At 33.9% G+C, this 144,179-nt stretch overlaps 6 protein-coding genes across 6 annotated transcripts; all 6 read right to left on the reverse strand.

The window, feature by feature from the left end:
• Positions 1–6,608: 6,608 nt before the first annotated feature.
• LOC147069220 (basic juvenile hormone-suppressible protein 2-like) lies at positions 6,609–18,127 on the reverse strand. The gene is made up of 4 exons (XM_085951633.1): positions 18,113–18,127; positions 12,783–13,622; positions 11,790–11,941; positions 6,609–7,599 (listed from the first exon to the last, which is right to left on the reverse strand). The coding sequence occupies exons 1-4, from the start codon at positions 18,125–18,127 to the stop codon at positions 6,609–6,611; spliced, it is 1,998 nt and encodes a 665-aa protein (XP_085807759.1).
• An 11,121-nt stretch (positions 18,128–29,248) lies between these two features.
• LOC147069221 (basic juvenile hormone-suppressible protein 2-like) lies at positions 29,249–35,023 on the reverse strand. Its single transcript, XM_085951634.1, has 4 exons — positions 34,895–35,023; positions 33,076–33,915; positions 31,103–31,260; positions 29,249–30,260 (listed from the first exon to the last, which is right to left on the reverse strand). The coding sequence occupies exons 1-4, from the start codon at positions 35,021–35,023 to the stop codon at positions 29,249–29,251; spliced, it is 2,139 nt and encodes a 712-aa protein (XP_085807760.1).
• A 4,848-nt stretch (positions 35,024–39,871) lies between these two features.
• LOC147069222 (arylphorin subunit beta-like) lies at positions 39,872–50,012 on the reverse strand. Its single transcript, XM_085951261.1, has 5 exons — positions 49,896–50,012; positions 46,715–46,848; positions 44,492–45,328; positions 41,468–41,625; positions 39,872–40,973 (listed from the first exon to the last, which is right to left on the reverse strand). The coding sequence occupies exons 1-5, from the start codon at positions 49,984–49,986 to the stop codon at positions 39,935–39,937; spliced, it is 2,259 nt and encodes a 752-aa protein (XP_085807387.1). The 5' UTR covers positions 49,987–50,012; the 3' UTR covers positions 39,872–39,934.
• Positions 50,013–59,905: 9,893 nt separating this feature from the next.
• Positions 59,906–67,674, reverse strand: LOC147069223 (arylphorin subunit beta-like). The gene is made up of 5 exons (XM_085951262.1): positions 67,558–67,674; positions 66,079–66,212; positions 63,275–64,111; positions 61,827–61,984; positions 59,906–60,928 (listed from the first exon to the last, which is right to left on the reverse strand). The coding sequence occupies exons 1-5, from the start codon at positions 67,646–67,648 to the stop codon at positions 60,019–60,021; spliced, it is 2,130 nt and encodes a 709-aa protein (XP_085807388.1). The 5' UTR covers positions 67,649–67,674; the 3' UTR covers positions 59,906–60,018.
• A 6,483-nt stretch (positions 67,675–74,157) lies between these two features.
• On the reverse strand, positions 74,158–80,721 carry LOC147069224 (basic juvenile hormone-suppressible protein 2-like). The gene is made up of 5 exons (XM_085951161.1): positions 80,605–80,721; positions 79,575–79,708; positions 77,523–78,359; positions 76,086–76,243; positions 74,158–75,170 (listed from the first exon to the last, which is right to left on the reverse strand). The coding sequence occupies exons 1-5, from the start codon at positions 80,693–80,695 to the stop codon at positions 74,261–74,263; spliced, it is 2,130 nt and encodes a 709-aa protein (XP_085807287.1). The 5' UTR covers positions 80,696–80,721; the 3' UTR covers positions 74,158–74,260.
• Positions 80,722–92,701: 11,980 nt separating this feature from the next.
• Positions 92,702–97,985, reverse strand: LOC147069225 (arylphorin subunit beta-like). Its single transcript, XM_085951162.1, has 5 exons — positions 97,875–97,985; positions 96,031–96,164; positions 95,085–95,921; positions 94,818–94,975; positions 92,702–94,650 (listed from the first exon to the last, which is right to left on the reverse strand). The coding sequence occupies exons 1-5, from the start codon at positions 97,957–97,959 to the stop codon at positions 93,729–93,731; spliced, it is 2,136 nt and encodes a 711-aa protein (XP_085807288.1). The 5' UTR covers positions 97,960–97,985; the 3' UTR covers positions 92,702–93,728.
• Between the last annotated feature and the right edge of the window lie 46,194 nt (positions 97,986–144,179).

Below are 144,179 nucleotides of genomic sequence, written 5' to 3' on the forward strand. Positions count from 1 at the left end.
TTTAAAAAAATATAGCAGTTTATATGACTAAGAAGAGTAGAATTAGGTTGGGATAACCTTCATCCAGCAGTGGATTGATCTTGGTCGATGATGATAATGACGATATTATGAATGGGTAAATATAATATCAGTAATTTTGATAAATATAGCAATTCATATGATCGACAGAAATACAAACAACTTAGAAAGGCCTTCATCCACCAGTGGATTGATTCAAGCTCATGATGGTAATGGGAATATAAATAGATATACATATGTAATATCACCGATTTTGATAAATATAGCAATTCAAATGACATAAAGGGGAAGAATCAGGCATGGGAGGCCTTTATCCAGCAGTGGATTAGTTCAGGTCGATGATGATAAGGACGATAGAAATAAGTATAATATCACAAATTCGTTAAACCTATAGTCGTAGAATCACGTTGCGGAACCCTTCATCCAGCAGTGGATTGATGATGATGAAATCCAAGACTGTCAATAATACAATCAACGTAGAGAGGCTGTCATCCAGCAGTGGATTTATTAAGGATCGTGATAACAATGGCATTATAAATATAGATAGGTAGATAGTATAATATCACTGACTTTGATAAATATAATAATTCATGTGTAAGTAAGGAGTAGAATAAGGCTGAGAAGGCCTTCATCCAGCAGTGGATAGGTCAAGATTGATGATGATAAGGATAATAAAAATAGGTAGATATTATACAATATCACACATTTTGTTAACTATAATAATTCGTATTAATTTCTTTCATTGTTTGCAATGGCAACTTAATATGACTATATCTATGGAGTTTAGTAGCCTAGGTAATTATTCAATAAAAAAAAATAGTGCGTAAACAGCCACAAAAAAGTATTTAAAAAAAACAAATTTGTTATTAATTTATAGAAAACTCATCTTACAATAAAAATGTATTGATTGAAATTGATTATTTATGGCTGCTGATAGAAATGTTCAGATAAAAAGCCGTGACATGGTTTTAGATTATATTTTCGTAGTAATTAGTGAGGAAAGATGTATTTATTTCTAGTTAAAACTCAATAGTGCGCCAATGTGCTACTTACAGATTTGAATAGATTTGTGGAATATTAATTCTGATTTCTGAAATTTCGATTAAACAGAAAGTATTAAGCGACATTATAATCAATTTGCGGTAGATAGACAGTAAAGTAGCGAAAATGTATGGTAACGGATGTAAAACGCGATTTAAAAATGATTTTATCTGTGATTGTGTCGACTTTTATCAGATTGTGCCCGATTCAAATGGAAATAGATTCGGGACTCCAAAAATTGAAGTGAATTCCTTTAATAACCAACAAAGTGGTATTTAAATAAAAAAGTTGACGTATTTTCCAAAATCTCTTAGGATAATAATATATAGGATATACTATCGACCGAAAGTACTTGATTTCCATCTATTTCTTTCGACCCGGGTTTTGCTTCTTCAGGCACTATGCGAATTCAACAATGGTAAATACAAACTGACAAGGAATAAAGTTAATTTCAACTTATTAATGAATTAATATAATCACCAGTCGATATGTAGTTAATATCCTTAACATTGGGTTAATATTTTATATTTACCAGTTACACTGTACTTAAATTAATGTATTAAACAAGATGAACAATCTGTATTAAGCCTACATCCGCCGTTTACTCGATAGAATGTAAACAGTTAAAAGAATTGAAATACATCCAATTTAGTTATTTTTACCCTGGTGTTTGAAATATTGGAAACAATAATATGTTAATATGACTCCACTTAGACATAGAAAAGCATATCCAGTTGACGATACGCCGTGTGTGTATATGGACAAATCGCGCGACGTGGCACATCACGATTGTAAGTGGACTGCTCAAGGAGGTCGCATGTACTTGGATTGGGCGCGAGTTAAATTGCACCATCTGGGTAAGGCCTTAAGAGTGCACTAGGTAATAAAGTTTAACATTATTTTCTAGACACTTCTCAGATTTTAAATCGAGATTACACACTGACATTTTTTAATATACAATAATATGTTGACGGTTACATGTAAATTGTACATATTACATTTCACCGTAGCACAGTTCGCCGTGAGCTTTCTTATCGGAAAGAGATGACCGTACACTATACGGAAATCTCTATTTTTATAGCGGATTTTGGCAAAATTCATGAATTCAAGAATGGATACCTAACCTAACCTAACCTAACAAATAATCCAGTATTTCGGCTGTTTTCAAAATGTATTTGTCGCTGGCTTTGTGTAATCCGACAAGAACCTGGTTTTATTTAGACATGAATTTCCCGGGATCCCGATCTTTTTTCGATACCTATGAATCCCGGGATTGATAAACATAATCCCGAAACTTTCGCGATTGTTTTTTTTTATCAATTTTTATGCAAAATAAAATAAAAACGAAAATATAACAGAAAAAATACTTTTAATAACAAATAACTACATTAGAAATAAAGTGAGTTTGAATTAAGTTTGATGTATACTCGTGTGTAAGTTGCCGATTCATTTTTTTTCACATAAATTAATAAAAATGAGAAAGATTGGAAAAAACAATGCTTCGCACTATTAACTATAACTAAGTAATTCCACCATGATCTCATATGTTTGATGGCAGTTTTATATTTGACTGACTAATTAGATTTATGAAGCGAAAAGGCCATAAGTACACCATGATTTGCTTTACTATTTTAAATCTCGCTAACCCATTCATTAAGTCTTTACTATCAGAAACAGCAATCTTATATAAAATTCACATTGTTATTTATATAACAATATTATTTACTCCATTAAACTTACGTATTTCCAAGATTGAACGTGTACAATATAAACAATAAATGTCTTACTTAAATAGTATAAATTATACTAGATTTATTTTGACCGATTTTATAAATGTTATTTGTAAATATAAAATTTTATATTTACAATGGAAAAAAATGCCAATGCCGAGATTGTCAAATTGTAATCCCGAAATCCCGGGATAAAATTTTTGGCTCGGGATTGGATTTCCTACTCAATACTATACGATCCAAAGAGGTTTGACGGTCTTTAATATGCAGCCATATATTTCCGATATAACATTTCACAGTCAAGTTTAATATGGCAAACTGCATGCGTACAAATTTCCGGACACGTATTTTGACACAGCAAAGACATGCACTGAATACCTACTTACTAACTTACTGCATTATTAACTCAATATTCACCGAAATGGACATACTATGTTAGTTGTATAAATACTCGATATCCTGATTGCTTGTACGCAATTACTTAGGTGGTATAATTAAAAATTAAAAATAATATGTATTATAAATTTTCTTACCAATTTTAAATTCAACGTTTGGCTTTTTTACGACATATTGTCCCGACACCAAACCGAATAGGAAAATCACAAAAAACTTCATGTTGGAAGTATCTAGTAAGTATTAAACAATTGGACTGAGTCAATTCGAGTTGCCCGTAGTCTTTTATACTAAAAAAAAAAATAATACTAGCTTTGATATCATGGATTGGGTAATAAATATATATTTCAAAAAAATAATAAAAGGTTTGACTACTTCACTATTGTATATTGTAGGAACTGCAGTTTTTATGGATTTTGGTTAGCAACTTAATAATATATTAATAATAATTAACATTAATGGCATGAAAATACCTCAGATATATATACCTACTAGAATTGCTAAATATATTTTTAAATATACCAAACAGTTAAAAATTTTGTTATACATTACATGGAATTTTCTAGCGAATTGTGGTATTTATCATTTTAACATACATAATACATAATTTGAAAATACTTAAAATATAATACCAATTATAAAAAAATCTTTTTTTGGAAAAAAATATGACGCCCGACGGGACTTGGATCCGTTATCACCAGAATCGCGTCACGTTATATTTTGGCTATCGGTTTTTGTATTTTTAATTAAAGTAAACCGGCACGAAGTGGTTAAATTTCAAGTCCCGTCGTATAAAGTACCCAGTAAGTATATTATATTCTTCTTCTTTGTCAATATCCACCCCTTAACTGGAGCACATGGACACCACGCGGCGCCTTCAAGAATCCCTGTCGCTCGCCAGTCTTCTTGCTTCGTTCCAGGTCAAACCAGCATCCCGTAGCTCCGCCGTATACACTCTGTAGATTGTATTTAGCGGCCTTCCAGGTCGCCGGAATCCGGTTTGCTTGAAGAACAGGCAAGCCAGGTTAAAGTTCTCCTCTGGCATCTGCAGCACGTGGCCGAGCCAGGTCCAACGTCGCCTCTTCACTTTCAGCGTGATGAGAGGCTGCTTGGTACGTTCTCTTATCTCCTCATTGCTCCTAAAGTCATGCCACCGCACACCCAGTATTCGTCGCAAACATCTGTTTTCGAAGCTCAGTATACGGTTGCTCTGAACCTTCGTAAGGTGCCATGATTCGCTACCGTAAAGCAGCACCGTCAGAATGCAAGCGTCGAATAGGCGGCATTTGGTGAAAAATGTTTTTTTATTATTATTATAACGTTTTTATTAGGTCGTATTCTTATTTATCCGGTACAAATCTTGCAATCGATTTTTAACTAACTTCCCGACTTGCTTGACATTTGAAACTTTTAGAATATATCAGAACACGATGCCAATGCATTGTTTTAATTAATTTTAGCCATTTTTAAGTATAATTAAATTCTTTTTCAGTTAATTCTGTTTTATATGAAAGTTATTTCGGAAGAAATCCGTAATCCAATCCACTATTATTAGTTGCTAGGATCTTAACAACTAAATTATTAATATATACGTGCGTTACTATGGAAATCAATATGAGTGTCAAACAGAAATTTCAGTATTATTTCTATCAAATACATTTTTTCGATCGTTTAAGCTAGTCAAGTCAATTTTATTTGATTCAACAGAAAATTTAAAAACGTTGTATATAAAAAGTTTTTTTTATCTTGTAATTATTAAATTATGATTATTCAATAAACGATACATATTGATACATAATTCGCAAAGAAATGTCAAGTAATTTATAACAAAAATGCCCAGATAGGATTATGAAAAAATTCCAAAAAAGATTTTGCGACTATAGCGAGTTGCGAGAGAGAAATTTTGAAGTTTTTTTTAGATATATTTACCATGCTCGGTTCTTAGAATAACATATATACCTACTCACAGATTGGAGGTTGTATGGGAATTAACAGTTTTTTACGGGAATAGAATTTTAGTCACTTGCTCAACCTGATTTGGGGTCCAAATACACATTAAATAATATTATAGTCAGCAGTAGATTGATCTCCCGTTTGATGAAAATGATGACACTGTGTCTCCATATTTCAACAATGATACAACAGTAGTTGTAGTTAAAAATTATACTTGGTGGGACTAGTTATGTATGTACTTACTATTAACATATTATCAGTGACATCCCTAGCCAAAATGCCGCCCCTAGGCAGCGCCAAAATGCCACCCCATTTTTTTCATACAGTATTTTTTATCATCCTTCCATGTCTCCAATATCTAAGAAATGTGTTGTATGGATACATTACTAACAAAATATATACCACTAAATCTAATTTAAATGCCATCTCTACTTTAATAGACAATATTATTGTGAGTCAACGGTTTTTAGATACATTTAGATATATATCTGACAACTTTCAAAACTCGCGAGTGACTGGCAAAAAATATTTGGATAAATTAATTAGGTAAGTATGTAGGTACCTACCGATAATTCATATATAATTATCAAATATGCACGTATCATTGCTGGTCATCAAGGATGTGACGTCAATGGATAACGGACGTAAACTAGACATCGCAAACCCGACAAAGAAACACTCCGGTTAAACATTCAGTGTTAATTAATACATTTTGTTTCCAACCAGTGAGCTGATTTTTTTTATTGGTGAGATATTTCTGCGATTACTAAGTTTAGGTACCTATTTCTATAGTATATACCTAGTGATTCTTCTCGATTTGCCACCCTTCTAGTAACTGCCGCCCCCAAGAGACGCTCAATCTGCCTACCTCCATGGGACGTCACTGCATATTATTGTACAAAACTCTAGAGTCTAGACAGTTAGATTTAAAAATGAAATTTCCACCCAGCATCTACAGTCCAATTGCTTAAAAAAATTACAATGTCAATGTGATAAAAATATACCACAAATACCAAAAAAATAGTTGTACGTAAGTTATGTTTATGGTAGTATTATTTCGTATTTGTGTAGATAATCGGTACTATTTTTTTTTCAACATTCATAACTATATTACTTGAGGTTTACCAACACTTATTATTCTTTATTCTTATACGTTCATATTTCATATTAATTTATTCCAATATCAGCCAATTTATTAAAATGTTGTATTACTATAATATAAGCAGAGCCTTTAATATTTTGAAAACATTTTTTTATTTAATTATCTAATTCAATAACTTTAAAAACAATAATTTTATTAAATAGTAATTTCAATCATAATAGTATTGTCATATCGCTTTTACAATAAGAAGGAAGAAGATTTTGAGGTTATGATTTCATGAAAAAACTTTTTTATCATTTAGGTATATTGCGACTTCTAATTTATGTGATGGTGTTCGTGATTTCCATAGTGATGGTGTTACGACTTCTAATTTAGTAGTCGTCATGGTGTCCATGATGATAGTTATCGTGATGGTTATCATGATATCCGTGGTGATGGTTATCGTGATATTCATGGTAATGGTTGTCAACGTTCCCTTTATCAGTATCACAGGTGTGGAAGATGGTAACGTCTCCTAAGAACATGTTGTCGCAGAAGAATTCATTCTCAACAATTTTACGATCCAAAGGGAAGCCAAAAGGCATGTCTTCCGAGTAGCGAGCTCCGCTTCCGACTCCTGAAGCGTATACGTAAGGGAATCCAGTTCCGTAAGGTATCCTGGCTGGTTTGAAGGGAGTCACAATGGCGAATATTTGGAACTTGATACCTCCCTTTCTGCCTTTGGGCATGAGAAGCCTGAGCGGCCATCCATTGTGAGCTTCGTTCTGGTCAAGACGAAATTTTCCTTTACCAGCAAGCGCATCTGTAACTGTATGGTACAAATCACGTGTATGGGTGCTGTCGAAAGCAATACCACCAAACTCTACATTCTCGTGGGTGATGGCGTTCTTTCCGGATTTTAAGGCATACTTGAAATGGTCAAGCTCAATGAAGTTGTACTTGTTGTTATTCATGCTGATCTTCTTACCAAAGCTGTCGTATTTTGGTCCCAAGTACAACCTGATTGACACATCAGCATCTTTGTCTGAGATGATACTGTAAGTCACTGAGAAAGGTTTGTGGTTGAGACGCTTTTGGCGAGCGTAGAACACATAATTCTCTTTCTTAGAGTCAAGCTCTTGCTTACTTAAGATGGATCCAGTAGTAATGTCATAATCGTAATCTTCTTTATAAGTGATGATTGGACTGAAGTTAACATTATTGATCCTGACTCCTTGATAGCAGATCTCTTTCTTGGAGTATGGTGGAAGGAATTCCTTGAAACGGAAGAAGAATCCCATGATGCGAGTGTACAACTGGTAGAACATGGGGTCTCGCAAGGCGGTCTGGAATTGTTCCATGGCAGTCGCCAAATAGTCAGCCCTGTAGACAACAATGTGCATATTTAGTTGAATCACCACACTGTTATAATATACAGATAGCATTATTGAAGAAACATTTTGTAGGCACGTTGAGATGAGGGCGTTAGTGACGTTATGGGAAAAATACAAATCAAAAATATTAAAAAAATACAAGATATTCAGAACACGGTATTTAAAATAAACAGGTAGATCAAGTTATATTAAAAATTTAAAGCAAAGAATAACCAAGGAGAATAAAAATAATCCTGACAATTTAAATTTTTTAAGAAATACATAGCGCTTCCTGTGAGCGCTTCTTTAGTAAGCGCAATGGCCAACTTTGCAGCCCTCGCTTATGGTGCCTGATAAGCTTAAAGTGACGAAACAGTTTAATCAAAACATATTATTCCTATAACCAACCACATTATTGGCTATACCATGGGTGAACTGGGAAGAGAGTTTTAAGAGCAGAATTGATACACAAGCTTCTGGAGAGTGAAAAACATGCGGTAAAACGCTTTAGCTCTGAGCTTTATATTATATTTAGGGAACTCAGAAATAATAGGAACTAAAATACACAACGGGTAAGGCAATAGCAGGTAACCGACTCGAGTAAGGATGAATTCGGGTTAAACTTACACACGTGTCTAGAATACGTTTAACGTCGAATACTAAAAACTGCTCTCGGTTTATGCATTTACGCTCCTTTAATGTTGGTTTATTACACACACTATTGCACGTGCATAATGCGTGCTTCATTTTCGTAGGATACTCACACATTCAAAAGCCTGCTTCACCATGCGGCGTATTGAATATAGCCTATTTGTATTCTATTTATTATCTGTTCTGTGATTATATTAATTTTTAAATAAGATAATAATATCTACGCCACTGTCTTAAATGAGAAGAAGCGAGAAATTATATTGACAGATACGTATATCCTCTCGCTCTATCACAATAACCCGAGACTGTGAACAAGTTATTCAAATTTTCAACTTTAGTTATTAAAGTAATGTTGACCGTTCCTAAGAAGAATTTATTGCCCGAAACAGCTGTCAACGTAAATAATTCAATTAGAAAAGAATTACCAAAAATAACTTTGTTTTATGACCATTATAATATATTTCAAACTAGGAGATATACCGCATCAGCCAATACGATTTTCCATAATCACTTTGGAATTGGACTACCCAATTATTACTTCTTAAGCATTTTTATGCTCAGTTTACTCAGAATGAATATAGTTTTTTCTGAAGCTAAAATAATACACATTTTTTTTTATATTTACGAAATTCAGAAATAATTATGTGTAAAATATTTATAGACTAACTTCTATATTAAGTATCTTATGTCATAGCATGTGCTGACACTATCACGTGTTCTTTGCTTGTTGACTTGTCATAGCAGATATTCTATATCTGGCACCATTGAGAGGAATTAAAAGCTTTATTTTCCGTTTCTACTACTCACAATACATATACATTCGAACTGGTGTGTAAAACTCCCACCTCCGCATATATGCAGCCACGTCATACGCGGCCGGCTAACATAACCCTTACGTGTGCCAGATCAAAGTATTTAAGCCCTCATTTTGTCCCGAGCAGAGCCGCACGGGACTGGTGATCCAACCTTGCACCGAAGTGCGAATGCATGATGTTAATTTATATGGCAACTATCAGAGTGACTTTAATTTGAAGAGTCGCAAGGGGAGTCGAGAGTGTCCCGCTCCCCGTACGCTCTGGCGAATTTAGTAAAGGCCGCAAAATTGGCCTCGGTTGCCACCATGTCTGCGTGTCCTATTGAGCCCGAATGGGGTCGGACCCGGGCAAACAACTCCGCTCGTTCAGGGCCCATAAGTGGACAGTCCCACATGACGTGCTCTGCGTCCTGCTGGTCGTGTCCACATGAGCAACCCGACCCATGTCTTGCCAAACAAAACCCCTGCAGTTTGGCCGCAAAGTTTCCATGGCCAGTCATGAATTGACTAGTCCAGTGGGTCGGCACCAGTCTCCTCGTCAGGTGTCTCACCGAGACATCTGGAAAGTATAGAACAGTTTGGCGGCCCTTAGAGGAGGCCACCCATCTCACCTGTCATGCCGCATATGCGGTCTTGTAGACCAGCTCAGATACAATCTTTCTGTAGCTCACGCCCTCCACTCTCGATGGCGGTGTCAGAGGGACACCGACGAGAGTTGTATTGATCCTCCTCATAAGGAGAGTGATTGATCCTCTCATTTGAACGTGCAAGTCGAGGGGAAAGACCCCCGCAAGGACCGCCAGGGCATCCGTAGATGTGGTCCTATAAGCCTTAGTAAGGCCAATTAGAGCAGCCCTCTGTCCGCTAAGCAGAGCCCTTTTCACAATTGTCAGCAAGGCTTTGGTGTGCCACACGCTGAAGGCATAGCCAGAAATGCCTATGAATATAGCCTCGTAGGCGATTCTCAGGGCACGAGGCTTTAGGCCCCAATTGTTGCCCGCCAGGCGAGCAACTTTCTGATAGGCTGAGTTGGCCTTAGCCACAATTACTTTAGCATGCTTCAAAAAGGTCTGCTTCTCGTCCAAAACGACCCCCAAGTAGGTCACCTCTCGAGAAAACCTTATAGCAGAGTCACCGAAACGCACTGCGGGTGATCGCTTATTTATGTTTATCCTTGAGCTGCCCTTGAGGAGGATAGCTTCCGTTTTGTCAGGTGCAAATGCAAGCTTATTAAGCTTACCCCATTTTAGGATTCTCGATTATGCGTCCTTAGCTACGCGCCCGAGTGTCGGACGGCTCGACGAGCCAACTAGTAAAAGAAGGTCGTCAGCATACGCGACGAGCGCGCAGCCCGGTGGCAGAGGTAACGTCAAAACATCGTCAAAAAGTATATTCCATAGCAAAAGGCCAAGCGCGGAACCCTGCGGACACCCCATGGTGGTCTCCCTGTAAATGAATTCAGTGTTAGAGTCGTATATAACTTCCCTTTTATTAAAATAGCTTTGCACTAGGGCAAATAGGTCCCCCGGGATCTGTCGGAGCCGAAGCTTAGACAGAATTAATGGCCACCATGCGGTGTCGAAGGCACCGGCTATGTCCAAAAAGAAACCTGCCACAATGACTCCTTCTGAATCCTCAACAAATTTCTGTGCAAATCTGATGGCGTCCTCAGTAGACTTGCCCGGTCTGAAGCCAAATTGCCTATCCGAGATAGAGTAGATTCTCTCAAGATGGTCCTCAAGCCTTCTGCTGATTAATCTCTCCAATATATTACCCAGCACTAGCAGAAGAGTGATTGGACGGTACGTTTTTGGGTCATGCGGTGGTCGTGTGCTCATTTTAGGTATAATCCTAAGGAGACACTTCTTCCAACAGTTCGGGAAGATACCCTTGCTCATGCAGTCAGCATACAGCCCGACTATTTCATGAGGCGCTTGAAGCCACGCCCTTCTGGCAATAACATTGCTGATCCCATCAGGTCCGGGGGCTTTGCCTGCCCTGAGGCCATCAAAAATTAATTCCACCTCCGACTGGGTAAGCTCAGGAGATTGCAAGATTGCAGATAGTCTTAGTTGACAGGTTCTGTCATTCTCATGTGCCGTGGGTATGTCCTGTGGAATTAGAGCTTCCATCAGTATGGATGCAGACTCTGCGCTGTCCATCGCAAAGGTGCCATCGGGGCGCCGTATAGCCGCCATGACTTTACTAGGCCTTGAGCCCAGCTTCATCGCGCGGAAAGGCGGTTCCCACGGATTATAGCCCCCCATTTCAGATACAAAATCCCGCCAGTGCTTTTTCTTGGCTTTATTTAACTCTTTATTGAATTTTGTCCTTGCGGATTTATTAACAATCTCCGTAGGTTCATCATTTCTGGGTAAGTCGTTCTGAGATCTTCTAGCTCTTTGCAATTTTCTTTGGGAAAGTCTCATAGTCCTTCTCAAAGACGTCAATTTTGGTATCCACCATGGCGCAAGGTTGGGTGGCCTCAGAGATACATTCGAACTACTGCACTTCGTCGGTTTCCACAAAGGTTTAGGCATTTTAATGTTAATATATGCTATATGGAACACACACTGAATAATTATGGGCGCAGGGGAAGGGAGCTTAGTTCCAGAAATAACCTTGGTGACGTAGAACACTTGATACAGAGGTCGCACTGTAATGCTGAGAACTGTTTCAAAAAAGTTCCAGAATTCATAATAGTCTATAAAACAAATATTAATTTGTTCACTTACTCATCACGTGTAGGAACTCCTGGAAGGTATTTAGCAAGGACAGCAAGATATTCGTAGAATTTAATGTCCCCCAAATCTTTATTTCCTTCAACGAAGCGTCCCAAGGATTCAATATCTTCGAAGCTCCTAAGATTGATTTTGGTTCCATCATACTACAAATAAAAATAATATTAGCTGAAATTAATACATAAGTAGATACTTTATTAAATATACCTACATAAAAAAAAATTAATATATTATTTTCAAATTAGTCTAGTTTAATTAGCAATCAATAAACAATTTTAGGAAATGAAATGAGATCAAAAAAAGTAGTAGGGAATCAAGATTCCTTGTATCAGTGGCGACGGGTGGAAGTATGCTGTTAAAATCCAATGTAAATAGTGGATACTAAACTTTGTCAGCCAAACGTATTTGTATAACATATAATATCATGGGTACTGCCAAAAGTTGTTAGGTCGATAATTTAGGTATATAGAGTTATCAACGAATTACTTATGTGTCTATATATAAAAATTTATGCTAAATATAATATGCAGATAAATAAACAAATTAATTAGCATTACAGCTGATTTTTAAAGGCATGTCAGACTTGAAATTGCAATTAGTTCATAACACAATTATTTTGAGATTTTGAGAAAAAATATTTACTCATTCCGATATGAAATAAATAAGGGAGAATTGAAACTATTTCCACATTTTTGAGAACCGATTCTGTGAAGATGACATTTTTTCCGTATGTGTCCTCTGTAGATGTGTATCAGATCTTTTTAAGATTTCCACTTCTATTATTAGGCTTATGCTTAATATACTTATATGATTTAGTGGGGGGTCGAACTTTCTGGTGAATATGTGCGAAATTTAGTTTAAGGACGTCACTGCAATGTCACTAACGTAAAAATAATGACCAGCATGTCCAATATAACTAACTGACTTCTTCTTATTTTGGGGATTTTTCAAAATATCTGTATTTTTTAACAATTGTGACATACATACCAAAGTGATGAATCCTTGATCGATGGCTGTACGGATCCGTCGCTCATAATCACCAACCTCTTGGATGTAGTACATGTTTTCTTGGATGTTAACGTTATAGTTATAGGGCCTATCCGGCATGGGATATCCGTTGTGGTGTTTCACGTTGGGGTTGAAACCAGTCTTGATTGGTGTATACCATGAGAAGCTTTCGATCTCTCCGAGCCCGTTGGACAATCTCTCGAGATAATAACGAGCCATCAACTGTTGGTGAACATAATAGTACAGTTCTCCACGTCTATCCTTGTTCAATCCAATGTCATCACCAAACATCCAGTATGAATAATCATGGTGAAAGTAATAATAGAATGTGTTGAGACCGATATCATCCGTGAAATACGACATCCTACGTTCAATGTCAAAATCCCCATACCCAGAACTGTAGTTATTGTAAATTGTGAATACATGGTTATTATTATTTGACTCTATTCCATATATATAATTATCTTCCTTATTATGAATGTGTCCTTGGATTTTAAAATAGTTTACTTTTTCCATGACATCAGATTTGACGAAATAGAAGGGGTAGATTTCGTAAGGTGCAGGGAGTCGGAGTCCTTGGCAGTCAGCACGGTGGAGAACAGCAATGGTGAATGAGTAGACGAAGAGACCTTCGTTCATGTTTTCACGGGCCCAGCAAGCGGTCTTGTAGAAAGTAGCGAAATCCTTAGCGTAGAAGAACAGCTTGAATAGAGCGATGGCTTCATCTCTGTATCTTTCGTAGGTTAGAGAGAAGATCTTGAATTTTGGGAGGAAGCCGCCCTTTTTCAATCTCATGAATTCGTTGAAAACGGCAGGTTTCTATAAAAAATAAAATAAACATATTGTAGTTATACTGTCATAGCTTAGAATTTACCTGCGATTGCAGTAGAATGGGTTTCAATGACTCAGAGCTAGTGTAATTTATTTGAAAATAACAATTATTAACGAAACAGTTGGGGTTCGAGTGACGATGTATTTTTGGAACTCGTTAGCTGACTTCAATGTACGATATTAGGTCTGCGAATTCCTTCGCGGAATTGGGCAGACACGCTCTTTGTCAGGGTTCTCAAACCTTTTGACGTACTTTTGCCAAAATTTCCCAAATATTATTTTTTGATAACGTAATTTCATTTCCTTTTTAGTAATTTCCATGTGCTTTTTCTCTCCCCAGCACTTTGCATTAGAGTAAACTCAGTCAGAGCTCACTCTAAGCGTAGCAACCTAAGTCTTGGGCATCTTCTCCCAGGATACTCCCAGTCCAATTGATTCAGACGCTTCACATCACCAATTGAAGGGTCCCGTGATACTTTCGATTAAGACCGAGGGTGGTGCGGGGCGGGTTTGGTGGAGGCCCTATAACTTCATGCCTTACTGCGGGTGTGAAAATTTATTCACATAATTTTTGCTGTCCGTATGATTAGCTTCATTATTTTTGTTATATATACGCTAGAATCATTTTAATTTTTATAATTTCCCTGTGCTCTTCTCTCCCCGGCACTTTGCAATAGAAAGTAACTTTAAACTCAATCAGAGTTCACTTTGAGCGTAGCAACCTTAGCCCTGGGTATCTTCTCCTAGGGCAGCGGTCGGCAAACCATGGCTCGCGAGCCACATGTGGTTCTTAGGCCCCTTGAATGCGGCTCTGTTTCATATGATCAGTTGAAAAAACTTGCATGTGCTATGTGCTGTTCTTTCCCTTTTCGGTTCTACATATTCATGCGAACAATCTTTTTAAAGCATGAACCTTAGCAAGAGTAAATTGAGAAGTCGTCTTATTGATGAGAATCTGAAATCGTGCCTAAAACTAAAAACAACAATATACAAACCTGACTTATCCAAACTTTCCAAGGAGATGCAAGGTCATTGTTCACATTAAGTGAGTTTAATTTTATGGATACCTTACTTACAATTTAATTTTTATCTATAAATAAGATTATTATTAAGTATGATATCAAGTTTAATTCAGTGTACCTATTAGTTTAATTAAGACTTAAAACTTCAATCAAAGTTTATTAATACAGCGTAGGTACCTACCTATATAGTTAAAGTTTAAAAAATTTGGCTCTCAAAAGAAATCCTAATCTTATACTGTTGATATTTGGCTCTATTGACTAATGAGTTTGCCAACCACTGTCCTAGGGCGTTCCCGGCCTAAAACTAAACTTGATGCTTCACATCACCAATGTAGGGCCACGTGATACGATCGATTAAGATCAGGTGTGGTGCGTAGTGGGTTTTAGTTTGGAGGGATTAACTTCAATTTATGACGTGCTGCGCAGTTTTTCACGTGGAAAAGGGAATATATAGTTTTTAAGAATTCTATTAAAAAGTTTAAAAATTAAAATGATTCTATCTTTCAGTGTTTCCAGCCAAAGGCATATCTTTTATACTTTGAATAATTTTTTCTTGTTATCAAAATCATGATCAAGAGATCGGCGGAGAATTTTAACCACGCTTCTTTCACATATCGACTGCTTAATCTGGAAACCGGCTAAGGGCGTAATGCTCAATTCGTACTTACCACAAACTTACAGTAAAATTGGTAAATAGCCGAAATCCATCTGTTAACTATAGATTATAGAGATAAGGAATCCTTAACCATGGACTACTTTTGTAATGAACTCGCCCCCTTGCCCCCCTACTGTATTACCATTTACCACTGACAGCTGCTGTCAAAATAAATTTACGTGTCTTTAAAACGGCCAATACACTCAATTTCATTTAACAATTGATCTCAATATGGGTATTGAACAACTATTAAATATTCGTGACATTTAATACGACATATTTTCCTTTACTTTCTTGATTCTGTACATGTCTTAATTTAGTAAAACCGATTATCGAATTGAAATGTCAGTGTCAATGAATTATGAATTAACTTTTCTTATTCAGATTTAGATATTTATGTAATATTAAACCAATAGATAAGCAGTTGAAATATATAAGTACTTAGTTACCTACACATCAACATGGTAATATTAGTTTTACTCACTCTATATAATTATTCACATCATGGAATATTTGTCATAATTGTAAATGACAAAATCTGACATTTCAACGGCAAGTGTTACCGTATCGGGAAAAACATGGGTCAAAAAATAACTTATATTATTCACTAATTGTGGAGACATTTAATCAATTTAATTAAATATTAATTGTGTATTTATAGTTATTGAATTTATTTTGTATATTTTTCATATTTTTGTCATTTTTTAACAATTACAAAATAATTTACCTAAATTACGAAAAAGAAAATTTTTATATATGGTAATATTTTCAATAGAAAAACAGAACGAAGCTATTGCAGATTTGGTGGACCATAGACAACTCGATCATAACTATGAAAGGCTTTCTGGATAGTGTTTTGTTGTAATTTTGTTGTAATTTTGTTGTAATTATGACAGACGATTCAGCATCGCGCTCTACGTCTATTTGCGCAAAATATTTAGGAAGGAGAAAAGACTTATATAATAATATATCTATAATTTAACTATCGAGCGAAATTTAACAATTTCAAAATAATATTTGGATTTTTTTTTACAAATAATCTGCACTATGAATTAAAACACTACATTAGATTCCCTTTTACCAAAATACAATACTACGGAAACTTAATTGACATTTCGATTAATGTCAGAACTAACAAAAAAATGTTTTTTTTTCACATATATTTTGAAAAATTTTTCCGATTCCAAATATTTTGAGTAGAAATAAAATATATTATGAAAATTAAAATATATCAAGAGCGGTTTCTTATAAAAAATTCGAGTGCCAAGCAAAACTCGCTCTCGTGGTACTAGTGGCACGCGTGTCATTGGTTCACCATCACTGCCCTAGGTATTTAATCTGTTTTAGTCTACATCAAAGCCTGAAGAAAAACGATGCATGAGTGCGAGTGAGAAAGTATTCGGCACCCTTACAATCTCTGCGACACGCGCTGGAGGAAGATAAAAGGTCTACATATGTGTGAGCTATTTTCCAAAAGTATCGCCGGCAAATCGGGGCGAAACGCTCTACATAGCGTCGATAACCTGAGAGCTCGTGTTGCTAAAATTGCTATTTTTTGTGTTAAACATAAAATCAGTGGTAAATATTTTTAGTTAATTAAGTAGAAAAGATGGTTCTGTGTGTTGTCTTAAAATGTGGTAGCCGTACTGATAAGCAAGAAGATGGTATTACGTTTCATAGGTAAGTTGATACATGTTCGTGATAATTTATTTTTTGTATATTATTATATATTTTAATATCAGTGACCTAGTGTTTCTTTAAAATAACTTAAATTATGGATATCTTTATCAAATGGTTGCATTTTGACCGCTTAAAAATACTATATAACGTAAAAAAATAGAAAATTATATTTTAATTCTGAGAGTGCGAGCACTTTGGGCGAGTACTAGCGAAATGGTCTATGGTCTCGAACATTTGTAGACGAATGTATTCGCTCACCCACAAACCAAACGCAAGGCACGCGGCTTCATTTAGCACTGCAACGGGTGGCGTCTAGATGTATCTATAGTCTAAGGTCTACATTCATTTATTTCGTTTATTTAGCCGCCTATTGCTTGGATCCTAAAATATTCGTATTATTCCTCTAAGATATAGGTATTATTCCCCTGAAATGAGTGAATATTATTGATTTGCAAAAGAATGTAAGTATACGAGTGGATAATAGTTTCACTTTTAAGTATATTCTACGTATTTTTGTTCTATAATAAGGTTTTGAGTTTAACTTGCTGTCATAATTGCATATTCTCATATGCGTAAGGGTCAATTTATTGTTCAGACACAGTGACGTCCCTAGATAAAATGCCGCCCCTAGGCAGCGCCAAAATGACGCCTCAATCTCTATCTCAATCTCAATCTCATATACATTATGTTTATCATCCTTTCATGAGTACAATATCTAAGAAATGTGTTGTGCAAAATATCAGACTAATTATTCGCTAATCTGCACGTGTCGTTTCTGGTCACCAAGGACGTCGAAGAGCAACGGAAATCGCGAACCCGACAAAGCCAGTGAGCTTATTTTTTAATGGAAAGATATTTTTGTTATTACTAAGTTTAGATAGCTATTTCTATATATTCCAAATGATTTTCCTCAATTTGTCGCCCCTCGAGTAACTGCCGCCCCCAAGCGACGCTAAATCTGCCTACCCCCACGGGACGTCACTATTCAGACAATTTCTCATATTCTGATGAAGAACTTTACAATTCCAACCTATTAAAGAATCTATTCAAAGAATGATTTTAATGAGCTAAATATTAATACAACTGTCAAATTTGTAAGATTGTTTTGAATGTTAGCTTACCTTAACGGCCCACATGCTCGTCGTAGGTCAAAATTGAGTTTTTATTGTATTTTCAAACCATGATCCTGGACACTCCTTAAACGTTGTAGATAATCTCTATATTATATATAAAAATCTCGTGTCACGATGTTTGTGGTCGAACTCCTCCGAAATGGCTCGACCGATTTTTATGAATTTTTTTTATGTATATTTTTTAGGTATGAGAATAGGTCAACAAGTATATTTCATACCGCTGGTGATTAGAGTATCTCTATCCAGAAAATTTTTTCTTTTATTTTTTTGAAAATTTCTTTTTGTATTTTTTTTATTATTTTGCATCAAAAAATGCCTATAATCCCAAATTTTTACTCTCCTACCCCCACCCTCCCATTTTTTAATCGCGATTTTATTATTTTTGTATGAACAAATTTAACCGTCGTTCGTATTTCAAACATAACGAAATTATTTATGTTGTTGAATGACAGATGGCGCTACGTCCGAGAAGAATTCCAGAGAAACGTCGCGTCATTTTGACATTTCATTCGGCATATCACAACGTAGTGCGTGCAAAATTTTGTATGATTTATTTTAGTTTATCTATTTTTATGTGCGTGTATTACAGTGCACAATGCCATCAAGACGCAAGGGGGGCCATTTGGGCCGTCGAACGAATAAAGCAACAAACATTCAAAATAGTAGAGCAGAAAGAACAGACGAACAAATCCAACAAGACGTGCGTGTAAGCATGTCGCAATTGCGTGCATCCCAATCACAAGAGGCACGAGCTGAACGAAATCAACAACGACAATTGGAACGGAGCCAAGCGCGCCGGTTCGTAGTTAACACACGCAGAGCAAATGACCGACAACGCCAACAAGTACATCGAACATTTACATCCGCTTCGTTCCTTCGTTTCGCATTCGAGTACGAGCCAGATATTGAATATTCCGCTCATCCGAAAGTACTGATTGGTGCTATGGACAAAGAATGTCCCCATTGTCATGCGCTCAAATTCAAACATGAGTCATCCGGGATGTGTTGCGCATCAGGAAAAGTGCAACTACCAGAAATTGAGATACCACCAGAACCATTGAACGGCTTGCTCATCGGCACGGTTCCAGATTCAAACCTGTTCCTGAAGTCCATTCGCACATTCAATTCATGCTTCCAAAAGACTTCGTTCGGAGCAACATAAATAGTTCACAATACTGCGGCAAATGGTCAAAAATTCCATTCTACGTTCAAAATCAAAGGCCAAGTATACCACAAAGTAGGCTCATTGCTACCAATGCCAAACGAACCACATATTTTTTTACAAATCTACTTCATGGGCGGTGAGGACATCAATCATGTGGATGCACGTTGCGGCTACAATAGGCTCAATTCGTCTAATGCCAGGCGCATCGTCGGCGAACTGGACGCCCTGTTGAATGAGCACAATGAATTATTGAAATTCTTCAAAGCACACATGCACGAATTGCAAAGTGACAATCACGCTATTGTCATCAATCCTGATAAAACACCAGCTGGAGAGCACGTGCTTCGATTCAATGCGCTTGTTGTTGACGACATTGCTGGAATCATGGTTGGCGACCGCACATCGACGCGAGAAATCGTGATTCGAAGAAGAAACAATAATCTGGAGTTCATCGCTGACACACACCGTTCATTCGACGCTCTCCAATATCCGCTAATTTTCTGGAAGGGACAAGACGGATATTGCATAAACATTAAACAACGAGATCCTGTCACAGGTAATTCATTCATTATGAACATCATTACTCATTTTGAATTGAGAAAATGAATGGTTGATGTTTTTTTGTTTTTATCGGCGGTCATCGTCTACAGCGCTCTATTCCTCTTTCTGTCATATATCCCATCCACACACACTTACGATACATACGTTATTTTTTATTTAACAACCAAAATATTCACTAGATATAATTTATATGGCAGAACAACGTTTGCCGGGTCAGCTAGTCTATTTATATAATTTTGAAGCCTTATTATCTTTTATATTTATTTTAAACATTTGTTGACTGCATAAAGTATTTTTGTTACATAAAATAGTATTCTTTTAAACCTCTCGCTCTAATGTTATAGAATATAGTCATATTTCGGTACATGAATGTGCAGTGGTGTTAAGATTTTTTAAATTTATTAATTTTTAATCGCATTTATAAAACCATTAGTATAATTTATTACGAGATAATTTTAGTAAAATATTTACGATCAAAAATTATATCGATAATCTCTGTGATCCCAAATTTGACAAGAATTCGGCATTTTATTATTCAAAAAATCGGCAAGATTAACACATTTGAAGATGATTCTAAAGATACTTATTATAAGCTATGTCTTTGACCATTCAAGTGTGATGAACATCTTATAAATAATGATTGCTTTATAATAATTATTGACCTACGAATAAGGTAGTGTTTTTTTGAAATACGCCATTTCTTTTGTCATTCCCCAGTGGTTAAGCTACAATATACGGCCGTATCCATAAATTGACAAACTATAATTAAAGTAGGAAGTAAAACGATATTGACGCGCGTGTTTGAACATGCACAACGTACCTACTTAACCGAAAAAAAAACTTTTTTTTAAATGGTACATGTTCAAACACGCGCAATAACATGATCTTACTTCTTTATTTACGTCAAGACAGATGGCGTGCTGTGTTATATTTTTAAAAACCTTTGCAGATTGCGCCTACTTTGTACATTCAAATTAACCATCTACGATTGTGATGATTGGCATTCATGGAGTTACATGGTGGGTAAATTGTACCTGTTTGTTTCATTTTATAAACACTGTTTATTAAACAGTATTATACCTCTACATTAAATTTGTATTTATTGATATTTTTTCTGACCTTACCGGGGGAAAAACAGGAATAGCCATGTGACTTCCATGTTTTTATATTTTATGTCTCAATAACCAACAGTCAAATCAATTGACGACATATTTTTGATATGTACTTGGGCACAGTCACATGGAATGTAACGGTGTCCACTCAATAATAGAGAGAAAAAAAGAAATGAACGAAATAACAAAGAAGGCATACTGATATAACACCCACGAGAATGGTGTCAACTAGTAAGATCAGCAGAGAAAAAATATCCATGTTTATGCAATGGATCAAGATCAATTTTATGAATTTTCTGTCTTATTGAGGGTACCTTTCCAAAACCGCAAAATTGATACGGAAGGACAGAAATATTCATGGTTTGAAATAAAATTGTCATCTGAATTATTATAACTAACATTTGAAATAATTTAGAAGGGAGTTCTTTGAAACAACCTACTTACTTACTTATCACTTGTATAGATAAGTGTACCTATATTTCATATTTTAGTAAGATTGTTTATGAAAATAATGATGTATAAGTGTGTCTATATAAATAATAAATAACAAAAATAGGATGTTTCAAAAACTACTCCTGTAAAATATTTCAATTTTGTTAGTTCCAATTCCAATTCAGCTAACGAAATAGTTTCAATACCTACAGAAAAGAGTTTGAAATGATTTATTTCAAAACACTTAATAATACGGAAACTGTATTTAGAAAAATTACTTATATTCGATCCAGATTTTGAAAAGAAGCCACTAGATTAATAAGATTTAATTTTACGTTAAAATTAAGGTAGGTAAAACGTATAGATATTATGTAGTGGATATGTAGGTACTTTATAGTGTTCAATTTTATATTTATTCTGAATATTTCAAATGTGTAAAACAGTAAAATAGAAAATATCATTTCAAGTTTCATTATTTTTAGTCATATAAAAACTGTAAGATGTAATAATCTTATTTGTTTGTTTTACTTAAGATATTGCATTGTTACTTCACGAATAAATTAAAAATTTAATGACACATAATTATCTTCTTATCAACTATCTATTCTACATTTATTGAGGTCCTAGTCCATACCAAATTATAAAAAAAACTTGATAATAATAGTATTATGTCAGGTAAGTGCTCGAATTTCATTCAGGAGAATAGGTATATGTCAATTTTTAGACAAATTACTAATAAAAATGCAAAAAATATGCAGATTGCGTAAACATTATTTTTTTATAATATGTATAAAATAAAAATTCCATTAAAAATATAAATATCTGATTTGATATTCCACTTTTAAGTTTAAAATAACTCTCCTGCAAAATAACACTTTTGTGACATATACCACTTCTCCTTTTGACCACGGATATAATCAAGTGATGATATAAATAAGTCAATATGCAATTAAAAAATATTTTTCTTAAGAAGGGTTGAAGGGTCAAATAATCGCCTAGTATGGAGTCTTCGCCACTGGTATTATGTCCATGTAATATATTAGATTTAAAAAGTAAATTTGAATAAAAATTATCCTACCAGGAAATTGTCTTTGTTGGCAAGCAAGTTGTACTCATTGGCAATTGTCACTTGTTCAGCAATAAAGTTGTGTTGTATAATATGGTTTAGTAAGTCGAATACCTTCTTCTGCTTCATCAAGAATTCTCTGTTCGCTATAAATAAAGATAAAATAGTAAGTGGGTACCTATTATGAAAGTGTATTCTTAGTTTATCGAATACAACTTTACTGAGGAGGGCGCTACGTGTAAATAATATGATGTATGCATGCTAAGTGTTTCGTGCATCTATTCTTTACACACGACTGCTTTCGGCCGCTACGGCAGCTATCTAGGGTAGGTTTGTATCGAAGTATTAAAGTAAACTTTAAAGCATATATGTTATAATATGTCAAAAAAATATTTGGTAAACGTTAATTGGTTATTTTTCAAAACTGGACATGTCCACTATTCACTCCTCAGAGATAAATGAACTTTTCAAACAAAAACACAGAGCGAAAACACGCACGCGACAAAAACCAAACTGTCAGATTGTATGACAACATACTTGGTCACGTGACTCAATACAGTCCCGCCATTAGCTGAAAGTGACATGTCTCATTTCGAATGTCAACAACGTTGGACGTGTCCCTGTTTGAATGTCAACTTACTTTTTGAAACCTCTTTTCAATTGAAATTGGTGTTTTGTGGCTATTTTTGAAAGTCAACCAAGTGTGTATGAGGTTATAGAATGATATTCCGATAATAACTCATTTTCGGCATATATGAGACATGTCCAGTTTTGAAAGTTAACCACTGAATTGTCTGATTTTAAATCACGATTACCCACTGACAATATATTTTTAACCTAGAAATATTTGAATACAGTTAAGATTCGTAATTGATTTTTGGATTTCACCTCGTATACTTTTCTTCGTTATTTCCTCGATATTTTGGCATTCTTAGAGCGGCGTTCATACTCATTCACTACACTTTATCATAACACAAATCTCATGATAATAGCCTCTGCAACGAGCCCGAAACGTCGAGAAAACAAGGAAGAACTACATGTCGTGAAAACTCAAAAATCAATCAACCGTGAAAGTCTCAAACATTATACAGTATAGATTATAATAATATAGACTAAACTTACTTAGTTCTATACTGCGATATTAACCCAATATTCATCAACATGGAGATACTATTGAACATACATAATCTTAAAAACACTTCTGAGAAAATATATTATAACCAATAGAAAAAATCTTTTTTGAAAAAGTATGACACCTCGCAGGAATCGAATCTGCTTCCCTCGGGTTTCACGCCCATGCACATAGACCACTATGCTAAATACGCCATACTTAATTTTGACCAATTTTAACTAATGGCTCTTAATACTTTCTGAAGCGCTCCAAATTGAGCTACTATTGGCAATCGGCTTCTGTATTTAAATCAAAGTAACTACATGATAATAATTTTTAAATAATTATTCTTTTTCAATATTCTCAATAATTAGAATGTTACATTCATAAATCTTGTGAATTATTCGTTGAGTAAAAAAAATAGTTAATGGATATACTATGTTTGTGATTTAACTAATCGATATCATAAATGTGCACCAATAAACTGATAAAACTAAAAACTAAAAAATATGTAATATATTATTGTTCCTTACCGATTTTATATTCTACTACTGGTTTTTTTGTGCCATGTCCCGATACAAAACCTAATAGGGCCGCCACAAAGAACACGGCAAATAACTTCATGCTGGAAGTATTAAGTACTCAACTGTGGCAATTCTAGATGCCCGTGGTCTTTTATACTAAAATCCAATGATGAGATTCATTATGATGGATTGAATAGTAAATTGATAATTTAAAAAAAAAACAGGATAAACTTCTTCACTTTTTTGTACCTATTGTGCGAATTCCCGTTTTCGCAGATTTCGCAAAATACGCAATCGTGAACTGATGATTTCATCAAAACAACTTTAGGTATGTATAATGGTTTTATGTTTTATTATTTATTATCTTATTAATCTAGCAGATACATGTACACCCGTACAGTGGCGCACCCAGGATATAATATTGGGGGAGGGGCCCAAGGGGGAGAATGTAAATTAGTCCCATAGGCTCTTTTTCTTCTTCATATAATTATTTTTTTACATATTTTCATAATACACGGCGGTATATTTGTACAGTTTCTCCTAGTTTTTATTAAATTGGAGGCATAACGGCGGTAATCGTTGAGCATGTCATCAGCGACTGACGGATTGGAAGTGACTAACAACGACCATGCTGGACATGTGCGCCTAGTATGCTAAACCATTACTCAAATAATATTATCGGCTGTGCTACCCGCTTGGTCTAGAGAGCTACAATATTTATGCCGAATTCCACTGAAAAAAATGGTCTTTTGACTTACACTACCACTGATTAGTGCATGTAGTCGTTCTTTTCGCCGAATGTTTATCGTCAATTTTTAGTTTTTTAATATTGAGGTTCCAAAATATTAATTGAAAATGGACAAAAAAAGTATTAGTGCATTTAACTTATACAAAAACCTACTCAACACAACACAGCTTAATTTCTCGTATATCGGTATTTTGTCTATTGCACTCGGTATACCTGCACCATGGCCCCCACATCCTGAAACGGGCCCTCAGGATAGGATATTTGGCGGGCCTCTTACCTACCGCTAAGATTAAAGGCAATGTGAAATAATACATTAACGATTTTCAAATTGTGTTTTAGTCCAAATTAAGGGTACTTACTTATACAGGGAATTATTGGCGATTTTTAATACATCTACTTTAATAATAGAGCTGTCAAGTATCGACACATAATAATCAGAAAATATATTGCGCAATTATATAATCTAAAATGTTCATGGATATGAAGTATAATAGCGCCTTTTTTAATACTATGAAAGCTAATTTATGATGTGTGTTTATCTCACTTATCTGGTCAACCCGCACGCCGGGCCCCCCACAGCCCGGGCCCCCAGGGTAGAGCCCTGTCAGTCCTCCCCAGCCATGACCTACATCACTCCGGAATTCGGGTGGACACAGAGATTTTTTTGACAGTTCCGTTAAGGATTGGGTTTCTAAAAAAACCCGACATTAGTGTTTCGAAATTTTTATGTTAGAAATTAAAATATTTTTTTTGCCGTGTTTTTATTTGTCTAACCCCAAGATATAGTTTATTGGCTTTCAATTTCAATGTTTGAAATCATTCTGATAATTTTCATGTTTGGGGGGTGCCAGGGCCCCTTGCCCCCCCCCCCGGGTGCGCCACTGCACGCATAGGCGCTAAAGTTGCCAAGTTAGCGTTTTCCTTGATGGATATCGTCACCTCAATACTACAAATAATAGATTTTCACTGTTTTTGAAATAGCTATTCAATATGATTCTACATAATTCCTACTATACAAAATGATAAAACTAGGTAATTGAGAAGTTAATGGGAACTGTGTTAATTTTGTTTTTGAAAATATTAGATTACTTTAAAACCATAAATATATAAAAATAAATAATATATCTAAAATATTTTTTTATACAATTGAACATTATTTAATTGTTCCTAATTAGACAGGCACAATTTTCCATTTTTATTTTAAATAATATTTATAGCCTAGATTTATGTTAATTAAGTAAAGTTTAAATTTTATTTTCCCAACAATGACCGAATCGGAGTTATCTAGTTGTAGTATTGAGGTGACGATAATATATGGTCTTATAATTCATATATTATATTTATCTTGATTTAACTGTTTGTTTGTTTGTAATGCACTGCGAGACAGCACAGTAAACATAGATACGTTTCACATGGGACACCTGTGTCTAGCCACCGGTGTATCGACATGCCGTATTTACATAATATAAATGAACGCGACACTCGTGTGTCCCCGTCTGAACGTGCCCATTCAGTTATGTGTAAATGCAGCCGATTGACACATCTGTGGCTTGACACAGGTGTCCGGTGTGACACGGCTCATACTCTCTCTGTCTGACGAAGATATGCACAGATAAAAATAATTTGTAAATTTGCGTGCAAAAGAGTTTGCGTCTTTGTTGCGCGATCAAATAAGTAGAACACCTACGCTGCGTTCATTTGAAATGCACTGCACTTGATCGCAGTCACGTTTATGTATTTTGATCACACGCTTCATCACTCAATTAAAACTATTTTAAGACAATTTCAATGAAACTCACGTAAAATATACCGGATTTATCGAAATAGATACCTACCGATCTATATTGGTATTAAAATCGACGCTTGCTTAAGATATGGATATTGTTACCCTTTATTGATATAAAAATAATCCAACTATTAAAATTCACATCTGGTGTATGGCGTTATCTCTAGCATTTTTGACACTGCAGACACTTTCCATAAAAAGATCGAATGTTATAATCCTCTTCTTATAATATGAAGATCGTGACCCTGAAATCCAGTTATATTCTGAAAAACTAAAACTCTCCACTCCTCACAGTCTTCTGCTCCATTCAATAATAAACTCATTCACTTGACCACTCCACCGCTCCGACGCTCTACCTTTTCTTCGTCTCTCTTGGAGGTTGAGCAAAACCACCGGTCTCTTCAGATCATCTGGTCCAAGCTAAATAATATATATGTATATAAAAAAAATGTAGAATGTATCTCAGACAAAACGTCGAGAGTCATTCCTTTATCAGGAGTCTCTAGATAATTTACTGCTTCGTCCAGTGTACAGTCAAAAAAATACAAAGCATTCGGTATTCGATTAAATTATTATTTTCGATCGCCGAATTTTCGAAGAAAATTCTATTAACATAATTAATATTGTTTTTAAGAATTAACTGGTATAATATTTAAATTCGTTATTATATTAATTATACAATATAGAATATGAATTATGTAATAATTGAATATGGTTATTAAATTCTAGAAATTAAATCTCCTAAATACCTTATCTTATTTTTGTAAATTACAGTTGGCAACACTGCTCGGCGATTCAAAAGTGACTGAACTCTTCTTAGTGGTTTTTGTTAGTTAAAAAATTATACATGACTTGTTAAATTACACGTCATATAAAAATATTTATTTCCATTCTAACGGATTTAAGTTTTGTACTATTCCATTTGAATCGTTTTTTGCAACCTTGGTGTCGCCTGTTGGAATATTCAGGAACTAAGCGTACCAGTGACGAAGGGTGGATGTAGGCTCTTTATGATACGACATAAATAGTGCACTGTAAACTTTATCAGTCAAACGTATTTGTTTCTATTGAACTAAAACTATAATGTGTAGAGAGTTTTTATTTGTTTTTTTTTTTAATTCGATTGAGTTCTGCCTGATCCAAGCCATAGAACTTGAAGAAAATCGTAAAAAAATATATTTTTTTAATATTGTTTATAAAATATCTAAAATTATGGAATACTTACATAGAAGTATGTTTTTTTATAGATTATGGTTTGGTTTAGGCAAGTTTTAATGGATTTTATAAAACTTACCACTCTGTAATATGACAATTGTATTTTTAATTCAACGAAAACAAATAAGTACGACTGAAAAAGTGTGTGTTATGTTAGTCGGATCGCCCATAGCATACCAAAACTATTATAGTATGGTTTCGGTAGATTTTAATTGATTTTTGACAATAACTGAAAATTGTGTCTCAGTTCTATGAAAACAAATACGTATAACTAACAAAGTTTAGTGTACACTATTTATGTCTGATCTTACCAGCCTACCTCCACTCTTCGCCACTAATTTACATGTTGCACAAAATTCTCAACAGCAGTTTATAGTTTTTTAATTAGGAATAACGATCTTCTTGCATTTTCGTGCAAGGTGGTTGTTAGTTTATTTTGAACAATGATTTGAGTTGCCACATCTCCACCCACCATGTATAATATGCAGCCGTGGTTTGTGCACAGCCGCTTTTCATGACGCATAAACGTGTCAGAATGAAAAGATTTTAGTACCACACTTGCTCGTCCCAAAGCGATACTGCACGGGACTAATGTAGCAACCATGTACCTTAGTTCTTAAAGAAAGAGTTTTAGAAAATAAAAAGAGTCTGGTAATTTTGAACAATCACAAACACCCAGAAAAACACATAAATATTTTGTTATCACAGGGATCAAACCTAAAATTTGGGTGGAAGGCCAGCACCTTACGCACTGCATCTCGAGAGCCGCCTTGCAGCTTGAAACGTCAAACATAACATAACCTAAAATTTTATTAGTCATGTCATTGCAACATGTAGTAAAACAGATATTAATATGTTAGTACTAATCACTCGATATTGGACAGCACGCGGGGTTCTAAAACTTAAGGCTGAGGCCGTACCTATCGTAATTATTTTTTTCTCTTTCTTCTTGCATCTCAATTCTCAATATGTTATTGACGTAGGTACTGTATCTCGCTCTAAAAGTGAACACAGCCAAAAGAGTGCCTGTTAAAGAATAACACTTTTTGACAGTTCAGACGGTTAACATTTTGTAACATATTATTATATTTATTACATTTAGCTCTTTTTGGATGTTAAGTGATAGGTTAGAATAGCCTCGCAGGAGTCTCACCAGAACAGGGTTTGTGGCTGGAACCCATACATCTGTCAACCCTACTCCACAAACCTTTATTTCATTATCATACAGTCCACAAAATTATCAGCAGAGCTCTTAATATTTTTAAAACTGTTTGTATTTAATTATGCAATTCAATAACATACAAAACAATAGTTTCATTAAATAATTTATTAAATAGTATTGTCAAACATAATTTACAATTAATAATAAGTATTTGAGGTTATGATTTCATAAAAAACACTTTATTATAGTTTTATAGCTTTATTGTAGTGGTCATGATGTCCATGGTGATAATTTTCATGGTGATGGTTATCGTGATGTCCATGGTGATGGTTATCGTGGTTTCCATGGTGATGGTGGTCATCGGGTTCTTTATCGGTGTCACAGGTGTGGTAGATGGTAACGTCTCCTAAGAACATATTATCGCAGAAGAAGTCGTTCTCAACAATTGTACGATCTAGAGGGAAACCGAAGGGCATGTCTTCCGAGTAACGAGCTCCACTTCCAACTCCCGTAGCGTATATGTAGGGGAATCCAGTTCCGAAAGGTATCTTTGCTGGTTTGAAGGGAGTCACAATAGCGTATATTTGGAACTGCATACCTCCTTTTCTGCCTTTTGGCATGAGAAGCCTGAGCGGCCATCCATTGTGAGCTTCGGTCTGGTCAAGACGGAATTGTCCTTTACCGGCAAGCGCATCTGTAACCATATGGTACATATCACGGGTCTCGGTGGGATCGAAAGAATTGCCACCGAAATCTACATTCTCATGGGTGATGGAGTTCTTTCCAATTTTCAAGGCATACCTGAAGATATCTAGTTCAATAAAGTTGTGCCTGTTATCATTCATGCTGATCTTTCTACCAAAGCTGTCGTATTTTGGTCCCAAGTACATCCTGATTCTGACATCAGCATTTTTGTCTGAGATGATATCGTAAGTCACTGTAAAAGGCTTGTGGTTGAGACGGTTTTGGCGGGCGTAGAACACATAATTCTCTGTATTAGTCTCAAGCTCTCGCTTATTTAAGATGGACCCAGTAGTAATGTCATAATCGTAGTCTTCTTTGTAAGTGATAATAGGACTGAACTTAATATTGTTGATCTTGACTCCTGGAAGGCAGATCTCACTCTTAGTGTATGGTGGAAGGGAATCCTTGAAACGGTAGAAGAACCTCAAGATGCGACTGTACAGCTGGTAGAACATGGGGTCACGCAAGGCGGTCTGGAATTGTTCCAAGGCTGCTGCCAAATAGTCAGCCCTGTAGAAAGAAACATTTAGTTGTATGACCACTGACAATGTTGTTACATACAGATAGCGATATTGAAGAAAGCTTTTGTAGGCAGATCTAGATTTGTATATACCAATAGAATAAAAGCATATTGCGTTTGTAAATATATTATTTATTTACTTATTTATTTAATAAAAAATGATATTGAGTTCGTACATAACAAATTAATAATTCAAACTATTTAAAACGTAGCGTTTAGAATAAATAAAGTCATATTAAAAATACAAAGACTGACAAAACCGTGCAAATACAAACCATGGTGACGTAGATGACTTGGTATGTAAGTCGTGCTGTAATGTTAGCCAGCTCTCACATCAAAACTCGTCTTATGTGCCGAACAAACATTCCGAGAACTGAGATTCAGTGTTGCTTGTGAATACCGCGCACATCAACCTAACGACAGTCGTGCGCAGCCTTCGAAACTTATTGATATTTGAATGCGGTTATCGGCGACTTAGTATAGGAATGACCAATTCGTAAGTGTCTGAATGTGACTTCGACCCTTCGACTCGAAGCCCAAGAAAGATGCACCTGTCAATTGCAACAGCCAGATGTTTTTTTCAAACGAAACAGTCGCATTAGACAATTCTGCAGAGCTCCATTTGGCAACGTGTGTTTTGTTATTTGTGTTGAATAGCGATGACGGCACATTGACGTATTTGAAACGTTTGTTAATTAAGACGAGATGAGTTCTGATGTGAGAACCGGCTTAAGAGCAGTTTCAAAAAACGCAGGAGCGCGTTCCAGTTTGAAAAAATGCCGTGTGTTCGACTACACCACTGCATAAAACTAATATTAAATTGTTTACTCACTTATCACGTGTAGAGACTGCAGCTCCCAGAAGGTATTTAGAGATGACAGCAAGGTAGTCGAAGAATCTGATGTCTCCCAAGTCCTTATTTCCTTCGACGAAGCGACCCAAGGATTCAATATCTCCGAAATTCTTAAGATTGATGATGGTTCCATCATACTGTGCATAAAATATTAAATAACATTAATACGTTATTGACTTAAAACACGTTATGTTTACTTAGAAATCAATAAATATTTTTAAGGGATAAAATGAAATCAACAAAAGTAGCAGGGTATCAATTTTCCACATATGTGTCGCTAGATTTCAAAATCAGCCAAGTCCATAACAGATGAATAGGAGAAAAACTTTTGCTTTGCTTTGTGTTTTCTCAAATACACAGTCAAAAGGGTGAAAGTTTATATTATTTCGAGTACTTATAGAATATTTAAAATTAACAAATTCCACATTTTGATAATGCAGAAATATTAGAAAGCAGTAGTTCCTCCGCAATTCAGAAAGAAGTAAAAAAATCCTAAAGGTGGACTTGGCTGATTTTGAAATATAGCGACACATATATATTATTATAATACAATATATCAACGGTAAAATGAAACGCAATATGTTAAAATTTCTCTAAAAGTATGAGTTGGTTACAAACTTTATTGAAAAATTTAGCTAATATATTTCACAATAGGTAGTCTTTTAAATTTAATTAAGATTGAATAAATAATGCGTTTGTTGGCAAAAAAATAATTTGAAAAAGTGCTATAACTATAGACATCAGCTATTCTAACATATCACTTAACTCCAAATGCAATAAAAAAGTGATAAATGTGTTAAAAATATTAAATCACATTTATCACTTTATATATTCTGGCAGGTAGTTATCACGGAAGTTAACTGTCACACGTGCTCTTTTAACGTGACCTCTCGTGACCTTCCCAGTTGTTTTAGAGCGAGATAGAGTAGGTCAATTACATTTTGAGAATTGCGATCCGACTATTTTGAAAATTAATACTACCTACATCACGTCCACTGCCTCAACTTATGGGTAACCGTGAGCTGTCAAAAAAAATGTAGGTTGTGTTCGATTATTGTTTGAAATTTGTACAGAAAATTTTGCTTCGGGTAGGAAAACACACACGAGCACACACGAACTTGACCGACCTCCGCAAAGAAGAGATATATTTCATACGATATACGTTCCAACTTAACTTTTCGCCGTATTATGAATTATTACAGATAACCACTTAGTTTATGGAATTGCTTCCGTGTTAATTTGAAATTACTTGAAAAAAAATATTGTAGATATATTATTTTATTTATTTAGTGCATTTATGGTTTTGAAGTTATCTAATATATTCAAACACAATATTAATACAGTAGCAATTTTCTTTTGACTTAATTATTTTATCATTTCGTCGCTGTAGGATTGGTTTTTCGTATAGACCAAATGATCAGGAGACGAAAAGCAAATTTCATAATCCTATATTTAAATACGTGGAGATATTTAAATCGTTATTTTTACAGCATATGAATGATGTATTCATTACCATTACAAAGTAATTTACAGAAAAGGATTGTTCTAGTCAATTTAGATACAAAAAAAACATTCTGCAGTGAAAGGTCGATTTCGACAAAAACGGATATTCGACAAACCAATCTATAGCGACGATTTGTTAAAGGAGAAAACATAAGATCATATTCAATAGCTATCTCAAAAACAGTGAAAATTAAGTTATCTAGTTGTAGTAGTGAGGTGACTATATAATATAATATTTTATATTTAAAAAAATATATTAAATGTTATATGTTGGGGGAGGTGGGTTAAGCTTTCAGTTTGAGTAAGTGCGTCATTTAGATTAAGAACGTCATTGCAATGGTATTTATGAAAAAGATATGACCAAGATATCCACTATAACTAACTGATTTCGCGTTAAGTTCGAGATTTTTCAAAGTAACTGTATTTTTTAATATTTGTGACATACTCACCAAAGTAACGGATCCTTGGTCGATGGCTGTACGGATGCGTCTTTCATAATCACTAACCTCTTGGAGGTAATACGTATTTTCTTCGAAGACCATGTTATAGTTATTAAGCCTATACGGCATAGAATATCCGTTATGGTGTTTCACGTTAGGGTTGAAACCGATCTCGATTGGCTCATACCATGAGAAATCTGCGATCTCTCCAAGTCCGTTGGACAATCTCTCGAGGTAATAACGAGCTATCAACTGTTGGTGGACATAGTAGTACAGTTCTCCACGTCTATCCTTGTTCAATCCAAAGTCATCACCAAACATCCAGTAAGGATAATCATGGTGAAAGTAATAATAGTATGTATTGAGACCGATGTCATCGGTGAAATACGACATTCTGCGTTCAATGTCAAAGTCCATGTACCCGGAACTGTAGTTGTTGTAGATTGTGAATTCACGTTTCTTTTTATTTAACTCTATTCCGTAGATATATTCATCTTCTTCCTTATAAATGTATCCTTGGGACTTAAAATAGTTTACTTTTTCCATGACATCAGATTTGACGAAAAAGAAGGGATAGATTTCGTAAGGCGCAGGGAGTCGAATTCCTTGACAGTCCGCACGGTGGAGAACAGCAATGGTGAATGAGTAGACGAAGAGACCTTCGTTCATGTTTTCACGGGCCCAGCAAGCGGTCTTGTAGAAAGTATCGAAATCCTTAGCGTAGAAGAACAGGTTGAATAGTGCTATGGCTTCATCTCTGTATTTATCGTAGCTCAAAGAGAAGATCTTGAATTTAGGGAGGAAGCCGCCCTTTTGCAATCGTATGAATTCTTTGAAAACTCCGGGTTTCTGTAAAAAAATAAGCATGCGGCGGTAAATTTTGTCATTTTATCATATAGACAAGGATTGGAGCTTGTTTTAGTCAGGAGGCTTTAGAAGGGTGAGTTTCAGTGACCCCGAGGTATTGCGTAGAACGGTATTTATTTGAAATTAACCAAGGATTGCAATACCGGTTTTTAAAAACCGGTATCCCAATATTTTTCTATACCGAAATACTGGTTTTAAAAATCATATTATACCGATATATTATTCGGTATTAAAAGTGGAAACAGAATGTTTGTGAAGAGGTGTCACTGTACTATTTTTTATTACAACGTTTTTATTAGGTAGTATTCTTGTAATTCTTGTATTCTTAGAATTGAATTCATTTTCAGTTAATTTTGTTTTGTATGAAAAGTTATTTCGGAAGAAATCCGTAAAAATATAACACTATTATTGGTAGCTAGGGGTCTGGGGTCCTAGCAACTAAATTATTAATATATACGTGCGTTCCTATGGAAATCAATATGAAATGTCAAAATGACATTTCAGGATTCTATATTTATTCAGTGTTTCTATCAAGTACAATTTTTTTGGTCGTTTAAGCTAATCAAGTCAAGTTTATATGATTCAACAGAAAATTTAAAAACGTTGTATATAAAAAGTTCTTTTTATCTTGTAATTATTCATGTTCTGTATTATTGTCACCGTTCTGTTTCTTCATGTTCTGTTTATTCATGACGCCCTTGTGATATAGTAGCTTTGAAAATTGGTTGCAATAACTTTTCATTATTATATTTAAAAATTTTGTAATCAGTATGTAACTGTTTGTTTCCTTAATACTTTGGACGCGGAAGACGCACACGGCGCGTAATGACCAGGCGGCCGATCGATGTAATTAACGTGCATTTTAAAGGGGGCAATTAAAATCTCATTATCTATTCAGCAGCGAAAGCGTTAATAGAAAAAAAAATAAAAATAAAAAGAAAATTTTAATAAAATACCCTACCACAAAATTATTCATGTTGGCAAGCAAGTTGTACTCATTGGCAATTGTCAATTGTTCAGCAAGGGAGTTGTGTTGTATGATATGGTTTAGTAAATCGAAAATCTTCATCTGCTTCTTCAAGAACTCCATGTCGGCTATAAGTAAAAATTATGTACCCATTATGAAATTGAAACTTTATTTATAGTGGATTGGGTATAGCTAAGAAAAGTGGTTCATTTAAGTAATATAACAAGTGTATCGGAGTCTAATGATACGTTTATACCAGGATACTTATATATCGTGATATTTATTCAAATTCAAATTTATTTATTTTACATAAAATTAACATAACAAATTATAAACTTAAAGCGTTCACGACATGACAATAAATAAGTGTAAATAAAAAATACAGAGAAATGTGAGTTAATAATACAATAAGTAATAAAATAAGAAAAGAAATAAAATAAAATAACAAAAATAAAAGTAGATGGAAGCACACAGAGTGAACTTTGATAGATCCTATCTTAAAAGCTTATAAAACAACGTCCACCTAAATTCACTTTCACGTAAGTGGAATATATAAACATCCGAAGCGATTTCATTAAACATGGTTATTGCCCAATTAGCATTATTAATGGCAGGTTAGTTCTGCACCTTGGGAGAACAAACAACGGACACCCTCGATTCCTAAGGTAATTATCAGAGACACACAAGCCAACACTACCAAGAATGGCAGAGTTCAAATTTACGCCGCGTATAAGTCTGAAAAAATATGTAACTACATAAATATCCCTTCTAAATTTTAAGCTACAGTATGTAAGCATGCCTAAAAGAAAGTCAGTCGGATAGAGCCACGGATAATATCCATACAGCCGAAAGTAAAGGAGTCTCAAAAATTTCTTGTGGACTCTCTCCACCATAAGGCCGTACTTCATGTGATGCGGGGCCCAAACGATAGACCCACTCTCAAGTCTGCTTATCTCTTATGTTATGCTCTTACTCTTATGTCTGATTAGTCAATGCGCTCCCCAAACGTGTCCGGAAATTTGTACGTATGCAGTTTGCCGTATCACACTTTAGCGTGAAATGCTGTATCGGAAATATGGTCGTATATTAAAGACCGTCCAACTTCTTTGGATCGTATAGTACTGAGATAAAATTGATGTCTAAATAAAACATGATTCTCGGTTGGTCGGTTGAAGGCGCACCAAATTTAGATATTGGTGCGTACAAGTTTGATACGGTCGACAGTTTCATATACCTTGGTACTCTTGTAACTCGACATAATGATATTATAGAAGAAATCAACAAGAGAATCATGTCTGCGAAATAAATGCTACTTTGGCCTGTTAAGACATTTTAAGTCCCGCATAAAATCTCGCCGAACTAAAATCACTCTTTACAAGACACTTGTAAAGCCAGTGCTCACCTACGCATCGGAAACCTAGACAATTACTCTGCGAAATGAACGAGCCCTGAATATTTTTGAAAGAAAAAATCTCCGCCGTATATATGGACCGATCAGGGACGGTACCAATTGGAGGAGAAGATATAATGCTGAGCTCTACGGGCTGTACGAAGATTGCAGCGCAGTTCAATCAAATAAGATTGGAAGACTGCGATGGCTAGGTCATGTGCACCGTATGAATGACAATGAACCGGCAAAGAGAGTGATGTCCAGCAATCCAATAGAATTGAATGTGAATTGCCAGTGAATTGAATGAATTGGAAAGCGGCCACACTGGATAAGGTCAGGTGGAGGGAGCTGTTGGAGGAGGCCAAGACCCACACCGGGTTGTCACGCCCCTGATGATGATGATGATGATCTTGTCGGTTTACAGGAAGCCAGCGGTAAACAAACTTTGAAAATAGCCGATATACTAGATTATTTGTTAGGTTAGGTTAGGTTTTCATTCTTGAATTCATGAATTTTGCTAAAATCGGCTATGAAAATTGAATTATTATATGGAATCTCATAAAATTGGAGACTGTATAGTATACGGTCATCTATTTCCTATAGAAAGCTTACGCGAACTGTGCTAATGTGACGTGTTATGTATTTTGTTTTCGAAATTTTATTTTTCTATATAAAATTGTAGATGAGTACTTATGTTTTTTTATTTTATATATTTTCTTCTCTCTTGTGAGGGCAACATTTTTTAAATAGTAAATCTCATGTTGTGAACGTCTTGAATTTAGATTTGTTATATTTACAATGTTTTGTTCTCTTAAATGAATAAATATTTACTAAAATGGACATACAATGTGTGTGCTATAAATTATCTTATTTGATTAATTCTATTGATTGTTGATATATTGATTATTGATATTTTATAGTAGGTGCTTAATCCAATTTTTTAAATTAAATTTTGGACCGGTTTCGTCCTCCTCAAAGAGACATTATCAACGTCCGCTTTGTGGAGGACGAAACTGGTCCAAAATTTAATTAAAAAAGTGGAATAAGTACCATAAAACTGTGTTTTATTGCTAAACAAATAATAAATCAAATAATACAATGCAGTTCCACCATGAATTGACAGTTAACACTATAAAAAACTTTAAACGATCGATATCGAAGGTGTACGTCAATAAACTGATGAAACTAAAAACTACAAAATTAATAATTATATATATTATATAATTAATATATTAATCATTATTCTTACCATTTACAAATGGAACCACAGGTTTCTTTGTACCATGTGCCGACACAAAACCTAATAGGGCCACCACAAATAATACGACAGATAACTTCATCTTGGAAGGATGCTGTATTCAACTGTGGAAATTTGAAACGCCCGTGGCCTTTTATACTAAAATATAATAAATACGAGATTCGTTATCATGGATTTGATAATAAATTGATAATTAAAAAAAAACAGGATTAACTTCTCCACTTTTTTATATTGTGCAAACTCCCGTTTTTGCGGATTTCGGCTAACAACTTAATACTATAATATTATTCCTATTCTCGTATAAATATACACGATCGCGACCTGGTGATTGTATAGAAACAGCTTTAAAATGGTTTTATAATTTTATGTTTGTTATTAACCTAGAAACGACGAACCAGCCTTAAAGTTGCCAAGTTAACGCTTTTCTTGTTATATCTGAAATTATATAATTAATATAACTGCCAAAAATTGGTAATTCGACATTTAAGATATTTTGAGTCAATGATCAATTATATAGATATATTTAGGTGAATTTTAAATAAATTTGGACTTTATCCAACCACAGGAAGGTACCTACCTTTTTACGTAGTCATAATAGTTTTTAACTGTTGGTTTTTCAATACATGGCCTGGGAAAAGTTTGTAAGTCAACATTTTTTTTCGACCATGTCCGATCCTAACAAGATGATGGGCTTCCACAGAGCGGAGGTTTTTAATAAACAATTACTTTTACTCAATGAATAATTCACAAGATTTTGAGAATGTAACATTCCATATATTGAAGATACATAACTTGAAAACACCCACTAGAAAAAATCATATTTAAAAAAAATATGAAACTCGACGGGATTTGAACCCGTATAACCATTGGTGTCCGCCAATCTGTGTATTAACCAATATCAAAACTTAGCATCAAGAAGAGTAGTTTGCGTGACAAATTCTTTAAAGAAGCTCGATAGTAAATACAAGGTAAAGTCTCGTTTACACGATTCACTTTTGATAATCAACGCTGAGGAATCATCCCCAGTGACGAATCATCGAAAGTGATCATCGGGAATCAAAAATGAATGAAGTTCAACTGGTTCTACTTTTTGATCATTTTGTGTTCACAATAGATGATTTCAAAAGTTATGCGCATGCGTACCAAGCTCTGCCCACGCCACGCATGCGCACTGCGCTCCAGAGTACTGTCATCATCATCATAGGCCCCATGATATTACGTCACATTAGTCATATATATTAGTCTATGGTTCTATCTACGTACGACTCTTTTTCCTATTCCTCTTTCTCTCGATGACATTATTCTGCATTCATATAACAAACAATTACAAATTGTTTGAATTCCAACCTGCAGCGTAATTTCACTTGACGCCATTTTGCAATGCATTGAGTATTTTACTTTCAGTGACACGTGTAAACAAAAAATGAACGCCTGCATTTAATTCACTGCGGATGATCATCCGCAGTGACTCGTCTAAATGAGCCTTAAGTATCCATAAAAGGATCTAGAAAAAATAAATATCTTAAAGATGTGAACGAAGCCATTCCTGATCCTTATTTTAATTGTATATAATAATATGAAGTACGACTATTTTATTTTGGAACGCGAAAAAATAATACAAATTTTTAGCTTGTTTATTTCTTGTGAATGACAGTTGGCAACACTGGTTGGCGCTCCGCATAAGAAAAAAGTTACTGAACTCTTAATAGCGTTTTTTTGTCGTTTAAAAATAATATTTATTACGACATGCTAAAATATTTTTTTGATTCAATACCTATATAATATAATCGAGCCCCTGTTTGGATATCCACCGTTATCCTTAAAGCGTCATTTTGAGATTATAGAGATTAAATCAAAATGATCACTTTAATAATTCTGGTAAGTATCGTATATTTTCGATATTAAATGATTTATGACTGGTATGTAGACAAAAATAATATGTATGGTAGGCACTGAAAACTAGAGTTATCGCTATAACGCTCTTTTTACGGAGAAGGGCTCAAATGAAATTGTTACGTCTTTTCAGCTGAAGGATAGTCAAAAAGATATATAAGTCGAATGAGGGTGAACGACACGGAAGCAACACGTAAAAGCGATATGTCGCAGGCCAGGCGTACGTTGCGTGGACTGTATATACCTACATGGAAATTGGCTGTGGAAGCAAAGAGGCATTGTTGTAATTATCAATTTATTCTTTCCTATCTATTTGAAAATCGGTAAACTAATGCACAAACTGATTTATTTAAACACTACTATAAATAGGGACTTTAATTTAACTAAACTGTGTTTTATTTCATTTTTAAATTCAAATAAAATACTAAACTTGTTTTTGATTGAATATTTTATTAAGTAGTATTGTCAATTATAACATCATAAGAAAGAATGGTTAGCAATCAGCACATGGGGTAATTCTACCCGATTTCGCAAAAAATTCTTGATATTTGATGGGACTTGGGATGATGGTACTTGGGATGATGGGACTTGGGATGATGGGACTTTGATAGAAATTGGAATGGGATTTAACGTCTGTAGTCTGTAGTATCTTGTAGTCACACACGTGATCGATGGTGACGTCGGTCAGGAACATATTGGGGTAGAAGAAGTTGCTATCATCAATTGGACGATCCAGAGGGAAGCCGAAGGCTAAGTCTTCTGTGTAGCGAGCTCCGCTTCCAACTCCTGAAGCGTATACGTAAGAGTAACCAGTTCCGCGAGGTACTTTAGGTTGTTGGAAGGGAGTCACAATAGCGTATACTTGGAACTTCATACCTCCCTCTCTACCCTTGGGCATGAGAAGTCTGAGTGGCCATCCGTTGTGAGCTTCGGTCTGGTCAAGACGGAATTCACCTTTACCGGCAAGCGCATCTGTAACTGTCTGGTACAAATTACGGGCCTTGGTGCTGTCGAAAGCAGTGCCACCGAATTCGATGTTCTTGCGAGTGATAGCATTCTGTCCAGTTCTCAATAAGTATCTGAAATGGTCTAGCTCAAAGAAGTTATACTTGTTGTCATTCATGCTGATCTTGTGACCAAAGTTGTCGTATTTTGGTCCCAAGAATAGCCTGATCGAGACATCAGCATCCTTTTCTGAGGTGACATCATAGGTCACTGAGAAAGGCATGTGGTTGAGACGAGCCTGGCGGGCGTAGAAGGTATATTTCTCTTTCTTGGCGTCAATTTCTTCCTTATTCAAGATGGATCCAGTAGTAATGTCATAATCGAAGTCTTCCTTGTAAGTAACGATTGGAGTGAAGCGAACATTATCAACCTTGACTCCCTGGTAGAAGATCTCGTTCTTGGTGTATGATGGCAGGCTGTTCTTGAAACGGTAGAAATACCTCATGCAGCGATTGTACAACTGGTAGAACATAGGATCGCGCATGGCGGTCTGGAATTGTTCCATAGCTCCAGCTACATAGTCGGCTCTGTAGAAAATAACATACATACATATTTAATTGTATTTCCAAAAATGCTGTTAAATAATATATACAAAAATATTAAAGTAATGTTCTCTTGAGACATATAGTTTTGTATATCGATGATGCTAAACCAAAATTAGGTTATGGACGTTATGGAAAAAATGAGATACCTATATATATATTTCATTTTTGCTAAAATATTTGGAATGTAGTCGAATAAAAGTGCATTCGTAAAAGTTGTTATTCGGTGATTAAGTTACAACCATTAATTAATGAAAAATTTAGTATCTATAGATCAACTTCTAAATCAAATCTTCTACGTCACAGCGCAGCATGAGCTGACACTGTATTGAAGCGTTACTTGCATTTTACATATAAATTATACATAATATAATATTATTTGAAGTTTTTAAGTACAAATTTAGATCATGGTTTTTTTAGCTCCATGAAATACTAAAAATATTTTTTACTCAAAATTAAACAATAAATCATATACTCACTCATTATGTGTTGAGACTCCAGCTCCCAGAAGGTATTTAGCCATGACAGCGAGGTAGTCGAAGAACTTGTAGTCTCCCAAGTCCTTATTTCCTTCGACGAAGCGACCCAAAGCTTCGATATCTTTGTAGCTCTTAAGACTTATATGGGTTCCATCATACTATAATACAAAATTATAAAATGTTAATTTTAGCATGGAACATGTTTTACTCATGATCTCCGACGCAAAAGCGTTACGAAAAATATAATCTATATAACCACGGCCCGTGCCCTGACCCGATTACTTACGCGCGCCGATTATTTTCATTTTACGTTCAGTTGCCTATATTCTGTGCGACATATTGTTCGTATGTTATTATTACTTCTTTAGTTTTATTATTGTAATTACATAATTTTCAGAAAAGTAAAAATGTTAGAATCCTTTCGATTCAGTCCTATCATCCGTTCAGGACTATCGGAATTCAGAGAATCAGTAGGGAAAGCATGTTCCATGTTTAATAATTTTAGCCGTCAGGGCTTAAGTAATTTTGTATAATATAATATCGAAATGTTAGAAATGTATACTTTTCAACCGACATCAGGTTGTCTAATTGACACCTTAAAATTAGCTACATAAACAAGCAGGTGATTATATTATTATAAAGAACTAATAAGTTCAATTATCAGGAGTCAATCAACATTTATAACTAGTCACTTCATATAACTGTCAAATAATTCAAATTGCGTGACATAACTTTCTGGAAGATGTCCACTAAGAAAATGTGCCAATAATACATTCCTACCACAAAGCATCCTTATACATCGAAGTTAATAGCCCCACCAAACCACATCCGCCCCGAAGACCAGGTGTGGGTCTTAATCGGGCATATCACGGAACCCTACGTTTGGCTGTGAAGCATCATTTTTATTTTGATGACTGGGAATATCTCAGGAGCAGTTACCCAAGACTAAGGTCGCCATGCACTCAAATGTGCTTTGACTGAATGACTTTAAGGCGATACATCAGTGAAACGGCCAAATAATTTTCAACTATAGGCGCGATGAAATTTTGGTCTCGCTGGCATTCGGAGAGCGAACGTCAATTTGTTTCGTGATGGCGACGAGGCTATTAATTCTTAAATTGTGTAAAGATGACTAAAAACGTTACCCATTTACTTGAAAAAGAAAATATGTCAATGAATATATTATTATTGTTACTAATAGAACCATAAACAGAACATTAAATGGACGCATGTTGGATTTATATGACAAATTATATTTCATTCGGTGTGCGACATTTGCAGCCGCAATCCGCGCATTGCCTAGCCATGATCTTTTAGACCATGCCTCAACTGAGGTATAGCTTTAAGTGAACGTAGGAGGCAATATCAAAAATTGTAGTAAGTCACAAAATAAAGCTAGGTAATACAAAACTGCCGAACATTCTAAGTGAAAAGATTTTGTATTGATGTTTTTTAAGCAGAGGGTTATCAATTTTACGTATTTGACTACCCGTGAATGTGAATTATTAGCGGATCTATTACGAATCGACTCACCTGGATGACTTTGGATATTCGACATAAATAGTATACACTAAACTTTTCCAGTCATACTTATCTGTTTTCATTGAATTAATAATGAAAAAAATCGGTGTGTGTGTGTGTACTTATATGTAGTAAGTTATACTTCTTTGGCGTAACAAAACAAAAACAAAACTTGTGATAACCTAGATTCTTCAACTAGCTCTTAATTATCTTGTTAAATTACACATCAAGAAAAAGAACCGCTTATTGGAACGCCGTTGGTTTATTTCTTTACACTTTAACCTATATTATATAATTATTTATCGTTGTTTATATTTTTAAAGTAACAACTACCACTGTGACGTTTAATAGTTTGTTTACGTAAAGAATTGCAAATGGCCAATAATAATAAATTCGTTTCCTAGGCAACGGAACAATCCTTCGTTCATATAATAATAAATTCGCTGCCTAGGTAACAGAACAATTCAAAACTATAATATTATACTGTATAATCGTTACGATTGCATTATCATACTGTGGTGTAAAGGCAGTGTGTTCGGCTGATAACCGAACAATCGTGGTTCGAATCCAATCGAGTGCGATTTTTTTCGTGTGAAAAAATAAATTATGTGTTACATGGTCACACGCTAAAAATACACTCTGATCTGATTTTCCAAACGCGCCTAAAGAAGTATAACTTCAAAAATGCTAGTTTTTTTAAAATTTGATTAAGCCCTGCCTAACCTAATCATACCATAAAAAATAATTCCAAAAGAAAATATTCTTTTATCTATAAAATATTTAAAATTATGTATGATTTTAGATATTTTATAGAGAAGAATATTTTTTACCTAATAATTATTATGGTTTGCTTTAGGCAGGGTTTAATTGATTTTTTTTTTTAAAATAACCAATACCATCTGCAATAATTTATATTCTTATTTCAATGAAAGCAAATAAGTATGACTGACAAAGTTTAGTGCATGCTATTTATTTCGGATTTCGACAGCCTACCTCCAGTCTTCGTTAATGGAGGTGTGCAATTATTATGCCTAAGGCTATTTATAGAAATATAATATTCATACATTTAGTAGTACTATTTTTTTATAAAAACTAATTCAATTAAAATATGTTTTATATTGCCGGGTAAATGATGGTATAATAATTGGGCATAACTATAAATTTAAATGAGAGAAGTGTTTTATTAACCTTCTTTTTACGAATATATAAATTCTGTCCGTTCCTGTGATATCACTTTGGGTTACCAAGAATATTTTAGTAGATGAAAGAGGAATGAAAATTTTAGCAATATAATTTAGTCACATAAGGTTTCTATATTTATGAAATAATTAAAAACATACAAGTATTTAATAATACTACTATGATCTCACCTTTTACTTTCTTATCTCTTTCTAACGATTGAGTATGTCTCTTTCTGTCGCATATACTTTATTGGACTCGGTAATCTAAGATGACGTTACAGTAACGGGAATGTTAAATCAATATTTATTGTGAAATACTCACCAAAGTAATGAATCCTTGATCGATCACTTGACGAATACGTCTTGTATAATCATCAACCTCTTGGACATAGTAAGTATTGTCTTCTTTGCTAACGTCATAGTTATCAGGCCTAATCGGCATGGCGTATCCGTTGTGGTGTTTCATGTTGGGGTTGAAACCGGTCTTGATTGGTCTGTACCATGAGAATTTATCGACTGGTCCGAGTCCGTTGGATAATCTCTCGAGGTAATAACGGGCCAATATCTGTTGGTGGACATAGTAGTACAGCTCTCCACGTCGATCCTTGTCCAAACCGAAGTCCTTACCAGTCATCCAGTATGGATAGTCATGGTGGAAGTAATAATAGTATGTGTTCAGACCAATATCATCGGTGAAGTACGACAGCTTCTGTTCAACGTCATAATTTTCATAACCAGTGCTGTAGTTATTGTAGATTGTGAAAACATTCTTTTCTGCTGACTCAATTCCGTACAGATGGGCATCTTCATAGCTGGGAATGCTTCCCTGGGTCTTGAAATGGTTTACCTTTTCCATGACATCAGAATTGACGAAATAGAAGGGGTAGATTTCATAAGGCTCAGGAAGTCGGATTCCTTGGCAGTCAGCACGGTGGAGAACTGCAATGGTGAATGAGTAGACGAAGAGACCTTCGTTCATGTGTTCACGGGCCCAGCATGCGGTCTTGTGGAACGTTTCGAAGTCCTTGGCGTAGAAAAACAGGTTGAACAGAGCGATAGCTTCATCTCTATACTTGTCATAGCTCAGGGAGAAGATCTTGTATTTTGGCAAGAAACCTCTTTTGTACAATTTAGCGAATTCATTGAAAACTTCTGGTTTCTGTAAAAAAAAAACATCAGCATTATTATAACATTATCATTTAACTCCAAAATGTATGAAAACATGTTATATAAGATAATATCGTATTCAGGCAGTTAATTATTCAGGGAAGTTAACTGTCAGGCATGATATTTTATTAATATTGGAGACGTTGCCCGGTTATTTAGCCTCCAAATTCTGCTTTCAGCTTGTTTTAGAGTGCCACTCTAAAATTTGGTATCAAAATAATGAATGAATACAGTTAATTTTTAAATACAATATTTTATAACTACATTTTTCTTTGTGTTGTTATTTTATACCAAAATTTTGATTTCGATTCACTGACATATGACTTCGTCTCTTCTAAGTAAGGGTGCATTCATCCCCTCAGTCCAATACCGATGAAGAATTTGACAATTTTGTCGAGGTCTTCCGTCCTCGATATAAGGGAAGTCGCGGATTTAGGGAAGTGGGGACCCGACGAACTGACTAGTTTGAAGCACCCTATGATAAATAAAATCGTATATCATATTATTTTTTTAACTAATTATACGGCCCCACGATGGCCGATTGGCTAATGCTATGGTCTGTAATGTCGTGGATTCCAAGTGGCTAACAACCATTTCTCGTAAAAAAAAAATCTGTTTATATAAACCTCTACCCTGTGGAGAACCGTATTATTATGATGTTCCTGGAATCGGACATGGTCAAGAGAAGAAAATAATTTTGACAAAGATGAAATTTAATATACTAAAAATGATTACGTAGGTATCTAGTTTTTTTTTTTGTACACGAGTACGTCGGCCATTTTGTCAGTTGCAGGGATTTTGTTATGCTTTAGGTAATATTTTATACCCAATTTGTAAAAATATATGATTATTTTAAAAGATTTTGGTATAATTTAATATTTTTATGACTCATTTGAACTGTTTCGACGCCCCCTTTTAAATCGTCCGACGAATCGCCGCATTACATGAGCATATTTTAGAAAATTTTATTTTATAGAAGATGATTAATCTTTAAGCAAAATTTTGATAAAAAAAACATTCGAACCACTAAGTTTATTCTACCTTGAAGTTTCACTTTCTAAGACAAATTGAATGTCCGTTTTTCCTGACTTGAAATATTTTTTTTATATTAGGTACTGATTAATTTAATAAAACGAATTTTTTTTAGTACTTATTCCATTTATATTATTTAATAAATTTGGACCGGTTTCGTCCGGCCTTCGTGTCCCTTTGAGGGTGGAAAAGTTCTAAAAAAATATTAATTAATCAATAATATAATGCAGTTCAACCATGAATTGACAGTTAACGCAATAAAAGATTTTTTTAATTTGTCATTTTATTTGTTTCTAAGAAGTTCTAAGTAGATTTGAAAAAGTAACTTTGTATAAAATTAACGTACCAAGAAATTGTCCTTGTTGGCTAAGAAGTTATACTCTTGCGCGTATTTCACCTGCTCATCAATATAGTTGTGTTGTGTGATATGGTTCAACAAGTCGTACACCTTCTTCTGCTTCAACAAGAAATCCTTGTCGGCTAAAAATAGAAATAAAATAGTCAGCATTATGAAATTGAAAGTCTACTCAGAGTCCAGCGACTTCTACTGAGAGTGAGAGGGTAGTACAACGTAAACAGGGTAGTCAAAAATATGGTAAAGTGCATTATAAATCAATGTATCTTCTTTACAATATAATATCCAATAAAATATTATTAAGTGTGAGTATTGACGGTGCCGAGGCTTGCAGGGACTAGGGATTCCAATACCGGGATCCCGAGCTATTTCCGATACATTTGAATCCCGGGATTGATAAACATTTTTTTTATCAATTTTTATGGAAAATAAAATAAAAAACGAAAATATAACAGAAAAATACTTTTAATAACAAATAACTACATTAGAAATAAACTGAGTTTGAATGAAGTTTGATTTATACCCATGTGTAAGTTGCCGATTCATTTTATTTTTTCACATAAATTAATAAAAATGAGAAAGATTGGAAAAAAATAATGCTTCGCACTATTAACAAAGTAATTCCACCATGATCTCATACGTTTTACGGCAGTTTAATATTTGGCTAACTAATTAGATTTATGAAGCGGAAAGGCCATAAGTACACCATGATTTGCTTTACTATTTTAAATCTCGCTAATACCCATTCATTATGTCTTTTCTATCAGAAACTGCAATCTCATATAAAATTCACATTATTATTCATATTACAATATTATTCACTCCATTAAACTTATGTATTTCCAAGATTGAACGTATACACTATTAACAATTAATGTCTTAAATAGTATAAATTATAAAAGATTTATTTTTGACCGATTTTATCAATGTTAATTGTAAATATAAAGATTTTATATTAACAATGGAAAAAAATGCAAATCCCGGGATTACGAGATTGTCAAATTGTAATCCCGAAATCCCGGGATCAGAATTTTGGTTCGGGATTGGATTCCCTGGCAGAGACTGATTTGAGCAGGCGTTAAATAAATAATTAATATTGTACACATATCGATCTTTGAAAGGCAAAATGACTTAACCCATGCAAATTACAGGAGGCATAAAAATGTTTTAGTTATGGTTTAGGTCAAAGTTAAGATATGAAATAATATACATGTAGGTACTTCAAATGTATGATAAATTAATATTTTGGTGTTTAATTTTCCTAATCTGATATTAGTATTAGGTATTGAGTTATTTAAAGAAACACACACATAGTTTTTTTTCTCCACTTCATTTGCATCTTTAAAAAAAATACGAGGTTAATTAAGATAATACGTGCATTTAGTCGTGTGCATTGTTATTATCCTATAACACATATTTTGAAAATAACACTTAGGGTTAAATCCTTTTGGCCTTCTAAAGTCGATGTAATATAATATACTTTTTAATACTACAACAGAGGCCTGTAAGTAAGGCTTCAAGACAGTATTATATTTACAAATATAATCACAAAATTCCAAAGTTTGAGAAAATCACTTAAATACTTTGTGACCTCACCGAGAATCAAACTCGGGGCTATCGGATGAAAGGCCAGCGCCTTACGCACTGGTCATATTGTCACAGTTGTCACATCGACCGCTGACTAGATAATAACTTTATAATTACCACATTTAAATAGAATGCTTATTATATCGAATTGCCACCTAATCGTTACGCCCTAGGCGCGTCTTTAGCGTCCAATGTATTACAACTAAAAAAATAGGCGTCATAGATTTACTTTTTGAGATAATTAGTATTAAACATATTTTCATTATGTCTAAAAATAAGATCGTGGTTCTCGATATTTCAAAAGAAACTAAATTATCGGCAATATGTATTATAAAATCGACAGTATTTAATGTGTTTTTTTTAAAATCAAATTTAGTTACCTGTAAAGCGTTAATATTGGTGCCTAACTTTTGTGATTTGAATCAAAGTTACCAATATTAGTTATTTATATAAATTATTAGCCTACGTCTAGAAATCACAAAATGTACTTGTACTTGCCAATAATTAAATCTATTGTAAACTGAATTTGTTTCTGAGGTATTTTCCAATTATATAATATAATGTTCAATAAAACATGTGACATTCTTAAATATATATATTGAATTATTTGTTGAATAAAAAATGATTTTGCTGTTAAAATATTCTAATGATTAATAATCAATTTCAATGTTAATTAATAAAATTAGAGATTCAGTTTGTTCGTTTCTGTCTGTTAGGATATACTTAAAAAAAACCACTAAATTAATATTGATGATAGTTGAATGGGCTTTAAGTTAGATTGTTTTATATACAACGTTTTTAAATTTTCTGTTGAATTATTATGTTCAATATGCTCAAACGTGTACTTTATATGAAGTAAATAAAAAGCAAACAAACAAACAGATATAGAATATACTGAAATGTCATTTTTACATTTCATTTTGATTTCCATAGTAACGCACGTATATATTAATAATTTAGTTGCTAGGACCACCCCCTTAGCAACAAATAATAGTCTTTTACTTTTTACGGATTTTCTGAAATAACTTTCCATACAAAACAGAATTAACTGAAAATGAATTCAATTCTGCTTAAAGATGGCTAAAAGTATTAAAAGAATGCATTGGCATCGTGTTCTGATATATTCTTAAAGTTTCAAATGTCTAGCTAGTCGGGAAGTTAGTTAAAAATCGATTGCAAGATTTATACTGGACAAACAACCACCGGACAAACAAGAATACGAGCTAATAAAATCGTTGTAATTAGAGTTTCAGTTTATTCGATATACTTAAAAAAAACCACTTAATTAATATTCATGATAGTTGAATGGACTTTAAATTTGATTGTTTAATATGAATTTAGAAAACTTGTATCTTGATGTCTCAAAAAGTTCTAAACATAAAAGGTAAAACTTCTCGAAAATAGTGTATTGGGTAAAAAAGAGGTCAGATTGCAGCTGTACAGTGATGAGGTGAGGTATGGGTACAATGGCGTACAGTTACATCCAATTATTTTATATTAGGTATATAAATGGATACAAATATAGGTGTGCGAGAATAAATTAATAAAAATACAAATTGAAAAGTTAAATAATTATTTTTCTTACCAATTTTGAATTCTACCGTTGGCTTCAAAACATTATTTGCCGACACATAGCCGAAAAAGGCCACCACAAAGAATACGGCAAAGAACTTCATGTTGGAAGTATGCAGTACTCAACTGTGACAATTCAAGATTTTTCTGGCCTTTTATACTGAAATCTTATGATACGAGATTTGTTATCACGGATTGAATAATAAATCGATTATTAAAAAAAGCATTTACTTCACTTGTTGTGTATTTTGTGTGGACTCCAGTTTTTGAAGATTTTGGTTAGCAACGTAATAATATTATGTTGTTTTCATCCTTGAACAAAATAGTATAATAAATTCATTCTAATAAGATCAATTTATGTATAGTGATCGCAAACTGGTGGTTTTATCGAAACAAGTTTATTTTGGATAGCAAAAGCGAGTTTCCTCGACGGTACTGCGCATAAGAAAAAGAACACTGAATTTTTAAGGGATTTTTAGTAGTCAAAAATGTAAAAATAAAACTATTTAAATCAAAATACTTATGATTAACTGCTTTTTTTATTCAACGAATAATTCAAAAGATTTAAGAATGTAACATTATAATTATTGAACATACATACTTTTGGAAAACACTTCTGAGAAAATATTATAGTATAGCGAAAAAAATTTTTTTTTTTCCAAACACTTCTGAGAAAATATAATATTACTAGCTGACCCGGCAAACGTTGTTCTGCCATATAAATTATTTCTAGTGAATATTTTGGTTGTTAAATAAAAAATAACGAATGTATCGTAAGTGTGTGAGGATGGGATCTATGACATAAAGAGGAATGGAGCGCTGTAGACGATGACCGCCGATAAAAACAAAAAAAAACACCAACTTTTCATTTTCTCAATTCAAAATGAGTAATGATGTTCATAATGAATGAATTACCTGTGACAGGATCTCGTTGTTTAATGTTTATGCAATATCCGTCTTGTCCCTTCCAGAAAATTAGCGGATATTGGAGAGCGTCGTATGAACGGTGTGTGTCAGCGATGAACTCCAGATTATTGTTTCTTCTTCGAATCACGATTTTTCGCGTCGATGTGCGGTCGCCAACCATGATTCCAGCAATGTCGTCAATAACAGGCGCATTGAAACGACGCACGTGCTCTCCAGCTGGTGTTTTATCAGGATTGATAACAATAGCGTGATTGTCACTTGGCAATTCGTGCATGTGTGCTTTGAAGAATTTCAATAAATCATTGTGCTCATTCAATAGGGCGTCCAGTTTGCCGAAGATGCGCCTGGCATTAAGCGAATTGAGGCTATTGTAGCCGCAACGTGCATCCACATGATTGATGTCCTCACCACCGCGCCCATGAAGTAGATTTGTAAAAATGTATGTGGTTCGTTTGGCATTGGCAGCAATGAGCCTACTTTGTGGTATACTTGGCCTTTGATTTTGAACGTAGAATTGGAATTGTAGACCATTTGCCGCAGTATTGTGAACTATTTCTGTTGCTCCGGACGAAGTCATTTGGAAGCATGAATTGAATGTGCGAATGGACTTCAGGAACAGGTTTGAATCTGGAACCGTGCCGATGAGCAAGCCGTTCAATGGTTCTGGTGGTATCTCAATTTCTGGTAGTTGCACTTTTCCTGATGCGCAACACATCCCGGCTGACTCATGTTTGAATTTTATCGCATGACAATGGGGACATTCTTTGTCCATAGCACCAATCAGCACTTTCGGATGAGCGGAATATTCAATATCTAGCTCGTACTCGAATGCGAGACGAAGGAACGAAGCGGATGTAAATGTTCGATGTACTTGTTGGCGTTGTCGGTCATTTGCTCTGCGTATGTTAACTCACGAACCGGCGCGCTTGGCTCCGTTCCAATTGTCGTTGTTGATTTCGTTCAGCTCGTGCCTCTTGTGATTGAGATGCACGCAATTGCGACATGCTCACACGCACGTTTTTGTTATCTTGTTGGATTTGTTCGTCTGTTCTTTCTGCTCTACTATTCCGCATGTTTGTTGCTTTATTCGTTCGACAGCCCAAATGGCCCCCCTTGCGTCTTGTTGGCATTGTGCACTGTAATACAATTGATACACGCACATAAAAATAGATAAATTAAAATAAATCGTACAAAATTTTGCACGCACTGCGTTGTGATATGCCGAATGAAATGTCAAAATGACGCGACGCTTCTCTTGAATTCTTCTCGGACGTAGCGCCATCTGTCATTCAACAACATAAATAATTTCGTTCTGTTTGAAATACGAACGACGGTTAAATTTGTTCATACAAAAATAATAAAATCGCGATTTAAAAATGGGAGGGTGGGGGTAGGAGAGTTGGCGTTATAGGTATTTTTCTATGCAAAATAATTAAAAAAATACAAAAAAAAAATTGTCAAAAAAATCAAAGAAAAATTTTCTGGATAGAGATACCCTAATCACCGAGCGGTATGAAATATACTTGTTGACCTATTCTCATACCTAACAAATATACATAAAAAAATTCATAAAAATCGGTCGAGCCATTTCGGAGGAGTTCAACCACAAACATCGTGACACGAGATTTTTATATATATAGAGATAACCAATAGAAAAAATCTTTTTGAAAAAAGTAAGACACCCCGCAGGAATCGAACCTGCATCTCTCGGGTTTCGCGCCCATGCACATATACCACTATGCTAAGGGTACCATACTTAATTAAAATCTCATTGCATCTAATTTGAAGACCGGACTCGGTTGCGTGCTTCCGTCGCATAAACGGCGACTTAACCTGTGGGTCCTCTCTTGCTGCTGTTAAAATTTAGCATGTATTGCAACAATAATTACAAACATCGTATTGTAATATTGTTACAATAACTGCTAATACTTTGATACAAACCTACTCTAAGTTTGATAATATTTATCACTTTATCACTTTAGCGGTCGATCAGTATAGAATAGACCCGCTGACCTGGTTATTCTTAAAAGTAACCGCGTACCAGTGTTCGTAAAATTACAGTATATTTTGTAGAATTTGTAGGTATTTCTTGTTAGATTTTGATTAGAATTTTTAAAACTACTAGATGTCTCATTTAACTAATTATGTTATAGTTTTATGATATTTAGAATGCATTCGTCAGTATTAGCAGTGACGATTGTGGCAGTAGGTAATGAATTTGTATGGGATTAGCGGCACCATAATTGGCCCGAATAGCTATATATGATTGAAAACTGGAGAATGACTTGGAGGCGTCGGGTGATGCCCATATTCTCCAACTCTTGAGAGAATATGCAGAAGAAGACGGTAATTATATTTATTCTTCCTTCGCATTTTTAAATATCTAAATCATTTTTAAAACACAAAACAAGAAAAAATGCACCAGTAGCCTGATGCTGAGTACATCCACTACACGGAAGTACATTAGAACATGTATATGTCTGAGAGAGATTGGAGATGTACTTCCATGTAGCGGAGGTACTCAGGATTTACCCCAGGGAACTCAGAAATAATGGGAACTGAAATACATAACAGATAAGTCGATAGCAGGTAACCGAATCGAGTAAGGAAGAATCCGGGTTAAACGGGTTAAACTTACACACGTGTTAAGAATACGTTTTACGTCGAATATTGAAAATTGCTCTCGGTTTATGCATTTACGCTCATTTAATGTTGGTGTATTATACACACTATTGCACGTGCATAATGCGTGCTTCATTTTCGTAGGACACTCACACATTAAAAACCCTGCATCAAGATGCGGCGTATTGAATATAGCATGTCGGTATTCTATTTATTATCTGTTCTGTGATTTACCCACTAACCAAAAATAAAAAAATTAAAAATTATAATAAAATGTTTCCAAGCGGACACCCATTCAAGTAGTATCCGTGCCTAATGTTGCTTAATATCGGTGATTGGACGACAACCTGTGAGACCGCTCGCCTAGCGTAAGCGTAGCGATGACGTAAAAATTATATATAATATATGTCAAATATAATTAAACGACAAGAATTTTTGAAACACCACTTGATATCCATAATATACTACACTGAAGAAGCGAACATGGGCAAATAAAAGAAAATATGAATTACGAATAAAGTTATTTCAACAAAGTTTCTGACTCCTGTTAATAGAAACTACTTTTGTTTATTTTTCTTTTTGACGGTAATGTATTTTTTAACAACGCGAAATAGATTTAAATATATTTAAATAGATTACTTTTCAAGTTTTTTAAGTTTTACTACTTTTGGCGCGTATGGGAAACCAGATCAGAGGGTATTTTTTGCGTGTGACCGGCCGCAATGTAATACATGATTTTTATAATTTATATTGGATTCGGGTTGTGTAATTCTTTGAAATATTTATCGTTGTGTTAGGCGAATTCAATTTTGTTTCTGTTAACTTTCCTAACGTTATCCCTTAAATGCATGGTGTATTCATACGAATACACAGCATAATATGGCATCTATTGTCTAAATCTTCCAAGATTTAGTGTTGACGTAATACTTTTAATCATTATCAAAGTCTATGCTTCCATTTAGTTTCCCGTTTGACAACCAGGTGATACAAATATATTTTTTATTACGCTTTAACCACACCAATCTGACATTTTATCGGATCGTGACGTTTCTCCATGTTTGTGGTGCTATATCTATGAAATAATAGATCTTCCAGTCCTATAAAAAATCATTTTATACTGAATGAAGGTCAGTCAAGCAAAGTTTTATAAAATATTTCAGATTTTTTTGAATATTTCTAGAATAATGTAATATTTACGTATGTAACATTCGAATACACCATGCATTAACGGGTAATATTTACCACATAGGAAGCTAATTTTTGTGAACATATTTTGGCCTTTTTAGATCAACCATGGCTCACCGACACTATTTAACTGACAAGGAACTTGAAGAGTATGCTAACAACTTATCTGACAGTGATGATGAAATGGACTTCAGTGACGATGACAGTATTGGGGATCCAGAATTTCGACCAGAGATAGATTGAGGATGCAAGATGACGATGCGGAAGTTTCCAGGTATGATCCAAATGACGACCCACTATTGCAAATGGATGAGTTATATGATCAACCAATACCTTCAACTTCAAGACTTCTACCTTCAAAAATGAATCCCCTAAAACTATTATGGATAAGGAAAATATAACACTGGATGAAACCTGCTTATCTTTTTTAGGCAGCACATCACTTCTTCAAGAAAATTTAGAGCTCAAAACACCTTAACAATTCTTCAATTATTTTTTTACCGATGATATAGTTGAAGAAATAGTTGCTCAAACAAATTTGTTTTCCATTGAAAAATACCCGAGTAAGCCCATGGGAGCTTCTTGTATTGACATAAGGCAGTATATAGGTATAATTATTTTCGTGCTGTCTTTCGATATCCTGGCACTCGTTGATATTGGTTGATATTGGTCAAATGTACCTATATCCGTTTTAACCAATAAAATCAACAATGCCTATAAATAAATTTGAAAAGATTCGTCACTTTCTGCTGAACCAAAATGCAACGCTTCTTCTCAAAACTGACTCTAACCACGATAGGCTACATAAATTAATTAGGCCTATTTACGGTAAATTAAATCAAATGTTCTGTAAAATTCCTATGGAGCAGAGGTTGTATGTAGATGAACTAACGTGTTCGTTAAAAATTGGGCATTACATGAAGCAGTACATGCCTAAAAAGCCAAATAAATGGGGCTTCAAGTTGTTTGTGCTGTGTGATGTGTCAATACTCAGACAAGAAAATGAGACAAAAAACAGACTTCCGTCTGAACCAGGCCTGGGAGCAAGTGAGAATACTGTCGTCAGATTATTAAGAAATGCTTCAAAAAACATTAATCATATCCTGTATTTTGATAACTATTATATAGGACAATCTAGAGTATATTGTGAGAAATGTGGAATCGTATTGTGCTTTAATCAAGCAAAATATTATAAATTGTTTTGTTAGTAATTATAAGAATTTGATTTATAATTATAAGGTTTTAGTTAAATCTTTCAATTTTTCCATTTCATGTTATAAACTTTCACTTTTATGAGCTAAATGCATGGTGTATTTATATGAATACAAATGGTTTTTATATTAAAATTTGTCCAAAAAAAATATATATATATATTTTTTATTATTTTCCCCATGTTATATACAATCAACTACATTTGAATATATTTTTAAAATCAAAATCGGAAAAATCATGCATTTAAGGGATTCATAAAACTTTATTTGTGTCACTAGATTTCAAAATTAGCCAAGTCCATCTTTAGATATTTTTCCTTTTTTGTGAATTGCTGAAGAACTACTATATTTTAATATTTATGTATTATCTGAATCTAGAACTTATTAATTTGAAATATTCTGTACTCGAAATAATATAAACTTTCACCCTTGTGACTGTGTACTTGAGAAAACAAAAGTGTTTCTCCTATTCATCTTTTATGACTTGGCTAATTTTGAAATCTAGCGACATATTTATATTGGAGTGTATATTTATTTTTCATTATAAAGATTGTGTATCAAGATTTAAGGCTATATTTATGTGCGTATTATTTATGAGTAAAATTATATATCAATAAATAAATAAATTTTGTGAATGTTGAGTTGGTAAATAGTTCAAACAATGGTATGTTGTAAATTTACAATATTTAGACACTTCATACACAAAAATACATATTTTTACAGTTTAGGATAATATTTGTCGTATATTCCATGTCAATTTATTTATTAGCGGCTTATAATTTGAAGACAATAATAATATTATGTTTCATGACAAAAGTAATATCACGTTTCAGTTAAACCATTATATAAGCTGTGTTTTACTTTTGACTTGCAATAAATTATTATTATTAACAAAAATAGTTGTACAGTCATCTGTTTAAGCAGAGATGGTCGAAATAGCGGTTTCACAAAAGTAAACACAGGTTTTGAGATTGAGATCTCTTCCAGAATAGGTACATTTTGAAATAATATTATTTATTCGCATACATAATATTATTGCTGGTGGTACTTATATCGATAAAATACCCTTGAGACCGAAATGAATATAATCATAAGAACACTCCAATAAAATTTGATTTTTTATTAATTCATTATGGGCACTTCTGAATCGATTATAACCGCTGTATGGCAAAGATGAGTATTGGTCCAATACAAAAATTATTTGTTTTGTTACGCCAAAGAAGTATAACTTCTAACGCGCGTACATAAGTACACACACCGTTTTTTTTCATTTTTATTGAATTTTATCAACAGAATCCTCATATTATAATATTCAAATGCTAACTTATCCACCGAAAGTGGTTGATAACAAAAATATTTTATACAATGCATCATTTAACAACATTATCTGTTTTGCACGCGAACTCATTATTTCCTTATAAACTTAACAATGAAAAACAATAAAAATATAGTTCCCATACCAACTAAATTACAACAAATATAGGTCTTTTATACGAAAGTAACTGCTATATTTCATGAAATTCACACGCAATAATCATCCAACATCTACAACGTATCGATATTAATAAACTAAACAATATACAATAGAAGATAATCCCTCCACTACACAGTTACCATAAATTAACAGTGAAAAAGTCCTAAGTGCCGTACAACGGTATGTGGATATGATGTCTAATAATATTTATTTATTTTTATTATTATTATTCGACCATATTCGATCCTAATAGGATCACATGGGCTTACACAGAGTAGAGGTTTGTATTAACAGATTTTGTTTTTTACAAGAAATGGATATCAGCCACTTGCTCAACCTATTAGGTACCGTACCCTGACAGACACAAATTGAAAAACAATATGTGTACTTGCCACAAATTTATATAGTCCAACGCTGAAGCCGGCCAGCCACCGTGGGTCATAACTAATAATAATTAGAGGCATATAACTACATGTCCACATAATGTTATAATATACCCCTCGATAGAGGAAAAAAATCATTATTACTGTGTTGAAAAGTCATTTTTGGTAAAAATGGACATGATGTCCTATGCCTCCCGGGTACAGATATACATTGTTGAAACAAATACTTGAGGTGTCTGGAAACAAAAACAGCAGTTTTTAAAAATTGATAGAAACAAAAACGGTACTATTTTGGTGGCAGCTGGTGAACAATTCCATTTTTGTTTTAATCAATTTTTAAAAACTGCCGTTTCTGTTCCCAGACACCTCAAGTATTTGTTCCAACAATATATATAATATATTACAATTTATGTCTTGACACTGTATGAAAACTCAATCACAGACATTGGGTAAACAGTCCCGGAGCTTTTTTGGGAGAGGTCAATTTAATTTATATATAAAAAAAAACATGACGCCTACAATATGAACTGTTACCAAGTATCTGTATATAAGAAAGTATATAAAACAGCAAAAGGTTTGTTAGATCAATGATGGTATTCTCATATTCTGATACTTGGTGTCAAAGTATAGCATTCTAATTTGAAAAAATGTTATATTATAGGGTATTTTTAACTTTAAGTTATGTAAATTCAGTTAAGGCAAATTTGAGTGCATATTGACCTCAGTTTTGGGTAACTGATCCTGAAAAATTTCCAGTTATGAAAAAAAATTATGCTTCACACAAACGTAGGGTCCCATGAATGGCCGATTAAGACTGGGTGTAGAGCGGGGCGGGCGTGGTTTGGTGGGGTCATTAACTAATCCAATGACTGGTTCGTCCAGTGTTATGTCTAAGAAATAATAAGTATTCTGTATTCAATTAAATTATTATTTTTGATTCGAAAATTTTCTTTTAAAATTGTTTTTACATACCTAATTACTATTTTCAAGAAATAACTGTTATATTTAAATTAGTTGTTTTTGGTCGGTTAAAAATAGTATATTACGACATAAAAATACACATATAAAAATATTTGATTCAAACTATATAAATTAAAATGAATGTTTGTTTGTTTGTCTGTCCCGTATGAGTTCCTATACCATTCATCTGATTGCGATTAAACTTTGGTGAGTTGTTGTGCGCACATCCGCGAAGGTTTTTGAACTAGTAAAACCAGCTTCTTCTTTTTCTTCTTATATTCGTATGCGTTCCAATACGATTGCGATGAAACTTTGGTGAGTTGTTGTGCGCATACCCGCAAAGGTTTCTGAATTAGTACAACTATCTTCTTCTTCTATTCGCATGTGTTCCTATACCATTAATCAGATTGAGATGAAACTTTTGTCAGTTGTTGTGCGCACACCCGCGAAGGTTTCTGAATTAGTACAACTATCTTTTTCTTCTATTCGTATGCGTTCCTATATCAAATTTGGAAAATCCATGCTTCTTACATGGCAGCTGTATGTGGCCTGCTCACGCGTTAGAAGCGTTCGTGTACGGACCAGACGGAAAAACAAAAAATATTGTCTATCCAAAAGCACTTCAAGAACACAATTTATTTCTTTGAGTGGCATTGCAACGCATGCCAGGTACTCGCTAGTATATAATATAATCAAACCCGTGTTCGGAAATGTACCATTATCCTTAAAGCGTCATTTTGAGATTATAGAGATTAAATCAAAATGATCACTTTAACAATTCTGGTAAGTATCGTATTTTTTCGAGATTGAATGATTTTATGGCTGGTATGTAGACAAAAATACGTATGGCGTTGCATTAGAACTAATTTAGGTAAGTACAGAAAACTACAGTTATCGCCATAACGTTCTTTTTACGGAGATGGTTCAAATAAAATTGTTACGTCTTTCCAGCTGAAGGATAGTCAAAAAGATGCATAAGTTTAGTGGAAGTAGGATGCTCGACACGACAGGAATATGTAAAAGCGATAGGTCATAAACCAGGCGTTCGTTGTATGGACTGTATATGCCTACATAGAAATTGGCAGAAATTGTGGAAGCAACGAGTAATTATTGTAATTATTAATTTCTTCTTTCCTATCTATTTGAAAATCGGTGAACTAGTGCACAAACTGACTTATTTAAATACTACTATAAATAGGGCCTTTCATTTTTTGAAAACTGTGTTTTATTTCATTTTTAAATTCAAATAAAATACTAAACATGTTTTTAATTGAATATTTTATTAAGTAGTATTGTCAATAATAACATCATAAGAAAGCATGGTCAGTAATCAGAAGAACTTGGGGTAATTTTAGTTTATTTCAAAATAAATTCCTAATATTTGATGGGAACAACGTTGCCCTTATAGTCACAGACGTGGTCGATGGTGACGTCGGTCAGGAACATATTCGGGTAGAAGAAGTTGCTTTCATCAATTGGACGATCCAGAGGGAAGCCGAAGGCTAAGTCTTCTGTGTAGCGAGCTCCGCTTCCAACTCCTGAAGCGTATACGTAAGGGTAACCAGTTCCGCGAGGTACTTTAGGTTGTTGGAAGGGAGTCACGATAGCGTATACTTGGAACTTCATACCTCCCTCTCTGCCCTTAGGCATGAGAAGTCTGAGTGGCCATCCGTTGTGAGCTTCGGTCTGGTCAAGACGGAATTCACCTTTACCGGCAAGCGCTTCTGTAACTGTCTGGTACAAATTACGGGCCTTGGTGCTGTCGAAAGAAGTGCCACCGAATTCGATGTTCTTGCGAGTGATAGCGTTCTGTCCAGTTCTCAATAAGTATCTGAAATGGTCCAGTTCAAAGAAGTTATACTTGTTGTTATTCATGCTGATCTTGTGACCAAAGTTGTCGTATTTTGGTCCCAAGAATAGCCTGATCGAGACATCGGCATCCTTTTCTGAGGTGACATCATAGGTCACTGAGAAAGGCTTGTGGTTGAGACGAGCCTGGCGAGCGTAGAAGGTATATTTCTCTTTCTTGGAGTCAATTTCTTCCTTATTCAAGATGGATCCAGTAGTGATGTCATAATCGAAGTCTTCCTTGTAAGTAACGATTGGAGTGAAGCGAACATTGTCAACCTTGACTCCCTGGTATGAGATCTCGTTCTTGGTGTATGATGGCAGGCTGTTCTTGAAACGGTAGAAATACCTCATGCAGCGATTGTACAACTGGTAGAACATAGGATCGCGCATGGCGGTCTGGAATTGTTCCATGGCTCCAGCCACATAGTCGGCTCTGTAGAAAATAAAATACATATTTAGTTGTATTTCCAAAAATGCTGTTAAATATATACAAAAATTAGGATATGGACGTTATGGCAAAAATGAGATACCTAAACATATCTCATATTAACATGCATATGTTTTACCGTTCGCCGTGACATTAAAATAAAATTTTGTGCACCTAATTCAAGTATTACGCATTATATTACAATTATTCACAAGATCGCGACGAGCACGGTGGCTGAGCGGTCTAAAGCTGCAGTAATTGTATAAAGAATGAATTGAAGTTCTGTTGGCGTGGGTTCGAATCCAACTTCCGACAAATATTTTTATATTTTATTTTATTGCTAATATTTATTTCTTAAATTATTAATTTATATTTTTAACCTTAGTAAGACAAATATACGTTATGAAGTTAATACTAGGCAAAACAAATTGACGATAAAAAATATTCTTCTATTTATAAAATATCTAAAATTGTGTATGGTTTAATGGAATAATCTTAGATATTTAATAAATAAATGAATATTTTTTTACTTTTATCTAATATGACTTGGATTTAGGGTTTAATTTAATTTTAAAAAGGAACAAACACTATCTACATCAGTGGTCGTTTGCTATTTATAGTATTTGGAATGTGTACAGTAAGAGTTATTCAGTGATTAACTTACAACCATTAGTTAGTGAAAACTTTATTATGTATAGATCAACTTCTACGTCATCAAGTCTTCTACGTTAGAGCGCAGAATGCGTTGACACTATAGTGAAGGGTCTCTTGCATTTTATGTACAAATTATATATGTATAATATTATTTGAAATGTTTAAGTACAATTGAGATCATAGTTTTTTTTAACTCCATGAAATATTAAACATTTTTTACTCAAAATTAAACAATACATCATATACTCACTCATAATGTGTAGAGACTCCAGCTCCCAGAAGGTATTTAGCCATGACAGCGAGGTAGTCGAAGAACTTGTAGTCTCCCAAGTCCTTATTTCCTTCGACGAAACGACCCAAGGCTTCAATGTCTTTGGGGCTCTTAAGGCTTATTAGGGTTCCATCGTACTAATAATATAAAATTACAGAATGTTAATTTTTTATTGATTTATTTTGAGGTATGAAGAGATACACAATTTGCATTTTTTTTAACGCAGAGGGTCGTCAATTTTACGTATTTAGCTACCTGTGAATTTGCGTTATTAGCGGATCTACGACGATTCGACTCAACTGGATGACTGTCATCTGGGCACCGCACAAATAAATAAAATCCGCAAAGAATGTATGTACGACGTGAAATTGCATGTATGTGATTTTAAGTATTGCGTATTTTTAATATAGAGGTCTCGCAGTGGCAAAGAGTGGAGGTAGGCGGTGGAGATTCGACATAAATAGCGTACACTAAACTTTTTTAGTCATATTTATTTCTTTTCATTTAACTAATATTAAAATTTTTATTTTTCTTTTAAATTTGATTAACCCCTGCCTAATCTAACCTAACCATACCATAAAAAAATATTCTACTATCTTTAAAATATTTAAAATTTCGTATGATTTAATGTCATAAGTTTAGATATTTAATAGAATATTTTTTACCTAATATTTATTATGGTTTGCAATAGGCAGGGCTTAATCGATTTTTAAAAACTAACCAGTACCATCTGGAATAATAATTTATTCTATTATTTCAATGAAAACAAATAATTATGCCCCATTCAACTAATTCAATTAAAACATGTTTGATATTGCGCATAAATAATGGTATATTTGGGCATAATTATAAATTAAAATGACAGAAGTGTTTTATTAACCTTCTCTTTAGGAAGATATTAAATTTTGTCCGTTCTGGTGATATCACCTATTACCGACAACATTTTAGTGGGTAAATTAGTCTTATAAGGTTTCATCATAAATAGTTGATTGTGAATGAGATAATACTTTGAACTTGAACAATAATTAAAAACATAAGTGTATTTCATAATACTATCTTGATCTCACCCTTTCCTTTGATATCTCTTTCTTAAGATTGAGTATGTCTCTATATATCACATATACTTTTAGATCTATGTGTTTTATTCGTAATTAAGTGCGATGGTCAGTTTGCAATGTGCATGTATAATTTATGACAGTTAAATGAAATCTGACGGATATAGTCTATCAAATATAAGTACCTATTTACTGGATAGTACAATCGATTTTTGAAATAATAAAATTTGAAATGGATAATTCTAGGAATAGCCGAAACATGAAGATGACGAAGTGCATATTGCATAAAATACTTGCAGTTTAATGGACTAGGTAATCTAAGATGACATTAGAGTAACGAGAATGTTAAATAAATATTTGTGAGATACTCACCAAAGTAATGAATCCCTGATCGATCACTTGACGAATACGTCTTGTATAATCATCAACCTCTTGGACATAGTAAGTATTGTCTTCTTTGTTAGCGTCATAGTTTTCAGGTCTAATCGGCATGGCGTATCCGTTGTGGTGTTTCACGTTGGGGTTGAAACCGGTCTTGATTGGTCTGTACCATGAGAATTTATCGACTGCTCCGAGTCCGTTGGATAATCTCTCGAGGTAATAACGGGCCAATATCTGTTGGTGAACATAGTAGTACAGCTCTCCACGTCGATCCTTGTCCAAACCGAAGTCCTTACCAGCCATCCAGTATGGATAGTCATGGTGGAAGTAATAATAGTATGTGTTCAGACCAATATCATCGGTGAAGTACGACAGCTTCTGTTCAACGTCATAATCTTCATAACCAGTGCTGTAGTTATTGTAGATTGTGAAAACATTCTTCTCTGCTGACTCAATTCCGTACAGATGGGCATCTTCATTGTTGGGAATGCTTCCCTGGGTCTTGAAATGGTTTACCTTTTCCATGACATCAGAATTGACGAAATAGAAGGGGTAGATTTCATAAGGCTCAGGAAGTCGGATTCCTTGGCAGTCAGTACGGTGGAGAACTGCAATGGTGAATGAGTAGACGAAGAGACCTTCGTTCATGTGTTCACGGGCCCAGCATGCGGTCTTGTGGAAAGTTTCGAAGTCCTTGGCGTAGAAGAACAGGTTGAACAGAGCAATGGCTTCATCTCTGTACTTGTCATAGCTCAGGGAGAAGATCTTGTATTTTGGCAAGAAACCTCTTTTGTACAATTTGGCGAATTCATTGAAAACTTCAGGTTTCTGTAAAAAAAAAACATCAGCATCATTCTAACATTATTACTTATGCAAAATCAATAAAAATGTGATATATAAGATAATAATAAGATTTCGCATTCAGGCAGTTAATTATCCAAGGAAGTTATCAAAGTTATCAAGGTATCAAAATAATGAATGAATACAATTAATTTTTAAATATAATATTTTGTCACAAACAATAATGTATAACTGCACATTTCTTTGTGTTGTTCTTTTATACCAAAACTTTGATTTCGATTCACTGTTATATTGCTTCTTCTCTTCTAAGTAAGGGTCCATTCATCCCCTCGCTCCAATACTGATGAAGAATTTTACAGTTCTGTTGAGGTCTCTCGTCTTCCTTAATATAAGGGAAGTGGGGAACCCATAAACTGACTAGTTTGATGTACCCAATGATTAAATACAAAAGAAAAATTTTAATAAATTAATAATATTATTTTTTTTTACAATTTTTTTTAAACTTATAATATGCCCACCATGGTCGAGCGGCTAATGCGTTGGCTTATAATGTCGAGGGTCCCAAGTGGCTAACAACCATTTCTTGTAAAAAAATCTTTTAATACTTATATTAATCTTTTAATAATTATTAAATTAACCTCCACCCTGTGGAGGACTATGATAATCGTCTTAAGATCGGACGATAATTAACTGTCGAAAAATAATTATGCCAGTGATGAAATACAGTAAAATTGATTAGGTACCTACCTATTCGTTTACTTTGTTGTGCATGAGAACTTATATGTTTGAGTGGTTATATTGTGAACCGTTTTGTCAGTTGCAGGGATTTTGTTATGTTTTGGGAAATATTTTATACTCAATTTGTGAAAAATATGATTATTTTTAAAGATTTTGATATGATTTAATAATTGTATGACTAGTTTGAACTGTTTCGAGGTCCTCTTTTAAATCATTAGACGAATCGATTGCGTCGAAGAAAATCGCCGCATTACTAGGCATATTTCAAGAAATTTTATTTTACAGAAGATTTAAATTTTTTTTTAAAAACATATTGTGGACATTACAAATAATAAGTTTAAGAAGTTCACAACATGACATTTAAAAACAAATATATATAAATATAACAGTATTACATCAAAAAAAGAGATAGATCTATAGATAAATTAGATAGGTACAAGGAAGTACACCGGATGAGTTAAGCAGACCATATTTTAAGAATTTATAAAACAACATCCACCTAAACTCATTCTCACGTAGGTACAATATATCAACACCCGAAACAATTTCGTTGAACATAGTTATCGCCCTCCCAATTGGCATTACCAGTGGCAGGTTGGTTCTGCACCTTGCGAGAATAAACAACTGATGGTCTCTATTTCTAAGATAGTTATCAGGGACGCACAGGTCAACACTGCCCAGAATGGCAGAGTTCTTATTTATACCTCGCATAAGTCGAAAAATTACGTAGCTAAATAAAGATTTCTTCTAAATTGCGGACTGCAGTATGTAAGCATGCCTACGAGAAAGTCAGTTGGATAAATAAAACCACGGATAGTATCCGTACAACCTCAAGTAAAGGAGTCTCAAGGATTTCTTCTGTACCCTCTCCACCATAAGGCCATACTTCAACTGATGCGGTGCCCAAACAATAGACCCACTCTCGAGTCTGCTTTGAACTAAAGAATTAAATAAAAGTTTTAATACCGTAACATCTGAAAAGACCCGGGAAGTACGCATGACGATGCCCAACATTTTTAGCGCTTTGTTACAAAATGGTAAATAGATGACTTAACTCTAATCAGGATCTCATTAAAAAAAATAACGAACCTCTTTGTTTATTCCACCCTGAAGTTTCACTTTCTAAGTCAAATTGAATATCCGTTTTTTCTGATAATGAAAATATTTTTATGTATATCAAATTATTTGCGTCTACTTCGTTATCTTGTGTATCCTTAGTAGATTTGAAAAGGTAATTTTGTATAAAATTAACGTACCAAAAAATTGTCCTTGTTGGCTAAGAAGTTATACTCTTGCGCGTACTTCACCTGCTCATCGATATAGTTGTGTTGTGTGATATGGTTCAACAAGTCGTACACCTTCTTCTGCTTCAACAAGAAATTCTTGTCGGCTAAAAATAGAAATAAAATAATCAGCATTATGAAATTGAAAGTCTACTAACAGTCCAGATAGATTTACTTTTTGAGATAATTAATATTGAAAATTTCATTATTTGATATTTGAAAATATGATTGTTGTTCTCGATATCTCAAAAGAAACTAAATTGTCGACAATTAGTATTAAATGATGTTTAATCAAATTTAGCTACCTACCTATAATGCTTTAATATTGGTTACCAGCCTTTGTGATTCGAATCATAGTACTAATAATAAAAAATTATATTGATTTGCTAATAATTTAATAAACTATTCTGAACTGAATTTGAATGAATTTGTTTCTGAGGTATTTTCCAATTATATAATGTGTTTAATAAAGAATGTTATATTCTTAAATCTTTTAAATTATTTTTTGAATAAAAAAACATTTATTGATAATAGATAATCGTTTTGCTGTTAAAATACTCGTATTCTAATGATTAATAATCGATTTCAATGTTAATTGTTAAATTAACGTAAGTATAATTAAGTAAAATTGAAAGTCAGTTTGTTACTTTCTGCCTGTTAGAATATGTTTAAATAATAACAAGATAAAAAGAACTTTTTATGTACAACGTTTTAAATTTATTGTTGAATTATTATCCTTTATATTGTCAAACTTGTACTTGATATGATGTAAATAAAAAACAAACAAATATATAGAATACTGAAATGTCAATTTGACATTTCATTTTGATTTCCATAGTAACGCACGTATATATTAATAATTTAGTTGCTAGGACCACCCCCTTAGCAACAAATAATAGTCTTTTACTTTTTACGGATTTTCTGAAATAACTTTCCATACAAAACAGAATTAACTGAAAATGAATTCAATTCTGCTTAAAGATGGCTAAAAGTATTAAAAGAATGCATTGGCATCGTGTTCTGATATATTCTTAAAGTTTCAAATGTCTAGCTAGTCGGGAAGTTAGTTAAAAATCGATTGCAAGATTTATACTGGACAAACAACCACCGGACAAACAAGAATACGAGCTAATAAAAACGTTGTAAAAAAGCACCAAATTAATATTGATGGTAGTTGAATGGACTTTAGGCTACATTTTTAAAAAGAATTCAGTAATTTTTCTTCTTGATGTCTCAAAAGTTCAAAATTTAGAAGGTAAAACTTCTCGAAAATAACGCATTAGATAAATAAGTAGTCGTATTGCAGCTTTGGAGTGATGAGTTTAGTAAAGTGTACAATGGCGTACGGTTAAATCCAATCATTTTATATTATATAAGTGGATACAAATATGGGTGTGCGACAAAAAACAAATAAGACTACAATTTTAAAAGTTAAATAATTATTTTTCTTACCAATTTTGAATTCTACCGTTGGCTTCAAAACATTATTTGCCGACACATAGCCGAAAAAGGCCACCACAAAGAATACGGCAAAGAACTTCATGTTGGAAGTATGCAGTACTCAACTGTGACAATTCAAGATTTTTCTGGCCTTTTATACTAAAATCTTATGATACGAGATTCGTTATCACTGATTGGATAATAAATCGATTATTAAAAAAAAGCATTTACTTCACTTGTTGTGTATTGTGAGGACTCCAGTTTTGAAAATATTGGATAGCAACTTAATAATATTATGTCATTTTCATCCTTGCACAAAACAGTATAATAAGTAAAGTTGCTAATAAGGTCATATTATGTATAGTGATCGCAAACTGGTGGTTTTATCGAAACAAGTTTATTTTGAATAGCGAAAGCGTGTACCTATACTCGACGGTACTTATCATAAGAAAGAGAATACTGATTTTTTAAGGCATTTTTAGTAGTCAAAAATGTAAAAATAAAACTATTTAAATCAAAATATTTATAAAAATATATATTTTATGATTAATTCTTAGACTATAGATACAACTAGACGCCACCCATTGCATTACTAAATGAAGCTGCATGCCGTGAGTTTGGTTTGTGGGCGAGCGAACGCATTTGTATACAAATGTTTAAGACCATAGACCATTTCGCTAATGATCGCCCAAAGTGCTCACCGCTCAGAATTAAAATATCATTTTCTATTTTTTTACTTTAGGTGTATAGTATTTTTAAGCGGTCAAAATGTAACCATAAGGTAAAGATATCCATAATTTAAGTTATTTTAAAGAAACACGAGGTCACTTGATATTAAAATATATAATAATACACAAATAAATTATCATGAACATGTATCAACTTACCTATGAAACGTAATACCATCTTCTTGCTTATCAGTACGGCTACCACATTTTAATACAACACACAAAACCATATTTTCTACTTACTTAACTAAAAATATTTACCACTGACTTTATGTTTAACACAAAAAATATCAATTTTAGCAACACGCGCTCGCAGGTTATCCCATACACGATAGAAAATTATCTTACATATCTATAAACCTTTAATCTTACTCTATCGCATGTCGCAGAGATTACAAGGGTGCCAAATACTTTCTCACTTGCACTTATGCATCGTTTTTGTTAGTTGTTTATGTATCGGATTAATTACCTTTTTATTCAACGAATAATTCACAAGATTTAAAAATGTAACGTTCTGATTATTGAACATACATAATTTTTGAAAACATACCTTTTATAACCAATAGAAAAATCTTTTTAAAAAAAAAGTAAGACACCACTCAGGAAACGAACCTGCATCCCTCGGGTTTCACGCCCACGCAAATAGACCATTATGCTAAAGGTACCATACTTAATTAAGATCTCATTGCATCTAATGTGAAGACCGGACTCGGTTGCGTGCTACGGACGCGTAAACGGAGACTTAACCTTCAAGCCTTAACCTAAAGCAGCAAAATTCCTGAATGAAGTACCTACTATGAAACCTGTCGCCAAACCGCTTTGACTGAAGCACGTAATTTTTTTAGTTTTAAAGTAAATATTGTGTATTCAGAGCTTCGAATGGCATCGAGCCATAAAAAAAAATATCAACCATAAGTGCGAGTGAGCAAGCATTCGGCACGCTTATACCTCCGGTCCATGAGTTAGAGTAAGATAGAATTTTTAACAAAGAATTAAAAATATAACAAATGTCAAGATGTAACTCTGTCGATTTCATAGAAATTAAATAACATTTTATCCATTTGGGTAATGACTTCATGTATTCAATCAGTACTTACCCGTTTACGTTGCATTATTAAACAATTCATTGTTGAAGTACCTAGCCAATAAATCTTTAAATAAGATAGTTATCTACGTATCCAATATTACAATACGGCATTTTCGTTATATTTTGCAAACAAACATGTGTGTTTTTGTATTAAAAAATAACAATAAATACTTAAATGAGGATTTAAACACAAAATAACATTTTCAACTGTAATAGTTACGTAAAAAAAAACACAATAGATGTATATACAGCTTTCTACAATATTACGTTGACATTAGATATCTGACATATACTGTACTGAGTGAGTGTGAAGTTACACTATGTGTAGAATTTGTATGTATTTTTTGTTAAATTTTGATTAGAATTTTTGGAACTACTAGATGTCTCATTTAACTAATATCAATTTATAGTTTTATGATATTTAGAATGCATTCATCAGTATAAGCAGTCAGTGACGTCCCGTGGGGGTAAGCAGATTGAGCGTCGCTCGGGGGTGGCTATCACTCGAAGGGTGGCAAATCGAGGAAAATCATTTGGAATATACCTATATAAATAGCTACATAAACTAAGCAATAATGAAAATATCTTTCCATTAAAAAAATCAGCTCACTGGTTTTATCGGGTTCAACGTTCTTGATGACCAGAAACCAGAGACAACACTTGCAGATTTGCGACTAGTAGTTGGATATTTTGTTGGTAATGTATCCATACAACACATTTCTTAGATATTGGACTCATAAAGGGATGATAAAAATAATTTATAAAAAAATGAGACGGCATTTTAGCGCTGCCTAGGGGCGGCATTTTATCTAGGGACGTCACTGTTAGCAGTGATGATTGTGCGAGGTAGGTAATGAATTGGTACGGGATTAGTGGCACCATAATAGCTATATATGATTGAAGACTGGAGAGTGACAGGTTTTCTTGGAGGCGTCGGGTGATGTCCATATTCTCCAACCCTTGAGAGAATATGCAGAAGAAGACGGTAATTATATATATTCTTCCTTCGTATTTTTAAATATTTAACAGAACATAAAACAAGAAAAAATGCATCAGTAGCCTGATGCTGAGTACCTCCGCTACACGGAAGTACATTAGAACATGTATATGTCTGAGAGTAATTGGAGATGTACTTCCATGTAGCGGGGGTACTCAGCATTTACCCACTAACCAAAAATTAAAAAACTAAAAATTAAAATAAATGTTCCCAAGCCGTTACCCATCCAAATAGTATCCGCGTCTTATGTTGCTTAATATCGGTGATCGGACGACAACCTTTGAGACCGCTTGCCTAGCGTAAGTGTTGCGATGATGTGAAAAATTGTATATATACATGTCAAAATACAATTCAAAGACAAGAAAGCGACAGAAATTTTTGAAACACCACATGATATCCATAATATACTCCACTGAAGAAGCAAACATTGGCAAAGAAAAGAAAATATGAATAACGAATAAAATTATTTCGACAAAGTTTCTGACTCCTGTTAATAGAAACTACTTTTGTTTATTTTTCTTTCTAACGGTAATGTATTTTTTAATAACGTGAAATAGATTTAAATATATTTAAATAGATTACTTATAATTACTTTTTAAGTTTTTGAAGTTATACTTCTTTTGGCGCGTTTGGGAAACCAGATCAGAGTATATTTTTTGTTATGAAACACATGATTTTTATAATTTACTAGCTGAAGTACCCGGCTTTGCACAGGGATGCTTCGTGGTTATATTTATCTTGGATATTTAAAAAATAATAAGAGGTAATTTTTTTTTTAATATTAAAATATCTGTGTAATACAATATGGAAATATGAAAATACAAAATAAAATAGTGACTTCAGTTTTGGGTAACTCATCCAGAAACATTCACAGTCATAAAAAATGATGCTTCACACAAACGTAGGGTCCCATGAATGGCCGATTAGGACTGGGTGTAGTGCGGGGCGGACGTGGGGTCATTGACTAATTCAATGGCTGGTTTGTCCAGTGTTCTGTCCAAGAAATAATAAGTATTCTATATTCGATTAAATTATTATTTTTGATTCAAGAATTTTCTTTGAAAATAGTTTTTATTAACCTAATTACTATTTTCAAGAAATAACTGTTATATTTAAATTAGTTGTTAAATACAAAATACTGTAAGAATGTATATTATATTATTTTTATAACATATGGCAGACGCAGACATCCGGGACCTCCCGGAGAACGACGCCAAAAGAGATACGCTTTTTAATTTCTGTTTGATGTAATACAAATTTAATAATAAAAATAATAAACGGTGACATATAACAATGATTTCCACTTTTCAGATCCAGTGATTGCAGACATAATATCTGTACCTCAGAGGCAGACGGATGCAACTCCGTTTTTGGGGAAAATGATTTTTTTTAAGAATTGTTATGCTAAAGGCTTTATTTATTAGAGGCAGAGAGATGAAAGTCCTAGTTGCTATAATAAAAAAGATATAAAGAATAGCATAAAGATGCAACTGCCATACTCACCTTAGAAGCAGAAAGATGTAAATCCAATAATCTGCAATATGTACTAAACGAGAACCAGCCGAAGATACAGAACTATGGACTATATCCAAGTAATCAAAGAAATCAGAGCGGTAACAGGAATACAAGCTACCCTATCCATGGGTTTTATAAACTATGAGAAAGCGTTCGATTTCATAAAGAAATTTTCAATACTGGATGCACTCAGAAATCAAGGAGTCTCCGGGTGATATATAAATATGTTCAATAATATGTATAGTAGCGAAATATTATCTCCATAAACCATCGCGCATTTCCTATCAGCAAAGGAGTCCAACAAGGTGATACAATCTCACCTAAACTATTTACAGCAACCCTTGAAGACTTATTTAGGCAACTTGACTGGAATAACAAGGGTCCCCATAAATGGAGAATACGTAAGTCATCTGCGCCGATGAGAATACATAGTAGTTTGCAAGACTCAGAAGACCTCCAAAGCAGAATGCAGGAACTCGCTGAAGTAAGCAACAAAGAAGGCTTGAAAATAAATGTATCAAAGAAGAAATTTATGGTCAACTGCTTAACGGGCCAAAAAGAGATCCTCATCAATGCCATTCAGCTCTAACAGGTGAAAAACTACACCTATCTGGCACAACAACTATCTATCATAGATGTATGTATATTTGATGAAATTGTTCGCAGAGTAAAGCTAGGCTGAAGTGTTTTTGGCCGCCTGAATAATGTATTCAAAAGTTACCTTCTACTGTGCCTAAAGCGCAAAGTTTTCAACCAGTGTGTGCTTCCCGTGATCACAGAAAACGAGATCAAAGAGAAATCCAGAAACTTAGAGTAGCACAACGTGGTATGGAGAGGTGCATCCTGGGCATAACGCGAAAGGACAAAAAGAGGAATAAGTGGATAAGGAATTAGACAAGGGTTTGCGATTTAAAAGAGTTTATTAAAAGCTTAAAATGGAGATGGGCTAGACACATAGCTCAAAGAAGAGACAATCGTTGGACAAATCTAGTCATCCAGTGGTATTCAAGAAGTACAAAACGTCCGCAAGGTATACCCAGAGGCAGCTGGATCGATGAAATGATAAAGTTCTGCGGAAGTACTAGGCAACGCAATGCACATGACCGAGAGAAATATAATCAGCTTGGAGATTAGCGAGGCCTTCATCCAGCAGTGAATAGATTCAGGCTGATGATGATATAATAAAATAAAAAAAAAAATGTGTTTTGCTGTGTTATATTTAAACCTATAAGTTTTTTTAACTTAAAAATTGTTTTATTTTGGCTAGGTAAATAAGATACAAGTCCACATTAACAAAATATCTTTAGAGGAAGAAGGATGAAAATCCATACTACGTTTTTTATTTTATTTTTTTTAGATATAAAATTGTATTATATTTATTCCTTTCTTACATATTCCAGAAGTACTTTAATTGAATTAGAATATAAAAAAATAATGATCATTCTATGTATATTTTCGTGGAAGTTATGAGTATTCATTTAAAATAAAAATTGTTTTTGTTTGTTTTTTGGCTTTCCTGAACAATTGGGTATTTGGCACTTGCATCTGTCTGCCTCTGAGGTACAGATATTATGCTCAGAAGATCAGTCCTATGCGACATTTATTTTCTCATGAAAAAAACGCGGCTATAAATCGCAGTTCTCAGTTTCCATTGAATACCACAGCCTCACGCTACAAAGGGTTTTTGAAAGGTAGTTTCATAGACCCTGGCCGAATTCAAATTTGTAATACTCGATGTGAGTAGACGAATTGTTTTCAATAAGGCATTTTTCTCACCCTGAACAAATTCCCTTTGAATTAGCATCAATTAAAGTAGTTTGCGTGTCAAATTGCTTAAAAAAACCTCGATAGTAAACGCAAGGGATACATAGAAATTGGCAAAATTGTGGAAGCAACGAGGCATTATTGTAATTATTAATGTCTTCTTTCCTATCTCTTTGAAAATCAGTAAACTAGTGCACAAACTGACTTATTTGTGTCCCTAGATTTCAAAATAAGCCAAGTCTATAATGGATGAATTGGAGAAAAACAGCATTTTGTTTTCTCAAGTGCACAGTTGAGAGATAATATACACAGAAATAATATATACAGAAAGTTTATATTATTTCAAGTATAGAATATTTAAAATTAATAAATTCCATATTTTATCAATGCAGAAATGTTAGAAAGCAGAAGTTCTTCAGCAATTCACAAAAAAGTCAAAAATACCTAAAAGTGTACTTGGCTGATTTTGTAATCTAAACTGTGTTTTATTTCTTTTTTAAATTCAAATAAAATACTAAACATGTTTTTGATTGAATATTTTATTAAGTAGTATTGTCAATCATAACATCATAAGAAAGCATGGTCAGTAATCAGAAGAACTTTAGGTTATTTCACAATAAATTCCTAATATTTGATGGGAACAACGTTGCTCTTGTAGTCACAGACGTGGTCGATGGTGACGTCAGTCAGGAACATATTCGGGTAGAAGAAGTTGCTTTCATCAATTGGACGATCCAGAGGGAAGCCGAAAGCTAAGTCTTCTGTGTAGCGAGCTCCGCTTCCAACTCCTGAAGCGTATACGTAAGGGTAACCAGTTCCGCGAGGTACTTTAGGTTGTTGGAAGGGAGTCACGATAGCGTATACTTGGAACTTCATACCTCCCTCTCTGCCCTTGGGCATGAGAAGTCTGAGTGGCCATCCGTTGTGAGCTTCGGTCTGGTCAAGACGGAATTCACCTTTACCGGCAAGCGCTTCTGTAACTGTCTGGTACAAATTACGGGCTTTGGTGCTGTCAAAAGCAGTGCCACCGAATTCGATGTTCTTGCGAGTGATGGCATTCTGTCCAGTTCTCAAGGAGTATCTGAAATGGTCCAGCTCGAAGAAGTTATACTTGTTATCATTCATGCTCAGCTTGTGGCCAAAGTTGTCGCATTTTGGTCCCAAGAATAGCCTGACCGAGACATCAGCGTCCTTTTCTGAGGTGACATCATATGTCACTGAGAAAGGCTTGTGGTTGAGACGAGCTTGGCGGGCGTAGAAGGTATATTTCTCTTTCTTGGAGTCAATTTCTTCCTTATTCAAGATGGATCCAGTAGTGATGTCATAATCGAAGTCTTCTTTGTAGGTGACAATTGGAGTGAAGCGGACATTGTCAATCTTGACTCCCTGGTAGGAGATCTCGTTCTTGGTGTATGATGGCAGACTGTTCTTAAAACGGTAGAAATACCTCATGCAGCGATTGTATAACTGGTAGAACATAGGATCGCGCATGGCGGTCTGGAATTGTTCCATGGCTCCAGCCACATAGTCGGCTCTGTAGAAAATAAAATACATATTTAGTTGTATTTCCAAAAATGCTGTTAAATATATACAAAAATTAGGTTATGGACGTTATGGCAAAAATGAGATACCTAAACATATCTCCTCTTAACATGTATATGTTTTACCGTTCGCCGTGACATTAAAATAAAATTTTGTGCACCAAATTCAAGTATCACGCAAAATATTACCACGATACTCATTGTATTACAATTATTCACAAGATGGTGGCTGAGCGGTCTAAAGCCGCAGTAATTATACAAAAATTGAATTGAAGTTCTGTTGGCGTGGGTTCGAATCCAACTTCCGACAAATATTTTTATATTCTATTTTATTGCTAATATGTATTTCTTAAATTATTAATTCATATTTTTAATCTTAGTAAGACAAAAATACTAGGTTAAACAAATTGACGTTAAAAAATATTCTTCTATTTATAAAATAACTATAATTGTGTATGGTTTAATGGAATAATTTTAGATATTTAATAAATAAATGAAAATTTTTTGGTTATTATCTTGTATGACTTGGATTTAGTGTTTAGTTTAATTTTAAAAAGGAACAAATACTATCTACATCAGTGGTCGTTTGCTATTTATAATATTTGGAATGTGGTCGAATAAAAGTGCATCCGTAAAAATTGTAAAATGGTGATTAAGTTACAACCATTAGTTAGTGAAAAATTTAGTATGTATAGAACAACTTTTAAATCAAGTCTTCTACATCACAGCGCAGCATGCGCTGACACTGTAGTGAAGCGTCAGTTGCATTTTACATACAAATTATATATATATATATATATAATATTAATTAAAGTTTTCAAGTACAAATTTAGATCATTGTTTTTTAAGCTCCGTGAAATACTAAAAATATTTTTTACTCAAAATTAAACAATAAATCATATACTCACTCATAATGTGTAGAGACTCCAGCTCCCAGAAGGTATTTAGCCATGACAGCGAGGTAGTCGAAGAACTTGTAGTCTCCCAAGTCCTTATTTCCTTCGACGAAACGACCCAAGGCTTCAATGTCTTTGGGGCTCTTAAGGCTTATTAGGGTTCCATCGTACTAATAATATAAAATTACAGAATGTTAATTTTTTATTGATTTTTTTTTTGTTTATGAAGAGATACACAATTTGCATTTTTTTTAACGCAGAGGGTCATCAATGTTACGTATTTAGCTACCTGTCAATTTGCGTTATTAGCGGATCTATTACGATTCGACTCAACCGGATGACTGTCATTTGGGCGCCGCACAAATGAAATCCGCAAAGAATGTATGTACGACGTGAAATTGCATGTATGTGATTTTTAGTGTTGGGTATTTTTTTATATAGAGGTCTCGCAGTGGCAAAGAGTGGAGGTAGGCGGTGGAGATTCGACATAAATAGTGTACACTAAACTTTTCCAGTCATATTTATTTCTTTTCATTTAACTAATAATAAAAAATGCGACTTTTCTTTTAAATTTTATTAATTCCTGCCTAATCTTACCTAATATAATATAACCATACCTACCATAAAAAATTTATTCTTCTATCTTTAAAATATTTAAAATTTTGTATGATTTAATGTCACAAGTTTAGATATTTTATAGAATATTTTTTACCTAATATTTATTAAGGTTTGTTTTAGGTGGGGTTTAATCGATTTTTTAAAAACTAACCAATTACATCTGGAATAATAATTTATATTCTTATTTCAATGAAAACAAATAAGTATGACCTATTCAACTAATTCAATTAAAATATGTTTGATATTCCGCATAAATAATGGTATATTTGGGCATAACTATAAATTTAAATAAGAAAAGTGTTTTATTAACCTTCTCTTTACGAAGATAATAAGTTTTGTCCGTTCTGGTGATATCACCTTGGGTTACCGAAGATATTTTAGTGGATAAATTAGTTTCATAAGGTTTCATCATAAACATTTGATTATAATATGAGATAATTAAAAACATAAGAGTATATCATAATACTATCTTGATCTCAACCTTTATTTTGATATCTCTTTCTAAACATTGAGTATGTCTCTCTCTGTCACATATACTTTTAGATCTATGTGTTTTATTTGTAATTAAATGCGTTGCAATGTGCATTTATAATTTATGATAGTTAAATGAAATCTGACGGATATAGTCTATCAATTATAAATACCTATTTACTGTATAATGCAATCGATTTTTAAAATAATAAAATTTGAAATGGATAATTCTAGGAATAGCCGAAACATGAAGATGACGAAGTGCATATTACATGAAATACTTGCAGTTTAATGGACTAGGTAATCTAAGATGACATAAAGATAACGGGAATGTTAAATAAATATTTGTGAGGTACTCACCAAAGTAATGAATCCCTGATCGATCACTTGACGAATACGTCTTGTATAATCATCAACCTCTTGGACATAGTAAGTATTGTCTTCTTTGTTAGCGTCATAGATATCAGGCCTAATCGGCATGGCGTATCCGTTGTGGTGTTTCACGTTGGGGTTGAAACCGGTCTTGATTGGTCTATACCATGAGAATTTATCGACTGGTCCAAGTCCGTTGGATAATCTCTCGAGGTAATAACGGGCCAATATCTGTTGGTGAACATAGTAGTACAGCTCTCCACGTCGATCTTTATCCAAACCGAAGTCCTTACCAGCCATCCAGTATGGATAATCATGGTGGAAGTAATAATAGTATGTGTTCAGACCAATATCATCGGTGAAGTACGACAGCTTCTGTTCAACATCATAATCTTCATAACCAGTGCTGTAGTTATTGTAGATTGTGAAAACATTCTTCTCTGCTGACTCAATTCCGTACAGATGGGCATCTTCAATGTTGGGAATGCTTCCCTGGGTCTTGAAATGGTTTACCTTTTCCATGACATCAGAATTGACGAAATAGAAGGGATAGATTTCATAAGGCTCAGGAAGTCGGATTCCTTGGCAGTCAGTACGGTGGAGAACTGCAATGGTGAATGAGTAGACGAAGAGACCTTCGTTCATGTGTTCACGGGCCCAGCATGCGGTCTTGTGGAAAGTTTCGAAGTCCTTGGCGTAGAAGAACAGGTTGAACAGAGCAATGGCTTCATCTCTGTACTTGTCATAGCTCAGGGAGAAGATCTTGTATTTTGGCAAGAAACCTCTTTTGTACAATTTAGCGAATTCATTGAAAACTTCTGGTTTCTGTAAAAAAAAAACATCAGCGTTATTCTAACATTATCACTTAACTTCAAAATAAAAAAAAACGTGATATATAAGATAATAATAATATGTCGCATTCAGGTAGTTTATTATCCAGGTAAGTTAACTGTCAGGCGTGATTTCTATTAATATTGAAGACGTTGCCCGATTATTTGGCCTCCAAATACTGCTTTCAGCTTTTTTTAGAATGTCATCCAAAAAGTCGGTATCAAAATAATGAATGAATACAATTAATTTTTAAATATAATATTTTGTCACAAACAATAATATATAACTACACATTTCTTTGTGTTGTTCTTTTACACCAAAACTTTGATTTCGATTCACTGTCATATTGCTTCTTCTCTTCTAAGTAAGGGTCCATTCATCCCCTCGCTTCAATACTGATGAAGAATTTTATGATTCTGTTGAGGTCTCCCGTCTTCCCTAATATAAGGGAAGTGGCGGGTTTAAGGACGTGGGGAACCGATAAACTGACTAGTTTGATGCACCCAATAATTAAATAAAAATGAAAATAATCCACAATTTTTTTTAAATAATTATATGCCCACCTGGGCCAAACGGCTAATGCGTTGGTTTGTAATGTCGTGGGTCTCAAGTGGCTAACAACCATTTCTTGTAAAAAAAACTTTTAATATTAACCTCCACCCTGTGGAGGCCTATGTTAATCGTCTTAGGGTCGGACATAGTCAAGAGAAGAAAAATAATTATGTCAGTGATGAAATACAGTAAAATTGATTAGGTACCTACCTATTCGTTTACTTTTTTGTGCACGAGAACTTATATGTTTGAGTGGTTATATTGTGAGCCATTTTGTCAGTTCCAGGGATTTTTTATGCTTTGGGAAATATTTTATACTCAAAAAAAAAATATTATTATTTTTAAAGATTTTGGTATGATTTAATAATTTTATGACTAGTTTCAACTGTTTCGAGGCCCCCGTCCAACGAATCGATTGCGTCGAAGAAAATCACCGCATTACAAGGGCATATTTTTAGAAATTTTATTTTACAGAAGATGACTTATCTCTAATCAGAATCTCGATAAAAAAATATCAAATCTCTATGTTTATTCTACCCTGAAGTTTCACTTTCTAAGTCAAAATGAATATCCGTTTTTTCTGATTTGAAATATTTGTTCTCTTCTGTAATATCCTAAGTAGATTTGAAAAGGTAACATTGTATAAAATTAACTTACCAAGAAATTGTCCTTGTTGGCTAAGAAGTTATACTCTTGCGCGTATTTCACCTGCTCATCAATATAGTTGTGTTGTGTGATATGGTTCAACAAGTCGTACACCTTCTTCTGCTTCAACAAGAAATCCTTGTCGGCTAAAAATAGAAATAAAATGGTCAGCATTATGAAATTTAAAGTCTACTCATGGTCCAGCGACTACTACTGGGGGTGAGAGGGTCATAGATTTACTTTTTGAGATAATGAATTGAACATTTCATTATTTGATATCTGAAAATAAAGTCGTGGTTCTCGATATCTCAAACGAAACTAAATTGTCGACAATTAGTATTTAATGTTTTTTTTAATCAAATTTAGCTACCTACCTATAATGCTTTAATATTTGTTACCAGCCTCTGTGATTTGAATCAAAGTACCAATAATAGAAATTTATATTGATTTGCTAATAATTTAATAAACTATTCTGAACTGAATTTGAATGAATTTTCTTCTGAGGTATTTTCCAATTATATAATGTGTTCAATAAAGAATGTTGTATTCTTAGATCTTTTAATTAATTATTTCTTTAATAAAAAAACATTTATTTGTAATACATAATCATTTGACTGTTAGAATATTCCAACGATTAATAATCGATTTCAATGTTAATTAGTAAAATTGAAAGTCAGTTTGTTTATTACTGCATTTACAATTACTGCATTACTACATTTATATTTTTAAAAAAAAAGCACGAAATTAATATTGATGTTAGTTGAATGGACTTTAGGCTACATTTTTTAATACGAATTTAGTAATCTTGCATCTTGATGTCTCAAAAAGTTCAAAAGTTAAAAGATAAAACTTCTAGAAAATAACGCATTAGATAAAAAGGTATACATATTGCAGCGTTGAAGTGATGAGGCGAGGTGAGTGTACAATGGCGTACGGTTACATCCAATCATTTTATATTATATAAGTGAATATAAAATATTGGTGTGCGAGAAAAAAACAAATAAGACTACAAATTGAAAAGTTAAATAATTATTTTTCTTACCAATTTTGAATTCTACCGTTGGCTTCAAAACATTATTTGCCGACACATAGCCGAAAAAGGCCACCACAAAGAATACGGCAAAGAACTTCATGTTGGAAGTATGCAGTACTCAACTGTGACAATTCAAGATCTTCCTGGCCTTTTATACTGAAATCTTATGATACAAGATTCGTTATCACCGATTGGATAATAAATCGATTATTAAAAAAAAAGCATTTACTTCACTTGTTGTGTATTGTGAGGACTCCAGTTTTTGAAGATTTCGGTTAGCAACTTAATAATATTACGTTGTTTTCATCCTTGAACAAAACAGTATAGTGATCGGAAACTGGTGGTTTTATCGAAACAAGTTTATATTGGTTAACAGAGAAGAGTACACCTGATGGCACTTGGCTCAAGAAACAGAAGAATGAATTTTAATAGCATTTTTCATCAGTTAAAGTGTAAATAATTACAAGGTAAAAAGAATTTTTTATATACCACGTTTTTTAATTTTCTGTTGAATCATATAAACTTGACAACTCTATGTATTAATAATTTAGGACAAATAAGGTAATTGTCAACAAATCATTTTTTTTTTGTTAACTGTCAATTCTTGGTGGAACTGCATTGTATTGTTGTTTTTATTTAATAAAACGCAATTTTTTTTATAGTTCTTATTCCACTTTAATTAATATATTAGGACCGGTTTCGTCCACCTCAGTGGGACAGAGTTGAAAATGTCCCACTGAGGCAGACGAAACCGGTCCTAATATATTAATTAAAGTGGAATAAGTACTATAAAAAAAATTGCGTTTTATTAAATAAAAACAACAAATCATTTTTTAGCTATTTTGCAACGAACAAACAAATATAGAATACTGAAATGTCATTTTGATTTCCATAGTAACGCACGTATATATTATTAATTATTTAGTTGCTAGGACCACCCCCTTAGCAACCAATAATAGTGGATTGGATTATGGATTTCTTCCGAAATAACCTTTCATACAAAACAGAATTAACTGAAAATGCATTCAATTCCTACTTAAAGATGGCCAAAAGTATTAAAAGAATGCATTGACATCGTATTCTGATAATATTATATTCTAAAAGTTTAAAATGCTTGTCGGGAAGTTAGTTAAAAATCGATTGCAAGATCAAATCAAGAAGCGCCTAGTTAGAATTCGTTAAAATGGTTTTTGAAAAAGTTTGTGTTAAATAAATGTATTTAGATGGATATTTTTGTTACCTATTTATGATGGACAAAGATTAAACTTTTAAAAACGTCAATACTTATGACCAAAAATTAAGGTAATTTTCAAAACCCGCTAAAATGGTTGGGTGTGCTTTTCAAATACCACTAATATGGATAAGCAAAAATACTCTTTAGAATGTACGAATTAAATAGTAAATACATAAATTTCATAGATTTAATAGATATGAGTTTTTTTATTTTTCTCAAAACTACCTAAAATCGTTTAGGGGGTTTTGAAACTAGGCGCTTCGATTGTTACTACTATATGTTTCACATGGCGCCCACAGGACTCTAGCCTACGGGATTGGGCTTAAGAGGGACCCGGCTCAGCGTGAGATAAACACATCACAAATGTTCTCTGATAGTAAAAAAAAAGTCGCCCGGGGCGCTGTTATAATATAAAAATAAAAATTTTGTATAATGTATGTCACTAAAATATATTTAATTTTACTTATTGTGTATTCGTCACATTGTTATAGCAGTTTTCGCAGTTCTAACTTTTAACGAGTTAATTTTGAGATTTTCATTCGAAATTTCATGTTTATTCTAAAGATATAAATTTAGATCACATTTTAAATATAATAGTGTATATACAGATATCTGTTAGTTAAAACATGTTCAAATACAAATACACCAGTGGTGAAGGGTGGAGGTAGACTATTAAGATCTGACATACATAGAGCGATTCCATGATAAAACAGAACAACGATAAATATAACAATGACCTTTCAGGAAAAATATAAATTTAATATTGAAATTTTCCTATCTCTATTATGTTGATAGATTTTTAATAGCACATATTTTCAATACGCCATATTAAATCAAATTATGTACCTAATTTTTGCATTCCTAATCGCTAGAAAGCCTCAAATAAAGGGGACTTTGCCGGCAAGCTTAGGATATCTCATCTTAATAAATATAATATGTTCAAAATGATTGGGTGAGTAGGTACAACGAAATAATGACTTAACATAACCTAACCTAACCTAAATAGATTCCACAATAATTTAAGTTTCATTTTTCCCCTGGCTGTTTTGTTTTGTCCTGTTCTGTTTTGTCCGGTTACCCACACTAAACTTTGTGAATCAAACGTATTTGTTTTCATTCAACTAATACTACAATGTGTAGATAGAATGTGTTATTGTAAATAATAGTCAAAAATATTCGTTTATCTATAAAATATCTAAAATTATGCCATTAAACCATACTCCATATCAGTTATTTTATAGACAAGATAAAATTATGACAACGTTTCCGACGCCTGTTAATAGAAACCGCTTTTGTTTATTTTTCTTTCTGATGGTATTGTATTTTTTAACAACGCGAAATAGATTTAAATAAATTATTTATAATTACTTATCAAGTTTTTTTCATTTTTATTGAATTTTAACAACAGAATCCTCATATGATAAAATGCGAATGCTGACTAATCCATCGAAAGTCGTTGATAACAACAATATTTTACACAATGCATCATTCAAGTATTTGTTCTACCAATGTATATTACAATAATTTATGTCTTGACACCGCATGAAAACTCAGTCACAGATATTGGGTAAACAGTCCCGGAGCTTTTTTTGGGAGAGGTCAATTTTATTTATATAACAAAATCAAGACGCCCACAATGTGACATTTAGAATATTAAAGAACAGGTAAATCGAGTTGTAATTAAAATACAAAACAAAGTATATTCTTAGAGAACAAAAAAAAAAACAATAAAATACTGTAGAAAAAAAATCAGTAAACAAATTCCATGACTCTTTCTATTGTTGCCTGATAAGTCTGATAGAAGGAAACAGTTTTCATCCAGAAAAAATCATGGCAACGACCACGCATGTAATTGATACACTCTTTTCAGAATATCACGATTGGAAACCATACCACTTAAAATAGCAGAAGTAACCAATGATCTTCAAGAGTCGTCGGAAAATATTGGCTTCAGAGATTTTCGAAAGAAAAATGGTTATAGACCTATGTTAATATAAATGACATTTATTGAAAAAAAAATCTGGTGATGCTCTAACTAAAACAAGCTTGTAGAAAACCTCATAAGGACTTTAGATAATTTAAGAATACTCAAGGTGGCATTCGTTGTTATTCAAGTCAATTTAGATATATATATTTTTTAACATATTGCGGACATTACAAATTATCATTTTAAGACGTTCACAAAGACATAAAACATTAGTATAAAGAAGAAAGTAATAAAAGCGATAAAAATGAAAATATTAAAAGAGAATATAATATAAACATACAAAATCAGTGAAAATACAATTATACATAGGTATATATAAGTTCAAAGAAGTACACCAAGTTTGCTAAGGAGACTCTATTTTATGAATTTACAAAATAGCGTCCACCTAAACTCACCCTCATGCAAGTGAAATATATCAACACCCGAAGCAATTTGGTTGAACATATTTATCGGCGTCCCAATTGGCATTACCAGTGGTAAGTTGGTTCTGCACCTTGGGAGAATAAACAACTGATGCTCTCTATTTCTAAGATAGTTATCAGGAACACACAGGTCAACACTGCCCACAATGGCAGAGTTCTCATTTATACCTCGTATTATATAAACATATTACGAGTATTATAATTGAACATATTATATGAACAACTCCGAAATATACTTATTAGAAAAAATATTACGAATAAAACATTAGTGGTGATCGGGACTCGAACCCGTCTCCATCATGTTCAGGTCACTTCCAAATCCAACTTTACCACATCTAATTATTCCAAAATTAAACAATAATTATTGGTTCATTTTTTCATTGATATTTTTTTATTCAATACTCAGTATACACAAGGATTAAGAATGTTAAAACAAATGAACGAGTTTAGCGATGGGGTGCTCGGCAAAGTCAGGAGACTCTATAAAGACTCCGCCTGGCTGATGCAACAGTTGACAAACAAATAACCGAACTTGAAGCACCAGCGAAAAGACAGTTGAGGGAACGTATGGTATGAGAGAGATGGAGACAGGGAGAAGACGTATGAGGATATTGATATGTGGTACTGCCACCTGGTAATATTTTTTTAAAAGTTTTATAATTTAATTTCAGTTTAGTTATTCTATTTTCAAAGAAGCTTTCCCAACTAAAAACTACATAAATATTTTGATTTATGTATTTTCTTGAATATTAAACAAAAATTTAGAAATATGAAAAATATACTCTATTTTATTTATTTATTTATTTGAAAAAGACACGTTGAGTACATAACAAATTATTAATTCAAGACGTTCACAACATGACATTTAGAATAAAAATTACAAGTTATCAGTTAAAGAAGAAAAAACAAGGTGGAGAAAAAAAGAAAGCAAAAATAGTTTTATACAAAAGAAATAAAATAAAAAAAAAACAACGATAATTCAAAAAATACAAATTAAACAATAAAATAGAATTTAAAAAACAGAATATAATGGATCGCCAAAAACATCTACATCTCTAGGGAGTGCATTGACCAGCCGCACAGCCCTCGCTATTGGTGCCTGGTGAGCCTGATATGAGGAAACAGCTTTCACCCAAAATAGGTCATGGCTGTGACCACGCATGTAATTGACGGGTGCGTAAAAATTCAAAGTTTCTAGAATATCGGGATTGAAAACGATACCACGCGAGAGCAGGGAAAAATGCTTTAAGAGCAGAAGTGACCTACGAGCTTCAAGAGAATGAAAGGCGAGCATGCCTTGAAGAAAGTTAGTCGGAAAATATTCGTTAGAGAAGGTGTCAAAAGGAAAATAATTATAAACTTTAAAATAAAGATGACGAAGAATTTTTTTCTGAACACACTCTAAAACAAGCGTATAGGAAACCTCATAAGGACTCCAGATAATGGAGCCATACTCAAGAATACTCCGTACTAACGACACATAGAGTATATGTAAAACAGTTGGTTATTTCAATCAATTATTAGTTAATCATCAATTATTATTATTAGTTAAAATAAAATAGAATACTGACGAAGATAGTGGGGTGGGAAGAGGTAGTTAAAAGATTTGGGAAATTATCGTTTATAAATTTATAATAATATAATATAATATAGTCCATCCGATGTGACACGAATCCGGGCCATCATGTTGCGCAATGGTTCACCTCTGTGGACAAATAAATAGGCGGTTTTTAAAATTTAAATATTGTTAAATACAACATTTGCAAAGCAATCTTCAGTAAATCTAATAATGATTGTAAATTGTAATTTTCGAGCTGTAGAGAATAAATAAGTAGCTTAAGGGGGGTGGTACTCAATGCACTGTCGTTATTTGGAAACTGGTTACGCTGGTATTGGACAGTAATTGATTTTGGTGGAATGATTGTCATGGTGGATGTGGATGCCATGTGTTCAGAATTATCGGTTGGGTGATTGTCACACTATATCAAGTTGACCCAACAGTAGTCTACAAATAACTTTTGAATCAGTCTGTATGCGCTTTGAATTACTTGCGACGGTCTAGCTGTAACAAGCCTAGAACGTGCCCGCTGTCTTGAGGTAACTTAAGGTAACTGAATGTTCTACAATCACGGTCGACTGATGACCCGTATCTGATGGTCGCTTGGACTTGCGACAATAACTGGGAATTTGAGGTAGGAGGGAAATATAGGGATGAACGCGACCATAACTGGCCCAACCAGAAACATTCAATTCAATGCGGGTTTTGAGAATCGCGCCTCATTATTAAATTAGCCATTTATAATTATTTTCATAAATATATATATATATATTCTTAATTCAACAAATAATTCACAAGTAAGAATGTAACATTAATAAATTTAACATACATAATTTTTGTAATATCGCAATTATGAAAGCGCTTCAGTAAGAATTGTAAGAATCGCTAGTTAATTACGTGATAATTAGATTAGGACACAAGTAGCTTAGCTGTCAAGCATGTGGATGCGAATTCCAAGGGAGCAGGTTCGAATCTCTCTTTGTGTCGTATTTGTTCAAAAGATTTTTTCTAATGGTTACTTCGTAATTCGTGTGGGGTTGCTGCCAAAAGTTGGTAAATATTTACAGTGAACAACGGATTATGTGTCTATTTATAAATGTGTATATTATGTACTAGAAAAAAATTAAGGTCATTTTGATATATTATAGAACATGCACATACAGCACAAATAAAGTAGCATTATACCTGATTTTAGAGGGCACAACTTCAAATTGTAATTACACCATAACGTGATTTCGAGACTTACCAACTTTTGGCAGTATTATATAAACTTTTTCTAATAAATCTGCATGTTGAAATAAAATCTTCTTTGGAGATGAAATTGAAGCAAAAAAAGATTTTCTGAAAGAATGCCCTGCAAAAATAGTCAATAAAGAGTACCGGAGCATGGTAACATGCATGCACGCGTTTATTAGTATTACCCCCCTTTAAATAATTCAAGATCAGCGTCACATTTACAATGCATCTTTAAACTACTTTTATAAGTAATATAAAATTTTATTGTTTGTTTTGGATTATTGACTGTAGACACCTTCGAAATAAATGAGATCAAGTTTAGCATCCAATCAGGTATTCAATGGATTATATAATTTCCTTGCTAGTTTTATTGAATAAATTTGAATAAATTTAAATTTTTCTGAACTGAGAAATGTGAGATATCGAATACTCAAAAACAGACAAAATTGTTTTTAAGTTCAACATAAAAAAATCAAAGCTTACATAACGAACAATCGCCCGCGATTTCGTCGACGTGAAATACGGACAAATACATTATTTAATAAAATAGCCTGATTCGATTTAAATTTTATCTATGATGTAGACAGCTAGTTTAGACGAGGTACAATCTATCGCTTTACCTTGGTCGAAATCCCAAATAATAAAAAAATTAAAAAATAATAATTCTCAACAACTAGAGTTAGTGTAAGAGAAATTTAAAAAAATTGGGGGTCATCACTGTGGGAGACATGTATGGTGGATGATGAAGTCGTCAGAAGGATAGATGAGAAGTCGAGATTTCGTGGTTGCTCCGATGGATGGAGGAGCGAGTTTTATTTGCAGCGTAAACAGTCGGTACAAGAATATGTTACAGTAGTTATGTTACAATACTTATGATACTGTTCCGAGGTCCGATCTCGGTAGAATGAGATGTTGTGCGGAGTGATTTCAAGACTTAGATACTAACAGACCGATAACTTATATTCGAGTGACAATATGTCCAATGAATTATGATCCGCTATTTATCGATGTACTCACAATCAAAATAATATTAGGATAGATATAGGAAATAATTGTTATAGTTGAGTCAGCTACTAGGTATATGGAATTTGCGTCATCGGATATAGCTGACTATGTGGAAAAACGGATATCGTGGAAACGATCATTGCAATCAGCTATCTACTGAGTTTACCATAATTGGACACTACGGAAAATGGGTATTTAATGTCGCCGATCAATATGCCGACACAAATTGAGTTGTTTATCAGTTTATCACCATAACAAATAGCATAATAGGAAAGGTGCATGTTGGGCATAACGCGTAAAGATCACAAAGAAGAAACCAATTGACTGTGTTTAGGAAAAAGGGCGTAACCCTCAATTTTTTGAAAAGTGCTTTTATTAGATATTAACAATGTATACAACTAAATACATGTTCTGTAAAAAGAAAGTACGCCGCAAATGCCGATTTATCATATAAATTCAGGTTATAATTGAGCTTTAATTAAGTTTTAATTTAAGGAAAAAAGCATTTACCCTCAATTTTAATGATTTTCTGTAATAACTTCTATTATTTGTAGATCAAAAATATTTTACACCAAATCATCAATCATCATGCACCCAATGTCTGTGCCTATTTTTTATTAATATTAAACCAAAATCATTCAAAAAAACGTTTTATGCCTCTCCTGTAAAATTTGTTCTGTGTGGGTTACGCCCTTTTTCATAAACACGGTCGCAATGGATAAGGAAGCAGACAAGAATACGCAATATGATAGAGGTCGATAAGCAGATGAACTGGCAATGAACCGGACATGGACGGGCGAGTGGATAACCGCAGGACAAATGCCGAATACAGTGGTGCACTAAACGTCCATATGGATGAGTGGAGAGAGCAGTGGTTAAGAGGTAGGCTAAGAGGTAGGCTAGATTCAACATAAATAGTGCCCACTAAACTTTGTCAGTCATACTTATTTGTTTTCATTGAACTAAAAATACAATTTGCAGATGGTGCTGGTTAGTTTTTAAAATTCAATTATACCCTGCCTAAATCAAAGCATTATAGCTTATGTATTCTATCTACGATCCGAAAAAAATATTGCATATTTTTTCAGTGATACTTATCAGCTGTTTTCGTCGAATTAAGAATGCGTATTAGAGACGTTGTTGGTTAGTTTCTTAAAATTCATTAAGCCCTGCCCAAAAACCAAACCATAATCGATAAAAAAACATTCTTCTATCTATAAAATATCAAAAATGATGTATAGTTTAATAGCATAATTTTAGATATTTATAGATAAAAGACGTTTCGTACTTCTTGAATACCACTGGATGACTAGATTTGTCGAACGATTGTCTCTTCTTCGAGCTATGTGTCCAGCCCATCTCCATTTAAGGCTTTTAATAAACTCTATTACATCGCAAACCCTTGTCTGCTTCCTTATCCACTCATTCCTCTTTTTGTCCTTTCGCGTTATGCCCAGCATGCACCTCTCCATACCACGTTGTGCTTCTCTAAGTTTCTGGATCTATCTTTTACTTAGGGTCCATGTTTCACACGCATATGCGATCACGGGAAGCACAAACTGGTTAAACACTTTGCGCTTTAGGCACAGTGGAAGGTCATTTTTGAAGACATTATTCAGGCGGACAAAAGCACTCCACCCTAGCTTTACTCTGCAAACAATTTCATCAAATTCGTCCGCAAGGTAGACCTAGAGGCCGCTGGATCGATGAAATGGTAAAGTTCTGCGGAAGTACGTGGCAACGAAATGCACAGGACCGAGTGAAACGGAAGCAGCTTGAAGAGGCCTTCATCCAGCAGTGGATAGATTCAGGCTGATGATGATAGATAGATAAAAGAATATTTTTTGATTATTATCTACTATGGCTTGGATTAGGTAAGGCTTAATTGAATTTTAAAAACTATTAAATACTATCTCGACTTAGTTCAATGGAAACAAATACGTTTGACGAACAAAGTTTAGTGTGTCATGTCTTAACAGCCTGTCTCCACTCTTAGCCACGTGCAGAGAGCCAGGGGAGGCCTTCATCCAGCAGTGGATTGACTCCAATTGCAAAAAATACAGTAACAAATCATTTTTGTTAAATCATATTAAGAGTACAATAGATTAAACTCTCGGGTCTATTTACTATTATATTTTGATCATTTATCATATCATTATGTGCCAATATGTCAATTTTACAGGAAACGAAAAACAAAATGATGTAACTGGTTGGGCCAATTATGGCCGCTTTTCCCACCTACCTCAAATCCACGGACAGCTATAAAATGAGACAGGAAATGATTTACTTATGACTAGGGAATCAAATCCCGAGCCAAAATTCTGTTCCCGGGATTTCAGGATTACAATTTGACAATCCCGGGAATGGCATTTTTTTCGATTGTCAATATACAATTTTATATTTACAAATAACATTGATAACATTGGTCAAAAATAAATCTAGTATAATTTATGCTACTTAAGACATTTATTGATAATATTGTATATCTACGTCCAATCTTGGAAATACATAAGTTTAATGGAGTAAATAATATTGTAATATAAATAATATAATGATAATGTAAATTTAGTATGATATTGCTGTTTCTGATAGTAAAGACTTAATGAATGGATTAGCGAGATTTAAAATAGTAAAGCAAATAATCATGGTGTACTTATGGCCTTTCCGCTTCATTAGTCAGCCAAATATGAAACTGACGTAAAACGTATGAGATCATGGTGGAATTACTTTTTTAAAAGTGCGAAGCATTGTTTTTTCCAATCTTTCTCATTTTTATTAATTTATGTGGAAAAATAAAATGAATCGGCAACTTACACATGGGTATAAATCAAATTTCATTCAAACTCAGTTTATTTCTAATGCAGTGATTTGTTATTTTTTTGTTATATTTTCGTTTTTATTTTATCTTCCATAAAAATTGATAAAAAAAATCAATCCCGGAATTCATAGGTATCGAAAATAGCTCGGGATTCGGGATTTCGGGATTCCGGGATTGGAATCCTTACTTATGACTTATAATTTGCTCTATATTATGTTTTCTAATTATGTATAATCCTAGTATATATTTAGAATGTTCCATTCTTAAATCTTGTGAACTATTCGTTGAATAAAAAAATATATTTTATAAAAAATGATTTTTTTGTTGTAAAAACTGTTTTGTAAAAAAATTTACCTTCTTCTTTCAACTTCCACTCATGCATGATTTTCACTTGTTCTTCGCTAAGATTGTATTGGTAAGCATTCATAGTTCAACAGATTTTACCATCTGCTTGGTCAATAACTCTTTATTGAAAATAAATTTAAAAAAAATAATATATGTTAGTGGGATCATTAAACATGTATGTAAATAAGGAAGCTTCAATTAAAGCGATTTCAAGCATTAAATCATCAACAACAATCATAAGATTTATAATAATTTGTAATTAATTAAAAAAATAAATAAATATTAACTGAAGACATAAGTCTGATGATGAGAGGACCTTGCCCTCCATATCTAGAAGCAGTCTTCGAAATAAAAAGGATTTCAAGTTATACATAATTATATATATTTTTATAAAAATCACCCACCAAAATCACCCACGGAGGCCGCGCGGCTTAAGCGTTGGACTATCATGTCGTGGGTCTCAGGTTCAAATCCTGGGTCTGGCAAGTACACATTTTGTTTTTCAATTTGTGTGTGAGTCAGGGTATGGACCTAATAGGTTGAGCAAGTGGCTGACATCCATTTTTAGTAAAAAACAAAATCTGTTAATACAAACTTCTACTCTGTGGAGGCCCATATGATCCTATTAGGATCGGATGGTCGAAAAAAATCGATGTTTTTTAAAATAAATATAAAAAATATAAAAAAATAGTCAAAAATCTCTACAAAAAAACATAGAAAACTTAATAAACTAGATTTTAATAATAAATATGACCATAAAATATAATGCAGTCCTGTGACAAATTCTTATTCTGTGACAAAAGTTTATCTTTGACTTAAAACAAAATAATTCCAAGATAAAAAGAACTTTTTATATACAACATTTTTAAATTTTCTGTTGAATCATATAAACTTGACTTGCACGATCAAAAAAATTGTACTTGATAGAAATAATACTAAAATGTCATATTGATTTCCATAGTAACGCACGATTACGGATTTCTTCCGAAATAACTTTTCATACAAAACAGAATTAACTAAAAATAATTCAATTCTACTTGAAGATGGTTAAAAGTATTAAAAAAATACATTGGCATCGTGTTCTGATATATTCTAAAAGTTTTATATGTCTAGCTAGTCGGGAAGTTAGTTAAAAATCGATTGCAAGATTTGTACCGGACAAACAACCACCGGACAAATAAGAATACGAGCTAATAAAAACGTTGTAAAATATGTTGAAATTGTAAATTATCAAAAAAAATATCTCAAATTGCAAGCTTTGCATGTTTTCGATAGGTGCTTCTGATAGGTAAAGACATCGCCTTAACGAAAATTCCCCGTCGGAGAAGACAAAATCGATCCCGATGATTACGTAAAATAAGTATTTGGTAGAATAGTGTCAGATTCTTCTGGTAGTGCAGGCAACTCATTTATTTGTGTGTTGGTGTAATTACTTTCAAATGACACTAACACCATTCCAAAGTGATTTCGCCGTAGCCGAATGCCAGAAGACTGTATCGTTCCTTGACACATTGTATTTTATTTTGATTAATTGATTCAAGCTCAAGTTATGTTACAAGTTACAATATATTATGTCCAAATTGTTCAGGTACGTCAAAATGCTATACCTATTTAAAATTTTGTGAATTATTTAACAAACAAAGTTTAATTAGGTGCCTAGGTATGTATCAGTGGCGAAGGGTGGAAATAGGCTGTTATTTACGTATTTATTTTCATTAAAATAAGACTACAATTTACAGATGGTGTTGTTTAGTTTGTAAAATTCAATTAAAACAAGCCATAATAGATAATAGTCAAAAAATACTCGTCTGTCTATAAACTATATATTATTATGCAATTAAATCATACATAACTTTGAATATTTTATAGATGGAATAATATTTTTTATCTATTATAGTTTGGTTTTGGCAGGACTTAATGAATTTAAAAAAAATGAACCAGCAATATGTGTAATATGTAAACAAATAAGGCTTAGTATGAATGAAAAAATGCACCCAATTTTTTAGTATCGTCCAAAGTGTACCAAAACTATTGTGGTTTGGTTTAGGCAGGGTTTAATAGATTTTTAAAAAATAACTAACACCGTTTGTCAATAATTGTAGTGTAAGTTCAATAAAAAAAATACGTATTACTACTCGTAACAAAGTCTAACGTACACTATTTATGGCGGATCTTAATAGCCTCCCCCCACCCTTGGCTACTGGTATATGTATACTTAGAACTCAATTTCTAATTAGAATATTTAATAGTGTCGAATAAGTAAAGTTTACTAAATGTCATTTTGAACAATATTTATGTCAAAGTGTAAATTTTATTTTATTAATAATAGATTGTGAGTAAAAAATAGAACGAAAATTCAAATAAAATTCCAGAATTTTGTTTGTTCATAGAACATTTTATTAAATATTACACTAAAATATACATCAATCGTAAACCTTTAATAATAGCCAGGTAACAAATTAGAAATGCTTCATGTTATTATTGACACATCCCAAAATGATAATGATGGTAAACTTTCTAATCAACTCTTAATGCTGGTGGACGTACTCTCCAGCAACGTTGTGCTTAGCATAGTCGTGGCTGTGGTGGATGGTGACATCGCTCCAGAACATGTTAGGGTAGTAGAAGTGGGTCTCATCAACGGTGCGATCCAGAGGGTAGCCGAAAGGCTTGTTCTCGTAGTAACGGGCTCCGCTTCCGATTCCGGCAGTGTATTGGTAAGGGTATCCAGTTCCATAAGGCACCTTAGCCTCATCGAAGGGAGTGACGATGACGTATACTTGGAATTTCATGCCTCCCATCCTGCCCTTGGGCAAGAGAAGTCTGCGTGGCCATCCGTTGTGGGCTTCGCTCTGGTCAAGGTAGAATTCGCCCTTTCCGGAGAGTGCGTTCATGACCTTCTCGTAATTGGTACGGGTGTGGGTGCTATCATCAACGGTCCTGAGGAAATCGGTGTGATCGCGGGTGATGGCGTTCTTTCCAGACTTCAAGTTGTAGATGAAATAGTCAAGTTCGACGAAGTTGTACTTGTTGTCATCTACGCTGATCTTGCGACCGAAGTTATCGTATTTGGGTCCCAAAAACACTCTGATGGCCACCTTGCTGTCTTTGGCTGAGGTGATATCGTAGTTGGCGGAGAATGTCTTGTGGTTAAGACGGTACTGGCGGGCGTAGAACACGTATTTATCTTTCTTGGCTTCGATTTCCTCTTTGTTCAAGATGGATCCTTTGGTGATGTCGAAGTCGAATGGTTCCATGTAGGTGGTAAGAGGAGTGAAGGCAACATTTTCAACCTTGACACCTTCGAAGAAGAGATCCTTCTTGGTGTAAGATGGAAGATGATCCTTGAAGTGGAAGAAGTACCTCATGAAGCGTGTGTACAGCTGGTAGAACATGGGATCACGCATGGTGGTCTGGAACTGCTCAATGGCTGATGGTACATAGTTGGCCCTATAAATAAATAAATAAATATATCTATTAGCTCACATATTATAACATCTAAATAGCTTTATTTTATAATAATATATAACCGGTTTATTGAAAAAAAAACCCAATGAGAATATTTTTGTTCGTAGTGAGATATTGGTATAATTAATATTAAAAAAATATCCACTTACTCTTTGTAGGTGTTAACTCCACCTCCCAAGAGGAACTTAGAGATGACGGAAAGGTAGTCGTAGAACTTGATGTCTCCTAGATCCTTGTTTCCTTGGACGAAGCGACCCAAGAATTCGATATCTTCGTAGCTCTTCAGTGACAGTTTGGTGCCATCATACTGTAAATAAAAATATTTAAATACATTTTTGACGATCTCATACCCAGTTTTAGATTTTTCTTATGTTGTTCATATATTTTAGGTAGTTAAATATAAAAAAAATGTTTACCAAAGTGATGAATCCAAGGTTGATAGCTGTACGGATACGCCTTTCATAATCATCAACTTCTTGCAAATAGTAAACGTTGTATTCGTTGTCTAAAACAAAGTCTTGAGGCCTCATTGGCATGGCATGTCCGTTGTGGTATTTCATGTTGGGGTTGAAACCGGTCTTGATTGGCAAGTACCATGAGAATGTTGGGATCTCTCCGAGTCCGTTGGACAATCTCTCGAGGTAGTAACGAGCCATCAACTGTTGGTGAACATAGTAGTACAGCTCTCCACGTCTGTCCTTGTTAAGACCGAAGTCTTGACCTGCCATCCAGAATGGATAATCGATGTGGAAATAGTAGTAGTATGTGTTCAGACCGATATCATTGGTGAAGTATGACAGTTTTTGTTCAGCGTCGTTGTAATCGTAACCAACGCTGTAGTTGTTGTGGATAGCGTACACATGGTTGTCGGTTTCATAGATTCCTTCATGTTGAGCCAATTCCTTGTCCATAAGGTATCCCTGGGTCTTGACGTAATTGACCTTTTCCATAACGTCAGAGCTGACGAAATAGAAGGGGTAGATTTCATAAGGAGCGGGAAGGACGATTCCTTGGCAGTCGGTACGATGGATGACGGCTACGGTAAGGGCGTAGACGTAAAGACCTTCATTCATGTGTCCACGGGCCCAGGCAGCGGTCTTGTAGAAGGTTTCGAAGTCCTTAGCGTAATAGAACATATGGAAAAGGGCGATGGCTTCATCTCTGTACTGGTCATAGGTCAGAGTGAAGATCTTGTGTTTTGGGAGGAATCCTTTCTGGTAGAATGCATAGAAGGCCTTGACAACCTCCGGCTTCTGCAATAAATATTTATAAAATATTAGGATTGATAAACAAAACTATAGAAATATTGATTGGTTTTAAAACAATTGTTTTTTTTAAAATGTAAAAACTGGTAAGACTCACCGTGTAACTCTCTGGATGTTCTTCCCATTTCCAGCCTTTTCCGATTGTCACTTGCTCTTCGTTGAAATCTTGTTGGGTGACATGGTTCAACAAGTCATAAACCTTCTTCTGCTTGGCTAAGAACTCACTGTCAGCTATAAAATAAAATAATTATTCACTTTATTTAAAATATTATATAAATATTAAGGAGGCTTATAAATTTAATGTTATGTTCACGAGTCACGACCCTCACAATGCGAGTTTGGAAGGGTTAGCACCAGATAAATGAGATTAACACACATAACCAATTTGATAATACAAAAATTTTCTTTATTATTAATTAATGAGTATTATACATTTAAAAAATGTGCGATTATTATACTCCATAAGTTGATGTATTAAAAATAAATAAAAAATCATTAAAATTCCCTGAATTTCACCTCAAAAACCATTTAAAGAATAATTACAAGATAAAAATAACTTTTTATATAAAACGTTTTTAATTTTTCTGCTGAATTATTATGCTCAATATGCTCAAACTTGTACTTGATATGGAGTAAATAAAAAACAAACAAACAAACAAATATAGAATACTGAAATGTGATTTTGACATTTCATTTTGATTTCCATAGTAACGCACGTATATATGAATAATTTTGTTGCTAGAACAATCCGCTTAGCAACCAGTAATGATGTCGAAATAACTTTTAATACAAAACAGAATTAACTGAAAATTAATTCAATTCTACTTAAAGATTACTAAAAGTAATAAAAGAATGCATTGGCATCGTGTTCTGATATATTCTAAAAGTTTCAAATGCCTAGCTAGTCGGGAAGTTAGTTAAAAATCGATTGCAAGATTTGTACTGGATAAATAACCACTGGACAAATAAGAATATGACAATAAAACGTTGTAATAACTGTCTTATAACACGTTATTCTATTATGGATTATGGATATGGACCATGGATTTATAGTCAGAAACATCACTGTCAATATTAATAAATAAAATACTATAGAATTAATAACTTAATTTATGTATAATTAACGTCGATTTATTTAGTAACAGAATTATTTCAATAGTAACACAAAAGTAATGAACATTATGTCGGTAATGGTAAAAATATTAGCAATAAAATTCATTATTTAAAAAATATAAAGTTAAGTCAGTAATAATTATTATATTTTGGGCAACTGAAATAGATTAGGTATCAGTTGCGAGGGGTGGAAGTAGGCTGTTAAGATTCGACATAAATAGTGCACACTAAACTTTGATAGACATACGTATTTGTTTTCATTGAAATAAGACGACAATTTACAGATGGTGTTGGTTAGTTTTTAAAATAATTCAATTAAACCCTGCAAAAACCAAGCTATAATAATATATAACAGTCAAAAAATACTTTATCCAATTAAAACATACATAATTTTGAATATTTTATAAGTAAAATAATATTTTTTTAATCTATTATAGTTTGGTTAGGCAGGACAATGAATTTAAATAAATGAATGGACAATATGTGTAACATGTATTCTTATTCCAACGAACACAAATAAATATGAATGACAAAGTGTGTTAAATTTTGTCGTATCGTCCATCATAAACCAAAACTATTATGGTTTGGTTGGGCAGGGTTTAATTGATTTTAAAAACTAACCAACACCATTTTTAATTAATAATTGTAGTTTTAGTTAAATAAAAACAAATATGATTGGTTAACAAAGTTTAATGTGCGATTTTTATGGCGGATTTTAATACCCTATCTTTACCCTTCGCTACTATTAGGTATAGACTATTATACTTATACGACTTTGTAAGTTATTATGGTATTGAAATTATAATATTGTTAGTAATTGTTACTCACCAGCTTTGAAGTTTTTGATGTTCTTGTAAGCATTTGCCGACATGAAGCCGAGGGCCACCACAAGGAATAATGCAAAGAACTTCATGGTGGAAGTATGCAGTACTCAACTGTAACAATTTGACAATTTCTTCGCTTTTTATACTAAAATCTAATGCTATCATATTCCTTATCACGGGTTGAAGTTCCGCTGTTTAGTTATCTTTGTACAGATTTCGGTTAGCGACCAATATTCTAATACGGATACAAACGTCGCAAACTTTTACTCTGATATCAAACATAGGTACATAATATTATATTTAATTATTATACATTGAAGATTTTTTGGTACTGTTCGGTTAAAGCGGATACAGCGGAAAACGCATTTTGAAAATAGCCGATAAACTGGATTATTTGTTAGGTTAACCTAACCAAACCTAACATAACCTCACCTAACCTAACCTAACCCAACCTAACCTAACCTAAACTAACCCAAACTAACAAATAATCCAGTTTATCGGCTATTTTCAAAATGCGTTTTCCGCTGTATCCGCTTTAACCGAACAGTACCAATTTTTTATATCATCAAGATTCTAGATTAATTTTTATTGGTGAGCACCTTCAGTTTTGTATATTTTATTCTCATTGTTTTGTATATAGTCGTAACTCTTTTGAAGAGATCTCCTCATTATTATAATATATTCGCCGACCGTGTGGCTGAATATACCGAAAAACCCTTCACCTGCATGGGCCACCGAATGTTGGATATTGTGTTTCAAATATTCAAATTTTATTAATTTTTTTACATAAGTATAGTGAAAATTACAAATTATTACTTCATGACGTTCACAACATTATATTTATAAGCAAAAAATATTAATAAAACAGTATTATATAATATAGAAAAGTGTAAATACAAAATAAATACAAACTAGATACAAAGAAGTACACCGAATGAGCTAAGCAGACCCTATTTTAAGAATTTATAGAACAATGAACACCTATACTGATCTTCACGCAGGTGTGATAATATATCAATATACCAATAGGCATTACCAATGGTAGGTTAGTTCTGCACCCTGAGAGAACAAACAACGGATGCCCTCGATTCCTAAGATAGATCCTAGATAGATTTCTAGATCAGAGTCATACAAGTCAATACCACCAAGAATGGCAGAGATTCCATTTACGCAGCGTATCAGTGGGAAAATATGTAGCTAAATAAAGATCTCTGATTTTTGCAAAATTCATGAATTAAAGAATGAAAATCTGACCAATACTAACCTAACCTAACCTAACAAATAATCCAGTATATCGGCTATTTTCAAAATTTGTTTGCCATTGTTTCCTGTAAACCGACAAGAACCGTGTTTTATTTGGACATTAAGGTTATCTCAGTACTATACGACCCAAATGAGTTGGACGGCCTTTAATATACAACCATATATTTCCGATACAACATTTCACGGTGAAGTGTGATACGGCGAATTGCATACGTACACATTTCCGGACACGATTGAGAACCGCATCGGGTATTGCTAATTTTAATTAGGTCAGGGCCTATGAAACCACCTTCCAAAAAGTCTAGAAAATTCTTTGTAGCGCAAGGCGGTGGTGATTCTGATAAATATTTAGTTGTATTCATTGGGAAGTGAGGGGTACGATTTATGGCCGCATTTTTTCCTTGGAAAAGGAAATGTCATATAGGACTAACATTCTGAGCATAATATACTTATCCTAACGTATATGACTGCAATCACTGAATTTGAAAGGCATGAATCATTGTTACATACGTAACCGTTTATTATTTTGACTCCTTTTAATTGTTATATTTGAGTCATTTTTTGCGAAACGGGTTTCGCCATTGGTTTCGACATCTTCAGATTCTATGCGCAGTCATCAATGGTAAATGCACATTGAGAATGAATATATTTAATTCTTGTTTAGATAGATATTTAATACAATACTAAGTAAAGGATCAAGTATAAAACAAAAAATATTGAATATTTGAAGTGTTTGTAAAAATCTGAAGTAAATATCTAACTTAAATACTATTAATTTATTCAGTAGGTAAGCGAATTTTTTTAGAATTATTAATAACCATGTCCTTGTTTTTTCGTACAAGGTGGTTGTTAGTAATTTTGATCAATCACAAACATCCAGGCTTTATACTCTATTGCTTTGCCCATCTCATAATACTGAGACTGAAGAAGCGATGTTGGACCTAGCTTGGCCACGTAGCAGTGGCGAAGGATGGAGGTAGGCTGTTAAGATCCTCCATAAATAGTGCATATTAAACTTTGTCAGTCATACGTATTTTGTTTTAATTGAAATAAAACAACAATTTATAGATGGTGTTAGTTAGTTTTTAAAATTCAATTAAACCCTGCGAAAACCAAGCCATAATAGAGAATAGTCAAAAAATACTCGTCTATCTATAAAATATCTAAAATTGTACAATTAAATCATACATAACTTTGGATATTTTATAGATAGAATAATATTGTTTTGCTATTATGGTTTGGTTTAGGTAAGGCTTAATGAATTTAAAAAAATGAACCAACAATATGTGGAAAGTGTATTTTTAATCCAAAAAAAACGAAGAAGTACGAATGAAAAAGTATGGATAATTTTGTCGTATCGCCCAAAGGTACTCCAAAACTATTGTAGTTTGGTTAGGTAGGGTTTAATTATTTTTAAAAATTAACCATCACCATTTGTAAATAATTGTAGTCTTAGTTCAGTAAAAATAAATACGTATGACTAACAAAGTTTAATGTGCACTATTCATGATGGATCTTAACAACCTACTTCCACCCTTCGATACTGCCACGTAGTGAGGATGCGTCAGGTGAATTTTAATATGGCTTGCTATTTTTCAAGCCAATCGGATTCTGACGTCGTGGAAGGCTGCTCGATACTTTCCACAGGGTATAAATGGCAAAGCTACAACATGCTCGAATAACTTGAGAGAATATAAGAATACTGGCGAGCAATAGGGATTCTTGAATGGGACCTATGCTGTATAATAATGCTCCAATCAAGGAACGGATATAGCAGAAGAATATGAATTGTTTCATTTAATATTTATTCATATTTCAATGTGTGTTTAGACTCAAGAGTATGGACCTAGTAGGTTGAGCACAGGGAACTCAGAAATAATGGAAACTGAAATACACAACGGGTAAGGCGACAGCAGGTAACCGACTCGAGTAGGGATGAATCCGGGTTAAACTTACACACGTGTCTAGAATAAGTTTAACGTCGAATACTAAAAACTGCTCTCGGTTTATGCATTTACGCTCATTTAATGTTGGTGTAATACACACACTATTGCACGTGCATAATGCGTGCTTCATTTTCTTAGGACACTCACACATTCAAAAGCCTGCTTCACCATGCGGCGTATTGAATATAGCCTATTGGTATTATATTTATTATCTGTTCTGTGGTTGAGCAAGTGGCTAGAATTCATTTCTCGTAAAAACAAAAACCTGTTTGTACTAACCAACACACTTTGAAGATATTTCTTCTTAGTATCGAACATGGTAAAATATATATATATATATATATATATAAAGGTAAATTGTCATAATCAGCTGAGGGCAATCTATTGCAGGACGAAGGTCTCCCCATATCTCTTTCGATTAGTCGTAAATATATGTTTTCGCCCAATCTTTGCAGGCACGCATATTAATGAAGTATTCAAATATTTTATTTAGTATGACTCAGTGATGCGCAACCCGCGGGATGATTTTAATTAAAAATAATTACAAGATAAAAAGAACTTTTTATATCCCACGTTTTAAAATATTCTGTTGAATCATATAAACTTGACAATTCTATGTATTAATGAATACTTTTTTTGTATATACTGAATAAATATAGAATACTGAAATGTCATTTTGACATTTCATTTTGATTCCCATAGTAACGCACGTATATATTAACAATTCAGTTGCTAGGACTACCCCCTCAGAAACCAATAAAAGTCTTTTACTTTTTACAGATTTTTCTGAAATAACTTTTTATACAAAACAGAATTAACTGAAAATGAATTCAATTATGCTTAAAGATGGCTAAAAGTATTAAAAAAATGCATCGTCATCGTGTTATGATATATCCTAAAAGATACAAATATCTAGCTAGTCGGGAAGTTAGTTAAATAGCAAGATTTGTATTGGATAAACAAAAAAAAATTGTACTGGACAAACAAGAATACGAGCTAATAAGAACGTGGTAAAATAAAATATAACGTACAAAAAAGAATGTTTTTAATTTTCAAATCAAATATGTACTGCTAAGAGAATTCTCGAATTCAAGAATAGGTGATTCAATTTATTCGAGGTTGCTTTATTGATGTCTAAATATCCTCAGAAGTATTCGATAAATTACCATGAAATTATAACATAACGTACTTTTGTGTAACCCTTTTTAAAAATTGTATAATAACATCATCTTCAGCCTGAATCTATCCACTGCTGGATGAAGGTCTCTTCAAGCTGCTTCCAATTCTCTCGGTCCTGTACGTTGCGTTGCCACGTACATCTGCAGAACTTTATCATTTTATCGATCCAGCGGCCTCTAGATCTACCTTGTAGACGTTTTGTACCTCTTGGATACCACTGGATGACCATTTGTCCAACAATTGTCTCTCGATAAGTTAGGCAGTCTAAATACCTATTAGTATCAATCTTAATCTCAGTGTGATTAGTAAGCTTCTTGTCAGTCGCTCTGCACCGCATCCTGTTCCACCGAGACTCGGACCTCAGAACAGTATCATAAGTACTGTAACGTAACATAATCTTGTACCGACTATTTACGCTGTACATAAAACTCGCTCCTCTATCCATCGGAGCAACCACCAAGTCTCGACTTCTCATCTCTCCACCTGACAACTCTCCATCTACACCTCCTAGTCATCCCCAATCGCAGTGGTCTCGTCCCTTAACAACGAGACCCGCCAAACCACCATGACAAATACGGCACTGAGAAGTCTTCTCTCATTGATTGTTATTCAAATCAAATCAAATTTATTTATTTTACATATAATGAACATAACAAATTATAAATTCAAAGCGTTTACGACATGACATAAAATAAAATACCGAGAAGTGTGAGTTAATAATACAATAGGTAATAAAATAATAAATAAAATAACAAAAATAACAAAGTAAAAGTAAATAGAAGCACGCAGAGTGAACTTTGATAGACCCTATATTAAAAACTTATAAAACAACGTCCACCTAAATTCACCCTCACGTAAGTGGAATATATCAATATCCGAAACGATTTCATTAAACATGGCTATTGCCCTCCCAATTGGCATTACTAATGGCAGGTTAGTTCTGCACCATGGGAGAACAAACAACGGATGCCCTCGATTCCTAAGGTAATTATCAGAAACACACAAGCCAACACCACCAAGAATGGCAGAGTTCACATTTACGCCGCGTATAAGTCTGAAAAAATATGTAGCTAAATAAAGATCCCTTCTAAATTTTAAGCTACAGTATGTAAGCATCCCAAAGAGAAAATCAGTCGGATAGAGCCACGGATAATATCCATACAGCCGAAAGTAAAGGAGTCTCAAAAATTTCTATATACGACTACAATGACTTTCTGTTATCGCCAATATCTTGTTGTTGGACTGTTGTAGTACCTGGTGCACTTACATTAAAAATACTCATTTTATTATTGTATCGAAAATGTTTAGGCCCGCTGGTTTTTTTCCGACTATAGATTCTTAAAATAGTAATAATCATACGACAAAATACCGGTCAGTGGTCAATGAACTATCAAATGTATTTTTTTAATATTCAAGTAAACAAAATATAATTTTATTCAAATTTGTTACAGCTCAAATTTCGTGATAATAATTATTTATCAAAATATTATATTGATAACCTTATTATAATAACACGGCAATCAAATAAAATTTAATGCAGTGTTATGACCATTTTAAGCAAATAATTTACACTAAATTGACGTAAAAATGTTTTTATTCATTAATAAATACGTTTTCCCAAGCACTGAAAATAATATTTAAATAAACCATTTCTTTTATTCAATTTTTTATATTGCACATATATCAATTGTTACACCTCATATTAAAAATCATGTTATGGAGTAAATGAAATTTGAAGTTTGATATGCCCTCTAATATCAGGCATAATATTATTTTTTGTGCTTTATGTCACATTCTATAATATATCGGATGACCTTCAATTTTTTCATTCATTGCATTATTTACTCCATAACATGATTTCGAGACTTATCAACTTTAGGCAATAACCCCACGAACTGTTATGAGGTGCTATCAAATTTAATGATGTATGTGGAATATAAATAATGTTACATTCTTATTATATTATAAATAGTAAAATTCAAGGTCATTCGTATATTATATAGACACATAATCCGATGTTAACTTTAAATGTAAAATATCGACTTGCCAACTTTTGGCGGCAACTACACGATATATAGAAAAACTGACGGAACTCGAACCTGTATTCACTGGATTTACGCCAATGTGCTTTACCAATTAAGCCACGGGCATCCTATCCAATTACAACGAATTAACTAGACATTTTTACATGAAATGGTTATCAAATTGCGTTCATTTTTGGCTCTCGGTTTTTGTGCTTTAAATCGATACAATACTGCTACTGTGCTAATACACTATTTACTTTGAAACTAAAATATCTGGTAAAAGCACTGCTCAAATGCTCACTGTCTATATTTTATAATTTTCTTATCTGGACCTTAATATTTTTCAGCCATGCAGGGGTTCTTCGAGTTTTTCTTTGACTTGACTCTAAACTGTCAAAAAGTGCTATATTTTAATTTCTCATCTCTTGGCTGTGTTAACTTTTAAAGAGAGATAGATAGTTTTAACGGTTTAGACGGCTCACTTATTGTAACAATATTACAATACCTCAATATGTAAAGATGATAAACTACCGTCGATAGTCGCCTTGTATATAGAATAGACCCATTGAAAGCGCTGATGAAATAACAATGGACTGAAGATATCGTTAGTCCACGATGAAAATATTGTTGTCTAACTTCTGAATGTAGACAGTAACGGCTCTCCTAGTAGCAGTAGCATAACTTACTGGCTTCTCAACCGAGGTATCTATGTTTGATTCTCGATGAGGTTACAGTAAATCTCTCCTATTTTTTATAACGTTTTTCTTAGCTTGTATTCTTATTTGTCCGGTGGTTGTTTGTCCGGTACAAATCTTGCAATCGATTTTTAACTAACTTCCCGACTAGCTAGACATTTGAAACTTTTAGAATATATCAGAACACGATGCCAATGCATTTTTTAAATATTTTTTAGCCATCTTTAAGTAGAATTGAATTAATTTTCAGTTAATTCTGTTTTGTATGAAAAGTTATTTCAACACCATTATTGGTTGTCAGGCATCTGGAGTCCTAGCAACTAAATTATTAATATATACGTGCGTTACTATGGAAATCAATATGACATGTCAAAATGACATTTCAGTATTATTTCTATCAAGTAAATTTTTTTTTGATCGTTTAAGCTAGTCAAGTCAAGTTTATATGATTAAACAGAAAATTTAAAAACGTTCTATATAAAAAGTTCTTTTTATCTGGTAATTATTTTCAATTTTTTCTACTACTATTATTAGTAGTGGAACAACTCTAGAAATGCACAGATTGCGATTTCTTCTACTACGCACAAATTACATAGGGTAAATTTAATTATTGGTATCGTTATTATTTCCGACTGCTCTTATGTGAAGCCTATTGCATCGTTTTCTCACCCTCAACGTCGCTCTACTACGTCATATTTTCTGTCAAAACTATCGAACTTCACGCTTATATGGTATGTTTATTCTAAACTAAAATTTTATTGCGTTAAAAGAAAAAGTCTGTATATTTTTGAAATAGACCTAAAATATGGTCAATCAAAAATCACTCTGAGATTACATAGATGTTGTTTATTTTGGCCCGGCGAGAGACCAACGACATTATTACTATCTTGTACCTCTTCGGGAATTGGAGAGAAATTGGTATTTTTGTGTTTATATATTTTTTTATTTTTATTTTACCAATCAAGTGAGAACACTCCCATTTCCAGCACTGGGAATCCGACGTTGAACGGCTCTGGCAGATACATGGTGTTGTTTAATTCTGCGATTATTGAAAAATAAAAATTTTAATATTTTTTTATACCTACACAAGATTTATGAATGTTGAATTCTAATTATTGAAAATAATGAAATAATTCAGGAATACATCATAAAACATACATAAGTATTACCTTGGTGACGTTTGGAATATCTCCGAGCCCGTTTAAATTAAATTTAACTCGCATGTTTCATAAGTAGACCGATAGCTTAAGAAACAGAGCAATCACCCGGACAGTAAAAGATATAGATAGAAAATACAAAGATAAAATAAAGGAATAGTTTTTTTTATATGATTCGATTCATCGTATTATTCAATTCGTGAGATATTTCTTTTGAAAAATAGTGTCTCAAAACACCGAATCTTTTGTGTTTCACTCACGTTTTTACTTAATATACACTAGCAAATATTACCAGGTGACAGCACCACCTGTCAACATTCCCATTCGTTTTTTCCATGTCTCCCCCTCTCTTTCATACGTTTGTATGTTATATCTTAATGTTTTTGTTCAGGTGCTGGTGGTTGCCGTTTTAGACTCAAGTATTTATTTGTGAGCTACTGCATCAGTCTGGTGGAGTCTTTGTAGAGTCGCCTGGCTTTGCTGAGGCTGCCATCGCCAAACTTATTCATTTGTTCTTAGCTTACAGTTCTCCTTCATACGTAATGTTTCTATTTTTTGATTGATTGTGTATATTGTCTTAGGTTACAGTAGGTTACAGCACTCTATCCCTATTATAATTATTACTTATTAGTCTTAAATCTCATAGATAACACATCCATTTCTTGATATTATGCTATTACCCTACTGTAAGCATTTGTAAAATTTTTATGAGAGTATCATTTGTTTTCTTTCACGACCAGATTAAAATAAACGATTCCTACAATTTTTCAAATTTAGAATTCGAGTTTGTACGTACTAACGTACTACATGTTTTATGAGGTTACATGTAAATTGTACGTAAAACATTTCGTTGTGGCACAGTTCGCCGGAAAGACATGACTGTATACTATACGGTCTCCAATTTTATTAGATTCAATATGAACATTAATTCAATTTTCATAACTGATTTTGTCAAAATTCATGAATTCAAGAATAAAAATCTAACCTTACCTAACCTAACAAATAATCTAGTATATTGGCTATTTTCAAATTTGTTTGCTGCTGGCTTCCTGTAAAATGTAAACCGATAAAAACCGTGTTTTATTTAGACATGAATTATATGTCAGTACTATACGACCCAAAGAGGTTGAACGGTCTTTAATATACGGCCATATATTTCCGATATAACGTTTCACGGTGAAATGTGATACGGCAAACTGCAAACGTACTAGTTTCCGTACACGATGTTAAGCACATCTTCTCCCTGTCTCACTCTCTCTTACACATTTATATATATTTTTTCTGATGCGTTACAGATAATTCGAGACAAATATTAATTCATACTTAATAAATATCTGCATTTTCATTAGTCTGAAAAAATCATAAAATAAAAGCTTAAAAAATCACTCTGTATATTGTAATATGACTACAGCATGTTCAGATTGCAACGAACGCTACTTCCATCGCGAAGATTGGTTCATGCATTTCCACTTTTCTCTAAGGCTCTTTATTTCCTGGTAACCCGTTACAACTTGTCTAGTGGGAACCTTCTACTCGTAGAAAATCAGCAGGTTCCGTTAACATTTCTTATACCAGTCATAATACTAAATTAATAATATCAAATTATTATATTGCATTCATACTGTACGCACTTGAATATAAATCTGAATATTGTGATAAGTAAAAGGATGGCTGTCACATTTTATTTACTGTTCAAGAGAGAATAAATATGTTTAATATTATATAATAAAAGAATAATACTATCACGATTCACGATTTTTAGTCGAGCTTTTGACAAAGAAAAAAATGTTAATGTAAAAAATGTAAATTACCATGTTCGATTCTAAACAGGCATGGCCTTCACATCCTGAAACGGGCCCCCAAGCCAAAATTTTTGGCGGCCCCCTTACCTATTGCTAAGATTAAAGATACTTTGACTCTTTACCGTGGCGTTTTCTAAATGGTGTACGAGGTCAAATCAAATATAATGTATTTTTAGCGATTTTTTAACACATCGATTTATGGTGTTATCGAGTATCAATATAAGACAACCAAAAATATTTTTTTAAAGAACTTTTATATACAACGTTTTAAAATTTTCTGTTAAATCATAATATAAACTTGACTACCTTAAACGATCAAAAAAATTTGTGCTTGATAGAAATAATACTGAAATGTCATTTTGACATGCCATATTGATTTCCATAGTAACGCACGTATATATTAATAATTAAGTTGCTAGGACCCCAGAACCCTAGCAAGCAATAATGGTATCGAAATAACTTTTCATAAAAAACAGAATTAACTGATAATCAATTGAATTCTACTTAAAGATGGCTAAAAGTATTAAAGAAATGCATTGGCATCGTATCTGATATATTCTAAAAGTTTCAAATGTCTAGCTAGTCGGGAAGCTAATTAAAAATCAATTGCAAGATTTGAACCGGACAAATAAGAATACGAGCTAAGAAAAACGTTGTAAAATAGCGCCGTAGGCAACTTTTTTCACTATTAAAGCAAATTTAAAATGTGTGTTTATCTCATTTATCTGGTCGACCCGCCAAGCCAGGTCCCACCTGAGCCCGGGCCCCTAGACTAGAGCCCTGTCAGCCCCCCCATGTGGGGGCCATGGTATTAGACTGTTTAAACTTTTTTTTTAATGAAAAATAATTGTTATTTGCCCGTTATTGCACTGGATCAATTACACATTATAAAAACAACACATATTTTGTCTCTCTTACGGTTTTGAAGCTGTGAATTAAACTTTCGTATTATTCAAATCGTCGTTTATTCTTTTTCTTCTCGGCGTTACAACCCTGTTACAACTCCAGCATCTGCTTCTATGCAAGTCCCTTTAGTTAAGACCGCCCAAGGTCTTTAAATCCAACTAGACACTATCCTTCCGTTTTGTACGATGTTTTACGGCAAGCGAGAAGGTTTTTTCTCATCGAGAATTGACCGTTATATATTATAACAAAATAGAAATCACGCACACTCTAGTGCACGCCAATTTAGCTCTTGGGAAGTTGTTTCTGGGACACTCTCAGTCCAACTTTTAAGGGCGACTAACGGTCGTTATGCCACGGTATACGCTTACATGACGGGTGTAGATACGTGGCGGGTGGTGGCGGGAAATATATATGTATATATTTTCTTCTTCTTCTTCTTCCACCTTATCACGTCCCAACATTGGGGCATAGGGCAAGCACAAGTTGGCGCCACCTCCCTCGGTCCATCGCCAGCTCCTGGGCCTCCCGCCATCCCACAAGGGTACGAAGTGCCGCACTCTTTGGCGGCATCCGGAATACGTGTCCCAGCCACGTAAATCGTCTCTTCGTGATAACTTCAATCACCGAAGGCTTTGAGAATCGATGTCTCCGCCGAATCTTAGGAGTACATTGGTACGACCGCGTTACAAACACCCGAGTTCGTGAGCAGACACAACAGCCTTCGGTGATTGAACTTATATATAATATATATTGCCTAAATTAAATTACAACTTACCTTTTGAAAGAGTTATGTTGGAATATTAATATGACGTGCTCTATTTTCAGAGCCCATTAAATTCTTATGGCTGGGCGATTTTGACGCCACGCAGTTTATGTCGAACGCAATTTACAAATGAAACGATTTTTTATTAATTGATTCATTGTTTTTGGACGTTTAAATTGTCTATTTCCTTAAAGTTTCCACCAGATGTCGGGGCGTTCGCAGTCCTGTCAGGGGGTATATATCCAAACAAGGGGCGTTACTGGACCGCCCCCGCGAGCGCTTTCCCGACATTTGGCCCGGAGACTCATTACTCAAGACATCCAGAACGGAAACTCGAATTTCAACTAAAATGGAGTTTATGTATGAACGTATTAGCGCGGGTACAATGGCTTGAAGTGTTTTCATTGCATTTAAGGGAAGAAAGGAATAATTAAATTAGAATTTATTAAATCGTACTGAGATTACAATAAAACTTTGAATTATTAGAAATATTTCTAAAGCCTTCGAGAGAACTTATTAAACTACCCTTTAATGATAAAATAGACATACGATAAAACTATGTAATAATCAGATAAAAGACTTATTTTATAAAAGTTTATTGATTTGTAAGTTTATTTTTGAAAAGAAATAATGTATAAGTACTAAAATAAACTATTTTATTATTTTTAGAATGTTACATTTTTCATTGAGCTGACATAATTTTAATGGATTTAAATTATAATTCCATCAAGTACGAGGGTGGGTCAATAATTCCTTAGAAAAAAGCATTAAAACAGTTTTTATTTTTGTATTTTTTTTTTATTTCTCAACATAATCTCCTTGGAGCTCAATACACTTGGTTAGACGTTTCTCAATTTTTTTAAACCGTCAGAAAAATAAGTTTTCGGAAGGTCCTCAAAATAAGCATTTGTCCGATCGATGACTTCTTCATTTGAAAAAAAACGTTGTCCACTTAGCCATTTTTTTAAGTTTGGGAAAAGGAAAAAGTCACTGGGGGCTAAATCTGGCGAATACGGTGGGTGGTCGACCAATTCGAACTTCAATTCTTCAATTTTAGCCATTGATCGTAAACATGTGTGAACACGGGCATTGTCCTGATGAAAGAGGATTTTTTTCCTGTTTAAATGAGGCCGTTTTTCTTCAATTTCGTTTTTCAGCTGGTCCAATAAAGATGCATAATAATCCCCTGTTATTGTTTTTTCTTTTTCCAAATAGTCAACGAAAATAATTCCACGTGCATCCCAAAATACAGTAGCCATAGCCTTACCAGCTGATTTTACGGTTTTCGCCTTCTTTGGACATGGTTTGCCTTCGCAATCCACTGCTTTGACTGTTCTTTCGTCTCGGGAGTATAGTCAAGTGGTGTATCCATGTTTCATCTACAGTCACAAAGCGACGAAAAAATTCATCCGGATTGCGTTGCATGAGCGACAACAGGGCTTTAGAGGCCACCACCCTATTGCGTTTATTGTCGACTGTGAGCAAACGCGGCACCCATCTTGCAGAAACTTTTTTCATGCCCAATTTGTCATGTAAAATAGAAATGACGCTACCTTTTGAGATCCCTGTAACCTCAATTATCTCACTCAACTTTAATCTTCGGTCACTTAACACCATATCGTGGATTTTATTGATCATTTCTGGTGTAGCCACCTCTACAGGACGTCCTGAGCGTGGTTCATCCTTTGTTGATGTACGACCACGTTTAAATTCATTTAACCAGTTATAAATAGTTGCAAGTGAAGGAGCAGATATGCCGTGAACTAAATCCAACTCATTTTTTATTTCCTTTGCTGTTAACCCTTTTATATTAAAATGTTTAATAACAGCTCTAAACTCAATTTTCTCCATTTTTGTAAACAAGCAATTTTTTTTTTTAAATGTACGAAAATAAAAAACAACAACCCGACCAATCTGATTGAAACTTCGCAGCATACTGAATCGGTAGTGCCGCTGCATGAAAACAAACCGCTTACAGTACTAGTCGCGCCACCTGTCGGCTTTTCTAAGGACTTATTGACCCACCCTCGTACCTTCGGTCGATAGTATTAAACCACACTTACATAAATTTATCAGGCATCTACATACACTTTTTTAAATCTTGTGAATTATTTGTTGAATAAGAAAAAAATAGTTTATTAAATAGTATTACTCACTTCAAGTACGTTATGACAAAAATTTGGAGATATTCAGATGTCGGCTATGAATCAAGCATAATTTGAACCTACATATTATTGTTGGTGCCTCTACTCAAACCACAAAAGATGATAGGTAATATGGATTTATTTGCATGACTATTAGTGTTAATTTCGTTGTAATTAGGTAGGGTGCACGTGGATAATTGATCACACGCAAATTGATCGGAATGGATGTTAGTTCGAGTTCCATCTGACACTATATTTTTGTAACGGGTATATCTGTTAGATGATGTATTTATAAATTATCTAATTTTTATATTATTTAGCAAAGATGTGTGTTTGAATTAATTATTTAAAATATAAATTATTCAAATTATTAAAGTTAAATGTATAAAATTGCAGTTTCGTATTTTGTCATAAGGCTATACCTCAGTTGAGGCATGGTCTAAAAAGATCGTGGCTAGGTGATGTGCGGATTGTGCAAATGACGCGTGCCAAACGAAATATAATTTGTCATATAAATCCAACATGCGTCAATTTAATGTTATGTTTATTGTTCTATTAGTAACAATAATAATATATTCATTGACATGTTTTCTTTTTAAGTTAATGGGTAACGTTTTTTAGTCATCTTTACACGATTTAAGAATTAATACCCCTGTCGCCATCACGAAAAAAATTTAAGTGTTCATAGCTCTGCGTTTGCTCTCTAATTGCCAGCGAGTTCAAAATTTCGTCGCACCCATGGTTGAAAATTATTTGCCGTTTCACTGTCACTTTCACTTTCGGTCAATAAATATTACTATTCACAGAACAGTACAATAAAAGACTACAATATACATAATTAATATCCTAAAATGGTCCAAATAACAAGCAGGTAGAGAAGTATTATTAAACCGAACATTCTTTTAAGAATCGAATGAAGTGGAAGGGTATAAATTAAAATATTCTGTCTTTCGACCATGTCCGATCCTAATAGGATCATATGGCCTCCACAGAGTAGAGGTTTGTATTGATAAATTTTGTTTCTACGAGAAATGGATGTCAGCCACCTGCTCAACCTATTAGGTTCATACTCTGACTCATACACAAATTGAAAAACAATATGTGTACTTGCCAGACCCGGATTATCGTACCCGAGTTTAGTTTGGTGAATGTAAATGACTAAGTCAGAGCCAGACTGTTCATTAGTCATGAGCCATCTTCTACGTGAATGTATCATAATTGACTCTGACTAGGGATTCCAATCCCGGAATCCCGAATCCCGAGCTATTTTCGATACCTATGAATCCCGGGATTGATAAACATAATCCCGACACTATCGGGATTGATTTTTTATCAATTTTTATGGAAAATAAAATAAAAACGAAAATATAACAGAAAAAATACTTTTAATAACAAATAACTACATTAGAAATAAACTGAGTTTGAATGAAGTTTGATTTATACCCATGTGTAAGTTGTCGATTCATTTTATTTTTTCACATAAATTAATAAAAATAAGAAAGATTGGAAAAAAAACAATGCTTAGCAATATTAACAAAGTAATTCCACCATGATCTCATACGTTTTACGACATTTTCATATTTGGCTGCCATAAGTACACCATGATTTTTGCTTTACTGTTTTAAATCTCGCTAACCCATTCATTCAGTCTTTACTATCAGAAACAGCAATTTCATATTAAATTCACATTATTATTTATATTGCAATATTATTTACTCCATTAACCTTATGTATTTCCAAGATACAATATTAACAATAAATGTCTTAAATAGTATAAATTATACTACATTTATTTTTGAGCGATTTAGCAATGTTATTTGTAAATATAAAAATTTTATATTAACAATGGAAAAAATGCCAATCCCGGGACCAGTCCCGGGATCCCGTGATTGTCAAAATTGTAATCCCGGGATCAGAATTTTGGCTCGGGATTGGATTCCCTACTCATGACGCTATTGCTAAAAAACTACGTTTCCATAGTCAGAGGCTATCTGTGAAACAGCCAGTAGCTTTTATGCGAGTACAATAATATACAGTTTTATAATGTCACAATAAAGTTTTCATGATTCATGACATGATGACATGATTGTTTCTTCGAAATACGTGTTGTCAACTGAATCAAATGAACTTATTAGTAAGAACGGATCGTTACCTCTAATTGAACGAAAGTCTCTGAATCACAACTAAGTGACTCATTCCCATTTTAGTAATGGAGAAATGGATATATTTTACGTCATATTATGCAGTATTTAATATATTCAATTTTACTGATGATGATTTAAATAATTTTACCTAAAGTTAATGTAAATTTATTTAAAAAAAAAAAAAGATATAGTCCTATTTATAAGGCAGATATCGTCATGCTAGGAAGGATAGAATGTAGCACATGCATAAGATGACGCAGTATTTTACTGTGATGTACGAACAGTGACTTCCCTAGACAAAATGCCGCTCCATTTTTGTATAAAATATTTTTTATCATCCGTGTACATATCGTGTCTGGTCACCAAGGACGTCGAAGGGCAACAGAAGTAAACTAGACGTCGCAAGCCCGACAAAAAATTACAGTCCTGTTAACCCTTTTATATTAATTAATGCATTTTGTTTCCAACCAGTGAGCTCATTTTTTGAAAGGAAAGATATTTTCGTTACGAAGTACTCAGTTTTGGTAGCTATTTCTATATATATCAAATGATTTTCCTCGATTTGCCGCCCTTCGAGTAACTGTCGCCCCCAAGCGACGCCCATTCTGCCTATCCCCACGAGATGTTACAGTGTACGTAACCTCAAGAATTACCTCAGACAAACTGACAACCCCACGAAACAATACGTCTCGAGATTTCCTCGTGTCTCAGCTGGGATTTGAACCAGATGTATTTGCACAGGCAACGCGACACGCCAACCACTCGGTTCCAGCCCCAGGAAGAGCTTTTAATAGGGTGAAACCGAGAACCAGCGGCGCCTTGCAACTGGCGGGCGGCCAACCTGGTTACTAGTGTCTGATGCAGATGTTTGTAAGCGCTGGATTCATTGATTATTTATAATACGTAATAAATACATTCAATTAAAAAACAAGGTACTGTTCGGTTATCAGGAATACAGCGGAAAACATATTTTGAAAATAGCCAATAAACTGGATTATTTGTTAGGTGAACCTAACCAAACTTAACCTAACCTAACCCAACCTAACCTAACCTAAACTAACCCAAACTAACAAATAATCCAGTATATCGGGTATTTTCAAAATGTGTTTTCCGCTGTAGTCCTGATAACCGAACAGTACCAAAAACAATTATGCATAATGTATATACTGTTCACATATAAGAAAGATCAATTAAAACAATATCATCTATATTTGCGATCATTTGATTTTTTCGGTACTAGTCGGTTATCCTGGATACAGCGGCATACACATTTTGAAAATAGCCAATATACTGTCATCTCTTTCCGATAGAAAGTCACGGTGAAACTGTGCTACGGTGAAATATTTTACGTACAATTTACATGTTTAATACGTGAATTTATGGCAAATATCTTATGAATCGAAAGTGAATCGGAATTTTAGATGAAAAATAAAGAAAGGGGTTAATGCTAAGTGGGACCATTGCGTGGCGCACGCATCGTTTTGGTATTTCCAATATTTTTCAGAATGAGGTTGTAGAATCCATTATTCCTGTTAAAAAAGTTTTTTAAAAAGTTTTTTAAAAAGAACATTTATTTTTTATTATTATGGAATGATACTTGTTATTCAATAATGGTTTATTATTATCATATTCTGCTGCATTTATTTTCATATTGTCTGACAAAACAATGGGCATTGAAAATCTCTGCCATCCCCCTATTTAGATCAATACCCCACAAGCCCTCAGTGGCGGGGTCAAATTTACCCCCCAGCCCTCCAGAAACCCTCTCGTACCGCGGCGACTAATTGGTGAGGGTGTAACAAATGAATCCTGTCGACGGAGTCAAGTATAGATTTACACCCCTCTTGGTACCTGTGTTCGTTGCACTTCTCGGCTTCAGAGGGCTGATTACAGGTACGTAGTTTGTTTTATCAATAAAACAGTACCCTTAGTATGCGGTATATAATTCTATTAAAATCATAGGGATATGTATTTTTAGACATATAATATAAAGCCACTTCTGGTTTCTTTAACCTTATGGTTAAATCTTTCATAACTGACTGACATATTGATTTCATGTACTAAGTGTTTTTATAGTGATTCGATACAATAGAAAATGCTGCTATCACTACTTGAATATTTTGATAATCATGATTTATTGTGTAACGCATGATTCGTTTCATAAAGTATAAACAATTGATTTCAATTTGAACAATTATGCACTTTTTAATAATTGGGCAAGATTGATTTTCATATAAACAACTTCTGTGCATATCATGATAAACTTACGTAGCATTATTTATTAGTTTCTAATATAATTGATTAATTGAATTATTTTATAATTTTCTACATTAGCTTTCTGTTGAAATTGACTGATTTACATAAATCGCTTGTTTTGCAATTTTAACAATATTATGTTGCAAGATACATTGTAATTATAAATTAATGGTTTCCTGCCAAGTCATGCGGATGGTAGAGTATTGACCCTACATATACTAATTCGATACATACTAATTTTATATTATTATAAATAAAACAGACTAATGTAGCATTCAATATCATTCGTATACTATCTATGTTTCTACTGAATATTATAGATTAGGTACCGATATTTACAACAAATAAATTTAGTAATAATAATACTATCGACCGAGGGTACCTACTTGATGGAATTAGAATTTAAAATATAATGGATTTAAGTTTTGTACTTTTCCATTTGACTAGTTTTTTTTGCGATACGGGTTTCGCCTTTCGGCATCCTCAGGCACTATGTGCACTCACCAAAGTTAAATCCACACTGACAACGAATACAAACTTATATACTTATTACAATAAGGTAGGCGGCTCTCGTGGTGCAGTGCGTAAGGCGCTTGCCTTCCACCCGAGAGTTCCTGGGTTCGATTCCCGGCCAGGACACATGATATTTATGTGTTTTTTTCAAAGACGTATTTGTGATTGTTCAAAATTACTAACAACCACCTTGTTATTAATAATTCTAAAAAAAAATACAATAAAGTAGGTAAAACATTTACCACCTACCAATTAAGTCAAAGATCACAATAAAAATATAAAAAACAAATTATGAGTCGTTATAGTGTTTGTGAAAAAACCTAATCACTAATATTACACTCAAATCTCGTACTTATGAATAAATACATTTTTACGTCAATTTATTTTATTCAAATAGCAATTGCTCCATAACATGATATCGAGACTTACCAACTTTTGGCAGTTACTCCACGAGATTAAATTTACTGAAATTGATTACAGGCTAATATTATACTCGATACTGACTGAATAAAATTTTGACTAAATTAGTGAAAAATAAGGTTATATAAAATGCATTTTATTGTTATTTCGTTCTCGATATTTATATACGGAGTCGAGTCGTGGATCCTGAAGGCAAGAGAATGGAAGGCAATTGATGCCTTTGAAATGTGGTGTTGGCGCCGAATGTTTCGCATTTCTTGGACGGAGCACAGGACGAACCAGTTAATCATCCAGAGACTTAAGATAAAGAAACGGCTCTCGACGATATGTCTGAGAAGAATTCTGCAGTTTTTTGGACATATTGTCAGGCGCGGACCGGACAACCTGGAGAAACTGGTAGTTTTGGGTAACCTCCAAGAAATGCGAAGCAGAGGAAGAGTATCTGCGCGATGGAGCAACCAACTGAACTGACTGACTGGGGGCACCATCCATTCTGCCCTGAGAGAAGCGGAAGATCGAGAAGGATGGAAAGTCTTGGTCGCTCAAAGGATGGCGAAATTTAAATGTGGTCAAGATCCTCAGCCATGAGTGCACGACCAAGAAGAGATTATTTAAAATGACGTCACGTCGTTTTTATTTTTAAATATTGACGTACCTTACGCGACGTGAGGAAAAATCAGCGACGTCGTCTGACATATTGCCAGTCGAACCTTTTTGTGTGAGTTCAAAGCTTGGATATGTGAGATGTTTTAATGAAAAGGTTCTATGGTATGAAATTCAAAAAGATTGGAACCGGTAAGCCTGCGACTTCATAAATGATTTTGATTTATCTCCACTAAATTTAAAATTTAATTTTGCGCAGTTCCAAATTTAAAAATATTATTTTGAATTTCGATGGCAGATAAAAAAAAAAAATAAACAACTATGCTGTCATTTGCATTACGCATTGAAACATAGTAATATGAAGCCTCCACCTCAATAATGATCAATGTTACATTTTGGCAGTTTTGATCTAAATATGCAACAATGATCTACAAACAATCTACATCACATTGGCTCGCATATTGACATATTTACTTTTTTGATCTAGCAAAATTAAGTCACTTCTTTTTGATCCATTATGTTGGCCTCCTTACAATAATGATGCATCTGTCAAAATGAAGGATGACACAAGAGTTTTTGTTAACCTTGCGGATGAAAAAATACTTCACAGAAAAATTTACATGGAAAATTGGAGAGGAATAAAAATAAGTGAATAAGGAATTCCCAAAATGCCCAAATGTAACATATATCATTATTAAGGGGGTGGCTTCATACAACAACCGGTTAACCGGTTGTATGCCACAAGCGCGGTTACGCGCAAGGCCGGCGATATAAAATGAGCGTATATACATGTTGTACTTTGCTAGCCCCGTTGGATTGGCTTAAATAATTTTATATATTGTGCACAAAATGGGTTTTAAAATAATTTGAAACATTTCGCAAATCACGAAAAAAATAATTGGAAGGTTTTAAATGAAATTATGAGTATTTTGAATGAGTTAATTAATTACCTATTAATTGTGGACATAATACTTTTACAAAGGTGCTCTAGATGTTTTTTTTAGCGATGAAAAACAAAGGACGATAATTTATGATTATGTACTAACTTTATAAGGGGAATTTAGACAACCACATTCTGTTATTTTACATGAGGTAGGTACGTTCCTAAATCATTATAGATGCCAGTATGAATATCCTATATTGTATGAATATCCTGGGATTGGGATTTTACCATATAGATATTAAAATAATTAGTATTTTCAGATTTAAATTTTTGCCAGTCCTTCTTTCTATCCCATAGTCAATATCAGATGCTTGCGAGATGCACTGCAGAGGTCATTATCATTCTCTTGCGTCAAGATTTTTCTTTTTACAGGAAATCGCGTACTGTAAATTTTCTCTTCAAAGATAATAATCAGAAGTTGATATATCTTGAAATCACTCATGTTGTGCTAAGTGTGGCATACCGGATATTCCAATTTTGCAATTAATTATTATACTCAACACTCGATGATAGAAAATTTAAAAAAATAAACAAATGAATTAACTCATGTTAAGAGGGTGAAATGATCAGAATTTTAAAATGAAGAGACTGTGTTGAATCGGCTACGTATAAAGACTGCCGAAGGAGTTACTAGCACGGCAGGCTATGTATGCATCCCCAGAGCCCAACAGAAGTTTTCACTTATCGCCATCATATCCAACGCAACTCGAAAACATTGCCACTGGATCGTTCAAGATGGATAAAATGGAGAAAACTAGAACCCACCAATAGTTATAGTACCAGAAATTATGACACCTAATTGTTTTTTTATAATTTTATTATTCATGTATTATTTTTTTGGCTACTCCACTCTTTCTTTAATTGAACCATGGACGTGAAAATATCCGATTACCTTTAGAATACGTCAACCGAGATTTTCCGATGACAAAAAAATGTTCACATTATCGAAGAAAATATGTTATATCTATCTAACATTTTCATATGTTTAAAATATGAAGGCGATAATCAGAATCAATAATTTTTCTACTATTTTTTAAAATACTTTGTAGCCAATTTTAAATAAGTGTCATTTAGTCCGAATATGTATTTACCTACATTATACTTGGATGATTACTTTTTGCAGTAAATACTTCGTCGTGACCCAGACGATTTGGCCATCTAGAAACCTTATCCACGCCTTTGCTCCATCACTCTCAGCATTCGGCGGAACGCAAGGGTTTCGTAATGTGAAACTTGTGGCACTTGATTTCGTACGTCAGTCTGAATAAAGCTCTTGCTTGTCTTCTCCCAACTGAGGAAACACAAGATAATAATATGTTCAATATTTTAATGAATAAACTGTGTAGTTTAATTTTTTAAATTTATTTTAACACTACCTCCAATGGGGGCCAATTACAGTAGCAGAGTGGTAGTGAAACAGTATTCAGTAGCAGTAAAAACTTTTTGGAAAACCACATAAATGTATGTCACTGAGAATCGTTGAAGCTTCGTATGAATAATATGTAATGATAATCAGTATGGTATTAGAATGCTCGAATTGGGTTGGTTTTAAGATAGGTACATCAGGATATAATCTTTTTCGTGTCCGGAAACTTGTACGTATGCAGTTCACTGTATCTCACTTCACCGCGAAATGTTGTATCGGAAATAATATATTATAGTCATATATTAAAGACCGCCCAGCCTCTTTGTGTAGTATTATAGTACTGAGATAAAATTCATGTTTAAATAGAACACGGTTCTTGTCGGTTTACAGGGAAATGAAGGGAAGCCGAAAAGTTACTGTACGCGACCTGGCGTATGACACGGCGCTGCGTGCGTGGTAGGGGCAATTGACCACTTCTTCCAAGGGCAGACAAACGCATTTGTTTTTTCCTAATATAAAGTGGCGCATGGAGATAACCAGATTGACTCCAGACCATTGGACTTCTTAGTTCTTGACCGGACACGGTGGTTTTGCCTCCAAGCTCTGTCAGCTTGGCCTAATAGAATCTCCGACTTGCTTATGTGGCGAATTGCAGGATGCCGATAACATCCTCTGGGAGTGTCCCCATATGTCGGTTGAAAGGGAAGTCAAGTCGGTCCGACCCTCAGTTGGACCGGTCGGCCATTGCGACTTGGTATCTACGAGGGAAAATTTCTCAGCTTTTAAAAAGTTTGCGGCGAGAAGGTCTTTTCTCATCGAGAATTGACCGTAATACATTATATTGAAGTAGGGATCACGCACACTCTAGTGCACGCCAACCAAGGTCTTGGGAAGTTGCTCCTGGGACACTTTCGGCACAAATTTTAACAGCGCCTATCGTTTGCTACGCCACGGTATACGCCTGCATAACGGGTGTGGAGACGTGGCGGGTGGTGGAGGGAAAAGCAAGTAAAAGGTTTACAGGGAGCCAACGGCAAACAAATATTGAAAATAGTCGATATACTGGATTATTTGTTAGGTTAATGATAGCGTTATTAGCAGATATTTGAAACCAATCAATATCAAATAAATGTTCATATTGAATCTGTCTGAGATGACCGTTTTCGATAAGAAATCTCACGGCGAAATGTACTACGGTGATATGTAATACGTACCTACAATTTACATGTAACTGTGTTTTGTAAATACCAACAAAATCACATCGTAATATTCGACGTGTTCCAGTCGAGATGAGTTTAGATCAGTGGCGAAGGGTGGATGTAGGCTGGATTTGACATAAATAGTGCACACTAAACTTTGTCAGTCATACTTATTTGTTTTCATTGAAATAATAATATAATTTCAGATGATGTTGGTTTCAATTTAAAATTCAATTATACCCTGCCTAAACCATAGCATAAAAGTCAAAGAATATTATTGGTGATCCGATAAAATAGTGCACACTTTTTCAGTCATACTTATTTGTTTTCTTTGAATTAAGAATACATAATATTATAAAAGTTGTTAAAAATTCATTAAGCCCTGCCTATATCAAACCATAATCGATAAAAAATATAATTCTATCTATAAAATATCTAAAATTATGTATGGTTTAATGGCCTTATTTTAGATATTTTATAGATCAACGAATATTTTTCGACTATTATATACTATGGCTTTGATAAAGAGGGTTTAAATGAATTTTAAATAATTACAAGATAAAAAGAACTTTTTATATATAACGTTTTTAAATTTTCTGTTGACTTGAATAGCTTAAACGATCAAAAAAAAATGTACTTGATAGAAATAATATTGAAATGTCATTTTGACATGTCATATTGATTTCCATAGTAACGCACGCATATATTATTAATTTAGTTGCTAGGAAGCCAGACCCCTAGCAACCAATAATGTTGTCGAAATAACTTTTCATACAAAACAGAATTAACTGAAAATGAATTCAATTCTACTTAAACATGGCTAAAATATTAAAAAAATGCATTGGCATCGTGTTCTGATATATTCTAAAAGTTTCAAATGTCTAGCTAGTCGGGAAATTAGTTAAAAATCGATTGCAAGATTTTTACCTGACAAAAAATTACCGAACAAATAATAAGAATACGAGCTAACGTTGTAAAAAATAAACAAACACTATCTACACGTTGTGTCTTAGTTCAATAAAAAAAATACGTTTGACTGACAATGTTTAGTATGCACCATTTATGTCGAATCTTAACAGCCTACCTCCACCTTTCGCCACTGGTTTAGATGTGAGACACGGCTAAGTCCTTGTCAGTAATGCTGATAAACTCTTTACTATAAAACACGTGAAAATCTGTACATATTATGTAACCAAAAATCAGCGACTAATTTTCTTGTTACTAAGCCTTTGACTCTATACATAGTGGCACCAAAACACTTAGTTGGAAGGGTCTAATACACTCTAAATACGTCGTGAAACTTAGCACTACTTTAGACATTATCGCCATCAGCCTTTGAATGATTACAATTCTTCAAGTATCGAGGGTATCATTAAATGGTACCCTATTATCGTTAGCTAGCGAATCGCAACCAAAGGTTAACCTGTAATAGTCCGACCGCAGCCACTTTGGAATGTGACCGTTGACTTTGAGGTAATATTTAGGGGCTAGGAAAATTCAGCGCCGCCAATTTAGGACGACCGTTTCAGTGCAGCCATTAATAATCAGCGCCAGAATTTAATTATATTATTTTCCACTACCAGACATAACATGTCCATATGGTGGGGAAATCATACAGGATGCAAACCACATCCTCTGGGAGTATCTTAAAATATATACGAAAAGGCGAAAACTGTTCAAATTAAGGAAAATTCATATCATTATTCACAAGGCATCTACAAGACAGACAAAGTAAGAGAAAACTGATCTAAATTAGTATTTCCAGATGATATCCTATGATGAGAAATAAGACTCGATTTTATAATTTTTATTACAATAAATATGTTGATAATCGTTGAATCGCGAATTTTAAATCAAATTAAACCAAATTTATTTATTTTACATATAATGAACATAACAAATTATAAATTCAAAGCGTTCACGACATGAAATAAAATAAGTGTTAATAATTAAAAAAATTAAAATACCGAGAAGTGTGAGTTAACAATACAATAGGTAATAAAATAATAAATAAAATTAAATAACAAAAATAACAAAGTAAAAGTAAATGGAAGCACACAGAGTGAACTTTGATAGACCCTATCTTAAAAACTTATAAAACAACGTCCACCTAAATTCACCCTCACGTAAGTGGAATATATCAATATCTGAAGCGATTTCATTAAACATGGTTATTGCCTTCCCAATTGGCATTACTAATGGCAGGTTAGTTCTGCACCGTGGCAGAACAAACAACGGATGCCCTCGATTCCTAAGGTAATTAGCAGAGACACACAAGCTAACACCACCAAGAATGGCAGAGTTCACATTTACGCCGCGTATAAGTCTGAAAAAATATATAGCTAAATAAAGATTCTCGATCGGGTCGGACGTTCTGAGGGCCCAATATCTAGTTGAACCGACTTGAGCAGCTATTCCTCTTCCGCACACATTTTAAGACATTCCCAGAGAATGTGGTTTGCATTCTGTATTTCTCCGCCACATTGACATGTTGAATGGGTAACAAAGCCAAGCTCAAAGAGCCTACCAGCGAAGCCATCATAATTGATTGGTTTAATGACATGTAGTCAAAGATATTAGATATTTGGCTGACGTTATCAGTGTAACAATTTTTTGTATCTTGTAAAGTTTTATGTAGAGTTGAAATAGTTCAGCGCCGAATTGGCCTTGCGCTAAAACGGCGGCGCCGAAATTGCTGCGAAATTATACAGCGGTGTTCAACCATAAATACTAGACCCAATAATAAAACGTTCGCTGAAGCAGCGCGATGTCGTGACGCTTAATTTGAAGCGCTGCATTTTAAATAGCCAATCGAGATTCAGGGCTCGTTGCTTATTTCCGTCCTAGTACGTATTGACTTCTCAGGTCTCACGAGACACTGCTTCTACAAATGGGTTGCGGGAGGGGATGAGGATCGTTAAAGAAGTCGCAGATTAAACAATACGAGCGTGAAATGACAATATCTCTTAACGAGATAAATTTAGAAGACGTTCAAGGAAAACGATTTCTAAATGTGCCACTCAATAATTTTGACGGTACGTCTTTGTCTTTATCATCATCAGTCAGGGTTCATCTACTGATAAGTAAAGGTTCTTTCCAGTCTTATCAATCCCTCGCTCGTATTTGCAACGTAGGTAAGTTCATCCTAACTATGGTAAATCTATCGATCAGTTTGCAGCAGCATGAAGATAAAAAAATATGAAAATATACTGGTTGCGATTTTTATAGTGGACTGAATGATTTTAATGGATTAATTGTGAAGTGGATGTGGATGCTGGATAGAGGAAGGTTTGTTGGGTTACACAGTGCGTGGCACTTGACGCTACACTTTGATGAATGATATGATAAATGAGGTCGATGCATGGCAAGAACCGGTATCATGACTTCCCAGGTGATCAGAAGAGGTAACTGGCTATTATTCAATCACAGTCGATTAATGACTCGTAATTGTTGGTCACCTGGATTTGCAACAATAACTGAAGATTTGAGGTAGGAGGGATGAAGGCGATGTTATGTCATCAGCCACAAGTGCATTTTTATAAAGTTGTCATTATCAAATGAAATCGATCCACTGCTGAATGACAGTACCCTCTAGTAATGGTCGCTGATTCAACGGTGTCGCGTATTTCAGCCGAATTTTATTTGTCGGTCAATCTAGGAGGTTTAACAGTAGCCATGTAGTCATTTTAAGATCGCAATATTTTATTATTTAACAGCATTAAGGTATTTCTTAAATTATGAATCCTTCCGGTTCCTTGAGAGAACCTCCGATTCCTATCCAGAGCTTTTACTCTACATTTGCTACAAGCAAAAAATATACGTATTAACGTTAAAGTTCCTTATAGAGAAAAGTAGATCGACTACACGCGTGTTTTTTTTTTAAATATTTCTATCACCGTTCATGAGCAATATCATTTTTTAGTAAAGTCTTGAAATCGATTAAATCATTAAAAGATAAATCAACATTCTTTAAAGAGATTGTCATGTTTGAAGTACCGGAAAGGTGACAATATATATTATTATATATTGTCACCACGAGAAGTCAGCAAAAGTTTTTTTGAGTGAGATTGAAAAACATGACAGAAAAAATAAACAAAAAACTAACAGAAACACGTTACTTGTTTTAGTCTGCTTTTTATATTATAAAGTGAATTTATTATAAATAGTATTATTATTATTATTATTATTATTATCATATTGTATAATATGGATTGTTTTATAGAAAAAAGTAAATATTTTTTAAGATAAGTTCTTAAGGGCGGACATGCTCAGCGTTGGTCAAAATGGGGCTTTTATTGTATTTTCAAAGCATGATCCTGGACATTCCTTAAGCGTCGTAGATAATCTATTTATATAATTTTGAAGCCTTATTATCTTTTATATTTATTTTACACATTTGATGTCTGCATAAAGTATTTTTATTACATAAAATAGTATTCCTTTAAACCTCTCGCTCTAATATTTTAGAATATAGTCATATTTCAGTACATACATGTGCAGTGGTGTTAAAATTTTTTTCGTTTATTAATTTTTAAACGCATTTATAAAACCATTAGTATAATCTATGTCGACATTATTATAGTGAAATATTTACGATAAAAAATTATATTGATAATCTCTGTGATCCCAAATATGACAAGAATTAGGTATTTTATTATTCAAAAAATGGGCAAGATTAACACATTTGAAGATAATTCTAAAGATATTCATTATAAACTATGTTTTTGACCATTTAAGTGTGATTTACATTCTACGAATAATGATTGCTTTATAATATTTATTGACCTAAGAATAAGGTAGTATTTTTTTTGAAATACGCCACGTCTTTTGGCATTCCCTAGTGATTAAGCTACAACATACGGCCGTAGACATAAATTGACAAACTAAAACTGAAGTAGGGAGTAAGATCATGTTAACGCGCGTGTTTTGAACATGTACCGTTAAAAAAAAATATCGGTTAGGTATATCAAAATTATTTAAATAGATTATCTACAACGTTTAGGAATGTCCAGGATCATGCTTTTAAAAAGCAATAAAAGCTCCAATTTGACCTATGCTGAGCATCTCCCCCCTTAAGTAGGTATATCGTCTTTTAGATATTATTTTATAGTTTGAAGAGTGTCTGAAAATAAAATATTTGAGATGTTCCGCATTCGACTATTAGTGGTGGGCTGACGGTTGCCTTTCAGGAGTGAATTGCGCGCAGCAAATTGCCTTCAGGGAATTCAACACCACCTTGCCACCTGAGAATAGTACTAGAAAAGTTCTCAAACTATTTGCTAGTCGTATTGAAGGGAATTAATTTATATTGTAGAGAGTTTAGTTTGTTCGGGTTTGATTTATTATGCATTTAGTGTATGCGAATAAGAGAATTGCTTATAAAGAGGAAACAAAAGAAAAAACATTTACCACGAATAAAAGTTTTGTTATTAATAACGAATCAATTCAATGTATGACCAGGGTTAACAAAGAAAAAACAAGAATTTTGATAGCAAGGAGTACTTTTATTAAAATTATATCGACTGTAGAATGGAAAAGGGACGTAACCATCAGTTTTTTCAAAATACCTAGGTTATATTGGATAATAACGTTGTACCAAAGAACGCAAGCTGCAAATGAAAAATTAATAATTATCTGAATTTCCTTGGCAACTTAAAAAAAAGTGAGTTGAAAAAACGACTAAACCATCATTTTTGTTGGTTTTTCTTTAATTAGCTCAATAATTAATATCAGATTAAGAATATTAAAACCAAAATATTATTTATCATGTACTTCACGGTTATATTTATTTTACAACTTTTTCTTAGGTCGTATTCTTATTTGTCCGGTGGTTGTTTGTCCGGTACAAATATTGCAATCGATTTTTAACTAACTTCCCGACAAGCTAGATATTTGAAACTTTTAGAATATATCAGAACACGATGCCAATGCATTTTTTTAAATTCTTTTAGCCATCTTTAAGTAGAATTGGATTCATTTTTAGTTAATTCTGTTTTGTATGAAAAGTCATTTCGATACCATTACTGTTTGCTAGGTGGCCCTAGCAACTAAATTATTAATAATATATACGTGCGTTACTATGGAAATCAATATGGAATGACATTTCATTATTCAGTATTTCTATCAAGCACAATTTTTTTTGATTGTTTAAGCTAGTCCAAGTCAAGTTTATATGATTCAACAGAAAATTTAAAAACGTTGTATATAATAAGTTATTTTATCTTCTAATTTTTGTATTGTAACTTTGACCGAAAACCATAATAAATACGTTTTTGTGCCCCCAATAAAATTATATTTTTGTGGATTACGCCATTTTTCCTTTCTACAGTCGATATTATAATGGTTATGGACGCTCTGGGAGAAGTCACAAATCGTAGTTAACGATTCAAGGTGTAGAATTATAAAAAAATCCTTAAAACTCATTGACTGACTGATTGAGTGACAAAGTTAATATTGACGTTCTCAAAAAGAATGGGAAATGACAGTACAGTTTGCGTAGTATCATCATCAGCCGGAGTCAATCCACTGCTGGATGAAGACCTCCTCAAGCTTCTTCCATCTCTTTCGGTCCTGTGTCATTCGCTGCCACGTATTTCCGCCGAACTTTACCAGTTCGTCAATCCAGCGGCTTTAAGGGCGACCCTGTGGCCGTTTCGTGCCCCTTGGGTACCACTGGATGACGGCATTTGTCCAGCAGCCCTCCTTTCGGCGAGCAATGTGCCCCGCCCATCTCCATTTCAGCTGTTTGGCAACGTCTATTACATCGCGTACTCCTGTCTGCTTCCTAACCCATTCGTTTCTCTTACGGTTCTGTCGCGTTATGCCCAACATACACCTCTCCATGCCTCGCTGTGCGACTCTTAGCCTTTGGACATCTCTCGTGTTAAGGGTCTACGTCTCGCAGCCATACGTGAGCACGGGTAGCGTATACGAGCTAAGAAAGAAAAAGGTCTAAAGAAAATCAAACGATTACATATATTTAGATAATTGTTTTTTAGGAAACGTGAAACATTCGTTAAAATATGCGGGTATTCTACAATTGAAGGCACTTCCTCGAACAACGATAAGCGGCACATATTTTGCATATTGAGTTAAGCATAGAACAATGATAAGTTGATCCCTGTGGACGTTTTAATATTTAATTGTATCGAAATGGTTTATCCTTCGTTCCTGCTGATGCTGTAAGGTTTTGAAAACTGATTAATCCAATAACAACGATAAGCAGAATTAAATATGGCCGATGTTAATGGTGTGAGCACAGAACAGATAATAAATAGAATACCGATAGGCTATATTCAATATGCCGCTGATGCAGAGTTTTGAATGTGTGAGTGTCCTACGAAAATGAAGCACGCATTATGCACGTGCAACAGTGTGTGTAATACACCAACATTAAATTAGCGTAAATGCATTAACCGAGAGCAGTTTTCAGTATTCGACGTAAAACGTATTCTTGAGACGTGTGTAAGTTTAACCCGGATCCTTGCTTACTTGAGTCAGTAACCTGCTATCGCCTAACCCATTATGTATTTCAGTTCCCATTATTTCTGAATTCCTTGAGTGTGAGATTTTCATGGCATAAATCAATTACATAAAGACAGAACAAGGAAGATTCTATGAAGTCTGGAAGTGTAAAAGTCTATGTTTTCTAAATTAATAATATAATAACAATAACCAACGGTGGCCGCGCGGCTTAAGCGTTAGACTATCACGCCGTGGGTCTCAGGTTCGAATCCTGGGTCTGGCAAGTACATATATTTTTTTTCAATTTGTGTGTGAGTCAGGGTATGGACCTAATAGGTTGAGCAAGAGGCTGACATGCATTTCTCGTAAAAACAAAATCTGTTAATACAAAACTCCACTCTGTGGAGGCCCATTTATGATCTTATTCGGATCGGACATGGTCAAAAAAATATATATTGTTCATCAACGAGTGGACAACGGCTAGATAAATAATGTAGTCATACCGTAGCCATTAAGCTTCTCGCAAAAACAAGGAAGATTCTATGAAGTCTGGAAGTGTAAAAGTCTATGTTTTCTAAATTAATAATATAATAACAATAACCAACGGTGGCCGCGCGGCTTAAGCGTTAGACTATCACGCCGTGGGTCTCAGGTTCGAATCCTGGGTCTGGCAAGTACATATATTTTTTTTCAATTTGTGTGTGAGTCAGGGTATGGACCTAATAGGTTGAGCAAGAGGCTGACATGCATTTCTCGCAAAAAACAAAATCTGTTAATACAAACCTCTACTCTGTGGAGGCCCATATGATCCTATTAGGGTCGGACATGGTCGGAAAAACAAGAAAAAAAATATTATTTTCCTGTAAAAATCTTCATTCCTCAAATCTATTGAAATGTGTCCCATATCGTTGATTGGTGGATGCCTTCTCAACCATGTGAAAATTTTAAATAGTATTTTTTTTATATATAGTTGGTTAGGGAATTTCTATTGGCATCCTGAGTTCTTTTTTCAAGTCTTGTAGCATAAATCGTTTATTCAATTTTCATCATGCCAATGGGTATTTATAATATCTCTCTTTTCTCTATTCTGACGTCTACCCAATAAATAAGGGTTGATCAAATGGATAGCAACCAATTACTGTCGTAAAAATGTTAACTCAACATAATTTATTATGTATTATTAAGATATTTCCCACGATCTGCGGGTTCATACTATATGTTTTCTTCTTCTGAAAGTAAGTATGGGGTGGTTAATTAAAAAAAAAATGTAAAATATTGTTTCGTGTATTAAAATAGTAAGTCGGTACTTTGTATAAATCTGAAATTTTAAATGGATTTTTGATTACAAAATATACTTTTAGTATTAAGTTCAATCTACAGTTTACATTTTTTATAAAACAATGTAAAAACCAACATCCTTTATTACCACTATGATATTTCGATGAATTATTACAGTTTAAATAATTGTTTGACCTAAACAGACCACGATTGATTTTGTTTATTTTAAAATTCCCGCGTTTCCGGAACAAAATTCAAAAATAAACCAATATTGGCGTTGTTAATTGCCCGGCCGCAAGACTGCCACCTGTACGAGAACCTTTAAGGAAGACATTCAAGCAAGGACCGTGAATAAACACGTAATTTTAGCTAATCTGCCCAGAACGTAAATCCGTGTTTAAACAAAATGTACATAATCAAATAATTTTGCTGTGCATCAGACAGCGAGTTCCCATGATATATTACCTATCGGCACCTTACTATTAAAACCTCGTAAGTCTGTTTGAAAAAAAATGTTGAGGGGAAGAAAAAAAGTAATGCAAACAATATTTTAAACACCTCTCCAATCGATGAATCTGCTAACACTGGTTGTGAAATACGAGGTTTGTATCCCATATTTGAAACCACGAGACCTACGAGTTTTTTGTAAAATTTGTCAATAGATGAACAGCATACTAGTCTAGAGAACCGAGGTTTTGATATGATTTAAAATGTTTTTGAAGTTATACTTCTTTAGGCGCATTTGAAAAATCGGATCAGAGTGTATTTTTGGCGTGTGACATGTAAGTATAACTTCTAACGCGCGTACATAAGTACACACACCGATTTTTTTTGTTTAAATTTTGTCAAACAAACTTAATTTTTCCATAATATCGGACTTACGAGGTCTTAATAGTAGGGTGACGCTATGTAACCTTATTTTAGATTGATCATATTAACACATAATATTAATTATATAAGTACTTTTAAATCTCACTCAATCACCTGTTTTTATAAAGTTGACGGAAGTTATTATATATCACTTATTAATAATATAATAATGTGTAGCATTCTAGAATGTGTCACTGACCTCATTAATATCATTTTTGTTTATAAAGGTTTTTTTTTCGTAAAATAATATTTTATTAAAAAATATAAATAATGAAGTCACATAGTGCATAATATATATTTTTTTTATCTCTCTCATAAACGATTAATATATTATACAGCGTAATAATATCTAATGTGATATACTTTGTTGCCAAAGATCAACAAACTACCCACCTCAGTTTGACCTAAAGATGTCTAAATAACATAATTAATTGTAGATAATATCTGCATAAACAATAATTATTTCAAATAAAAATATTTTTTAGTCTGCGTAACGCGTAATCAAAATAAAACATTTTTTGACATAATTTTATTCAGTGGCAATGACATATTATCATTTATTAGATATTTACGTAATAATAAAATATAATTGTTTTATTTAATGACGAGAAAAAATACAGTGTAATAATTAATTCATTATAATTAAGTAATTTCGGCATTATTGTTGGATGCCAACCGGATAACTAACTTAGAGAGACTGGTGGGTTTGGATGGCCTCTAAGGAAGTTGAAGCAAAGGAAAAACGTCGGCACGCTGAAGCGATCAAGTGGAGGAGCTTACTGGGGAAAGCCTTCACTCTACCCTGAGAGAAGCGTAGAACTTATAGCAGTGAAAAGTCGTGGACGCTCAGATAGTGAAGGTATCTTGAGGTGGTCATGACTTTCAACCGCGAAGAAATGACCAATAAGAGAAGAGAGTGCATTCAGTGGCGCGGTCAATAACGTAGACGTCCAATACACTGACTGGAGGCATTTGAAAAATTTGCTGCGTCATATGGAGGATGGAATAATTCCGATCCCTCCTTAGATTCATCACTTTAAACTCCTGACTCCTCTGTTTTGGCAGAGTTTCAGTACACGGTTACGGAGGACACTTCCGTATCCGGAAATTTGTACGTAAACAGTTCACCGCAGGACACTTATTCGTGCGCCGCAGTACGTGAAACACGAGTTCGTGTAACATTTAATCAAATGACGAGTTCTTCGTTGAACATTTCATCATGGAGTATATTTGTACGTATGCTACAACATAATATTGTGTAGATGTCTTTACTAGGTTAGGTTAGGGTTAATCTAATTGAAACAGTACTATTTTAAAACGATCGCTGCATTTTGTAAGATACGTACAAATGTATTCAACGGTGAAATGTTCAACGAAGAACAAGTCATTTGATAAAATGTTATACGAACTCATGTTTCACGTTCTGCGGCGCACGAATAAGTGTCCCGCGATGAACTGCATACGTATAACTTACATGTAACCGAACACTTCATGTCATTAAGGATAAATGACGGCAGAGCAAGTCAAGGTTATTTTTATTTTCTAAAATTCTTTCTTTAAGCACTAAGGTGCATGGTTGCTACATCAGTCCCATGCAGCATCGCCTCGGGACAAGGAAGTGTGGCACTAAAATATTTTCATTCTTACCCGTTTATAGCATCATGGAAGGCGGCCGTGCACAAAACTCGGCTGCATATAGGTACTTGGAGAGTGGAGATGGGGCAACTCAAAACTTTTGACTGATTTTGAGGCCCCGTACGATATAAAAAAAATATCAAATATTTATTTTACAAATCAATGAATCCATATATTTAAACTTGTTTTTATATTATATAAGTACATAATTATATTATATTGCATCAATATCTTCAGTGCTCTCTATAAAGTGTATTATGAAACCCCTGTAGGCCCTGATGGGTCGATAGGGTCATGAGGGATGCAGAGTGGTTGAGTGTGACCGACTGGATAGAGATTCCTGGAAGACGACTGTGTAGTCGGCCATGGAGCTGAATGGTCTGTAACACTAGTTTAAGTAAGTAAGTATAAAGCAGACTAATTTTTAACAAATCACGAATTACGTGTTTTTATGCTTTGGATAATAATATGTAATATTTCACACTAAATTTAGTAGAAATATACATATTTTTTAGACTTTAGTTTATGTTGATAATTTGATAACTGGTATGACCCATTTGGTGGCCCTTTTATAGATTTTCTAATGAATCAGTTCCATTATTTGCGTCAAACAAAATAACGGCTGGGTGCATTCACTCCTAGATGAAGGTCTCCTTTAGCTCTATGAAATGTTTTAGTACTTCGTAGCCACGTACTTGCCGTGTTCGTCAACCTGATCGGTTTTTTTAGTTAGCCCTGTATTAATTGCCTACTATATAATTGAATTAACAGTACATCAAGCTACAAGATCATCCAGATTGAAGGAGATTTTTGTCAACGCCTGTAATTTTAGTGGTCACCACTCTTATACCCCGTTTACACGTGCATAGATTTACGACTGACAGTACGTATTATTGCGGCCATAGCAAGAAAATGCACGTCTAAATACGTATTATCGTGCAAGTTGCAAGATGGGTCAAAAAAGTTCAGAATCTTCTGAATGTTCACGCGATAGTTGGAAATTGCATGGCGTATGAGCATGCGCAGTAGAATAATAGTGGCTAACCTGCTGGTAAAAAACGAACTAAGCCACGCAGAGCATTTTTAGGATATTTTCTAATTTTCACAACCGGTCAAATAGTACCATACAATGACAACAAAGCGTCTCGTTTAGAGCTTGTCCAGATGACGCGTGTCTGGCGGGGATACGCCGCGAGTGTATATGGATGGTTCAATGAAGTCACCTGTACCTCGACCGTGCGCAAAAGATAACTCGTCGCGAGTATATTTGGACGGCTCAATGAGGTCACATGTACCTGGAATATGGGTGAGTTTTGATGCGAGAGTCAAATCACGCCACGAAAGGTTTTACGGTTGAAGAATGAAATTGGCGAGACAGTCAGCATTTTTACGTGTCAACAGTTATCATAGCAATAGCTTAATTTATACACCATTTGTGCCAGTTAATCCACGCACGTGTACAGGGGCTATTAGTAATGAGCCAAAGGATATAAAAAGAGATTGTCCACTGCTGTTTCATTGAGTGTATGTCACAATTAATGAGAGTTTTTTTTTTCGACCATGTCCGATCCTAATAGGATAATATGGGCCTCCACAGAGTAGAGGTTTGTATTAACAGATTTTGTTTTTTGCGGGAAACGGATGTCAGCCACTTGCTCAACCTATTAGGTCCATACCCTGACAATATGTGTACTTGCCAGGCCCAGGATTCGAACCTGAGACCCACGGCGTGATAGTCCAACGCTTAAGCCGTGCGGCCACAGTGGGTGAATGAGAAATTATATTATGTTAATTAAGATTTGTGAAGTTGTGTGTAGATAGCATCCAACCAATGACACTATAAAAATATATAACAACTTAATTGCCACAAGTTATATTACCATTGTTGTGAATCAGACAAAATATAATATATTTTGGATAAAAACCTCTTGAGAATGGGCTCTACAACGAGCCCGAATCATCGAGAATAGAATAAGGAAAGAAACGCAGTGAAAAGTTAAAATTCATTGCGATAACCAACAACCGTGAATTTCTCAAATTTTATATTCGATAAAAAAGTTTGAGATCCATTTAACCCTGTAAATCAAAATGTAACGGTAAAATTTTACGCCAAAGTAAAATTGCATTTTTCCCAAGGCCCGTGTAAATTGCATCAAATTTATGCCTCTAAATTAAATGAATAAATAAAACGGGGTTTCCAATAATCCACTTTATATATTTTTTAATATCGTATAAAAAATGTATGGACTTTATTTATTACTGTGTGGAATGAAAACTAGATAAACACATAATATAAATAGACTGATTCAATTTGAAATTTTCACCAGTTTAGCCTCAAGGATACAGTGTACCTTTTTAGATCGTCCAATTGTCGCAATCTACTATTTACTATAAGGTATATGCAGGGGTTGCAATACCGAATGAATATGTTAATACCGGTTTTTAGGTATTTATTATTTAATACTGGTATTAATACTGGTATTTCTTAAACATTAAAAAACAGTAGTAGGTGATTATCAATAAATATAGCTATTCAAATCTTTTTAAAATATTATTTTATAGCAAAAACCCACATACCTACATTTATTATTTTGACATTTAAAAATATGTATTCATCATAATTATTGTAGATCTAGTGATTTTTTGACGAATAATTTGAATATATTGATAATTTTAACTAAAGCCCTCAAAAGTTCATCAAGTGTAAATAAGTCCCGGCTACAGGAAAAGCTTCTTAAATTCAACGCTTGTACAGTCAACAATAATAATTATGGAATAAGTGAACATTTTCGTTACGGATGCTTTCTATTTCAAAATAATATTATGATAATTCATCGCGACAATTACTTATATAAATATATTTGATGAAATTTGTTTTATTATTTTTTCACCTCTGTTGGATTCACTCAATATATTTGCATTTTAACAGCACATAACTTATAATTCATTTTCAAAAACGTAAACGAGTGTGCTTTCTTAATACCAAAAAATCCGATATTTTGGATTTTTAAAAACCGGTTTTTCGGTATTGATAAATACTGGAATACCGGTATTGCAATCCCTAGGTATATGATTTTAAAAAGTTTCTTGGGTAGTAGAGTGTTTTCCATCGTTTTACCAACATAACGGACTTGTCCTACTGTAATGCGTAAGACGATGGGGAGATAATTTTATTGTACTGAAACATTCATGAATAACTTGACATAATATTGTACACAATTTGAACACCTCTGAGAAATATAATATAACCATTAAAGAAATGAAACTTAAGCCTGGCTTGCCTGCTCTTCAAGACAACTGGATTTCGGCATCCTGAAAGGCCGTTAAATACTATCCATAGAGTGTATACAGCAAAGCTATGGGATGCCTTGACCTCGAACGATGCAAGAAGACTGGCAAGCGACAGGGATTGTTAGAGGGGCTTCGTGGTGTCCATATGCTCCAACTAAGAGATGGCCGCAGGGAACCTGCGCCCCCCGGGATTCACACCCATGTGCCTGATCACTAAGCTATACGTATCTTATCTAATTGCGACGAAGTTAAATAATGATTTTTACTATACTATCCGAAGTAATTTCTAATTTGTGTTACTTTTTAAAATCAAAGTTTTATAAATACCTTAATGACTAACCAGTATCAGGATCACTCCAAATTTTTGTTATAACGTACTTGCACTTGCTAATAATTTAACAAACTATTTTATTTATTCAACAAATAATTATTTACAAGTTACCGATATTTTAATATTAATGATTATTGTTTTGTTAAGTAAGATAAAATGTATATATATCGATAAATCGAGTGACCTCGTGCGAAGCTAGGTACTTTGTAGTAGACTATAATTTATTTAAATTCAAAGGGTTCATTACATGATATAAAAAAATTAAAGTGTTAACAATATTTAAATCAAATACAGAATAATAAGAGTAAAAAAGTACACGGAAGCACACCGAGGAAACTAAGTGGACCCATTTCAGTCACCCTCACGTAAGTGGAATATCCCAAGCAATTTGATTGAAGATGTTTATTGCCTTTCCAATTGGCGTTAAGTACCAGGTTGGTTCTGCCATTTTTATTCACACCACTTGAGTCTGATTTTATCTTAAAAGATTACAAGATAAACGTGTAAAGATAGCTCACTTGCAACAATTCATCACGATTATGTAATGTGATAGCAGCGGTGGAGTAATAAGGTGATGTATGGATATATTACTAACATATTTATAATAATCATTCATGAGTAGGTAGGCGTTCAGATGGCAGTGGTGAAGTGGTGAGTTGAAGCGTGTGCTTAAATATATTAATATGATAGATTAATACATTAAAATACATTCAGAATAATTTTTCATTGTGTGTATCTGTCTAGGTTTTATTTTCCGATTCACAGGATATTTTACTTTTGAGGTGTACCTATAGTAAAAATAAAAACCTTTTGATAAAATATCTTTTGAGTCATCTCAAAGGAATTCAGAAGCATCAAATGTCGTATAGCCAACTTTAATAATGTGGTCAGACAGTGGTGGCTATGCTCACATCAATAGAAGAGCAAAACTGCACATTGCATTCACGTGCTATGAATTTAAATGAATTTTATTTTAATGCCTTCTCTTACATTTTGCCTTCTGTGACGTCTCTACTATTCCAGAGTCGAACTGAAAACTTTCAAGTTTTACGTTTTATTTTTTTCTTTGTGTTGAACGTTTGCGGAATAATATTATCAGTAGAGTTTCTGTAGAGACGTTTGATTTCGATTGAAAAGTTATCGTACTGAAAAACAATAAAGGGCATTGACCTTGCAAGCAATTCTTTTCACATAACATGACAGTTTCATATTTTGTAACTATTAAAATTAAAAGGCATGTAAGTATTTAAAATATGAGTAGCTTAAAATCAAAACTTACGTACCCCAAAAATAACGTTTCGAGAAAAACGTAAAACGTACTACTTTTTGTAATAACAAGAATTTAAGCCCTATTCCAGAGTCTAACTGAAAACTTTCAAATTTTATATTTTTTTTTGTGTTGAATTTTTGCAGAATAATGTTATCGGTAGAGTTTATGTAGAGACGTTTAATTTCGATTGAAAAGTTATCGTATGGAAAAACAGTAAAAGACATTGACCCTGCAAGCAATTCTTTTAAGATGACATGATAGTTTTATATTTGTTACTAATCACAATAAATTTTATTTATTTAAGACTTGAGTAGCCTATAATCAAAACTAACGAGAACTTACTATTCGAGAAAATCATGAAAAAGACTAGAGCACTACCTTTTTTAATAACAAAAATTTTAGCCCCCTTGAATAAACCCGTTGCAGACAGAATTAATTTTTCAGGCACACTTAAAAAGGCATACTGATTACTAAAATTGATATAACTCATGTATTATTCATTCAATTTAAATATTTTTTTAAATATTTATGGGTTTTGAATTTTTCTATTAAGTATTTACATTTTAAGTAAACTTTGTGAATAAGTGGAATGAAAAAAACATGTCAAATATAGTTTTTTGGGTTTTTTTAGCCTTTTTTCATACAACATGACATAGATAAAAAGTCCATGATAGAAGTAAACAATAAAAGGAAAATATACTAAAACTGGAGCTAAATATAATACTCTTCAAGATATTTAGAAGATGGAGGGCCATTTTATGTTTAATATTGTCTCAAACACCTCATACATAGCGAACTGATCATTATTTTGACAAATTTAAATAAAAATAGATTTTATAAATCAAATATTTCTTAAAAAATATACTAGACTGTATATAACTAACATCATTAAATGATAGCCACATCTATTATTAAGTAATTTCAACTTTAAAAAAAATCAAAATATGATTTTTTTTTTTGATTTTCATCATGTCCTGCATCCTGTAACACAAAGGAAAAATTCTGTCTGCAATGGGTTAAGCGCAGGATATTTAGCGGTAGTGTGTTTCGAGTGATCAAAATATAATAATGTATGCCCGATTATCGTATAAAACTCATTCTTTAATCTCAGAACTATCTATTTTTTATCGTATATACCTACAATAATAATTATTGTATAGTTCTATAATATCTAAAGTACACTGCGTGTCATAATACTGTTAATAACTAATTATTAATATATAGACAAACGAAACTGAAATAAATAGTAAGTAGTATGTATACAATATGCCTGGCACTAAAAATAATACGTGACTGGAAGCCAATATTTTTTTAGTTTATAGCTAAAAACTATCACTTACAAATTCATCGAAACGCGCGGAAAATCTCTCTTCGAAGTGGAAATGAGGCGAGTTGGCGTTAATAGTTTTCCCAGTTGAAATTTTATTTTCATACCGCTAGGGAAATAAAATATTGAATATCTGCCAAAAAGTAGGCTGCGTCGCTGATAAATTGCTGTGCTACGAAGGTTTTTCGGATAGGATTAATTTCTTTTCCGTTCCGAATGTGTACATATCTCGCCATGGTGTTTACAAAATAATGTTACTAAATAGTGTGTATAAATAAAGAGACTTAATTATTGTTAGTGCCAATATCAACGACACCCGACAATAAAAACGGGTATCATCTCTATATACTCGTATATAAAAATCTCGTGTCACGATGTTTGTGGTCGAACTCCTCCAAAATGGCTCGACCGATTTTTATGATTTTTTTTATGTATATTTATTAGGTATGAGAATAAGTCAACAAGTATATTTCATACCGCTAGGTGATTAGGGTATCTCTATCCAGAAAAAAAATTCTTTTATTTTTTTGAAAATTTCTTTTTGTATTTTTTTTTATTATTTTGCAATAAAAAATACTTATAACCCCAAATTTTCACCCTCCTACCCCCACCCTCCCATTTTTTAATCGCGATTTTATTATTTTTGTATGAAGAAATTTAGCCGTCGTTCGTATTTCAAACAGAACGAAATTATTTATGTTGTTGAATGACAGATGGCGCTACGTCCGAGAAGAATTCAAGAGAAGCGTCGCGTCATTTTGACATTTCATTCGGCATATCACAACGCAGTGCGTGCAAAATTTTGTACGATTTATTTTAATTTATCTATTTTTATGTGCGTGTATTACAGTGCACAATGCCAGCAAGACGCAAGGGGGGGCATTTGGGCCGTCGAACGAATAAAGCAACAAACATTCAAAATAGTAGAGCAGAAAGAACAGACGAACAAATCCAACAAGATAACAAAAACGTGCGTGTAAGCATGTCGCAATTGCGTGCATCCCAATCACAAGAGGCACGAGCTGAACGAAATCAACAACGACAATTGGAACGGAGCCAAGTTCCGCCGGTTCGTAGTTAATACACGCGGAGCAAATGACTGACAACGCCAACTAGTACATCGAGCATTTACATCCGCTTCGTTCCTTCGTCTCGCATTCGAGTACGAGCCAGATATTGAATATTCCGCTCATTCGAAAGTGCTGATTGGTGCTATGGACAAAGAATTTCCCCATTGTCATGCGCTCAAATTCAAACATGAGTCAGCCGGGAAATGTTGCGCATCAGGAAAAGTGCAACTACCAGAAATTGAGATACCACCAGAACCAGTGAACGGCTTGCTCATCGGCACGGTTCCAGATTCAAACCTGTTCCTGAAGTCCATTCGCACATTCAATTCATGCTTCTAAATGACTTCGTTCGGTGCAACAGAAATAGTTCTCAATACTGCGGCAATGGTTAACAATTCCATTCAACGTTCAAAATCAAAGGCCAAGTGTACCACAAAGTAGGCTCATGTAGGCGCATATTGCAAAGTGACAATCACGCTATTGTCATCAATCCTTATAAAACACCAGCTGAAGAGCACGTGCGTCGATTCAATGCGCCTGTTGTTGACGACATTGCTGGAATCATGGTTGGCGACCGCACATCGACGCGAGAAATCGTGATTCGAAGAAAAAACAATAATCTGGAGTTCATCGCTGACACACACCGTTCATACGACGCTCTCCAATATCCACCAATTTTCTGGAAAGGATAAGACGAATATTGCATAAACATTAAGCAATGATATCCTGTCACAGGTAATTCATTCATTATGAACATCATTACTCATTTTGAATTGAGAAAATGAATGGTTGATGTTTTTTTGTTTTTATCGGCGGTCATCGTCTACAGCGCTCTATTCCTCTTTCTGTCATATATCTCATCCCCACACACTTACGATACATTCATTATTTTTTACTTAACAACCAAAATATTCACTAGAAATAATTTATATGGCAGAACAACGTTTGTCGGGTCAGCTAGTAATATATATATATTTTTTTAATATTAATAACCATGCCCTTGCTTTTTTGTACAAGGTGGTTGGATGGGTTAGTTACATTGATGTGGGGCTAATTAGGTTTCTCCATTTATATCTATAATCTTCTTTATGGCCTGGATTAAATATTTTGTGTAGTGTTCTTGTGATGTTCTATTAATTGCTTAGTACTTCTTGAGGCTTTTGGAGGTAAATTTCATGATTATGCTGTCTACACCGAGTCCTGACAGTCCATTGCTCTATTTATAGTATAGGGCAGTCGTAGATGACATGACACAAAGTTTGAGATGTGTTGCCGTCACATGGACAACAGTCATCATCCCTCAATTTAAATCTTTTTAGATAAGCTCGCACCGCTCCGTGGCCTGTTAGTATCTGTGTGAGTTTGTGTGATATTATTATGTTTCTGGCAAGAGTGATGGCAGAGTTTGTTTGGAATAAATTTTTGCGTTATTGATCCTGTGGCGGATGTTGTGTATCAGTAGTTCCATAGCTCTATTGTGTCTTCTTTAGTTTTTGTTTTGCGTAACTTAGAGGGAAGTGTGCGTAGGTTGAATGTCCTTTATCTGTTGTGGCTTATTTAGCGTATTTATCAGCTTCCTCGTTTCCAGCTATTCCTGTGTGACTTCTTAACCAGAAGAATCTAGGGTTTGTTCCTATCATTCGAAGCTGTGCTGATAGTGTTAAAATGTCCCTTATTTAGTGGGTGTGTGGATGATGGGTTTTGGAGAGCTACCAGACTGGATTGTGTTATGTTCAAAATGAACATAACCAACATTTATACCGCTGGCAACCCCGAGGATAATCTATGGTAACGTCGATGGAGCAACGCGATTAATAACAGATGTCGCTGTTGGAATTTCCGGCCGCAACGGAGGTCGCAAGGTGCGAACGCAGCAACCAGGCTTTTTGATTCTGTCTGTCATACAGTATAGTCGTGCTCTGCTTTGGTTTTACCAACATTTATAATGGACGTCACTTAAAGCAGCACGATTGCAGCCGCAGTGCTTGAGGCCTCTGTGTCGTTCCAAGTTTGGTATTTTAAAACTATTACTATTTGATTCACTTGTCTTCCAATGTTTCTTTTAAAACTTAGCTGCTTGCCGTTATTATAGTATTTCCTTAATAACCCTTTAATGTAATATTCTTGTTTTTTGCTATAATATAGTTTCGGTCAAGTACATAAATTGCTCTTTCATTTATTATTTCCCCTTTATTCAACACTGCTATATAATTATAATCTTTCACGGTATCAAGACCGTGTGGCGTCCAGGACTTTAATAAGTACATCTTTAATCATAGATTGCACGTGCCTTCAGCCGTGCAATTCCTCTTTGTATTCTAATTTAATTTTAACAGGTGTCAGTTGCGAGGTTACGGAAGTAATTATTGTTCAGCTTGAAAAGGATGCACGTAACCCATGGCTCTTTTATGTCTCATGTCTCTCTTTAACTCTACTTTATTTTCCATCCTACCTGTCGATTCTCTTCCTTTATTTTGTAGTTGTGACGATAAGGATCACAACTACAAAATACTAATATATCATTGGCGCCCAACGTGGGGCATTTACCTTTAACCAATCGATGCTAGGGGTTCCCACTTCGAGAGGCGGGTTTCACTCTTGGGCAGAGTAGTTGGAGACGCTTCGAGGAGTCATTTTTGCTTTCATATTTCTATAGTACAATTTTACAAATTTATATCGTCTTGCCAATTTTGCATCAAATTCTAATAAGGTTTGCTATTATATTTGTCTTCGCGTGTGGTTTTCTTTGGTTTTATTTTTATAACTTATTTTCTTTTCATCGTCTAAGATGGTATCTTAGCTCACTTAGCTCACACAGTTCAATTCAGGAGGAGTTTTTTATTGATGGAAGATTTTGGAGATTTTTTTTTTTTTTTTTTGACTGCTAGCCTTTTTGTCTGCGCGTTCACGGGAACTGAAGGTGGACCCGTGACGTCTCTCTCTAAAGACCTTGGGTGCTGAAGACGGTCCCTAAGGCAGGTGTTTTTTCTAGCAGTCAAACTCTGTACGGAAAGGGGCTGTTCGCTTGCCTTTTCGTCACATCTGCAGCCATGGAATCCGCCTTGAACGTCGGAATTCCATCGCACTTTACTGACTTTGGGTCAATTTTTAATAAGTGTTGCCTGAATTGGATTGTGAGGAACCATTCTTTTGCTTAAATTCTTCTTGGCCGTTATTCATACGGAACCTGTTGCATGTTAGTTTATTTGTTTTTTTTTTTGTAGCCCTTGCTTGAATGCGAGATGCGCTACGACCTATATTGGTTATTAATTACATTTAACTTCCGACGTGATACTGGTGTCTTTTGCGGTTGTCTGTTTTCTGCGTAGCCTCTCCGTTTGCTTTATTTGTTTATTCACTTTTACATCCGCGCCTTTTGATGGGTCCCAGCCTAGAGTTTGAGGTAGCTTTGTGGGGGGATTTTCCTTCCGGATGGAGACGCGGGTCGTGGTTGAGGATAGTCTCTTGTGTTGCGGGATCAAGTTGATTTTAGCCTTCACGGTGTGGTAATTATATTTTAGGTTAAGTTAGTTAAGGTAGAGTAACCTTGAAGAATGAACCGTGTTCGCTTAAGTCCATGACAGTCTCGTACCGCAATTGTAGACCTTTAACGAGTTATTTAAATTTAGTTATCGCGGAGCTTTTCTCGTTTTTTTTTTCGTTCTCTTGTTTTTGTAATTAACGGGAAATCTACGCGTAATTCAGTACACAGCTTAGATTATCAGCTCACGTTACTTTTATTTATTTATGCATTCAGGGAATCCAAGGTACTGCGATTGGTTGTTAACCCGCTGTTGAATAAGTCAGATTTGGTAGTCTGTACTAACTACTACAACTAGTTAACACGGAGATCACGGGGAAATTTGCTTACAAGAGGGTTATCTACAATAATTAGTAATACAGTTTAATTATAAATTCTAATCGGATGCATTTGGAATCAATTAAGACATTCTTTTGAATCTAGCAGGTCAATTCTGCTCTTGAAACATTTTTGCCTGCTATCACGAGGGATGTGTTCTAATCCTGGCGTCCTAAAGAATTTAAATTTATACTCGCCTGTCAATTATCTACTGAGTCGCAGCCATGAAATATTTTGGGTCAGAACTGTTTCCTCGAGTCAAACCTATCAGGCACCATAAGCGAGATTAGTAAATGCGCTGCCTAAAAACATAGACATTTTCAATGACGTACTTTGTATTTTGTTTTTGAAACTTTATTTTATTGTATAAAATTGTTAATGTTTTTTTGTTATTATTATTATTATTATATTTCTTCTTCTTCTCTCTTGTAAGAGTAATATTTATTATAATGTAAATCTTATGTCGTGAGCGTTCTGAATTTTGAATTGTTATGTCCACAATGTTTTGTTTTCTTAAATAAATAAATTGCAGTATGACATATTTAAAAATTATGTTGCAGCACTATTCAACGACTAGATCAAAATCGCTGC

This window comes from Rhyacophila brunnea, unplaced genomic scaffold (genome assembly GCF_057557595.1).
Source record: "Rhyacophila brunnea isolate RB1 unplaced genomic scaffold, BYU_Rbru_1.0 scaffold_24, whole genome shotgun sequence".
NCBI classification, from domain to species: domain Eukaryota; kingdom Metazoa; phylum Arthropoda; class Insecta; order Trichoptera; family Rhyacophilidae; genus Rhyacophila; species Rhyacophila brunnea.

What these genes read in the sequence shown, in the direction of transcription:
- LOC147069220 (XM_085951633.1), bottom strand. An exon ending in ATCAAGGATTCATCACTTTG is followed by an intron (nt 11,942 to 12,782) that starts GTATGTATGTCA and finishes TTTTATTTGTAG; the next exon opens with TATGATGGAACCAAAATCAA. An exon ending in GGAGTTCCTACACGTGATGA is followed by an intron (nt 7,600 to 11,789) that starts GTAAGTGAACAA and finishes TGTTGTCTACAG; the next exon opens with GGCTGACTATTTGGCGACTG.
- LOC147069221 (XM_085951634.1), bottom strand. Translation starts at nt 35,023, where the DNA reads ATGGAGTTCTTGAAGAAGCAGATGAAGATTTTCGATTTACTAAACCAT. An exon ending in CCAACATGAATAATTTTGTG is followed by an intron (nt 33,916 to 34,894) that starts GTAGGGTATTTT and finishes ATTTTTTTACAG; the next exon opens with AAACCCGGAGTTTTCAAAGA. An exon ending in ACCAAGGATCCGTTACTTTG is followed by an intron (nt 31,261 to 33,075) that starts GTGAGTATGTCA and finishes TTTTATGCACAG; the next exon opens with TATGATGGAACCATCATCAA.
- LOC147069222 (XM_085951261.1), bottom strand. Translation starts at nt 49,986, where the DNA reads ATGAAGTTCTTTGCCGTATTCTTTGTGGTGGCCTTTTTCGGCTATGTG. An exon ending in AACGGTAGAATTCAAAATTG is followed by an intron (nt 46,849 to 49,895) that starts GTAAGAAAAATA and finishes TTCTATTTTTAG; the next exon opens with CCGACAAGGATTTCTTGTTG. An exon ending in ATCAAGGATTCATTACTTTG is followed by an intron (nt 41,626 to 44,491) that starts GTGAGTATTTCA and finishes TTTGTATTATAG; the next exon opens with TATGATGGAACCCATATAAG.
- LOC147069223 (XM_085951262.1), bottom strand. Translation starts at nt 67,648, where the DNA reads ATGAAGTTCTTTGCCGTATTCTTTGTGGTGGCCTTTTTCGGCTATGTG. An exon ending in AACGGTAGAATTCAAAATTG is followed by an intron (nt 66,213 to 67,557) that starts GTAAGAAAAATA and finishes TTCTATTTTTAG; the next exon opens with CCGACAAGAATTTCTTGTTG. An exon ending in CCAACAAGGACAATTTTTTG is followed by an intron (nt 64,112 to 66,078) that starts GTACGTTAATTT and finishes TTTTTTTTACAG; the next exon opens with AAACCTGAAGTTTTCAATGA.
- LOC147069224 (XM_085951161.1), bottom strand. Translation starts at nt 80,695, where the DNA reads ATGAAGTTCTTTGCCGTATTCTTTGTGGTGGCCTTTTTCGGCTATGTG. An exon ending in ATCAGGGATTCATTACTTTG is followed by an intron (nt 76,244 to 77,522) that starts GTGAGTACCTCA and finishes TTATATTATTAG; the next exon opens with TACGATGGAACCCTAATAAG. An exon ending in GGAGTCTCTACACATTATGA is followed by an intron (nt 75,171 to 76,085) that starts GTGAGTATATGA and finishes TATTTTCTACAG; the next exon opens with AGCCGACTATGTGGCTGGAG.
- LOC147069225 (XM_085951162.1), bottom strand. Translation starts at nt 97,959, where the DNA reads ATGAAGTTCTTTGCATTATTCCTTGTGGTGGCCCTCGGCTTCATGTCG. An exon ending in AACATCCAGAGAGTTACACG is followed by an intron (nt 95,922 to 96,030) that starts GTGAGTCTTACC and finishes TATTTATTGCAG; the next exon opens with AAGCCGGAGGTTGTCAAGGC. An exon ending in GGAGTTAACACCTACAAAGA is followed by an intron (nt 94,651 to 94,817) that starts GTAAGTGGATAT and finishes ATTTATTTATAG; the next exon opens with GGCCAACTATGTACCATCAG.